This window comes from Sceloporus occidentalis, unplaced genomic scaffold (assembly GCF_023333645.1).
Source record: "Sceloporus occidentalis isolate IW3139 unplaced genomic scaffold, rSceOcc1.0.p SCAF_6, whole genome shotgun sequence".
In the NCBI taxonomy this organism is placed as follows: domain Eukaryota; kingdom Metazoa; phylum Chordata; class Lepidosauria; order Squamata; family Phrynosomatidae; genus Sceloporus; species Sceloporus occidentalis.
In genome coordinates, this window is record NW_028316986.1 from 142,374,480 (window position 1) to 142,518,658 (window position 144,179).

General features: G+C 40.5%; 2 protein-coding genes across 3 annotated transcripts; one reads left to right on the forward strand and one right to left on the reverse strand.

The window, feature by feature from the left end:
* Positions 1–2,518: 2,518 nt before the first annotated feature.
* On the forward strand, positions 2,519–26,481 carry GFRAL (GDNF family receptor alpha like). The gene is given in 11 exon segments (XM_089529511.1): positions 2,519–2,640; positions 4,238–4,270; positions 4,272–4,426; positions 8,411–8,560; positions 9,690–10,070; positions 12,164–12,214; positions 15,844–16,174; positions 17,410–17,660; positions 20,530–20,625; positions 22,706–22,790; positions 26,259–26,481. Coding segments are annotated over 11 exon segments (1,758 nt in total). The 3' UTR covers positions 26,362–26,481.
* A 2,837-nt stretch (positions 26,482–29,318) lies between these two features.
* On the reverse strand, positions 29,319–114,761 carry HMGCLL1 (3-hydroxy-3-methylglutaryl-CoA lyase like 1). 2 transcript variants are annotated; one of them, XM_089531139.1, is made up of 9 exons: positions 114,583–114,761; positions 95,430–95,507; positions 89,841–89,948; positions 87,761–87,856; positions 86,275–86,423; positions 70,720–70,783; positions 66,226–66,414; positions 36,075–36,200; positions 29,319–33,884 (listed from the first exon to the last, which is right to left on the reverse strand). In XM_089531139.1, exons 1-9 carry the CDS (start codon positions 114,727–114,729, stop codon positions 33,783–33,785), a joined length of 1,059 nt encoding a protein of 352 aa, XP_089387265.1. In that variant the 5' UTR covers positions 114,730–114,761; the 3' UTR covers positions 29,319–33,782. The 2 variants fall into 2 exon arrangements, with proteins under 2 accessions (XP_089387265.1, XP_089387266.1); XM_089531140.1 differs by lacking the exon at positions 114,583–114,761 and adding an exon at positions 95,968–96,013.
* Positions 114,762–144,179: the final 29,418 nt, after the last annotated feature.

A 144,179-nucleotide genomic window follows, 5' to 3' on the forward strand; every position in this document is an offset into this window, starting at 1 on the left:
CACAATGTTGGCTTATTTGATTTGATTTGCTTTACTTTGTTATTCCACAGCTGAGTGGGGATTCAAACCGTGATCTCCCAGAGTCCTAGTCCAATACTCAAACCACCACACCAAAGAAGAAAGTCTCACTGTGTCTGCTGGGACTGGAGACCAGTTGAGTGGGAGCTAGACTCCAGCCTCAGCAGTAGGGGATTATGGCAAATTTGGCAGCCCCACACTGCACCAGGCATTAGCCCTTAACCTTTTCCTGTTTGAAGACACTGTAAAGGGCAGGCTTCACCATAAAGTTAATTTTTTTTTCTCCACTTCTTGTTGTATCTCACCCCAGCATGATAAAATTATTGGAATGGCTGATTTAAAAAAGATATATATATATATAGAGAAGAAAACCCTTTTTAGCCCTTGCAATTGTTGGGGGGGGGGGGATATTTAAAATGTAAACATTCTGGTACTTTTAAAGACAAAGTGGCTGGAGTTGTATGATAAGGTATGTGATAGTCCAGAGACTGGAAATGTTACTTTTCTGGGCTAGAATTTCCAGGATCCTCAGGCATAATGGCCATGTTAGCTAGGGGATTTTGTTGTTGCACACTTTCATGTAGTTTTCCATTTATGGCAACCCTGAGGAATTTAAGCCGATATAAATTTAAAGTGGCTTTGAGTCCCAATTTTTTGGAGGGGAGGGGAAGCAAGATATAAATTAATCAATCAATAAATAATAAGAAGAACCTATCACATGGTTTTACTGGCAAGAGTTCTTTAGAGTGGGGTTGCCTTTGCCTTCCTCTAAGGCTGAGAAAGCATGAGTTGCCCAAGGTCACCCATAGGGTTTTCATGGCTGAGCAGGTTTTTGAACCTTGTTCTCCAGCATCCTAGTTAGACAATAGTTACTAAAAGTGTGTCAAATAAACTGATTTGATAACAAGTAAGACAATCAGGAAAGCTCTTCTCTTTCTTTCTGTTCATGTGAAAAGTTTTATTGGCTAGATTAGATCTCTAGACTACAGTTTAGCCAGTTAGTTTTCCGACCTGCAGCTCCCCAAATCCCCCAGTCCATCAGCAATCATTTTGGACTTGTTCATTTTAAAGGGGTTACACTATTAAAGGTACTTGGTGCAAGCTTTATGCATACAGTTGATTTTGGGATTCATGCTTGCATTCATTGGCTGATGTTATTATAACTTGTCATCTTGATAGTCTTTTGTCCTGTTTGTTTTTGGAAAATAACAAAGGTCAAAACCTGAAAAAGAAAACCCTCCCAGAATCCTCCAACCATCATGGGTAGTAGCTGAGGTCTGTAGTCTAGTGGAAGTGAGTGTGGATATGGTGACTGAAGGAGCCCATAGCCAACACATGTTTGTTACATTTCCATGACCTATTGAAGGTGGGATTCCCATTAGGACAACTACACCTGTTTCACCTGGAATCATTATAATGTGCTGGGGAGTAAAACTAAATGTCTGGCTCAACTCAGTCTGTTTCATCCAACCGTAGCTTTCTTGTGCTCTGCAGAGCATGGCTAATCCCTTAAAGGCTCATGAATCATATGGCTTTCATGTTCCTAGATACAACGTGTGATTGGAACATTCTCTATGTATTCCTAGCATGGCTGGAAATAACAAGATGTTGATGGCCCTGTTCTGGCTTTGCACTCCAGTGCTATCTCTAGGATGTTTCCATTTGATCCCAACTTCCCCCTTTATTTATTTTCAGCTCTGCTCCTTCCTTTCCTCTCTTTTTTAGAGATAAGATCTACATGTAGCTGATGTATTTAAAATGTAAGCAAGTGTACTGACCCACTCCAGTCTGTAAATAGTACCATGCCAGTTCAGCCTTGCATCAATGTGATGTGGACAATAGCTACCATGTAGACATGAAAGTCTTGTTTAAACAAATAGGTCCTTGTTTGCTGAGTAAAAAGCCTAAGTGCATGTAAGGCCAGAAAGAGAGTTATTGTTACTATTATTGACATTTCCCTTTGCCCTGGAACAGAAAAAAGGAAGAACAGTTAAGCAGGCATACAGGAAGCCATGGGAAAAGAATAAGATGGCATTCTGATCCTGTACAATCCATTAAAAAGCATATTATGGTAATTCCTAGTCATTTCACTTAATAGTTAACAGCCTAAGCAAATCTAATTGATAAATTTCACATGGCTAATCTGCAGATTGCCCGGGTGCTACATGTTAAATCGGACAGAAGACTATTTCTCTACATTTTAGGGACATTTCTATATAGATGATTGTATGAAAGTTTTAATAAAGAAATATTAGCAAGATCAGATTGAGAAAATGAACACTGCAATATTTTATATGTTTACTCAAGGGTATGTTCCACCAAGTTCAACAGGGCTTATTTCTAGCAAGTAATATGAGTGTAGTTTATTTATGGGACAAGAACTATGGTCGAGATTCAAATCAAAATTTATATTCCTCATAGTAGCAGGAGGTGCAAAATATCTGTATGTTGCCCATTAAGGTCAAAGAAACGTCACAAGGTGGAGGGCCAGCCTCATGAGATGGCTCATCGATCAAGCTTGTATCCCTTTCTCTATCTAGCCAAGTTCACTGTTCCTGTTACCATCATTCCTTGTTCTATTATTCTGCAGAGGTTAATGGCACTTGTGTCCTCTTCTTTTCAGTAAGACTTAATGTATCTATCTGTATAGTGGAGTACATCTTCAGACATATTAACATCAGTCAGTACATACTTATACTTTGGGGGGGGGGGTATATAAATTTACGGGCAGGTCTGAGCCTGCCTGAATGCTTCTACTTTTAGAGAAAACTGTGCTCTGAACATGTTAGTTTGGGTTTGCAGAATAATTTAAAAAACAAGAATGAATTGGTATACTCAAATTTAAAATGCCATATATTAATGTATCATTCAAAAGGTCATCATATTAAGTCTGCTGCCCTGGGGGGGGATACAGACAGGTGGCTCCATGCCGCCCATTTTTACCCTCATCGGTGCCACACAAGCCACACAGTGCCGCACCGATGCACTCCCTAAAAAGGATCTGCTCTAAGCAGTTTATTTTTAGGGCGTCATAATGACACTCATATGCCATGATGATGACATTTCTGGCGAGTGCTGTTTGGGCACTCGGAAACCCGTGTGTCATTATCACATGCCCTGTGTGGACAGGGGCATGGCAAGATGGCCCATGGTTGCTGAAAGTAGGGCTGGGCGCATATGGATGCCCAGCTCTATGGAGCCCTAAAATTGGTCCCAGGCAGGCGCAAAGCACCAGTGTGTACCTGGCCTTAGTTATCTGTCATCTCTGCCTGCTGTATATATATTATCTATGAAAGAGATGGAAAGAGAAAGTGCAGCTCCCTAGGTGCTGGACTGAAAGTCTGAGCAACTCAAGCCAACATAGTCAGTGATGAGGAATGCTGGAAGCTGCATACTTATATTTCAACATCCACACTTTGCCTGCCCTTTTGCAAAGAGAATGTCCAATTGAACTTTTCTGCATAGCCACGCATAGGACTGTACCAGAAATGAAATATTTGCTTTAGGACAGCCTTCTCTAGCATGTTTGAGCCTTCCAAATCTGTTGCACAACTCCCACCATCCCCAGCAAGTAAGGCCAATGAATAGGGCTTACTGCAGTTAGTCTGAAACACCTATAAACCACTAGGCTGAAAGAAGTCCCTCCAGAACTCCTTTTCAAAACAGATAATTCAAACTAAAGTGATAATGAACAGAGGCTAATGACCTGTTTAGGAAAACAGTGAACGCTTGTTCTATAATCAGTTGAAATCGGGGTAACTGGAATTAACAGGCATAACCTTATTTAATATATAAAAAGTGACCCCTTTCATTCTATGTTATATCCCTTACCAATCTGATCTATCCAGATATGATGGACCATAATCCCCAGCTAGTATCTTCAATGAAATGTCTGGCTGGGAATAGGAAGGATTCGAGTCCAATATATCGGGAGGGAACAAATTAGGGAACATTTTTATACAGAATACATTACACACTATTCTGCAAGAGAAAGGCAAGCAAGCCAATACTTCTTGTAAAAATAATGGATAAAATCTAGGATTTGTCTTCCACTGATAGTAGGTTTCCACACAAGGACGTTGCCCCATCTGATTTTCAGGAATTCCACCACCTGCCTCCTGCACTATAATTCACCCCATTCAAAGATGTCCATAGCATTTGCAAAGGACTAGGGGGGCTGCCATCAGGAGGAAAGGACAGGAATATCTTCTTCTGCTAGCCAGTTTGGCCTAAATTTGGATTTAACTCTATTCTCTCTCTCTGGCAGTGCTGGCACTACATTCCATGAGTGCATCTACTTTGCACACCCAAATCTCCAGATGTCAACAGCTGAAAGAGAAATGCATTACAGCAGGGGATGAATGTGAAAGTGTCTGGCATTTACTGGAAGAAGTTTGCTATGTTTCAGGTAACTATGGCAAAGCCGTATGATGCACTCTGGTAACAAAATTACTGTCTCCTATGCCTAATCTGCTTCTCACAAACATTATCTTTGAACTGAATTTCACCAGCCAGGGTTTTTCTTCTTCTTTCATTTACTAACTTTCTTTCAGTTCAATGGAGAGGAAAGGCAGATCTCTCCTTCCATGTGTTGCAACTGAAATGTATGGGGGGAAGTGCTTAAGGATGGTGTGTGTTTCTATCCTTCTTTTGCATATCAACTTGCTGGTGTGGCTACCAACTCTTCTTTGTGCTGGATGCATATTCATGAATATTTAGGGCTACTGTCTTAAACACCTTTAAGAACTGGGGCTTAGTTCTAGGAAAAGCACATAGAGTTGTATTTCAGGCCTACAGAATATAAATGCAATCTTAGACATGCTTACTCAGAAGTAAGGCTCTCAGATTTCAATGGGACTTACTCCAATGTATGAATGTTTAGGATGAAAGTTTCTGTTATTTTACTGAGTCTTGAATAACAACGTCCATGTGATTTTTAAAATCGGCAGCAGCAATGTACTGCCTCTGTTGGTGTAATCTGAAGTTATAATGCCAAGAAGTGGGGTAAAGTTACCTGGGAGGAGGCCGAAAGAGTTAGAAGCTGATCTGGCTCCAGATGCTCTGCTGGAAGAGGCTACTAAAGCAGTTTCATTCCTTCTTCCAACCTCTAGTCCTTTGCATGTTGCACATAATGTTAATCAGACAGCCATAAGCTAGTACAATGCTTTTGTTCCTACATCCACTATTGTAAGTGGATTTACAATAACAACATAAGAAGAGCCCAACCGCATCCATGCAAAGACTCTATAATCTACCTGGAGAAGCCTTGAGATCTGGGATGAGTCCTCATCCATGGAGTAGGCTAATGTCCAAATGAAAAGTGTATTGGAATTCTGTGGTCTCAGGAATTTCTAAAGGATTAAAACCAAATTCATTTAAGAGGCAGGTGGCAATGCTGTCAATGGTTCCCCCCCCACATTTAGTAATGGTAGCTTTAGTATCACATGCTTCTAAGAGGGGCTACTTTGCAAGCACCTCCAGCTTTGCCCTGTTTTCCAAGATGGGGTCTAAATTAAGTTCTTAATGCCCACATTAAAGCACCATCTAAACCACCAAAGATTGCTTCTCTGTGTTTGTTGACTCTGAAAATAACTCTAACCCTAGCAAGGCACACTGCAGAAATAATCCAGTTTGAGACCACTTTAATTGCCCTGACTTAATGGTAAGAGAATTCTGGGAACTGTAATTCTGTGAAGCATTTAGCCTTCTCTGCCAGAGAGCTCTGGTGCCATAATTAACAGCCATTCCCAGGATTTCCTAACAGTGAGCCAGGGCATTTAAAGTGTTCTCACACTGGATTATTTCTGCAGTGTGTTTTGGCCTCCAATGGAAGCAACCGAAAATGAGCATTGGAGAAGCAGGATACAAGTGCAAGATAGCAGCCTCCCACTCATGCTTCTCAGTAACAGCTTCTGATACAGACCCATACAGGGAACATTCACAGAGATATGTATCTTGACTAGTAGGCATACACTAGTCAATTATCCTCCATGAATTTTTCCTATACCCTTTGAAAGCCCTCCAAGTTGGCAGCCATCACTGCTTCTTGTGGTAGTGGATTCCACTGTTTAAAAATATATAGTAATAACATGTACATCTTTGTGTGGGTATATATATGTGTGTGTGTGTGTTCGATGCACAAACATCTCTCTATAGTGGGCATCCTGTTGGTTACTTCCAAGTAGAGTACACACATTCAATCAGTTATTGAATGGAAAATCAAAAGGTACCTAAATCCCATTGAATCAATAGGTCTACTTTAGTCAGGAGTAATAACTGAATTTAGGCATACAGTTGAGCAATATCTTTATGATCATACTTGTTTGTGGCCACTTTTATAGATTTTGTTTTTACTCAGACTACTAGTGTGTGTCTGTGTGTTCATGTGTGCATGCACACATGAACACACATTTTAAGTATATCTATATCTGTCTTGGTCTTGATCCCTTCTATAATGTTAAGGTGGAGGGAAGCTACTCAATCCATGATTGTTTTAAAGAGCCTGATTTGAATATTCTGGAACAAAATGTACATCAGGATGTACATAAAACACATTAATTGCCAATATTTTATGGTTGTTTGCATTGGGGCCTGTGGATTTGATACAAACACTTGTTCCTGATGTGCAGCCCTGCTTTGGAGACTCAACTATCCTTGATCAAGAGGTATTCCTTCTTGACTAAGGGGTAGTTCTTTACACTTTACAAACACCCATTTTTCCCACTGGATTTTTTAAAAAGACATCCATGTACTTGCATGTTCTCTATGTTACACTGATAGTATTGTTAACAATTCCAAAACCAAACCAACCCCTCTTGTGGCATGTTACATAACCTATGGTCTAAGTCAAATATTTGCTCTTGGCCAAAGGTAGATAGCCAGTCTAAAGTTAATACAAAACAACACTAATAAATCCCAGTCTTAAATCAGAAGGAAAATCTGACACTTTCCATTTGTGTGTATCTTTGCCACCAGTTCCCCTGATCGGTAATAAAGGGGACAATTATGTATATTTTAGAAAACTAGCTCTGCCATAAATGAATTTCTGCCATTTTAACTGAGCAGCTGGATCAACATTGTGAATAAACCACAGGACACTCGTAAAAGGAATGTGTGCCACTTAGCACATCATGCGCCGAGTATATTAAAGTCTTCTTACTTTGTTAATTGAATTCTGAGTACCTTCCATCCTTCTCCTGGCTGCCACCTCCCTCTCTATGAATAACCTGTGGATGTTACACAAGACTAAAAATGCAATCTGTTGCCTCTCTCTATTTCTAAGAAGTACTAGGGCCTTTCGAAACACCTTTCTGTTTTATTATCTTGCTGAACAAGTATATCTTGAGTTTATAGTAGCAGAATGTTCCACACTTTTGTACAGCTGCTGAAAAACAATTATCTTGGCCATAAATCAATTAGATCATAATCAGATTCAATAATTAGTAGTAGGGAGCTGATGAATAAACAGCAGAGGCTGATGGTTTCCACATCAGATGTGTGTTTGTGTGGGTAATTCCAGGTTTCATTCTGAACTTTAAAGGGGGGGGGGGATTTTAACTCTATTTTCAAAGTATGTACATGACACATTTCCATTGTATGTTATTTTGATGTTCTAGTTGTTATCTTATCACAGAACAGATCAAGATGTTTTGGAACATGGCTTGGATTATTTTATACATGTTTGACATGAAATCACTAGGATAGTACAGCATTTTTTTTAATGTCTAAGCAAATGGTTTCCTTCAACATGGATCCATCTCATGGCCCTTATGGTCACTTTCTACCTTTTCCATTTTATTTTACATGGTACTGAATAGATTTCAGCCCCTTGGATCACTCCCTTACATTTTGGAACAAAACCCAGAACAGTGTCACCAAACCACTGACATGGAAGCCGCCAGCTGCCACTGTGAGCAAATACTTGACTAATAACCGTAACTGTTTTCTAGCAAAGTCTAGAGTCCCTCCAGGTTTCTTCAGCCTTTTCCTCATGACACCAGCATTTGGTGGGTTGTCAGCATTTGTATGGGCTTTTCATATTCTATGAGCTGTCTCTCCTAGGGCTTTGTTACTGATAAGTAAGAGCTTTAGGCCAAAATGCTTTGGTATTTTGGTCTAGTTGCATTTGCTCTTGAACTCACCCACCACTGGAATGTTCCCCATCTTGAAAACTTTTCTGTATTCAACCAACACACTGAAAGATTTCCCACCAAACTTGGATGAGAATTGCCTTTATCAGATATAACCAAAGAAATAGATGCAACCCATGGTAGACTATGGCCTAAATGAATAACAAGTCTCTGAGGTACAGCAGGATTCTTTTTTTATGGTTGTATTGTTTCTGCCTTCTGATTGGGAAAATACTAATAGTAATTGTATTTTTGAAATCCAGGCAACAGCTGTGTTGTGCAAGATTCAGCTAACTGCAATAAAATCATCCAATTCTTAGTTGATCAGTTCTCGGAATTTAAAGATTGCATGTGCACAAAGGATAACTGCAGCATGAAAACATTCCAGGTCAAGGAATGCTCCAGTCATCAAGGTAACAGATGGATTTTATCTATGGCACAAAATGTTTCCCTCCAATGTCCTCTAAGAAGCATGAAGGCATTTTTACTGTGTTTTTTTCTGGGGGGTGGTGGATTTAAAGGCTTGGAAAAGCAGAGCAATGCTGCTTTTCTTCTCTTATGGCACCAACCTCTGCAGCTTGCTACCTGTGCAGAGCAATGGAAAGGATAGAGTTGGAGGTAAGGTTGTGTGCTCCATTTTGTAATCGTTGCAGATTTTGCAGCCTTCCACAATCCCTGGTGGCTGGTGGCTTCCATGTAAGTGAGGCAATGAATGTGATCTGGGTGTTGGTCTACATTTTAAAGGAGGTGTGCAATCCTAGAAGATGAACTCTCATCTCAAAATAAGTTCACCACCTTGGATAAGTCCTTTCAATTTCAAACTAAAGCCTGAAATGTATTCTTCACTCCACTAACATGAAAGCTTCCAGCCAGGACTGCCCACCATTCAAAAGAGTGATAATTGAGTAGTCTAGATCTGGAAGCAGCTTTTCATATTATCAATTTTACACAGGATTTGTTAAGAGAACAAGAATGTTGTTGAAATATTGGGCATTGCTAGGAGGAAGAGAAAAGATTACAATAGGAATCAAGTATTGTGAGTTGTAGTATTACTACAGTGTAGTATATGTGCTAGAGTGTTGGGTTGGGATTTGGAAGATGAAATCTCAAGATCACTCAAAGCCTTTATCTTCTCTCAGGGTTGTTCTGAGAGATTAAAGTGGGCAGAAGTAGCATTATGTAGGCTTCCTCAAGTCTACTGAAAGAAAGATGGGATGTGTAAAAGTTAATAATAGTGTAGCAATGTAGTGGCTGGTATATTTGATGAATGGAAGAAAGTCCATACAATTAAAGTTTATCATCCCATTCTCTTGCAACTCCTGTTCCCTTCTCAAAGCTATTCTGAGTGATCTATGAGCCCTTCGTAGAAAGCAATTTCCTGGCAAAACATCTTTTAACAACAAAGATCTTTCCTTTAAATAACAAGACATATATGGAAACCCTGCCTACTGGGGGTGGAAGTGAGGAGATATGAAACATGCTGCCTTGTCATCAATTTATCCAAATGCCTTTTAACCATTATTATCCAATTCCTTTTGACAGGACAACCAGATCATTCCTCGTCCACACTAAAATTTCCACAGCAGACCAAATCCCAAGTAACAGGGCTCATGGGCTTGTTAGGCAGCAATGATTGCTTTGTTGCCAAGGAACTGTGCCGAGGAGACGATTCCTGTTCTACCCGTTATAAGAATTTCCTGAGAGCCTGCAGAGCAGAGACAGCCAAATGTAGCCTCCCACTGGCAGGGCAGCAATGCTTTACAGCATGGAAGGAGCTGCAGAGGACAATCCTGGGGAACTGCACCTGTCCAGAACCATTGCAGAGAAGGTGCACAAAAATCTGGAAACACATCTTTAACAACACCTGTTTAGACTATGCACAAGGGTTTTACAATCCAGCCGTGAGCAAGGAAAGCTACACAGGTGAGGGAGCTCAAAGCCTCAATGCAGGTAAAAATGCACAAGAATTGTATATTTAAATTTAACCTTTTTTAAAAAAGTAGCAATTTAGAATGACTTTTCAGCTCTACTTCCTTGTTTTTTTCCTGACATTTATCACTATTCTAAAAAGCTGCATTGTTTTACTTTTACCCGTTGTGTTCAGGAGATAAATGAGAGGTTGGCATGCACTGAGAGTCACCAAGCTTTCTAGCTTTCTTGGCTCGCTTTTATTGTTTTAAACAGAGTTCTGTTTTCTCTTACAAAAATGAATGGATTTCACATGGATCTACAGAAACATTTAGGCCATAATCTACAGCATAGCAAATCAAAAATCCTCTGAAACACATTATCACTTACTTTCCATTGCTTTCTGTAAGATGGGGAGGCCTCCTCACATTTACATGGGATAAAACCAGATATTAAGAGACTGTGTATTAATACATTTTAATTTATTTCATTAATATATTTTTCCTCTAGCAAAGTATTTTCCCCAGGGCTATGTGCCAATCAGAATTATAAAGTAAGTGCATGCTTACCTTCTACTGACCAATCACAAACCAATGAACACTAAAACCACATGCTATGATAGACATCTTTCACTGCTTGGGGGAGCACCTCTGCCAAACATGTGACAAACATATCTCTGTCCTTTAACCCCCAAAGCCACTGATCATTGGGATCAGTGGGGTCAAAAGCAACAAAAATTAGAAGGAACTTTGATTATTTTAAAGGTGAGGCAAAAAATGGCCTCCAAACTGCACAAGAATTGGCAGCAGTCATGTTCTTTGCAGCACCAAAGTATTTATTTCACAAAATACACATACAGACATGATTACACCACAGCATATTGCCATTACAAGTAAACCTCTGAAATAACACTGCACACTACACAGCTGGTTGTGAAGGGTTTTTTTCCCATTAGAAAGTCTGAACCTCTGCTTCTTTAAGGATAGTAGGTAGGGACCATCCGTGGCTGTTGCAATCGAACTGGCAGGAAGGCAGAACTTATCTCTCAGAGATAAGAGCTGATGGAAGCCATGCTTTCATCCTTTGGGTATGGGGCAATGTGCAGCATTCAACCTAAATCCAGTCCTTCTGAGGAGTGAAGTGTGAGCCATCTGCCATCTCAGTTTGCCTCATGACTGATAGATTTCCCAGTGAGTTTGCTGAAGAAAATCTCTTGGAGAAAAATGTGTTTTTCCATGTTTACTGGAGAAAGTTTAGCATGCTGAAGCACACTGCAGCCACTTAATAATCCTTCCTTTCCCAAGTAAATTTATATTTTGTAAGGATTGGACAGTGCTTGGATGAGTTACATGTTTTGGGCTGTAGCTTCCAGAATCCCTTGGCCAGTATGGCCTAGAAAAATAATTTTTCCAAGCTTTTAATCAGGAAGCAGTAGCAAGTAGTGTGAGCTATAGTAGTGAACGTTTTATAGATGGCATCCTTAAGGCCTTGATAATACTGCTGAACCCAAGGAATTACAACATCTTGTAATCCACAGTTCCTTCCATCCCAGTGGCAATAGAAATACTTTAAAGCAGGAATGGACAAAGTACAACTCTATATATTGTTGAACTGCAATTCCCAGCATTTCTTTCTATTGGTCATATATCTAGGGCTGCTGGGAGGTGTAGTCCAAAGTCTCATCACTTTCAAGTGAACAAGCTGAACATGGCAGAAAGTACTAAGGACTACTACTTGGCTGTTTGCAGGCTTTGGTGGGCTCCCATCTATCCATAGGTCCTAGCTCTTATTTTTGTTGAATGCTGACACCAAATAAAATTGCTCCTCTTCTGTAAACCTCTAGTTGTAAATGAAGAATCTATCTACTTAAGAAATTCAAATAGTATGTACAGTTCCACCTTACTAGGAACAGAATAGTAAGTTATTGCATCCTCATAGTCAATAATAATAAAACCCACCAATATAGTGTGTAAATTTACAGCGCTTTATAAATAAAGGTTAATAATAATAATAATAATAATAATAATAATAATAATTCTTTTTCTTCCTCCTTCTCCTCTCCTCCTCTTCTTTTACCATTGTATACATATGCATCTCTTCTGTTGCAGATCGGATGAAAATAAAATCACAGTGGAAGTCATCAGCTCTTTCAAACTATGGTAAATGTCAGTTCTAAATCTATTTGTATTCATTTGTAACCTGCACAGACTATGAGTAATGCAGCCTGAGACCACATAGATTTAAGCACTACAAGCTCACTGAAAAGTGTGAAAATGCATTCCACCAGCTCTTAAAGATCACTCCTATCTTCCAGACCATTTCCAAATGCAATTCAAATTAAAGATGCTTCTCTCTGAAGCATTACCTGGCTCAAGACCCATTCTGTCCTGATGGAAAGTCTTTTCTCATGTCATTCTTTCTGGCCATGGAGTTCTGTGACAGAGGCTCCCTTCAAGCTGTCTCACCAGAAGAGCTGAAGCATATGGTGGCCACAGAGAAGAGCTCTCTCAACTGTGATGCCCACTGGGAGGATTTTCTTGCAGGAAACAGATCTAGAGACTATCATGACATTATTGAAGCATCAGGAAGACTTTTAATATATAATGTGTTGTAGTGGTTTGACTATTAGATTATAACTGGAAACCAGGTTTTAAAACCCTGCTCAGCCATGGAAACCCACTGGGTGACCTTGGGCACATCACACACTCTTAGCCTCAAGAGATGCAAAAGCAAACCTTTTCTGAACAAATCTTTTCAAGAAAACTTTGTGACAGGTTGACCTTAGGGTCACCATAAGTTGGGAATGACTTGAGGGCACATAATAATTCTCAAAGGCATTTCAGTCAGTGAAATCTTAATAAATTAATGCTTAACATTTGCAAGATCATAAGAAGTGCTCAGCAGGTTTAGATCAAATCTTTCTGGCCTATGTTCTGTTCCCACCATGACCAATCAAGTGCCCATGGGAACTTCACAAGTAGGACATGATGAGCACAACATCACCATTCTAGACATGTTCTCCAGCAACTGGTTTTGGTTTACGCATGCTTTACTCTGCAATGTCTTCTACAGTACTGTACATCAGGCGAATCATGCTGTCCAGGTGTTTCTGGATTACAACCATAGACAGCATCTCTCATTATTAGGTATTCTGGCTATGGTTGCTGGGATTTATAATCCACCAACATCTGGAGGGCCACAAGATTCCCACCCCTGGATATTGCTACAGTGGTGTACTGGGTGGTTTGTGATAACATAATTGATAGTGTATTCCTACGTGGGAGAAGACTGGACTTTGTTCTCTTCCTCATGGTCTCTTCCAGCTCTATGATTCTATGATACAATGATTGTTAGTATATGCATATGGGAAGTGAGCCAGACTATATCATATTTAGCAATCACAATATATTATGCACACAACATCGCAGAGATTTTGTACGCTGTCTGTGGTGATCACAGCATTTACAGGAAAGGTAAGCAACATGCACACTGTGGGCTTCATGTAATTGACTGCCCATTTCTGCAGTACCTTCCCCTTTCAAAAAGATTAAGCGGTGTGGCAGTGGCAACTTCCTTTTGAAATTCTCAAATAAAGGGGGGGAGGTTCATATGTCTTATTGTGAAGGTAAACTATGGGGCTGCCATGACGCCAGCAGCCACCTCCATCTTTGCCAGATTGGGGCCATGGCAACCGCACACTGTGGCCTTTCCATGGTGCAGAAAGGAGCCATAAAAAGTGGGTCCTTTTTGTGCCCTGGAAAGGGTGCCATAGCCACCGCCACTTTAACTTTACAGTGTTTCTTTGCACTGCATCACCTAGATGCAGCACCAAAGTAGCACTGTGATGCCACGCGTCATGTGGTATGGCATGTGGTGCCATGCCATCCAGGGGGTAGAGTCTAGGCATGAGTCGTGTAGATGCTATGCCCTGGCACTGTCCCCAGGCTGGCCAAACTCCGCCCCCAGGCCAGCCTACAGAGCCCCTAAGTTCCCAGAAGTCTCTAGAAGTGCAATTCTTTCTTAAAACAATGCAAACAATCTTTTTAAGGGAAGTCCATTAAGCATATAAAAACATGTTAAACCACATACAAAACATACAATATATATAAAAATCAGCACATATACATTAGATGTCAGTACTGATACATATCCATTCAAAAATCCCTCTTTCTTCTAATATCCATCAAACATATATTTTCATTCCTTAAACCTTCTATACTTCTCCTCCACTTCCTTCTTCATTATCTCTTTCAGCCTTTCTCAGTTATCTGTCCTGTCAACATTTTCCAAACACTTAATCATACCTTCATTATCACATACTTCTTCCTTCTACAAGCATACTCATACATTCATTCTGAGTTCCTTTCTGTCAGTACACACACCCTAAAATAGTTATCCTTATGCCTTCCTTATAGCCGTACATTTTCTTACGACTTACATTTTTATTCACAGTCTATTTATTTTACTATCTTAAAACACTAGTATGCTTATGATAAATACAATATATCAATTCTCTTTTCCATCATTCTCTGCTTAACAAATGTGTTCTCTAAATATTCGGTACTGCCACTTTACGCCATTTCCTTTTTAGAAACTCATATAAAACAAAGCATACACTCTTTGAGCATCTTGTTTCAAAAGAAAACTAATGGCCTTTTCTGAAAGTGTTTCAGGAGCTCCCTCTTCTTGCTGATTTTGCTTGTTTTGTGTTCCACTTCTGTGTTGCATACACTGGTTTACTGCCCTGTCAAGGCTGACCACATTTGTTAGCATTTCATTTTTTTTAAAATAGTTTGTATGAAATTCTATTCATAACCACCAATTCAAAACAATTTTGAATAAGAACAAATGAATCTGAGAGAGCCAAATTAAAGCAGTTGCTTAGACTTGATATATCTCCAACCATCCAGAGCACATTTGTGGAATTTATGGGGAGTTGCAAGGAAAGTAGGAATCTGCTTTGTCATAGGTGCCACTTTCATTGCCTGATGTACACTTTCATATTTCACCCAATAATAAATCCTATTAACGTTAATGAATTAGAGCCTATACAGACTGGCACTTTGTTCCACACTGTGGGCAAAGTCCGGGCGCAGCTTCCTCACATTGGATGCCCTAACTCTGCCTCCAAGGTGTCATTTTGGCACACATTAGTCTACACAGTGCATGCCATCATGGTGCAACTCTGGCGCTGCATCTACATGGTGCAGTGCTGAAGGGGCATCATAAAGCTGCGCCACGGCAACTATGGCACCCTTGTAGTTTTTTGCGCTCTCCAGAGGCCAGATCAGGGCCATGGTGTGAGATCGTTGTGGCTCCAATCTGGCCAATAAAGGGGCAGCTGCAGACCACCCCATTGGGGTGTTCTGTATAGCCCCTTAGTATAGTTTGAGGCCATTAAAGCTGATCTGAAAAATGGAGGGCAGAAACCAGAGCGAGTGGTTTGAAGACCGATGATGCAACAGCTGGATCTGGTCAATGCAAACAATGAAAATGCAATTGCTTTGGATTCTGAGGAAAAGTCATGGGGTGCAGTCGTTTTCTCTCCCATCTGAGGTGATACCAGTTGCCTTTTTATCATCTGAATTGCCCACCCCTTTCCCTTCCCTATTCACCAGTACACAGCAGGGGGAAAAAGAGGGATCCCAGAGTCTGGCAGCTGCTAGAACGTGGGGGGTGGGTGGGTGGGATGGAGCTGGTCCTACATCAAGAACACTCTGCCTGCTTTATGTAGGACCTCAGCCATTCATTCTCCTGTCATCTTGTAATCCTTTTGTTTTCTCCTCAGAGTACAAACACCGGCAGTCCTGTTTCCAACTAAATGTGGAATGTGTTAATGATGAAGTCTGTAACAGACAATTAGCTTTATATCTTCAAGTTTGCCAGGCAAATGGAACACAGTGCAAAATGAGACAATGCCAAGAAGCACTACAGTTCTTCTATGAAAATATGCCTTTCAATGTTGCCCAGATGTTGACATTTTGCGATTGCATGCAGTCAGATGAAAATTGCCACCAGGCCAAAGGACTCCTTCATGGCAAACCATGTGCAGTCCATTTGGTTCCAGCACCTTCATGTCTTAGCATAATTCACACATGCCAAGCAAACACTCTCTGTCGGTAAGTGAAAATACACTGTGCGTCCATAAGACTGAGCAAGGGACTTAGTGTTTGAAACTAGTATTTTTATATCTACTGTAAGGCTCAAAGAATTGAGGATTTGGGGGTTCTACACTGTTCCCTCCTGCTGCTGCTGCTGCCATTACTGTTTCTACTCTTTCCCTGATATCACAATTGTAATATTAATGCAAAGCTCAAGATAGAGTCACATGCATACTACCACTGAAAACATGGCAAGAAACAAGACAGTACTAGGCAGCCAGCAGCAGAGATGCCAATTAAAGTGTTAAACATGCTGAGCTCCTAGTTGTTTTCAGAGGACAATCCAAAAGGAATATATAGTGCCATAGGATGCTGATATGTGCAGCTCATGAATATTCAGGGTTTCAGATGTGGAAAAGTGTGATGGGTTTTTTGTTTTTGATAACAGATCAGTTGCTGTTTCAGAAACTTGTCAGTGGGCCATATTTGAGGTCTAAGCATTATACCTGTCCTTGGCATTTCATAAATATTTGTAGTCCATACCTGAAATGGGTGAAAGGAAAGCAAGTGACACCTCTGGAAAACAGTGATGGGATAATCACTATAGTATCATGACTAATAGGAAAGATCTGCTCTTTTGTCTCTTTCATACTCTACAATTGTAGAACCAAGATCCCACATTTACTGGCTTGCCTGCATCCTATGTAATCTGGGATTTATGGTTTCATGAGGTATTATAGCACAGTGATAAAAAATTCTGAATATGTCATGAAATTAAAAATCCTAATATTCTATAGACTGGAGCATTGGCACTTGAATAACATCAGAGTGTAAAATTGTGTAGTAGGAAAGAGACCCAAGTATTTGACATTTACCTCTTAAATTTCAGGTCATCCCCTGAACCACAACCTATTCTTATTGTTCACTTACAGCATCTATTAGCTACTTCTACATTACTTAACATAGAGGTTGATCTAGCCCCTAAAAAATTGTACACTCCACCGCAAACAAAGCATCTTTAATTCATATGGCTTGGAAAGAAGTAAGCACATCCCCATTCCCATTCATTCTCGGAAAGCATAAATAAAATGCTTTGTTTTGGCTGGTGAGTGCCCAAACAACTTCTACATTTTTTTGGCCATTTGTCTCAGAGGAAATGATTATTTTCTCTTTTATTTTGATCCATTCTTTAGTTTTTCATGCAGCCCACAATGAAAGCAAACAGCAAAATGTGACCTCTTATGTTTCCACAGGGTCAAATATGAGAATTTTACATCAAAGTGTTTAAAATACATCAGCCAAGCATGCCTTGAAGATAAAGCCTGCCTACAGTTTTTGGACAGCAGTGATCTGATTTGTTCTGACAGTGATGAGTGCAAAGCAGCTTACATAAATCTGAGGGGCTCTGCCCTTCAAGTTGAGTGCTCTTGCGACACCACTTCAATGGAGGAACAGTCTGCATGCAAATGGTTCCAACAAGTGTTCCATGGCAAATCCTGTTTCAGTAAGTTGACTTCACATATCATCCTCTTCAAAGCACTGAGCTATAGTGCAAAAAATCCTCCTAATTGATCCAATCTCTGAAACTCTTTACACAAACCAACAGAAATCTTCTCACTTTCACACCCTTCTACCCAAATCTTGTTCCAGCTAGCTGAGGTTATTTTTGCATCAGTTTTCAGGAACATGAGGAAAGGCATGGCATGTGAAACACATGAGGCCTCTGTAAGTCATTTTTGCATCTCCTAAGTATGCCCAAGCCACTTTTTAAACCACTGTACTTTGTATGGAGAAGAAACCTTAGCTTTCCACTCAAATGTGAATTTTAATCAAACATTTCTCTCATTTGTCTTAAAGCAGGGGTGGGGAATCCTTTGCTCTCCAAACATTTTAGGCTTCAAGTCCCAAAATCCCTCCCCATGGATGTACTGCTTGGACTATTGTGAACCCAAAGATTTGAAGGGCAAATGTTTCCCCACACTGTCTTAAGAGTGTCCTTAGTGCCTACTTTAATAATGCAAGGCAATAAAAACCAGCACTACAAAACTACCTTTCATATTTAGGCTGAATTTTCAAAGGCTATCCCTCATGTAGGAGGGCTGTCTGTGTAAAGAGCTAGTGCCACTATACACAGTGTTACTGAATACCAAAAGAATGTGCTTGACTCAGGAACCTCTTTGACCATTTGCTGAAAAAGAGGGTTTGATTATAAAAATTGCTTGGTGAGAGGAGTTCAGTGCCAGAAGGATGCTATCAAAATCTCTGAGAAGAAAGCACTTAATGGTATGGTGTTGGTTATGAGGACCACAGTAATAATCAAATAATATCTCATTGGCATTTTCTATTCCCTGAAATCCTGCACAAACCATAGAATCATAGACTTCTAGAGTTGGATCTCTTCACAAGAAGCATGCAGGAACACACAATCAACGCACTCCAAATACATGGCCATCCAGCCTCAGCCTCTGTTTAAAAACCTCCAAAGAAAAAGACTCCACCACTCTCCAAGGGAGTGTGTTCCACTGTCGGACAGTTCTTAACGTCAGAAAGTTTTTCTTAATGTTGAGGTGGAATCTCTTTTCCCATAGTTTGAATCAATTGCTCCGACTCCTACTCTCTGGAGCTAAAGAAAACAAACTTGTTCCATCCTCAGTGTAACATCCCTTCAAATATTTAAACATGGCTATCACATCACCTCTTCACCTTCTCTTCTCCAGCCTAAACATATGCAGCTCCCTAAGACACTCCTGATAGGGCATGGTTTTCAGACCTTTCACCATTTTGGTTGCCCCCCTTTGGACATGCTCCAGCTTGTCAGTATACCTCTTGAATTGTGGGGACAAGAACTGGACACATTTCTTTCTTGGAAATTTAATTAACCAAATTGATACAAGAACTTGAACTTCTCCTTTTTTGACCTTGTCACCCAATACTGACTGGTATCTTGTTAGTGAGATACATATCTGTAAGTTGCATCAGGCATGAGAGCAAAAACAGCAACATTGTACATTGTGGTTGTGCATTGCACACCACACAGAATTATCCAGTCATTGATATACATTGAACAGTGTTACTTTTCTGCATGAAGGTTGTGCAGTGTTGGCAAAGCATATCTTTGCATGAGGATATTTATGCTATGCTGAGGAGATGGGTAGGCTCTTTGGAGAGACAGCAGATTTGATGGAAGTGAGAGTAACTTGCATTCAGGGAGGATGCAGGATTGCCCCCCATACACCTGCCCAGTATGGCTTAATAGCTTAATCACACAACCCCTATTAATGGACAAGAGAAGGGGGAACCTACACTGAACATTAAGTATGGAACCTTCGGGCCCCACGTCCCCTCTACTGAATTGAACATTTATTGACAGTGATTGATTTGTGACAGCATTTTGATTAGTTTATGATGACATTATAATTAATTTATGATGGTAATATGATAGATTTACTAGTGCATTGTGACTGATTCATGATGGAATGATAATTCATTTATGATGGAATGATGACTGATTTATAGCCAATTTATGACCAATTTATGATTAATTTATGACTGTGTTGTGGCCATTTTGAAACCCAAGTAACAGTGTCTGGCCCCCTTTTGTCCTGGCTTGTGGATATTTATGCTATGCTGAGGGGAATGTTGGATTGCAGCCAAAAAGTCCCCGTCCCTCCACTGAAATCAATTAAATGGCCTTTGGCCTTTTATTTCTTTTACTGGTTGTTTTTTGTTGTTTATTGCTTTTATATACCATTTACCATTTTATATACCATCATGGTAGGTTTTATTGACTTTTGGTGTACTTTGATTGTAAGCCACTTCTAAGACCTTCAGATGAGAATCTAGTTAAAAAAGAGATGAATGAATGAATCAGCTCATTCAATAGAATTCATCAGTCAGTGTCATCACTATGCCATGAATTAGAGATCCCACTTTATCATATGGTGATGGAGTTTTTGTATACTACACTAGAATTTTCAATTCACTTTGTCTTGTGTCCATTCTATTTACTAGCAGCAAGCCCCAAGTGTTTGTTTAACCTGAATAGTGCCATCCACATAGATAAGTTTCAGCAAGCTTGGAAGAACCCTAATGTTTTAGAAGTACAAATAAACATTTTTTTAAAAAAAATCACCATAACCTAGAGATGGGGATATCAGGGGTGAACTCCTAAACAGCCCAACAAAGTTTGATCAGCTGACTTAAAATGTGAAGGGCTGGTGGTTCACAGATAAAATGGTGTAACTTGTAAGCAGTTATAGTTGTTTGGCTGGAATATTAAGCAGAAGTGCTATTGTTGAAACATTTATTTGCACATCCTGATTGGTTTCCCCCCTATACTTTTGATTTCTTTCTATATCCTCTCCCATTTAAAGATCAAATATCAGGTGGGAAAGCTGACCTTCATTCATCACTTGTGGATCTAAATGGAAAATTACTTCCTGTAACCGGTGAACAGTCTTTCTCTTATGGTAAGCTTGACTTTTAAAATGGGGAGAAAACTATGGCTCTGATTCTTATTGGGAGTCCCAACTAGAGTAGACTCATGGAACCAATTGCTGAATGATGAGTCAATGATTCAATGGGACTCCTTTAGTTGGGTCAAACAATGCTATTTGGGGATCACACAGTGAAGAGTTGCATGAATCGCCTAAAACAAAACGAACCTCAAAGGAAAAGCACAAGCAATGAAACCAAATACTTTTCAAAATTATTTTCAATATACAGTACTGATATAGCCTGCTTCTGGAGTCTGAGAAATTCAAAGGGTTTCCTGTGAAGTCTATTGCAGACATAGCTGGTTGCCTTGCCAAAGCTGTTTTCTCTTTCTGAGACATGGAAGTAATTAACTCCATAAATCCAGTCACATTCAAGTGGGCCCAACTGAACCATCAATCTATCTCACTTCTCTGGTTTCCAAAAAGCTTCAGGCAGTATGATGCTTAGGCCAATGGCTAAAGTGCAGGTGGCAGAAAACACATGGCCTTTTTCATGTGGCAAAGAATCCTTTGCATAAATAGCAGACAGAAGCAGCAGAGCAGAACCACTAAAGCTTGATTTGCATTGCACTGCATCTTATAGACAAAAGCACTCACAGGCTTTGTGATCTGGCTGCCATGATTGCATCAGAGTTGGAACACTAATTGGTTCTGTTCTGTTAATTATACAATGTATGTGCAACAGGAGGTGAGGACAATGTGATGGAATAAAATCATCATCATCAACAACAACAAAATGTCCAGATGCTGTTGGCTTTCTGGGAATGTTGACTCACAGCATCTATGAAACATTCACCTCTTCTTTCCTAAGTGCTTCCCCATCTATTCCCAGTTCAAGGAAGCACCTTCTCATGCACATTGTCTTGTATTGTTCCATTTGCTCTCTCTATTGGAAAGACAAGGGAAACCAATGCATTGTCTAGCCCACATTATAATAGTGTGTTTGCAAGGATATCATGTGGGACTTTGTTGAAGGCCTTACTGAAATCAAGATATGCTACATCCACAATATTCCCTTTATCTACCAAGACTGTAATTCTCTCTGTCTCTGTCTCTGCCTCTGTCTCTCTCTCTCATCTGGCATGACTTGTTTTTGAGAAACCTGTTGACACTTAATAATTATGGCATTCCTCTCTACAGACTCTGTGTAATGATCTGCTCTAGAATCTTTCCTGGTATTGGTGTCAGTCTGACTACTAGGTGGTAAGGTCTGACTAGGTCCCCCTTTTTGAAGATGGGGACAACATTTGCCATTCTCGTCTTTTGGGACCAATCCTGTTCTCCAGCAATTCTCAAAGATTATTGCCAGTGGTTCTGTGAATACTTCTGCCAGTTCTTTTAATACTCTTGGGCTGCATCCACACTGCAGAAATAATCCAGTTTGTTACCGCTTTATCTGCCCTGGCTCAATGGTATGGGATTCTGGGATTTGTAGTTTCATGAGCTATTTAGCCTTTTTTGTCAGACACCTCTAGTGACAAAACAAATTACAGTCCACAGAATTCCATACTATTGAGCCATGGTAGTTAAGGTGGTGACAAACTAGATTATTTCTGCAGTGTGGATGCAGCATTGGATGTAGTTCATCTGGCACTGGAGACTTGAGTTCATTTAAAGTAGACAGGAATTCCTGTACTACCTCTTTACTTATTCTGTGCTGCATTTTCCCTACTGTGTCCTCTGCTCAATTTTCCTGAGGCAAAACCAAGGCAAAAATGTGTTGAGCAGTTCTATCTTTTCCCTGCTCCCTTTTAGTATTTCTCCACACAGAAGCCCTACCATTTCCTTCTTACTCCTTTTGCTACGGATATAACAAAAATCCCTTTTTGTTATTTTTAACCTCTCTAGTAAGCCTGAGTTCATTCTGTGCTTATTAGCTTTTCTGACTTTCTCCCTACACATGCTGGCTATTTGTCTGAATTGCTCTTTGGTGATTCCCTGCCTTTTTCATTTCTTGTACATATCCCTTTTAAATAATATGTACTCTATATATTGACACAGGATCATGTACTCTTTGATTAATGTTTTAATTATTTTCACAATTTTACTCTAGATGAAACCACGATCATCATTATTATATACATCTCTTGCCTGATCCCAATCCTGGGGATAATCCTGTTGGCTTTGTCAAAGACCAGGTATTTTCTTTTAGTTTGCATAGCTTGAAATCCAGGGGCTTCTCAGTGGATCTGTGTAGCTACTGTTTCCCAAGATATCTGAGAATTCCAGCCCTTTTATCAATGGTTCCAAGGTAGTCAGGAGTGTTTTACAAACAGGACCAAGAGAGAGAAATCCAGATTACTTGCCAGCCCACTTCAAATAGCTTGCCAGATGCTTTGCAGATAAAAGTGCTTGGATCCACTCTACCTTGGATGCTATAACTGGTACAGATCCAGTGGGTGTTACTTTGACACCTGCTTGTCCTGCTACAATTGAGAGTTTTTAATTTGTGCAACCTAAGGTTGTGGAGAAGATTCTTGGAGAGACAAGAGCCACCACAGATGTGTTAGATGCTTGCCCTTCATAGCTTATTTTAAAAAAGGAAAAGCTAAAGGGAGACTGGTTCAGTGGGTAGAGGGTTTGGGTAATGCCTCACTGAAACAAGGCAGCTTTCCAGCTTATCTGAAGGAGGTAACCATTACTAAAATGCCCTGCCTGGATCCCACCATTCTACATAATTATTGCCCAGTCTTTACCATTCTGTTTTTAGGCCCTGCAGTGTGTAGTGGCCTCCCAGATACAGGGGTTTCTTGATCAGATGGACTATCTAGATAAATTTCAGTTGATTTTCATGCCTGGTTATTGGACAGAGGCAGCTTTGGTCACCTTAGTGGATGGTCTCTGCCAGGAGCTAGACAGGGGGAGTGGGTCGCCACTGAACCTCTTGGCAGCTTTCAGTATCAGGATATCATGGTATCCTTCTGGGTTGCTTTACTGGGATGGGACTTGGGTAAACTATTTTTACAGTGGCATCATTCCTTCCTGCAGGGTCAAACCCAGAAGATGGTGATGCAGGATTCTTGCTTGACTTCTTGGTTGTTGGCCTATGTTATCCCTCAGGGCTTAGTTCAGTCCCCCAAACTATTTAACATATATATGTCCATCCTTTAACAGCAAACCAAGTCGAGTTCCCAAGTCAGTAGACTGTGGAAGCAAGGGGTATCCAGTGTCAAAAATCCAGGTCAAGAAAGCTGTAAATCAGTCAGGATTCTAGGGAGTCAGAGTCCAGTGGTCGTAAATCTGATAAAGCTGTGCAAGCTGAGCTATCAAGAGAAAGACTGAAGTTATACTCAGCAAGGTAGGTGGTAGTTATAACTTCCTTATGTAGGCAGCAAATTCAGTCATTGCCTTGATCTTAGGCAGTGTAGGCAGTATTTGGGGAGAGTGTTCCACTGGTGTGCTCTTCCTGACACCTTCACTGGAGCCTCTCATTTCATCCACGTTGGATGGTCTAGGCCTCCATCTTTCTCTGGGACTGGCAGAGAGGCTCTCCACCACGTCCTTTTTCTACTCTGAACCTGACCTGAACTGTTTCTGAACAGAAGAAATACTTGGCTAGCTATAAGGTGTCTGCTCTGATTCCTCCAAAGGTACTGTAACTCTGGATCATCATTTAATGAAGAAAAACTCTCAAGGTGGGGCATGACAATGTGAAACCAGTCTGAGAGGTTGTCCAGAGTTTGGGGGGGGGGGGCTCAATGCAATGAGTACATGACACCCAACTTTATTACTCCTTTCCACCATGAGCCAAGGAAGCTGTTTTAGTTCTAAATTGGTGTCTGCCATCAACAATGGACTGGATGAAAGTGAATAAATTGCAACTCAATCCAGACAAAATAGAGGTACTCCTGGTCAGTCAAAAAGCAGATTAAGAAGTAGGGATTGAGCCTGTGATAGGTGCAGTTACACTCCCTCTGAAGACACAGGTCTGCAACTTAAGTGTGATCCTGGATTCAACTCTGTGACTGGAAGCTCAGGTTTCAGCAGTGACTAAGAGTGCATTTGCACAGTTAAAGCTTATGTGCCAGCTGTACCTGTTCCTTAGCAATAGCAAGTACATTTCTATGCTAATTATCAATGAACTAGCACTCCCTAAGTGGTTTACAATGTATCAGCCAATTGCCCCCCCAAAAGCTAGGTACTCATTTTACCGACCTATGAAAATCTGCTGTGGAAGGTTGAGTAAACCTTGGAGCCCTCTTCTAGGATCGAACTTACAGCATTGTGGCTGCAGTACAAGCATTTAACCACTGCACCACCAAGGCTCCTTACTTTCTTATTTTCCTTGAAATGTCAGATCTGGCCATAGTAACACATGCCTTAGTTACTTCTCAGTTAGATCATTCCAGTTTACACATGGGGCTGCCTTTGAACAGTATTCAGAAACTTCAACTGATCTAAAGAGCTGCAGATTGCTGACTGGGACTGGCTGCAAGGAACACATGACTCCCTTGTTGCAACAGCATCACTGGCTGCCAGTTCATTTCGGCGCACAATTCAAAGTGCTGGTTTTGTCCTATAAAGCCCTATATGGCCCGGGTTATTTGAAGGACCATATTATCCCCCACAAACTAACCCATACTTTGAAATCTGCTGTGGAGGCCCTTCTTTCTGTCCCACCTTCCTCACATGAACTTCTGGTGGGAACACAGGAGAGGACCTTCTCAGTGGCTGCCCCCAAGATTTGGAACTCCCTTCCCAGAGATGTTAGATTGGCACCTACCCTACTTTCTTTCAATAGACATGTAAATATTTTTCTGCTCTGGCAGGCATTTAGAATAATAGAATCACAAACTGGGAGAGATCACAAGGACCACCAGGTCCACCTCCACCATGCAGGAATACACAACCAAAGCACACCCAGCAGATTGATGAGTGGCTATATAAGGCCCATCTCACCTAAACAACATGCTGGATCTTGCTGACTATTGTGCTGGTGTGGGCATTTGTGCATGCACATGTTTAATTATGAATGTTTTAATATGGTTTTAATTTTTTGATCTTGTTTTAACATTTGTATCTTGGGAATTTTTAACAACATATTTTTTAATTTGTTATAAGCCACTTTGAGTCCCAAATGGGGGAAAGGGTGGGATAGAAATATGGAAGAGGAGAAGGAACAGGAACATGAAGATTTCCAGCAAAGGAGAAAGATATGTAGGGAGTGAGGAACATATGTGAAGAAGAAAATTAAATCAAATAAACAGAGATAAATTTTATTGCAGAACTTCCACGCTGAGAGGAAGGGGAATTCTCATTCCCCCAAATCTACCTGTGATATATTGAGTTGTTGCTTATTGTTAGGATGGTGGAGGTGGTGGTAAAAGTAATAATAGTAATAGGAGTAATGAGGCAGGGAGATTTACACTTCAGGAAGAACACTCACAACTCTAGTGTACCAGGTAGGAAAAGCACAACCTAACTGATATTTTCTGATCCCTCTTTACATATTTCAGTATCAAAGTATTTAACAATGATTAGATGGTACCCAAAATTTATAAAGTAATTGATGGTGGCTATTGAGTTCAGTGTCAGTTAGCTTGAGTAGACTCATGTTTCATTCACATTGAGAATGATGTTAGTGCCACATGTCTCTTTGTTTTCAGAGCATGCACAGCTGCTTATCAGGTCAAGACTGTTTCACCCGCTCATTTATCAGAGAAACTCATGATACCTCAAACAACTATGGAGCACCAATTGCGTCGATAATGGTCTCATGGATTATTCCCATTTGGCTGCCTATTATACATATACCATGAAAGATCTTTTGAAGAAAACAAAACAAAAAGAAAGAAAGATCTGCAACAGTCTTCTTCTTCATCAGTAAATATTGGGCAACAAGATCCAAAGATGTGTCTATAAAAGTAAATATGGACCATCAGAATAAGGAAGTTTTTCCATACATAAATTAGACAAAGACTATTCTGCATTCCAGTTTACACAGTTAGCTAAATCTTTAAGGCATGATGAAACAAGCCAAGGGGAGAGAAGAATGGGGAGAGAAGAAGGGAATAATTCTGTGATACACTAGTATTTCTTCCTTTAAAAAAAAACACCTCACTAGCCATGTAACATCCATTTGACGTAGAGATGATTCATATCTGGAACCCATACAACAAATATTTGCACCTTGCTTGTTACATCTGAGCTTCCAACTAGAAGACAAATTTAAGCTGTACCAGAAAGGTAAATCCATCAAATTAAAAATCTATTGTGAAGCCCATGACTTCAGAGATCTTGAAAGGTAAGCTTCTCTGGGATACAAAGGCTGCAAATTGTCACATTTATTAAGCATATACATAAATGCTCAAGTATGCCAAGATCTCTGACTATTTATGAAACCTACTGTGATGACAATTAGTATTAAAGCAAAAGGTATATCCCAAATTTACAAACTTTTGACATGCATGGATATTAATAAATCTCAATGCCATAAAATTCAGTGGATACCAGCATGTTAAATCTAGTTCAATACTCAAAACAATACATAGTTGATATCTATATCCTCTAAATCAGTGGTCCCCAAATGGTACCCTTTAAAAGATTTTGGACTTCATCTCCCAGAAGCCTCAGCCATGTTGGCCAGTAATCTGGGATTCTGGGAGCTGAAGTCCAAAATCCCTTAAAGAGCACAGTTTGTGGTCTACTGCTCTAAATATCCATAACATAAACAAAAACAGGCCATGTAGATGTTGGACAGAGTGTAAAAATATATGCCATTGGACCACATGTGGTTATATTGTTTGAAGGTTTAAAAACTCTGGGAAGATATATTAAACTGGATAAATACCATGATCAACCAGATCTGTAATTTCATTTACTTATTTTTATCATTTTTTGAGAAGAATGTATAATTATCAAACAAAGACTATGTCTCAATATTATGGAGCATGGTAAGAATAAGGATTTGTGCATTTGTGCAAAATGTGACAGGGTCTGATACTAAGAAAAGGGATAGACAAGGTATGGACACTGGCGGTATCAGAAAATCTACCAAAATTAGTCTGTGGAGAAATGAAATACTAAGAGACAAATGTGAAGCAATCTTGATGCCACTTCTCTTCTGCATCTGTGAAATGAAGACAGATCATATACCATCAAAAAATCAGCTAAAGAGGCTGGAGAATTATATTCTAATAAACTAGTACTATATCTTTTAATTGTAAAACTGTATCATCATAGCTGTAACACTCATTCAAATAATTACCTCTGTATATAAAATGATCTCCCTTGATGACTATTTTCTCTGTGTGTGGAGTAATGCAGAATGAGAAGGATGTGGGGAGGGGGGAGCTGATGCAACAAGATTGATAAATTAACATGCATATTATTATCAAGTTTATTCAATTAAAATTAATTTTAAAATCAATGTGAAGTCAAGGAGGTATTTGCAAGAGATAAGAGAACGGAGCGAAAAGGGGTGTGTTTAACAATAACAATTTAAGTTACTGACAATTTGCTGCCCTATAATGACATCTTAGATCTGCTACCTGACTATGCCTAATGACTGAATCAGCCCTATTCCCAGTAATGTGTAACTATGGGTACTGGCCCATTTAAACTTGTGATAAACTCCCTAGGGGAAAAGAAATGATGCCTGTATCATATGAAAAGCAGTAAGGAGTTAAAAGAACTGAATGGCAATCCAGGCCTGTGGACCATATGTACAGCATGCATTTGAATATGTATTCCCCATTCCAGAGAGGAGTATGTTCACTGAAGCCTGCTTACACCAAGTACATCCCACACTAGAGTGGCATGCTAAATGTAAATAAATCACACACACCCCCCCCTTTTATGCTAACTTACCCAGAACAAAGTCCCACTTAGTCACTGGGGGTTATTCACAGCCAAGTACAGCCTTAGAAATCTTACTTAAGCAAAAATGCATTATTAGAATACATATTTGTGTATACTAGGGATAGCAACAAAGGCAGAAGACAAATTGTAAGAACCTGTAAAATTGAAATACCCTAGGACTGGGTTCAGGTTGGAGGGGATCCACAATAAAGTGGATTGGATCTTCTGTCTTGATCCAAGTGTTTGGTAACATCAGCAATATGTACTCTGAATTGGCGCTGGCTGATATTTTTAGCTTCCCACAATGCCAGGGACATTTTGACTTGTGGAACGTCAATATGGAGGCTCTAGACCATCTGATACACAGGCTCAAGGCAAGTGTCAGTATATTGAGTAACCCCAGCAGCTTATGAGGATGACATGCTGAGCACTTTTGTCTAAAGTAGGTTTGGTGATCCTAAATTGACATGTCCAAAGCAATGAAGAGAAGAAATGTACCTCCACCATTATTTAAAAGAAATTAATCAATTGTGAGTCATTACTCACAAAACTAGAACCCACTGATTAATATATATATATATATAGAGAGAGAGAGAGAATGAGAAATAAATGCACTCAGTATGACTTATTATAACTCAATAATGTCAACAACAGATGAAAAGGCAGCTGATAATTACCAAGGTTTTATTGGCATAGTTTGCTCACCTGTAGCTAATATATACACCATTTTGTAACATATCACTCTATTTCCTAGTGTTCTTTTTAATTCTTACTCTGAGAGATAATACTATAAACAAGTAAAAGCAAATAACAGATGCATTAAATGAAACCACAATATACTATAATGTTTCAGGTGATTTATTTAATCAATGATATTTATAACAGTCTACAACTTAAAGTTTTTTTATTTTATATTCTTACTCAGAACAAAAATCTGGGCATAAAGACAGAATGAAAATCTTGTATGATTTAAAAAAAAACACTCTACATAAGTGAAATATTTGATATCAACAAAAATATATAAATAACTCTCTCTGACAGAGAAGGATGAATGTCTCACACAACTACAAATCCCAGAATTCCATAGCATTGAGCCATAGCAGTTAAAGCTGTGTCAAACTGGGTTGTTCCTGCAGTGCGGATGCAGTCGTAGAAGCTGGTAGCAGGAGCTTTAGTAGACTTGACCTCTTTATTAAAATTTGAATTTACAATATTATTAAAATAGTTTTATAAATTAAAATTACAGATACTTATGAATTCTAAAATGTGTTGAGGAAGTACAACCAGAGCTTGGAAATAACTAGTTACAGATAGCAATTTACTCATAATTAATTTCATTTCACAATTAAAAGGCATAGCTAAGTCACATTAAGATTGTAACGTTTCAAGGGATACACTCACTCCTTTTGTAGTTTTCAGCACCAGATGAGGGTCGCGCCAACTACATGCTGTGGGCCCAATCTGGCCTTTCTGCAGCGCAAAAAAGAACCACAAAAAGCAGCTTCTTTCTGCGCCTCTGAAAGGGCGTCATTTGGATGCAGTGCCAGAGAAGTGACATGATACTACCTGCCATGTGGTGGGGCACGCACCTTCATGCCAGCATGGGGGCAGAGTCGGGGAGTGCGTCACGTGGATGCCACACCCCACTCCACCCCAATGCTAGCCTTTATCACCGGTCTGTTGACACTGCTAGTTACCTTTAAAGTTCTAGTCTGAGTGTGTTCTTCCTACTTTGGTGTGTTCTGAACCACAGCCCTGAAATGCAGAGAATTATGATTATGGGGAGAAATAGGTAAACCAATCATTTTAGTTATTTCTGAATACTAAGGGATCAACAAGCTACTTTTAAAACCTAATTATAAAGCTGACTAGTTATTTGGAATAGTAATTGCAATTAATTACAGTGCACCCTTCTTCTACGTGGGGGATCCGTTCTGGACCCCCCCCCCCCCAGCGTAAAAAAAAAGGCACATATGCTCAAGCCCCATTACAAGTAATGGGGCTTGTGCTCGCGGCGGTGTGGGCGCACTGTATTTTTCAAAAGTAGTTTGCTATGCTCTGTATGTAACAGATATACAAGGATTTGTTCCGAGCTTGTGAAAACTCTGCTAAAGGGAAAATTGACAAATATTCTAGACTGAGACCACAAACTAAGGAACTAGGTGATTGAAGCTTATTTCACATGTTGCCACCATGATAATGACAGCTCCATGGGCTGAGCAGTCATGCATCACATTCATGTTCCATGAGGCACAGTGGGAGCTGCATTATGTAATATAATGCAAGCCATGTGCCCAAACACTGACATGTCTGTGTTTCTCTCTAAGGGGGAATGCGTATGTTTGTTTATCTATGATTGCCTACAATAAATAGTCTAAAAAATTACCAAAGAGCCTGCTCATTTCCCAATATAAATATCCTGCACTTCCAGGACTTAAGAATGCTGAAGTGGAGTGTTCATGTTAACTCTGCCTGTTTGGATGCTAAGGTGGCCAAAGGTGATAAGTGGACCCCCCAAAAAATCCAGGTTAGCTGTCAAATGGCAAATGACCAAAGGACACTCAATCTTTAGTCTAAAGAAATAGGTATTATTGTCCAAAAAAAGTAACTTTTCTAAGCTCTGTGTTAAGTACATGATTTCAGAGAAAGTAAATTAACTGAGAAAATGTTCCTAGTGGAGTTGTGAACCACAACAGTACTAACCTTTTGAGGCTCAAAGGAGTTAAAACAACAAATCCTTGTTGATTGCACTGGGTTGTAAAGAAGTCCACGGTTTTTAAAACAGTGGAACTCACTGGACTGCACTCGGTCTCACATTATAATTTCATATTCAACAAATGTGGAATATGTAAATTAGGGAGCTCTTCCATTTCAAATAGTTAAGAGGCACTTTCTTGATCCACAGTTACAACGATTGATTTATGACAGGTTAAACTGTACTGTGGGTTATACACTTTGAAATTAGAAGTTCATAGCCTTGCTCATTTAACAAACCCAGATTTACTAGGGATGTTTCTCTTGTCTTTAGGTAAGGATGTCAAAGGGCCACTGGGGGAAGAGATAAACTAGTTTACAAAAAGGGGAGGGGGACTTTGGAGATTATATAGTAAATCTGATCCTAGTTCAACCTAACTCCTGCTCAATGCAGATTCTACAATGCAGGATGTAGCCACATGCTGGTGGCTGATGCTTAAATACTTCCAGCAAAGGAAAATCTGCCACCTCTCAGGGCAAGATGTTCAAGATCTGCCAAACAGATCTTAGGAACTTTTCTTTGCAATGTCTATCCATTTGTTCCTTCTCTTTGGGCCAAAATGGGGACCACAGTGAAGCTGATATATTAAAACTCCCCTTCCACACACTGAGTGTATCTGTACTACATAATTATAACCACTTGACACCACTTTAATTATCATGGTTGTATCATATGGAATCCTTGGGCATGTAGTTTGTTGATGCAGACTTCTTGCTAGAGAGCTTTAGTCCACTCCCCTGAGCTACAACGCAGGAACTCCCCTGCAGAGAAATCTAAGTACGTCCACAAACTACAGTAGCACCAAAGTGCTATAACTGTGTACTGTAGAAAGATTTCATTGTTTGATATACAGATCATGGCTGCTTGGTTGCTATTTTCTTTTTTTCAAAACCCCACATCACTCACACAGTTATTAGCCACATGAATAATACCATGTTTAATTTGACCAGAACTGTGTAAGAGAGTGATCCATCAAAATAATGCTATTGTGCATCATCCTTGCTTTCAATATGCTTGTAACACAGATCTAAAATCCTCTACTGGAAACAAATGAAAATCTTACAGCAGCAGCAACAGCAACAGCAGCAACTCAAAATGATATTTCCCCCATTGTTAATATTATTGTTTTGTTTTTTTAGTAGATGGAATAAAAGCAGACTGCAGTGAATTTAATGTATGTAACAACTACAAAGGGGCACCATCAGTTTGTAAAACATGGCAAACTGCCATTTCCTACACATTTTTGGACCAAGATAAAGTCATTCATATTCTTAACAGATGTCAACCATAGTAAAATATTACAAATATACTGCTCATAGTAAATCTGGGTTTGGCTCCCTGTTCACAGCATAATTGACTTGGCAAATGAAAAAAGGTAATCTGGAGTAATAAAATGTATAACAGCAAGGCCACACACAATGATGGACCTCATGGACTGCTGCAAATATTTATAGGACATTAAAAGCCAGCCTGATTAAGAAGTAGGAATACACTTTCTATCTTTAGAACATGGCAGCCAGTTGTGTCCAAAGTGATGTAAAATAACAGTTGCTGACATGGGGATGAGGCCATTTAAACTGGACATTCACGATATGTGATCAACACAAGCCACCAGCCCCCTGGTTTCGAACAAATCAAGGAACTAAAATGAAGTTCATGTTTTAAATGTGTCCAAAGTGATTTAAAATGACTGGTAACTAATCACTGTACATGGTTGGTGGGCTGGCATTCTGCTTTAGATGTATATTGTATATACCTCTTCAATGAACCTTAAAAGTTTAACATATTTCCACCATATCAAACTCACTGTGCTGTTCCTTTTCTCATACTACTTTTAGCATGGTGAATATTTCTCCTGAAATACAATCCTCACATATTTATTATATCTCAGGATAGATTTTGTAAATCTTCAGCAGGAACACATTACGTTAGTTATCTATTTGAAATTTGATCTCAGTGTACATAATCTGTCTTGCTCAGGATAGAGGTTTCCTAAATAACTTATCACACCAGAAAGCATACACATACATGTTTCCAAAAGAGTAGGGAAATAAAAACAAGGCCAATAAAGACCTGGGGCATTGTAAAAGACTAAAGAAATGTATTACTAGTTAGATTTGCAGGCTAGAGACTACTTCACTTGATGCATATGCACTTCTGTGGTAAACTTTTGCCTTGAGTTATGCTCATTTGAACACAGAGGAATGGCCAGTGTCTCAGGCCCAAACATTTTTTTTCTTTTTCACTTCTATAAGCAAGCTTGCATATATTCTTATTTGCTCGTAAAACTATGCTAGATGAGGCCCAATGAAGCCATGGCACTTTGCAGAAGGGCAATCTCCAAGAGCTAAGAGAAAAAAGGAAGATGGTTTCATTTGGCAACCAGGCCTGAAGATCCCATTCTGATTTTATTACATATTGCTGCTATTGAGATGCCAGATATTCTCTACAGATCATTTTCTATTTCTGCTGAAATGATTTTTGCATAAGGTTTGCCACATGCATCTATAAATAGACAGAGCACACTGATGGCCAAATATGTAACTTTTAGAAATAGCACTACTTCTTTGGCAGCTCAACCACTGAAGGAAGCTTGTGCAACTTTAGAATTTGTATTCTTATTCAAGGCTGTGCAGATGAAGTCCCCAGCTTCCATAACCTTGTAAAGATTCACACCCTAAAATTGAGAAAAAGAGAGAGAGATTATTTTTACCTTTGGTTATAATGTTACTGAAATTGAATCATGGTCATCAGAGTCTGCAATAACTTACAAGTTTTCATATAAGATGGCAGTTTCCAAATGAGTGCTCCTAAACTATGCAATCTCAGGGTGCTACTCTATTTTTCCCCTTGTGAAACTACTGTACATAAAACTGCTGAGTGAGGACATCCAGAATTTTGATGTGTCAGATGCTGACTGTACCTTTTTCATTCACTTCATTCTGAACTTCCCGGAAGTTTCAGAATACATACATTCCCTAGTAAACTTGTGGGATGTAAATGTCCTTGAGAATAAAGTGGAATAATACTGCATAATTACTGTATTAATAGGACAGCTATACCTCATGGATACTGACATACAAATGATATAAAATATATATGCGAGCACCGTAAATCATATGGTTGTCTCTTGACAAATGTTCACATTTCCTAAAAATTCAGAACCTTGTCATTATAATCTGCATATATATCAGATTAATCTTTTCTTCACTTCATTGACAATGTGCCCAATCATGCTGAACATCCTGAACATCCTTTTAAAAGGTGCATTAACTACCCCTCTGATAGCATTGCAGGATACTCAAAAAATCATTTCACCCATTGTGTTCTTTTTTCAAAGTGACTTCAGTCAATAAAGCCAGAGCCAAGAACACTGAAATGAAAGGAAGCCAGGAGACAGTTCAGATCAAATGTAAACAAAAAGCAATGTTTAATTTCACTAAGTGGCTCCTGTTAAATACTAACAAACAGGAAAACGAACTCACTGACCTAGAACATATAAGTGCAATAGTAAGAGCATTATACTGGATTTGATTGTTCTTATTTTTTTAAAGGTGCTATCCGATCTTGATGTATAACCCTATCCCTATAGTATCGATTGTATGTGCTAAAGCACATCTCTATACAGATGACAAAGTGTTCATGTGGGGAGGAGAGAGTAAACAATTCATCCATACGAGTGTTTCATGACTGTCTATGTCTTTTCCACGGAAATGATAAAGCTTGAAGTGGCAAGGACATATTACCACGGAAAAGACCAAGTGAATGGCTAGTTGTGAAATTGCTCTTCTAGCCATACACATGAAAAAAGCAGCTCCAAAACAGTTGGAAGAATGTCTAGAGAGTATTTCCATGAGTCCATATTTTCTTTGGTCAACCAGCCAGAAATAGTGTACACTGCTGGTCTATGCACAGAGGAAGCATCATGTGAGGATTTCAATGGTAAAGCACATGTGGAGCATATTTGATCCCAACTGATAATTGAAGGATTATAGGTAGTGCACCTGGTGGAGGATTTCAATTATTTGTAGCTGTTATTATGTGCCTTTAAGGCATTTCTGACTTATGATGACCCTAAGGCAGTGGTTCCCAACCTGTGGGTCGGGACCCCTTTGGGAGTCGAATGACCCTTTCACAGGGGTCACCTAAGACCATCGGAAAACACATATTTGCATGTAGCAATGAAAGTAATTGTATGCAAACAGAAAATAAGATTTTTTTAAGAAACAAAAATGCAAATGAAGATTGTTGAGAAGCAAAACACTAAATACATTCAATTAATAAAAAATTAAACATATCAAAACCAGAAAAAAATGACTATGAAAGCTGTGGAATTTCTTGATAGCAATGACTTCATTACAAGAACATGGGGGATGGGGGAACATTAACGGAACTGACGTTTTCAGGAAGGGATTCTGAGAAATGGATGTAAATAGTAGTGTCAAAAGATGGGTGTTTCATAGCTTGTTGCCTAATTTAAAATGAATAAACCATAAACGTTTACTTCTAACTGGACATACCTAGCTAATTACATATTATATATGGCTCCTTGAAGCTGACAGAAAGTCTTCTGACAGTAACAGTGAAATCCCAAAAAAGACTCTTGCCTCCAAAACCAGGCTTTTCATAGAACCAAACATGCTAAGTAATCTGATATATCCTCGCACCTAGAATGGATCCTCACACCTAGAACCTAGGATATAAAGATGCATAGTTACATGTCTTGTTGGTTGCCATAAATCACATGTTTTAAAAATCAGCATAGTTGTCACTGCATTAATTTTACATCAGAAATGTTTTCCCACTCTCAGATTTTTTTGAAAATATTCATACATATATATACATATATATTTGGAAAGTAGCTTACCGTATTGATTCCTAATCCATTAAGCATGTATATCACATCTTCTGTGGCTACATTTCCCGTGGCACCTTTTGCATAGGGGCAACCTCCTAAACCAGCAACTGCAGAATCCACAACATGGACTCCCATCTAAAAAGAAATTACAAGCACTGCTTTGTGGTTTTTCATCAAAGTGACAATTCTCAATTAAAATGCATGCTGCATTAAAAAAAGGCTAGCAAGAATTGATGTCATTCTCCGTGTTCTGTAAATCTGGGCACTTTCCCCTTAAATATTTCAGATGCCATTTCTCTTTGCTGCATATACTACATTCATCCCTGTGTTTTTGAGTGCCTTATTTTAGACAACAAATTTTAATACCAGCTGGCATGGTTATTGGATCCCTTCTCAAAAAATCCCAAAGCCACTCCTTAATCTGATCTGAGCAGTCACCCTAGGAAAAGCCAACAGAAGCCCTGGGGTAATGTCTGTCTTCAAAGCAGAACCCTGAAGTCTTAACAAGTGGCAAAAAGCCAAAGCCATGAACTGAAATCACTGAATCTTAAAAGCCATCATAAATGTGTTCCTAACTATAGGAATGGGGTTCTTCATTTTGATCTTCCATGGGGGGATCCTTTCTGAGTGTTCTAAAACAGAGCATCCCAATCAGCTGCATCCATCTGCTCTTTCTTTTGGCATGTTTCCCTGGCTGCAGTTTGGGGAAATGGATTTCTTGGCACTTAGAGTTGTAGCTCATTCACTGTGTGGGTTCCTTCAGATGTCTGGAGACAGTATAATGGAAAGCTTCTCTTGAAACTTGCTGTTACAAACAAATGGCTGCCCTAGGTCTGCAACAGCCTTTGACCCACCAAGTTAAATTCAGCCCAGATCAGCCAGTATTGGGTTCTGAAGGAAGTTCAATAATTTACTTATTTTCACAGTCCTCTTTTGGGAGGCATCCAGTTTTGTGGGTCATAAAGCCAGTGAGCATGCTGGCTGAGACATTTTGGGAGATGCAGTCCCCCAAAGTCCCTATAAGTCCCTTATTGAGAAAAAAGTGAGATAGATAAACAAACAAATATTTTTTAAAAATAATAAAAGCATTTCCCCCAACCTCTGGCCTTGGCCAATGACCACAACTATCAGCTCTGAATGTTGTGCACAAAAGGCAAAACAGACTTGCCTAGTCTACATTCTCCTTTCTTTTCTAAAACATGGTCTTAAGTCAGAGCGGAATGGATCTAAATAAACAGCTATGTTCAGAAATCCCTGCATGTTTAAACATTAAGTCTGGTTACAGCATGATAGCTATTTCTACTACTTTCATAAAATGTAGGTCTCCCAACCATACAGCTTCTTTCAGAACTGTGAAAGAATTCTCCTCTGAAGGATGCACTATCTATGAAACCCACTTAGACACATCTCATCTTGCTGCTTTAAGCATCAAGATAGAAAAGGCTCAAGCATACAGGGTCATTAGTTTTCCAAGGACTCATTCTGTGTCCTCAAGGACCACAATCTGAAAGGTACCCTGATATCCTACTAGTGTTTAATGTATACATATCTCTTCTGGAAAAGCTATGTCTAAGGAGATGTTCTCACATCTCCTGTCCACGAAGAGGATTTGTAGACTGTCATTTCTAATTACTATTTGATGTCGTTTGCCTTTAAGTCATTTCCAGCTTATAGCAAACCTAAGAATAATCTATCACCGAATCTTCTTGGCAAAGTTTGCTCAGAGTTTGCTATTGCCTTTGACTGAGGCTGGGAGAGTGTGGTTTACCCAGAGCAGGGGTAAGCAACCTTTTTGACCCGGGGGCCGGGTTGCTGTCCCTCAGACAACTGGGGGGCTGAAGCAAAAAAAACCAAATAATTAAATAATTATATATATATATATATATATATATATATATATATATATAAACCGGGACAAATGTAGGACAAAATTTTCAAATAGAGAGGACACTTTTTTAAATGGAGGACACGTGAAAAAATTTGCTGCTTTTTTTAAAAAATGATAATCTAAATGCATGTTTCTAAGGCTTCTATAGACAATTCCCCCCCCTTGCTCCCCCTTGCCTGCCTCCTCCTGATAGGCCAAAGGCCCCGCACCCTCGCACAAGAGGCCAAAGGCCTCGGTGGCAATCGACGGCAGGACCGGGCTGGGGCCAGTCCCAAGGCCTCGCCGGGCCGGATCCGGCCCGCGGGCTGTAGGTTGCCTACCCCTGACCCAGAGGGTTTTCATCCCTGAGCAAGCATTCGAATCCTAGTCTCCCTAGTCCAACACTTAAACCACTACACAATGCTAGCTCCTAATTACTGTACTATGCATTAATGTTGGAAATATGGTTCATTCATTATTCCTGTACTCTTACACCCTTCTACACTTAGAGAAAGAGATGTTCCAATTTATGTGGCAATACTTTGGCACATCCAATCATTAGAGAAAGACCAATGGGACGTGTGACTTACTCCCTTTTCCATGGCAGAATCTTATGCCACACCGCAAACTGCTGTTTAAATCCTTCTTTAAGGAATATTTTACCATGAGAAACACAAGAACAAACCTCCCTAGAACACATGACACTCGCTGTAAAGGGTTTTTAAATAGATAGATAGATAGATAGATAGATAGATAGATAGATAGACAGACAGAATAAAAGAAGAACAAAGGCTGTTTGATGAATTGTAAAGACTTTAAATATTTTACTGCATTGCTTTCAGTGGTTTGACACTGAGATGATCAGATCAGTAATAGATTTTTAAAAAATAAGTCATATGTGCTGGAGATATGAATACACTATCACGCAAAGGAGATCGGGAGTTTATCCTGTCAATATCCCAGAAAAATCACATAATTATGCAAAACTATTTCACACGATGTTGCACAAAACATTAGTCACAAAGAAGCATTAATACACATCTTTTTTACTTTGGGGATTTCAGCGACAGTGCATGCCAGGTATCACTTTATTTGCGCAATTGCATGAAATATTCATTTGCACAATTACTTGCCATTTTTGCTTTATTTGAGGGATGGCTTAAATGCGCTTTAATCTCTTTTTAATGGTGAAATTAGCCTCAGTGTGATAAATCCATGTGTCAGGTTTGGTACACCAAAAGCCCTTTACTACTACACATTTTCAGCACCATGTTCCACCTTAATTTCCATGGCATCCTGAGAAGTGTGGTTGTGTGTGTGTTTAGAATTTTCAGCTAGAGATCTCTTCTAATGCATTATCAAACTGCAAACCCCAGAATTTCACAGGATGTTGCCATGGCAATTGAAGTGGAATATAGTGCTATAATTGTATAATGTGGAAGGGCTCCAGGAGCAAGAATCCATAGTATTTCCCAGCTGCAGTTCATGGTTTCCCCATGATCAGGGTAGACTTCCCATCTCTTGCCATGGCATAAATGAAATGGAAGGAGGAAACTTACCTTGAAATCCAAATCCAAAAGCCAATCTTAAAAACTGGAGATTATCCATGTATTAGGAAAATATAAAAAGGGAATGCTCTTGCACTGTTTACTCGCAGAAGATGCCAGGTTCTTCTGCAAGCACTACTATCTGAGGTATTTTTTTAAAAAAAAATCAGTAAATATTAGGCAGTTGTGCCAAAAATGTTCCTTTAATGGTATTTTAATGCAATATGCATACTTTGTAGAATTTTAATATGATCATCAATATAAGTAGTATTACATTGACAGGAGCATTTCTAATCCAATTTGTGGAGGGAGTAGTTTGATGCAGGAAGTATACGTAAGGTAATTACTTTTAGGGTAAAAATAAATATAAGCAAACTATCAAAATTATGAACTAAACAATATTACTATGAATTATTTGATATATTTATTATCCCTTTTATAGTTTAGATTGATCTCCATACACCTGATACACCTGAAGTGAATAACTGACTTGTGTATACGTGTGCATGTGCCTTTAAGGTCGATTGTCAACTTATGGTGGCTCCTTGAATTTCATAGGATTTTCTTAGGCCAGGGATACTTGGACTTGGTTTTGCCAGTTCCTCCCTCTGAAATATAGCCTACATCCCCTGGTATTCATCCAAGTACTAACTAATGTACTTTGGTTAAAAAAAATAATCAACCAAACTATTGTTTCTCTGACCAGGTGGTGGCACTGTTGTCTTAAGATGTGCCATCTAAAGTCAAGCTGGCAAAGATAAACGGTACCACATGTGAAGTATTAGTGTAACACCTTTATAATGTTTTACGTATGTTTTCTCTAAAAGCCACTGCTGTCTACAAAACAGAAGACTGTGGTTTCATTAGCTTCTCTAAGTATCCAGATAACTGATTTAAAAACTCCATCACTGCATGTTTTGGGTACATCTGCTCTATACTATACATAGAAAACACATCTGAATATATATGGTATCTCACATCTATCCTATTACATTCTATCTCATTCCCACAACTATACAAATGTGCTTTATACTTTAGGCCTTAATACCCCTCAGAACCGCATCTGAAGAAGTGGGTTTATATCTGTGAAAGGTTATGTAAAAATAAAAACCAGTTAGTCTTAAAGAAGCTGCCACATTTTTCCCCTCCCCCTCTCCTTTCCTCCTTTTTATGCAACAAATGCAACACAGGCCAAAGTACCAACTCTTCTGCTTTTTGTGGGTATACTTATACTTGTGATGCAAGCCCTGGGCCTCAGTGTTTTTGTTTTAAATATATCCCTTTTTTGTTCTCCTGCGCTGCACCATTGAGTGACTTCTTCACCCATCATTTTGCATTTGTCCAGTTAAGCAATTCCAGGGCATGGAGTGGACAAAGCTATCCACTGCCATGTTTTAGTAGGAAAAAGATGGCTACAGCTAAACTCAAACCAAGACCGTGGTCATCACAGATTCAATTACACCACCAGGGGTTCGCCCTCATAAGCTCCCCCTTGTAATCTTCCCAGGGTCGGCCTCTTGTTATATCACACAGAGTCATCCTTATGTCTCGGTTTTTTAAACGGAAATCCCCAGACCATGAACAGTCCTGCCCTAGCACTCCTAACCACCACTATCAACATAATCTTAAAACAATTCACAATCTAAATCCAAAATACAGCATGCACCCCCATCTGTGGATTTAAGCTTAAGCAGCACATAAACACACAGCCACTAAAACAAGCGAGACTTGAGGCCCTCCCCTGCGTATACAAAGGGCCCACTGTACACAACACAAAATTGGAATGCACATTAAATCTTTTTAAAGTCACCAAAATCCCCACAAAACATTTTTAATCATTGTTCGAATGTTTGGGCAAGACAGTACATAATAAATATGGTAATTACAGTACAAAATTATACAATATAGTGGGCCCTCCCATTCTGGATCTCCCCGCGTAAAGGGAAATCTGCGTTTGCTTGTGCCCCATAGGAAACAATAGGGCATGTGCAAGCCATTGCTTTTATTGTCATGCGGTTTCCGCATATGGCGCGGGCGCACTCTACATAATTATTTATTTACAGTGCAATACATAAATAATATTCAGGAAATGCCTGTGTAAACAAAATAAAACAGGGGCCCAAAGCATACTTTAGTAAGGCGGGATACAAACCGCCATATAGTACGTATAGGATACGTACTAGGGTTAGGAAGGGGCGGTGCTTCCGCACCCCCCTAACCCTAGTACGTATCCTATACGTACAAGATGGCGGCGCCCCTTCTACATGGGCGCCGCCATCTTTACGTACTGGACGCATAGCGTCCAGATGTGTCACGGCACCTATGACGTCGCGAGTCCGTGCCAGGTGCCTCGCGACGTCATAGAGGCGCCGCAAAAAGAAGCTCTGAAATGGAGCTTCTTTTTTGCTCCGCGCGGGAGCCGCGCGGTTTGACTGCTGCAGCTCCCGCGCGGAGCAAACGGCGGCGGCGGGGAAGCGCCGCAAAGCGGCGGTTTGTATCCCGCCTAAGTGTCCTAGGTTACTGGGATAAGGTGGGGGGTCCATAAATGTAGGAGCTGCTATGGCACCAAACTACACGTTTTGCAGTAGTTTGAACACTGTCTTTTTCCTTCATGTTATGCCCTTCACCCAAACCACAGTTGGGAGAGAAAAGGCCACAACTGTTTATTGATTACAGCTACAGCTGGATTGGCACATGCATGGGATTGGATCTGGGCACTGACTAGCCTGTCTGCTGCTCAATGAGACCAACTTTGGGCACTCCTGGAAAACCAAAGTAGAACACTGAGGCCAATCCATGGTGAGAGCCCCCTACTTCCCCCATGGGAAAGGGTGCCAGAAATATGTCAACTCTCACTTGGGCAACCCATTTCTGCCACACTTCCTACCCAAGGTCTCTTAGGGAGACTCTCATTTGTACACACCCTTTCCAGGGTCCTACAAACCTTCTAGATCCCGAATCCATGTACATGCACATAGTAGTAACAAAGCATGATAGAGACATGGAACATTAATCGCCTATCCCATATAGTGGAGCCAGAACATGCAACTGAAGGTGGGTGGTGAGTAGGCTGTAGCTTCAGAGAAACTGGCCCTGGTTGGCTGGAGTGATGATAAACTTCTCTGTCCAACTGGAGGGAAGACTACCACAGTCCATTCCAGCTAGACATAGCAGTCAATGGAGCATCGAGCAGGGTCTCAAACCCCACTGCCTGTAACTCCCACCAGGTGCTGCATAGAGCCCTGGGAAGAAGATACCAGCTGGTGGCCATGGATGGCCAGCAGGCTCTAATCCTGCTGTAGACTACAAAACAGCCATGAGTAAGTTCACACAGCTTCCTTTCCACAGTCAAGGCTCCAAAGTCCTTGTTATGAGCACTTGGATATGCAAACTTTCCCTGAACATTCTGCCTCAGCTGCAGCTGTTTGGACAAGGCCACATTCATTACTTACCATGTCTCCACACTAAACATTCCCTAACTCATCTATCAGGATTATTTCTTTGACAGTGAAAAATTGTGGCAAACACCTTTTTAAAAAATTACAGTAAAGTCCACAAATGTCCACTGGGGAACAGATGTTACAACAATAGAACTTGAGGCTTAGACTGTCCCTAAACTTCCAGCTAACCCATGAGTTCATCTTTCCCTCTTTCTTTTCCTTTGTGTTAGGTCGAAGACATCATAATGCAAGGTGACTTGTATTTTTTTCCTTCTTTCCATATCCCAGGAAAATATTAAGAATGTTTGTTACACGGAAGATCTCCGGGCAAGGAAGCGGGTGCTGCGACGTCTAGAGCGTGACTGGCGGAGAAATCAGCGCTTAGCCGACAAGGCTCTCCTGGACCTTCTTTTGAAGGACTACGGAGAGGCGATAGATGCAGCAAAGAATTCATTCTTTGCTGTATTTATCGCGTCCACGGAGTCGCGTCCGGCAGAGCTTTTCAGAGTGGTGAGGGAGCTTACTCGGCTCCCTCCTGCCCTGAACCCTATTTTAGAACCAGCTAAGACCTGCTGCGACCAATTTAACAACTTCTTCGCGGATAAAACCTCTCGGATAAGGGCTGATCTTGATGCCAGTATTAGTGCAGATACCAGAGTAGAGGTCTCCAGAGCTTCCGTGGACTCGATTGTACTGGATCATTTTGAGTCTGTAAGTACCAAGGATGTGGACAAGATCCTTAGAAGTGTTAGGAAGACAACCTGCTCCCTCGATCTCTGTCCCTCGTGGCTAGCGGCTCAGGGGGGAATGGTAGTAATTTCCATGTTACACCGTATAATTAATACATCACTGAGGGATGGGCAATTTCCATCTAGCTTAAAATTGGCCACTGTAAAACCACTGCTAAAAAAGCCCTCCCTCGACCCCCTGATGCATAATAATTATCGGCCAGTATCGCTACTGCCATTTTTAGGGAAGGTGATCGAGAAGGTGGTTGCAATCCAGCTTCAATTGATCTTGGATGAGACGGATTATCTAGACCCATTTCAAACAGGCTTTCGGGTGGGCTACGGGGTTGAGACCGCCATGGTCTCCTTGGTCGATGATCTTCGTCTGGGCATGGACAGGGGTAGCGTGTCCCTGTTAGTGCTTTTGGACATCTCAGCGGCTTTCGATACCATTGACCATGGTATCCTTCTGGAGCGCCTGGGGGAGTTGGGAATCGGGGGCACTGCACTCCAGTGGTTCCGTTCCTACCTCTCAGGTAGGTTCCAGATGGTGCAGCTGGGGGATGTGTGCTCTGATAAGAGGGCCCTTACATCTGGTGTCCCTCAAGGAGCCATTCTGTCCCCCATGCTTTTCAACATTTACATGAAACTGCTGGGAGAGATCATCCGGAGGCACGGGGCGCGGGGTTATCAGTATGCTGATGACACCCAAATAGTCTTCTCTGTGTCTCCGACTGATGCAGTGTCTAGGGATGGCATCTCTCCGCTCAATGCCTGTCTGGAGTCGGTAATGGGCTGGATGAGGGAAAACAGACTCAGTTTGAATCCAGAGAAAACGGAAGTGCTCGTGATAGGTTCTCCGGGCTCGGGGATGGCGGTGTTTCCACCTGTCCTGAACGGGATCGTGCTTCCCGTGAAGGACTCTGTTCGCAGTCTGGGGGTGCTCCTTGACTCGTCGCTCCACCTTACATCACAGGTGGATGCGACGGTCAGGAGCACCTGTTATCAGCTTCAGTTGATACGCCAGCTGCGTCCCTACCTGGGCTGGGGGGACCTTGAAACGGTAGTACATGCTCTGGTAACCTCTCGTTTGGATTTCTGCAATGTGCTCTACATGGGGCAACCCTTGTACCATACCTGGAAGCTGCAATTGGTGCAGAATATGGCGGCAAGATTGGTCACTGGTACTTCCAGGGCCAGTCACATAACATCGGTCCTTAAAGACCTTCACTGGCTGCCTATTCGCTTCCGGGCGCAATACAAGGTGTTGGTTATCACCTATAAAGCCCTAAATGGCTTGGGCCCAGGGTACTTGGAGGACCGCCTCTCTCCATACAATCCACCTCGCACACTCAGGTCAGCCGGGAAGCAATTGTTAAGGGTTCAGAAGCTAGATATACTACCACCACTCAGAGGGCCTTTTCTACCTCGGCCCCCAAGCTCTGGAACTCCCTTCCTGGCGAGCTCCGCTCGGCCACCTCGCTGGACCAATTCAAAAAGGGGTTAAAGACATACCTGTTCCAGCAGGCTTACCCCTAACCCCTGAAGTACTCCCCCCTCCCCTCTCAGCAGCATTTGTGGCTAGCTTGAGATTTTTTAGACTGTAGTAATGTAGATGTATGATATGAGTTAATTTTATGATGGTTTTTATGGTTGTTTGATGTTATATTGTTGTGTTTTAATATGCTGTTAACCGCCTTGATCTCCGGAAAGGCGGTATATAAATAAAATTTTATTATTATTATTTTGCATATTATATGATTTGCATATGCAATGCACAGTGTATAAATTCAAAGGGGTTGAATCCAGTAGCTGCTTCACCATAGCTGAGAGTGCTTTTACTCAGACAAGTCAGGATAGAATCTTATTTCCTAAAATTAACTGGAACCATGATCCAGGTACAAATAAAGTGCATGTCTACATCTTGTTTTTGGCTAAAAGTGATTTCTGAGGAAAGGATGACCTTTGGAGAACCAGAAGATGAGAAATGGAACCCCCCATGGCTGGACAATTCTGATTTCCAGGGATGAAAGTTCCATTGTGCAGTGCTTCCATTCTACCCCTCCCTCCAAGGGCCTCTTTAATGGTACCTACAGAATTACAGTCCCATCCAAGAAGTACAAAGTGGGACAGCCAGCACACGCAAGCCACTACTGTTCGTATCTGACTTAATCACATCATTGGACTTGGGTATGTTTTTGCATGTACATTTATCTGTTGCTCCCTTCCATTTCAAATGTAAATTACGTTTTACACAGGTTTTAATTTGAAAAATAAAAATAATGTGATCTGGATATATTCATCATTAGGAACTACTCCTTTCCATGTCACCTTAAGGAGCATATGTGTATGCGTCCAGGGACACATGCTTTTCCCATTCCTGAAGAGCAGGAGAATGTTATCATGGGACCGATACACACAGGCATGAAGCAGTGTATCGCAGCTGATTCTAGGGTTCCAGACTGTGCAGGCAACCATACAGTCCGGAACCCTAGAACATGTGGACGCTGTCATCATGGTGGCCTCCCATCCACACAGGGGCCGCCATAATGACGTGAGCAATGAAGAGACATCATAAGGGCTGCATTTTGCCGCTTCTCCATGGCCCTTACTTACCAAAATGGCCGCTATTTTTGGAGGTTTCTCCTCAGAAAGCCTGCCAGTGCTGGCAACTCCCAACATGAGTAGCTTTTAAAAAACAATTCACAAGTATTAGGGGTGGACAATCTAGATTGGAACCCTCACATGGAGTTAGTGGGTCTTAACTCTTTGCACCATAGCTGTGGTACCAATCTGGGTCAAGGTTCCTTATGCCTAACTGAATAGGAGGAGGAAAAGCTTTTAGCTTCCAAAAGGAGATTCTGACTCTCCCCACTGGACAATAGGTAGAGAAAGCCTGCTGTGGTTAAATAACTCCCAACATCCAACATTGTTCCTGGCTCCAGATTGGTGACCAATGCCTTCAATTTACCTTTTTACAAATTTAACATTTTGAATACTATCAGATCTTATTTAACCCCAAGGCACTTTGCAGGTGTTAAAGAGCAAAAATTCATCTCAAATACATGAAACATGCAAGAATGATTTTAAAACCTCTTCCCAATCTATATTTGTTTAACAAATCCTTAAATGTGAATGAAAATGGAAAATTTACTCAAGCTTGCATGTTCAACTTTTTCCTTTGTATCCCATAGATATATGAGTATGGCTCCAATAGAACAAAGGAAAGGGCCAAGGCTTAGATTCTGGAAATCCCTGACAAGGGCATCCCACCCTGACCATACTGAAGGCCTACCACCAATATGTAGGGATGCGGTGGCTTAGTGATTAAGACGGCAGTTCTGATGATCAGAAGATTGGAAGGCTGGCAGTTCGAGGCCTGAGTGCTGCATGATGGGGTGAGCGCCCATCACTAGTCCCAGCTTCTGCCAAGTTCGAAAACATGCAAATGCAAGTAGATAAATAGGTACCACTTCTCAGTAGGAAGGTAACAGCGTTTGGTGCAGTCATGCTGGCCACATGACTACCAGAGCAGTCCTTGGACAATGCTGGCTCTTTGGCTTAGAAATGGAGATGAGCACCATCCCCTAAAGTCAGTTACAACCTTTATTTTTAACACCAATATGTAAGGACATCACCCCCTAGAAGGACCTATACATCTCCAAAGCCACAACTTCCAATGGCTGATAATAAAGGATTCTGGGAATTTTAGTGCAACAGCCTCTGGGGACACACACATTCAAAACTACTGTTTCAGTCTCCTAGGTGTGTTCAAGTCAAGACTGAGAAAATTGTGGCTTTCAGGACATAGTTGGAATCTGATTCTTTTTAGCCCTCATCAGTCTGGGTGAGGGATGATGAGAATAACAGTTGATAAATATCTGGAGGGACACTGATTCTTCATTCCTAGTTTAGATTTTAATCCATCTTGAGCAATTTATTTTGTTCAAGGAGTAACAGTCAAAAATGTTATCATTAATTACATATAGCATGTGCCTATACACATTTGCTCAAAGAGAGTCCTACTGAATTCAATAAGACATGTTTCTGGGTATGTGAATACAAGGTTTCAGTATTAGTGAGTGAATAAATTCCAGGCCTCTTTCGCAATACATAGTGCTTTGACACCACTTTAACTGCCATGGCACCATCTTATGGAATTATGGGACTGGCAGTCAGTAAGGGACTATAACTCTCAGAGGGAGAAGTCTAAGTACTTCATGATAACATGATCCAAAGGATGGGCCTTGGTGAAAATGATGTCAAAATGCCATATGAAAGAAATCTCTGTGAAGAAGGAAAAACATTTGCCAAATCTATCTATCTATCTATCTATCTATCTATCTATCTATCTATCTATCTTTAAAGGGTAAAATAAGTCATACAGATCTAAGGTAAAATTAGAAGCAGCTTCCAGCATTTATTGCACCCAGAGAATTGCACAGGTGCATGCCTGTCTTTGGCTGCATTTGGGAAATGGAGACAACATTCTTCTTTTCCATGCCATTAACTTATTTACAGCTGGTCCTTGAGACATTCTATTTATCATCACAAAGTATAAAGCCAAATGTCCCTTCCTTTTTCTTTTCCTTTTTTCGGGAGCACCACAGATTAACAGGTTAGAATGTTTTCCACATGTCCATTTTTACTGTCAAGAGAATATTAAAGACGTTTTCCAGCTTCCGCAGCTGAGCCAGATGTCCACAGATCCCACGGTGAGAGCAAAATTGGCAAAGTAGCCTTCTCATGACCCCGTCATTGTTTTTATCAGGGATCAGTTTAAAAGTATAAAGGGCCATTTCTTGCTGAGATCTGTAATGTTTTTCAGCCCTTTTGCCTGCAATTACACGAAAGTGCTGACTCTGTTGAACTACTGATATGCAGTAGTCTTTCTTATGACTCCTCTCACACTGTGCTGTAATTGCTGTTTGTGTTGGCACAAGAAAGGTACCAGGTCTTGTTTCCACTGTACATTTCCGGACTCTGGTTTCAGTAACATCGGTGTAGGATATTATACCAGGCATATATTTTGTTGTGTAAACATTAGCTGGTAATTTACCCTGTCAATTTCTACAGACTAGCCTCTAATTACCACGACCTTTAGATGGACAATTTCAAAAATATTTGTTGCAGCTACAGCAGTTAGTTTTCTCTTTCATTTGATGTATTTTATTGAAGAGGTCAGGGCACAAAATTTATTGAGGACAGGATTCTTTATTTAGATTAACTTTAGGCCATATTTTATTTGATACCAAGCCACAAGTATGGGTGGGGTTACTTCATATTTCATATTTCTGTGAAGCATTACAATAATGTAACTGCAATTGCTTTGTAAGCTTTTATTGCACTTCTTATTTAAATTATACATTTTGTTCCAATTATTTATTAAAAAACAAAGCTTGGAAAGATTACCTTTATAGGTTACAGTATCTCCCAGCTTGCAAAGCAATTAAGATATTTCTAAATTGATTTTCATCCTTATGGATTCCAGGGCATCATACAATATGGTAATTCTTTAAAATTACAAAAGTATCAGAAATGACCTTGCTCTGTACATAGTATTTGGAAGCAATCTGTTTCTTTAATCCAGAAAACAAGTGTCTCCTTCTGACAAAGCAAGCAGCAGGCAAGCAAACTGGATTGCTGCCCAGCCCACTTCAGAACTGAATACCAATCTTTAGCACAACCATTTTGAACAATCAAGTTAAAGATGTCAGAGTTAGATGAGAAAAGAAGCTACTGTTGTGACTAAACAGTTCCTGGGTTTCTTTGAGTACTCACACTACTATCAGCCCAGACTCCAGTACTACCAAAATAGACTCTTCTGTTTTTCCATACAGAAATGAATAGACTTGTTGTAAGGGAGACAAACCTGCCACTACACCAAGAAGGAGTACTTCTTCTCGCCCCTTAAAAACAAATGATAATCTAGCAACAGAAACAGAAAACAGTAAAAGGAAAAAAAAGGCATGTGTGTGAAAACTTACTACAGTGGACCCTTGTTATACGCTGGGGTTTGGTTCCAAGGTCTCCTGTGTATAACAAAATCCGTGTATGCTCAAGTCCCATTACATATAATGACATAGCAAAATGGTGTCTCTTATAAAAAATGGAAAATCAAGGTAAATTTATACTTTTTTGTAACATTTTCAAACCGTGTATGCTTAAATCCGTGTATAAAAAATCCATGTATAAGAAGGGCCGACTGTATAATATATTGAGGGATGGCTAGAAGAAGGAAGATAATGGTCTTGCTCATGCTGGCAACTTGTCATGTTCTGTTTAGAAGAGCTGTACCCACATTTCAGTCAAGTGTCAAGGAAGTGACTAGTCCTTTTTAGTAAGTTCCTATGCAACCATGTGCAAATAAGTAAGCCTGATTGAGTTTAATGGCTCTCAATTCCAGATAAATATATACAATGTTCTTGAGTGCTACCTTTTTACGCATCTAAATATCCATACCCCACCCCTCCATCCATCTATCCACTTGTATACAATCTGATGAAAAACCAGAGTATATTGTTTATACCTACCTGCCCAGACACATACCCTTAAAATGAATAAAATAAAATAAATAATAAAATAAAATGTAAGGGCTATTTTGGCACTGATCACTAGTAACATCAAAAATACTATCTAATATATGTTGTCAGCATCCCCAGCAATAATACTCCTCATACTAATGTCAACCACAATGACTGAGCAGAAGAAGCTGGTAGAGAGAGGATGACATTTTCCTGGAAGGCATACTGTTGGACAGCCACCATGGCATAGTGGTTTGAGTGTTAGGCTATGACTCTTGGCAGTCATGGTTTGATTCTCAGCTTGGATATGAAACCCACTGGGTGGCTTTGGGCAAGTCACATGCTCTCAGCCCCAGGGGAAGGCAATGGCAAACCTCCTCTGAACAAATATTTCCAAGAAAACCCCATAAGGGTCACCGTAAGTTGGGAACAACTTGAAGGCACACAACAATAACAACATGCTGTCATTATTATAGTTACAGTGTTAAAAAATTTGACATTTTTCCTCAGCTGGAATTCTAACTTGAAAAAAAAAAGTCTGGATTCTCTGTGTTATATAGATCACAACTGTCTATTACACACACAGAGAGATACACACTCACATACACTCAGTCAGAATAGTACTAGGAGGACAGCAGAGGAGAGGAGATTCAGTTAAGTTAAATGTCATGTCAAAAGCATGGAGGGATGGAGGCATCTGTTTGTTATATCTTTCCACTTCCCTGTGGAGCTACCAGCCTAATCCTCATTCCACTTACACATTAAAATTGTCAGCATTAAGCAAAAAGTGGGAGTGAGATGGCCAGGAGAGCCAAAGTGTAAGTAGAAAACATGGTGATACATGCATAAGTCAAGGCTTAACAACTCATCGTATGACCGTAATGGATACTAGTGAAAATTTTTCACAGCTGAACTGTGGTTTGAAATAAACAGGCCTCACATGGATAGTATCTGAAAGTCTGATGACTTCTGTTTTAAAAACAAAACAAAAGGATTTGGGCAAACTGAAGAGAATTTGTAACTCACAGCCCAAAGTTTTTTACAGTTGTGTGAGACTCAGAGACTGGAAAACTTCCTTTTGGACGACAGCCTTTGATGGTGAACACTACTGGCTAAAACAACAAGAAGGGAAATATATGCTAATAATGTTCAAACTTATGTAGAAAACCAAAAAATTAAGCATGCCAGTAGAGGGACTCTACTGTATTGTATTAGGGTTGGGCCATCAGATCATAAAATAAATTCTCATTATGGATGCAATTATTCGGCAGAAAAAAGTCATTCAACCCAGGGAAGATGTGGAATATCCTTCTCTTGAGGTTTGTAAAGGAAGAGAAAGGATGAGAAACTTACACAAACTTTTTACAAGGTGGAGATGTTGCCAGCGCAGACTTATATTCAGGACTGTTTTAACACTCACAACTTGTAGGGAAATTACTCCCCCCCACCCTGTCCCCCACTCACCAGCCATCATGAATTTCCCACTCAAACCTTGCCAGGAGTAAAGTTCCTATTTCAGTTCACTCAACCTCTTTCCTCTTTCTTCATCCAGAGGACTTGAACTCCTTTCCTCATTTGCCTGTCTTTCCTAAAACGGGTGCTCTTAATGACATATACTGTAAGGTATAGTTGTTATTTGAACGAAGGAACATATGGATACGGTTCTGAGCTAGGAAAGATGCCAGAGGATTTTCTTCTTTGTGTTTCATCTAAGCAATCTCAAAGAGTTAGAAATAATCTTGACTACTGGCTACCCTCTAACTACTTAGGAGGTGTAAAATGCTTTGAAAAAACTCTTGGAGAGCTAAATGCAAACAATTATTTTTAAGCTACTGAAAATCAAGCAATGATATATGTGACAGACAATACTGGCTGGCTATTAGTAGTAGGAAAAAGTCACAGTGGAAGAGTTACATATTAAATTAGAAAAGCTGAAATACCAATTACCTCCAGAGGAAAGCACTAAGAAAGCCCAGAGGAAACTGTGATACAAAGGGCCGCATAAACTGGCGAGCTCAAACGCATCCCTAGTGTCAGCATTTTTCTTCAATAATGTTAAGGCTTCTTCCTTTTAAAGTCTCTAAGCACTACATAGATCTTATCCCTGGTTGACATGGCAACTCCCGATGGGGCATTTGATATATACTTGTGGAATGCTGAATTCAAAAATAGGAAAAACAGTAGGGAAAAATCATTGAGGTTTTGAATTGATGCTAAAATTCACCCTATAGCTCAAACCAAAGACTTGCAAGCAAGTTCCAGAATGCACTATGACCTATCGCTGCTGCAAAATCCCTAGTTGAGTGGTCTTGCATTGAGCTTAAGCTGCTTGTCAACACTTAGGTTAACTATGTACATAAATTCTACAACCTGTTTCCAACTCGTATATCATACTACCTTCCCAGCCTCTCTATTATGGACAGAAATTGGAATTAATTCATTAAATTATTAATTTGATAGATTATTCTAGTGATTTTTCCTAGCTGACTAGATTCAACTTTTAATACTGAAGTAAAATAAAGAGGCTTTGGTGAATTAGGTCACTATAATTTGTCAGCATTAGTTAGTTAAGGTGGGTGCCTCTCCACTTGTGAAAAAAAACTGGAAAGCCTCCTGACTCTTGAAAAGAAATATTAAAATTGGAGGAAATATATCACACAACTTGGTTGTGATCCAGACAAATCTGTATGATTTTTTTTGGTTGGGGGGGGGGGATCAACAGGGAGTAGAACAGAGATAACCCAGTCATAGCAGAATTACTCAGTTTGTGGAAGACAAAAGGGCTACATTTGGGAAAGAAGAAAATAATAGAAAAGAGTAAATCATGGAATATAATCGGGACTGGGATGGTGTGTATGTGATTTGTTTGCTTCTTCTAGCAGCCAGGTAACATGCAAAATGTCACGTCTTTTAGGCCAAAAAGGCAGGGGTCCCACACCCAGAGGCCTATAAAGTGTTTGGAGTGTTTCTGGAGTTTGAGGTGAATTGTGAGTCTCTTCAGTATATTCTGGACTGGTTTCTATTGTATAAATATATAATCTTGAATATTTGAAGAAAGCCAGCATGATGTAGTGGTTTAATTGTTGGATTACGACTCTAGGAGACCAGGATTTGAATCCATAATAAGCAGTGGAAGCCAACTGGATGGTCTTTGGCAAATCACACTCTCTCAGTTTAAGAAGAAAACAGTGGCAACCCTCCTCTGAAGAAATCTTGCCAAGAAAACCCCACAATAGATTTGCCTTAGGATTGCCATAAATTGGAAATGAATGAAGACATGCAACAGCAATACAATCTTGCATAATATTATTTGGGGTTGGCTGCTGCAATCTTGTTTGAAATCTTTGTAATTTTGTAATCTTCTTCACATAATGCTATGCACTTGTATTACAGTCTTCATGGAGACTCCTTCCCCAATTCAGTCAGCAGGAAAGTTTCACTGGTTTGAAAGCTTCCTGCTGATGAAAGAAGTCTGTGTATCCATAAGCTACAAACAATATTACTGAGGGATAGAGAAGTCACACATGCCTTCATAGGTTCTACTTTGAGGCTGGCACTCAGAGGACAGTAGCAAAATGACAAATGGCTTCCTTTTTAGTAGGAAAACTATGTAAAAAATACATACCAAGCCAAAGCAGCTTATACAGATTTCTATGTCCTCCAATATATACAACTGAAGAGATGGAACAAATGAATACCACACACAGTGGGACTAAACCACCTGGGCAAATAGCTCAGAAGGGAAACCAGCCAGCTTCATTACAGTCTCCTTCAAGAAACATTCAATATACCATAGCGGAGTGGGATGGGGGAGGTTAATCTTTTATTTGGGGTCATTTTTGCCCTGTATCACACACAATACTACTGGCATAAGCATTGCTGGGTAAATTATACATATACCTAAACACAAACACCTGGAATGTATGAAAGAACTTCATTATTCATTTCTTTATGTAGCTAACAATCACTGAAATAGTTTTCCAGAAGAATCAAATGTGGCTAACTCTAGGAGTGAAAATCCCATGTCTATTTTGAAATGAAATCCCAGTGGTGTGTACTTACTGCCTTTTGCCAGAATTTCATTGGCTTCTTGAATTATATATTTACCATGTAAGTAATGGATACCCAAAAGTATCCGGGCCCCATTGTCTCTCATGCTATTCCACTTCCCTCTATTAAATAAATGGAAAACTAGGGGACTCGTCTTCAGTTTCCATGTTTTATTTTCCACACATGTGTAAAAGAAATAACCTTGGGATCCAAGAGTTGAATCTTCTACTACTTTGTTGGTTTGATATTCACAAGAAAAAACACTTGTTGTTGCATGAGGGTTTTTCCCATTTAGAATTTGTATTTGCTTCACCAACTTAAGCAAAATTTCTAATTTTGTTATTTCCAAGCCTTACTATTAATATATATTATGCTCTGGGGGTAAAAATCAAAAGGCATAACCTGCATGACAACACATTGGACAATGGTTTTTTGAAGAATTCAAGAGACCATGCCAGACTGGACATTCATTATAGATCTGTGCTGAATTGATGAGTTTTCATCTTAACTTTGACATTAGTCAACCAATTTTTCTGACAGGTTTGGCTTCTCAATCCAAAAATAGTGTTATTCCCCTGCTTCCTTTGTCAGAATCACAATGTCATTTGATAAGATTCTGCCACAGATGCTACTACATGCTTCTATCCTTTGGATAATCTCCAAAGCCCCTTGAAAGGGAATTATAGCTTGAATCTAGTCTTAGAAAGCTATTCTGAATTAAATTCAACTAATCTGGTACATTTGTTTCTGACACAATCCTATCACAGGGGTTTCTTAACAAGTTGGGGGGGGGGGGTTGCCACTGCCTTTCCCTATGGTTGAGAGAGTGTGACAGGGTTTTCAAGGCCAACCATGAATTTGAAACCTGGTTTCCAGAATTTTAGTCCAGTGTACACAATTAAATAACCAGCAAAGTGATGAAGCTAAATATAACGTTGATTTGTAGGAGAGGTATTGGTGGCAGAACTAGAAACTGGTGCCAGCCAAGTTTTTTGTTGTTGTTGATCCAGACAGAACCAAGCTCTAAAGTACCCCCAGTAGGTACTTTAATAATAATTATTAAAGGAACATGTTTAGAGTCATGCTAAATAAACTGGAGGAAGCTCACAGATTAAGTAACAGAACTCTATTACAGAAGTTCTTTCTGAAACCAAACCGACTGTTAAACATCAGAACTATCTTTCTCCAAGAAAATATTCAGACACATATACATTTAGAATAAAGCATTTTGCTAGCCGAAGAGACATCGTTTTAAAAACTATGCTTTTCAGCCCTCCATAAAAAGCCCTGCCTCTTCTATAAATGTTATCCCAGGCAATGTCAAGTAAACTTAAATCCCAGTAGTTCACATTGTAATTACTAACCTAACTGAGGGTCTCTCTTATATAAAAATTTCCTGATTCTTTCCCCCCCTCTCCCTTGGAGGTCTATAACAGTTTCCTATAAATAATGGCTTGCCAGATGTTCCAGCTAAATACTGGTTTGTCATGTTAACCATTCTGCACATGCAATTTTACTCAAAAAATCCTGTCCCTCAATCCATTCTATTTACTTAAAACAGACAGCCACACCTCCTGTTTCTTGCTGATATTGTCACTTCTATAAATTCTACAGTCTGATATTTTAATATCCTAGTTTGTGGGTTCAGCCAAGTTTCATTCACCAAGCAATGCCTCGACATTCTTCTGTTTAAATCTTAGTGGTTTGAAATATTATTTCATATGCTTTTTGCATTTCCACAAAATTGCACTTTTTAAATGGGAATTAAATCCCAACAAATTTATACATTATTTATTCCAGTCGCTTCAACTATTAGCTTAGTTCTCAAACCACTTATGATTGAGAAATCTTTTTTTAAAATTCTAGCAAAGTCATTTCAGTGTAAATTGCTTGAGCATAGTAATCTTAACCTCTGAATGTTTTGCCATTGTTTACTTTTATCCTTAAAGAGAGACATATAAAACATAAGTTCCTAAAAAAATTATGCAGATTCAGGTGGTTCATTCAATATTATTTTACAAAATTATTATCATTTAATATTGGGATATTATTCTCCTATCAGCTACTGATTGTGGCATGATTTTTCTCACCTACTATGTCTTAGACAATCTGGGCTAGAACATGGAGTTTGGAAATGATGTTACAAGTAAAGTTACAATGAATCCACAAATTTGAAGGGTTTGTTGTTGTTGTATGCATTCGGGTTATTTCTGGCTTATGGTGACTCTATCACAGGGTTTTCTTGGCAAGATTTTTCAGAGGAGGTTTGCCATTGCCTTCCCCTGAGGCTGAGAGCATGCGACTTGCCCAAGATCATCTGGTGGGTGTCTGAGCTGGGAATCAAACCCTGGTCTACAGATTGTAGGCCAACATGTAAACTACTATGCCATTGGTAATGAGAGGATACTGATTGCCCTTTCGGAAAACAATGCAATGACTAATAACTGTTACTTTCTGCTACTAGGAAGCTAGCAGATACCCTATCAAGCGAATAGGCAAAGCACACTTTGTTTAAAATACGTGTATGATATTGCAAAGGGAGCACCCTTATTCAAGTCAAAATCAACCCACAACTGCTTTTTACAGTTGTGAAGGACACATGTTTTAGAACTCATTCTTATGGGTGACAGAGGAAGGAAACATGGAAACACTTTTTTTGAACTACAGTATCACAAAATGATCAGGAGCGGATGAGTGTGGCCTCCACTAGAAGAGGAAACAGCATTGACCAGAATTATGATCCTGTTGGTCAAAGTTTCAAAAGAACATACAGTACCAAACTCTCATCTGCTAACAGACAACCATGCAAGAAATTTATAGCCCATAATCAGCTAAGCAAGAAAAAGATAAAAATTTTATAAGATTTTAATTATGCAGGAATCTAATTTATAGTCCTGTTTGAACATCTTCTGTTTGCTTTGCTAATTTATATCTTCCCCCAAGTCAATATCTTATTTTAAATTTATCAGGAGTAAAATATTGTACGGAGATAGTATGGTTGTGTAAACCCTATCCAAAGCTTAAAGTCAAAGAAGGTCATGTACATTCCATGCAAAGAAATATAGGAGCTCTGATACATACATACATACATAATGAAAACCTGGTTCAGGAGAGTGGAAATTGGAGCACAGAACTAGCAGAGGAAGGCAGTGCTGAATCCTTTCTTGTTTGCCACTTTTCTCTCTTCTGTCCCAAAAAGACAGAGACAAACACACACAAACAGAAAGCTAGTTAGCTGGAGAATGTGTGTGCATGCGTGCACCCTGGTGGCACAGTGGTTAAATGCCTGTACTGCAGCCACTCATTCACAAACCATAAAGTTGCGAGTTTAATACCAGCCCAGGGGCTCAAGCTTGACTCAGGCTTGCATCCTTCCGAGAAGGTGGCTAAAATGAGTGCCCAAATTGTTGGGGGCAATTAGTTTATACTTTGTAAACCACTTATGGCGTGCTTAAGTGCACTCATAAGTGGTATAGAAATGTACTTGCTATTGCTATTCCTACTGTGTGTATGTGTCCACTTTTTCAGAGGTGGTTCAATTTTTGTTTTGTTTCACAGACACTCAAGCAGTGGTGTTACTAGGTTTGGTGTCACTCAGTGCAGTAACTCAGTCACCCCATCAGTGATCTCCTCCCATACAGAATCCTTAGTCATGTTTTTTGTATTAACGTTATCCATAAATCATAAGTCTCATGTATCACTGAATGTTACAGCAATAGTTGTAACATAAACTATTAGCAAAATTAACATTACACCTTTAAATTACAATATCATACGCACATCCAAAATGTATTTACATGTACATTGTTTCATGTGGTTGAAGTGAAAATTTGGTAAGATGTGATGTTTTTAAAGAAAAAGTCAGAAGAATTTTAAAAAATATTAAACATTATTTTAAAAAGTACTTTTTTAAAAAATACAAAATTTAAAAAAATAATTTAATTAAAAAAAAAAACTGGGGCCTTTCCTATTGCTTCTTATTGAGCCTCACCCTACCTACTCCAGCTCTTCAATATATTAAAGGCATGCAGGTGAACACCAGAGCCCATTTCTGCTCCACTGAGGAGCAGTGGTGTCACATCCCTTTTGGGTGTCACCTGGTGTGGTCTGAACTTCCTGCACCTCCATGTGAATCCCCTGCATCTAAGCATGATTTTGCTGGACTCAGTACAATTGTGCACATTGTGATCCCCACAATCACTTGCCCGTTTAAAGGAATACAAGATCAACTTGGCTTTCAACTCAATGCTTCTCAGGGGACCAACACTTTTTCCCTCCCACTGTGCCAGGGATCTGTACCATATTGGTTCAATATTGGACTTGTATCTGTTCACTGGTTCCAACAGTTTCTTTCTCCTGTAGAAATTCACCAGAAAGCAGCAGCCATTGGCTCAAGAACTAGCACTGGCACAGAGAACATCACTTTGAGTACCATTGCTTTAGCTTATTTATTTTTTCCCACTGTTTAAGCTGTTTCCATTTTAGCTGCTCACTGTGTATGCCCAGCCATGACAAAATGGCAAGAACACATACTTTAATTATACACAAGCGACAAATAACTTTTAGAGGTTGTTTCCTGTCTCTGGGATATACTGTCAGTTTCATTATGCACTCTGGAGAATAAAACTCTAATTTGTTTACTCACACAAATTCCTGGCTCTGTAAATCTATTAGCACATTGGCTCCCACTGTCCCAGGGATCCCAATATACTGGATTTATTATGGCATTAGTTATTTCTTCCTGCTGCCACAGACTGTTGGCTCTGCCTATGCACTGGAAATGCCAACAGGAATTAAGGAACTCCGGAGCTTCTGTTTCATAAATGTCCGCAAACACATTCTACAATTTTGTCTCATTCCCCCAGGCGATAATGGGCTGCTTGGCCCCTAATTTTAGAGTTCACTATCTGATAGCGATAGAAGGATGTTATAGTTTTCAATGCTGATCTAACTTATTTGAGTGGCTATGGTTACATATACCGTATGAGAAAACTAGCAACATTAATGTCTATAAGATTTTGAATACCACAAAAATAACTGAACAAAATACAGTGGGCCCTTGGTATCCACTGGGATTGTCAGCATATTGTAATGTAAAATTAAGATCTATAGAACTACACTGTCATGTTGTGTGTATGTTAATTGTGATAAGGTTGATAATGTCCTTGAGGTGGCCAGACACTTAAATGTGTATTGAGCACTGCACCTGCCACTATTTATGAATCAGCACCACGTATTATGCTATGTTCTGGAGAGTTCAATCAGCAGAGTGTATATAAGTCTGTGTCTAATGTAAACTACTAGGTTACTGTCATGTATATGGAGAAGAGTGGTTAGAGTTATGGAGAGTGCAGTTGCAATCTGTGAGTGAGTAGCAGAGAGTTCTAGTTTAGCTCAGTTGGTCTGTGAGCTACCCAGGAGGAAGGGAGTGTGTCCTTCCATCCAGGAACTCTGTTTTTTGTTCCTGCTTCTGTAAATAGCATTCCTTATCACCTATAGATAAATATCTTTACCATGAGCAGTCTAGTTTCACTTCCTGATTTCAGCAAAGGGTATGTCAAGATACTGAAATCACATTCTCGTCTGTTTACAGCATGACAGGGGTTTGGTTCCAGGACCCCCCATGGATAACAAATCTGTGGGTGCTCAAGTCCCATTAAATACAATGGCATAGTAAAATGGTGTCCCTTATATAAAATGACAAAATCAAGGTTTGCATTGTAAAAATTATATCTTTTTGGAATATTTTCAAACTGTGGATAAAAAAATCTGTTGATATGGAGGCCTGACTGTACAAATGATAACTAGAGGCTTACAGCTGCAATTTACAACCTATAATGGGTTACACCCTTGTGAAAAGAATATGTTACAAGGTTTGGTTATTCTTCTCCTTCCCCATCCCCTGGTCTTCCTTTGAATTATTCCTCTTTTAGGGTGCATCTATACTATAGAAATAGCTGTTTGACACTGCTTAAACTTCCATGACCCCATCCTACATAATCCTGAGGTTTGTAGTTTTGGAAAGCACCAGCACTCCCTGGCAGAGAAGGCTAAAGACCTTGTAAAACCAATCAATCAGTAATTTATTTCAGCCAACAAGCCATCAACATCAGAATATATATAAAAATATAAAACATATAGAGCATTTAAAGTGTTTAAAACATTAAAAACATTAAAATACACGGACTTTTAAAGATAAAATCATGGAATATATATTCATAACCTGCGCAAAGGATAGAAATTTATATTTATTTTAACTGAAAAGCTCTAAAAGGAGAAAGAAAAAAAAAAGTGTATAATACAAGGCCTTAGGCACAGAGCCTAGATAAGTGCAAGTTGCAAAAGGCCAAGCTGTTCAATTATGTTGACTCATAGTCTTGCGTGTTTTAACAGCCGAACAAAGAAACTTAGCCACTGTTTCCGTTTTACTTTTCTCAGTATCGTTCAGCAGGTATTCCATATACCAACTGTTCGATCTGCCTGGAGACTTGAGCAGGAGGGGAGAGATTAATCTTGCCCTCTCGTCTTTATAGAAGGTACAAAAGAATAAGACGTGTTCTAACGACTCAATAGAACCATCACCACAGGGACAAACCCGTTCATGGTGGGGGATTCCCTTGAACCGACCCTCTAGAAGTGCTGAAGGAATTACATTAAATCTGGCTTTAGAGAACACAGCTCGGTACTTTGGAATAGTCAGGTTTTGCAGATAAAATGCCTCCTTCTCTGAGTTAAACTGTAGCCCTAGGCTAATGGGAGAGCAGGTGGTACAGGCAGAAGATAAAGAATATTGAATATCAATATCTTTTATGCGGCGTATCATAATCTGCTGGGCTCTCGAAAGGTCTTGTGACATTAAAAAACTATTTGAGAAACCCAATCTCAGCAATTTCTCCTGGATATTTTTAGACCATAGGGTGGTATAATTGTCTTTCCGTATAAGATGCCAGAGACCTGAGTCAGGGCCCGCATAAAAGAGTTTCAACCAGTACTTTAAAGTCCACGTCCAAGCAGAGCATTCCACAGAGTGGCAGCCCGCTTCAAGTCGTAAAGCAGCTGAAGGGACGCAATTAGGTACTCCAAATAATTTGCGAAGATAAACGGAAAAGACCTGTTCTAATTTTACAGAGAAACCTTGGATCCAGATGGGTATTCCAAATAACAATTGTGGTATAACCTTGGCCTGAAACACCTTCAAGGCTGCAGGTAAAAATTGGCCTCCTTTAGTATAAAAGAATCGGATTAGGGCTTTGGCACTATTATTTGCTGATTGAACAGCTATTGAACTCTGGGATGTCCAGCCAAGAGATGCTTGAAAAGTTATTCCTAAATACCTAAAAGTGTTAACTTGTTCTAACCTATGTCCATTTAGAATCCACCTGGATCGAGTCTTTTTTCTTGAGAAAACCATAATTTTTGTTTTGCTATAATTGATGATCAGGCTGTTATCTTCACAATAACTTCCAAAAACTCTCAAGATATGTTTCAAGTCTATTTCCGAAAAGGAAAGGAGAACTGCATCATCTGCATACAAAAGTAAAGGAATACTAACAGAGGCTAGTTTAGGAGAGTGGCGTGCTTCCGCGGAAATGGAAGCAGAGAGATCATTAAGATAAAGGTTAAATAATAAGGGTGCCAAAATGCAACCTTGACGCACACCTTTTTGAGTGGGGATAGATTTCGTGAAATTACCCTGAGTGCCACATCTCACCTGTATAGTTGTATCTCTATATAGATTCATAATTAACCAAAGTAGTCTCCTATCAATAGAAGAGGCAAAAAGTTTTATCCACAGCCTTTCTCTCGGAATAGAATCGAATGCAGATTTCAAATCAATAAATGCCGCGTATAGTCCTTTGCTTTGGGAAGTAGAATATTTCTCAGCCAGGTGGTTTAAAACCAAACAGTGGTCGAGAGTTGTTTTGCCTTTCCTAAAACCAATTTGTTCGTTACCTATAATATTCTCACTATCTATCCATTCTGCGAGGCGGTTATTGAGGAAACGGCCATAAAGTTTGCCCACAACTGAGAGTAAGCTTATGGGTCGATAATTAGATGGATCGTTTCTAGAACCCTTCTTATAGATAGGGATTATAACTGCGTTTAACCAACTTGGAGGAATTTGGGCCGTTTGATTAATGAGAGTGAAGAGGGAAGCAAGAAGAGGAGCCCACCAAGAAATATTGACTTTCAGAAGCTCCGGCAGAATTAAGTCGGGCCCTGGGGCTTTTCCAGATTTAATCTGGGTGATAAGAGATTTTAGTTCTTCTTGGGATACGGGGGGACCTTGTAAAACTACAAACTACCCAGGGTTACATAGGTAGGAGCCACAGGACTTAAAATGGTGTCAAATTACATTTCTACAGGTTATGCATTCTTAAACTTCTTTCTTCTCTATTACTCCTTGTGTTCCTCCTGCTTTACAAGCATTCTTCCAGTTCAAGCTACTAGTCATCCTCCTCAGTCCAACTACCTGTGCATGCAGCTCCTTCAGTACTCAAGGCCAACATATCAGTTTCCCACACAGCAATCATACTACCCTCCACCCAATGTTAAATTGTTTGGGCCCCATATCTAGGAGTACAGTATTTCGTTTCCACAACATTTAGAAGGAGATATTCCATGACACCACAGAAGCTCTGCTAATAGTAGTGTAGTATTCCTCCCAACACTTTTTGACTTAGGACACTAAAATACAGACAGCCTGAACCAGTCTCTCTCTCTCTGACTTTTCACACACACACACACACACACACACACACACACATACACCACCACCACCACCACAAATATTTTCATATAATTAAAAATAGCCAGAATTACAACCACACTGTCAGATCATATCATGCATACCCTGTCTTGTACATGTTTTTTTAAAGTATTAGAATGAAAAATTACAAAGGTAGCTCTGCTCCATTAAAAGCTGTTCTTTCAGGAAAAAATGTGTGCCATTAAAGCATACCAGGTAATGTATTCTACAGACCTCTTTGTAAAGACTCCTTTATCCACACACAGATTAATGTCTGTCTTTCTTATTTAACAAGACAGGGGAAATGTGCATTTTCATCACAGATATCTTCCAATTGCAACTACCATAGTTAGTAACAAATGTAGTAGTAGAAGCCATGCCTCCATTATTTCATTTGGAAATAATGCTAAGAGGAATTATGTCTAATATACTCCCAAGAAACTCCATCAATTTATCATGCAGCAGGTTTCTAAGGTGACAGTTCAGTAGTCACCATCTGGGGATAGGAAAAAAATACATTCCTGAGGGTATTAAACCCCCCCCCCCCCCAACAAAGCATAGAAAAAAGACAGCTGAAACAGAAGGAAAATATTATGGAGTGTACTTAAGATGCTGCAGAAATTATAATATTTTATGTTAGACAGCCAGATTCCTCCTGAACAATAAAACCTCAGAGGTTTCTTCCAACTATTTAACCTAAAGTCAATGGTTTGGATCTAGAGTCAGTTCTGCTCAGTGTGTGCATGGATGTGCCTTCAAGCCACGTGTTGACTTATGGCAACCCCATGAATTTCTTAGTGTTTTCGTAGGCAAGGTATACTCATGGGTGGTTTTGCTAGTTCCTTCTTCTAGAGTAGACTCATTTAAATCAGTGGGGTAAATTATCTTGACTAACCGAAATCTCACTGATTTCAATGGGTCTGTTCTAAACACAACTTAGGGATTGTTTGCATGGGCCAAATGACCTGGGTTCCTCCCAGTCTCGTGTCATCTAGTGCAGATGACACAGGCCAAAAACCCCAGGGAAGGATCAGGCCCAATCCTCAGGCTCCCCCGCTCCCCCACATCCTCTGTAACTTTTGGGTGATCAGTCCAGGTACTTCATTCACACATCAGACAGGGTGACTGGGGGCTTCTCAGACAGATCGACCATCACAAAGGTAAGGAAGGGGCACACCAGTATCTCAGTCCTGGGTCAGTGAGGGAATGGGTATATGAACACCCACCTGTCCCCGTGCCAATCCAGGAACTAACCAAGGTGAGCACAGGGCCAAGATAGCACAGACACAGCCTGTGCTATCCTGGTCCATCTCCTCAGGCCCCCAGTCTGTCTCTAAGGCCATTGGCTTTGAACAGTAATAGGTATGGGCCTCGAAGGGGATGTGAACTGGATAGATCTTCGCAATGAAGATGTTTATTTATTTGTTTTTGATGGGTTATTTTGTGTGCAAAAAAATGTTCTGGTTATTCCATCTACCCATAAATTTTTCACAAAGAAATCTCAAAATGTGTATGTGTCAGGGGGAAAGAAAATATGTTAACTATTAATATTCTGCAATGGGAACAAAACCATTTCCCCACTGGGGAAACAAATGTCAGGTTGTTAACAGATCAATTATCTGGCAGGAGAAACAGTTAATGTCTGCCCTTTTGTGCAACTAATTCTGTAATCCTAAACATACTGAATAAGGAAAGACTCACCAAAGACTGATAAATGTGTACTCAGTATGATGAAAGTCTTGTCAAAGGTGATCAAGTCTGAGAGGTGGACTTGTCTGAGTTATTTAAGCCCAGCAGTCCTACCCACTGAAATTTATCTCTGAGGATTCAGAGGAGCAGGTTGAGAATATTCCCCAGGGAATTAAGATACCCTAAAGGGCTGTCAGGAACTGGCAAAACCATCTCTAAGTATTTCTTGCCTAAGAAAACCTTGTGACATTCACACAGTCACCATAAGACAACAGGTAACTTGAAGGCACATACACACAAATATTTAAGAGCCATTTATACACTACAGTTAAATGGGAAAACCTTTCCTGAACCCAACTGATTAATGTTTTTCCTTATATAATGTTCTTGCTCACTGAAAGCAAGTATACCAGGTTCCTGATTCTCAGGCTAACTTACTGCTTGACATACTTGTTTTCTCAGTGCAAGGAAATTTATTAAAGTGGAAGTATTCGGATGAGAGAGTTCCTGCCTTGCCTGAAATCTGTAAAGTAATTTTTCACACAACCAGTAAATGACTGAAAGGCATGGTGAGAGTCAATTGTTGAGATGTCTTTAAAAAGGGATTACAGAAATTCACAAAGGAGGACAGGTCAATCAATTACTATTAGATGCAATGGGCATATGAAATCGTCATGTTGAGAGGCAGTCTACGTTTGAATACTAGTTGCTGTAGGAAAGCAATATGGAAAGAAACAAATAATTTTCTATTAAGAGAAGGGCCAGACTCCACAGAGCTGCTGTTGGTAGGGCCCTGATCTTCGTTTGCTTCTCCTTCATATCATTCTGTTGTCCAGTGTCACATGTTTCTTGTGATCAGCCGCACAGTGCCAAATTGCAAGCTACATAATAATCCTCTAGACTGGTACCCGACCTGGTAATCATACATTACCAGATGCAGAGGGGAGTCACTGCTATATTGGTACACTCTTATCTGTCCAGACATTCTTTTAAGGAATCAATCAAATGGGTGCAAGTATCAACACAGTCCCTTTGGAAAAGCAGCTTTTAAAAGCTACAGTCTCCAGAATTCTCCAGCAAAAACAATAATTGGTCACACTAACAGAGCAAGTCTGAAAATTATAGATCTTAAAAGTAAGTTTTCCAGGTTCTGCACATGAAATTTTATAACAATGAGTTGGATAATGTACATAGTGAATGACAGCAGCTGTTCAGGATCTAGGTCAGAAGAGCTTCCCAGTCCCTACTGCCTGATCCAGTTACTTGGAAATACTAGGGACTGGACCTGGGGGCATTCAAACATATGCTGTACCCCAGAACTATGGCTTTCCCAATGTCAGGGTCTCTCTAGCCCAGGAAGAGCTATCCCACAGAGATTTTATTTCTAAGGAAGCTGCTCATTCCTGCTTAAGTTACACCAAATGATTCAGATGCAAGTACGTACCAGTGTTCGTTTTCATCCCCTTTTACATTCTGACATGCCAATAAATGTAACCTAAATAAAAATTACAATAACATTGGGACTGAGAGAAGTGTTATTGATGGAAACCAGACGTTAGAAGTTACCTGCATAGCTGTAAGGATATTGGCTAAAGCTTGGCCATACGTGTCATGACAATGGACTGCCACAGCAGTCACTGGGATTTCCTTCAGAACAGATTCCAGCATTCTTCTCATACTTCCTGGTGTTCCCACACCAATGGTGTCTCCCAGAGATACCTCGTAACATCCCATCCCATACAGTCTTTTTGAGATCTGGTTAAAAAGGAAAGACAGAATATCATACACACACAAGAGAATATGGGACGAAGTAGAAAATTTACATGTGTAATAAAGGATTTCTGAGGAAAAGCAGAGATTAACCCAGGCATTAATTAATTGGGTTTTCCTCATTTTTCCACATTACTCCCAAAGTAGTTTGCTTCCCCCTTTTACTTTTTTTGACATTACAGAACACATAAACTCACAAAACCAGTCATATATGAATTTGTGAGATCTGACTTCACTGTACAAGTTTGTGTACTTTCAAGATTTTAAGAGTTTTAAGACTCATTTGTTCCACTCAGCATTATAGTGCCTGGGCTAAAAAAATTAATAGTGAAATGGACACCTGGCCTGACATCATTTAATAGTATATCTATGCAAGTCAATCTTTCCTTTGCATATGATTCGGATCCCTCCTCTTTTTTTCTGGGTAAGGTTTTAAAATGTACTTTAAGAAAACATGTCCTCCAGGACACAACATAGCATTCAGTTTTCATAGGTTTTGCAATAGAAGGCTATTGCAGATGTAACACTTCTAAGTGCTCCTAAACGTAGCCTTATCCAGTGGCTTATAACTAGTGGGTCAATGGGAGCTGGAGATGAAACATCTGTTCTACATACAGAGGAAGTGCTTTCCCTCCAGCTACCTTGTTTTCGTTCTGGGCACTGAATTTAAAAAAAAAAAATAAACCAAAAACCCTAATACTAGACAAATATTACTAGACAAGAAAAGGTTTACTCAGAATTTGCAACATACTAGGTTTCTATGTATATGATGTAAATTCTGAGTAAATGCTTTGCACACATAAACAATATTTGCTTTCTACTACTTTCTATATATATACTTTTTAATATATTTTTACATGGAGTCACCAAAGATTGAGGTTGACTTGAGGGTAGTTAACAAGAACAAAAAAATTCCATCCTAGTTTATACTCAAGAGATATCTGCCTAGTGCCTTTTCTTTTTGTGGTTTAAGCTTATTGGGGCAATATAGTTTACTCCAGCATGGTAGTAATAGGGAAACAAAAAGACTATACCACAGAAGTGATAGGGGTGCAGCAGTAGACAAGTGTGATTAAGAGTTACTGAGGCAGTAGTGCTCATCTTTAATCCCCTTGTCTTATCCTTTTGTGTTTAATTTGAACTAATGATAAAGAACACAAAGATGATCAAACTGTGTTGTTCAAAGTCTGCAAGGACTACGAACTCCATGGTTATTGTTATGTGTTTGATGTAATCGTTTCATAACTTTCTGAGCTGGCATGTGGGCAAAACAGGATATTTTATTCTTATTTCTTGGAATGAGAATGGTTCATTATTTTCTAAGTCCCTCTGCAACAGAATTTGAAAACCCTGCTATGGAAAACATCATTGGATAGAAAAATAGAGTATATTTGTAAAAGCTCTCCATTGAAAAGTTGCATTCCTACTGAAATGCTGAAGAGGGCTTTTATTGACCAAAGGGGGGGGGGGGATTATTTGAGCCTCTTCCCGAGGACTTTTGGAGAACAGAATCCAATATGGTATTGCAATAGGAAATTTGGGAACAGCACAACAAAACCTGTCATCACCCATATATTGAAAGATACATCACACTCAGCTTTACATGAAAACCACCTGAATCAGAAAATTGCTCTCCTTCAGAAATATAAAGTAATAAGACATATATCTGCTCTGAGACAAGTACTGTGATAAAGTTCATGTAAACAGATACTCAGGCCAAAAGGCAGTATAAGATGGAAGGTTTCTGAGAAACTAAAATATGTAGTATTGTAATTGCAATAACAGAGAAAGAGAAAACATATTTCCTGGATCTGGGGTACAATGCAAGGAACTGCTTATTATTTTTCCTCCAGAGGTAAGTAATTATTATCTTAGCCACCACTGCCTCCTTGCTTCTGCCTTTTAATGGAGAGTTTCCTTCAACGGTGGGAGATCTTAAGTCCTTCAAATGTTTTGAACTACAGCTTTCAGAAACCCTAGCCAATAAAGAGTTGTAATCCAAAACATCTAGGTTTCCCACACCATCATTTGATAGCACTGTGAAAAGAATGGCAATCATTATATATGTGTCCATGCTGGATGAAACAAAAACTCTCAGTCTCTGACCTTTGATGACATTCTGCATGTGTAAGTTATCATTTGACGCTAGAGACATCAATCAAGTGATAAGCACAAAACATATGAACTAATCCAGATTTGCCAACAGTTTCTTAGGTTTGATCCATATATTACTGTTTCACAAGTCATTAGTATATTTAAGCCTAGCCAAGTTGTGCAAAGTCTGCAAATTCAAATCCTCCAACATAGTTCTCTGAGGGTTCATATATAGACTTCATCCAGATGAGATGCACTGCATACTAAATGAACTAGATTTGGTGGGAATTTGGTCTGCAAATATTTTGAATTAACAATTCTAAAAGTTCCTTATATCAAACAAGTCTGGATGGAGCTTTTGGAGATCCAAAACATTGGGAGGGCTAGAGATTTCCTACTCTGTCCTGACTAAGTTGTTTCAATGAGAGCTGTGACCTCTGAATATCATAGCCTCTGAAAAGTAATGGTAAAACAGAGGCTATAGAAACAAGTAGAAGTACACTACATCTTTTAATAGTTAAGAGTGTGTATTGTTAAGAAGGTGTATGGTTTAACATTCTTTTATTTTAGGATTGGGATGAGGGGTTGAGAAGGAGATTAACCTTGTATTTCATTGATTTGCTATGTTCATTGACATGCATTTTTCATAGTTATTTTTATGATTGTTGTTATTTGCTATGTATTCTTTTTGCTATTTATTGCTATTGTGAATTGCTATGTTATTTTTATTGCTATTGTTATTTGCTATGTATTTTGGGGATTAATTTTGTACTTTACTGATATGCTATGTTAATTCTTATGCATTTTTCATTGTTATTTTTATTGCTGTTGTTATTTGTTATGCATTTTCTTTACTGTTGTAACCCACCCAGATTCTTCGTTATTGGGCTATAAATAAATACTATTATTATTATTATTATGACATAGGAAATATGTCTTAATTGATCCTGAGTTTGCACTCGTCCTTCAAATGTATGTTCTATTTTTCTGGGTCAGCTCATGGTTCTCTGAGTCCTTTTTCTTTGCAAAAATTCAATCAAAGGAAAATAGTAAATTAAAAACTGAACAGTTGATACCAGTTAGCCTTGATCTATTTTTCCCCTTTTCCTGTTCTAGAGTTCAGAAGATATATCACTTGAAAAATTCAATTCCAGCTTCTAAGCTTATTTTGATTGCCTCTGCAAACCATCATCTAACACAATTCCCTTTGTCATTGAACTGGTTGGATTTTTTAAAATGTTGCAATAAAGACAATAGCTCAGTTACTACCATCTTAATTAATTTTATTGTTTCAACTATTTTAAGCTCAAATAGCTGAATTCTCTTTTGTACATATGGCTGTTGTTTTGTTGACCAGCCCATTACAATAATAACTATTCTGGGGTAGCTGTGCTGACCATAGAGCAAAATAAATAAGATAATTCCAAAACTGGCCAGCCAAAATGAACATATACACACAACACAGTGGAGCTCTGAAAGTTTGCATTGTGTGAGTTGTGCATTTTGGCTGGCCAATTAAGATATAACTCTTGTGTGGATTTTGGATTTTGCTTTACAATAATAACTATTGTTAGTACTTAGCTTCTGCAGATTAGTTTCTCAAATACAGAGTAAGGTTGAATTTCTTTTACCTATAAGCTTTGATCCAAAGTATTGGCCTGAGCAGAAGCACAGCATGGTTTATGTATCTGATAGCAGGTGTAACAAATATGTTACTGAGTGATAATGAAGTGAAGAAATTATAATCCTTTGCTTGTTTGTTTGCTAATGGGCCATTTCTAGCACTAACAAAAGATGGCGGTTACTCACTAACTTCTGATTGCTTAAAAGATTTTTTTGATAAATTGTTGATTATTAGATATGTCATTTTCCATGTGAATGGCTTGGAGACAATCTGGAGGAGTAACTACATGCTGGAGTTCAAGAACTGCTATGTTTTGGATTAAAATGTTGCTGCCTTCTAATTAGTTCAGGTATCTTCCTCTCCTATGCTCAAACTCTGTCATTAATAAGTAAATTGATATTACAAAAAAAAGTCATCTTAAGATTCTGGTCATCTCTATTCATAAAGAAACAGATCCTATAGTATTTATGAAACTGCAAGTACAGTACTTGCAGAAGATGCAGTACAGAGACACATTTCAGACACATATATCTAGGGTTTGCCCCTCCTCTTTTTTTTTAAAGTAGCCTTACCTGTGCAACTTTAGCTGGTGCAATACTTCCTTCATAAGGGCATCCCAATGCACAAGAAACATACCTACAGCAAAGAAGAATACAGATGTATTTGTAAGATATGTACAACAACTCATAAACAAAAACATTTTTCAAACACTGAGGTACTCAGAAAGTATTGGGGAAAGATATAATCTTCAATAAACTGGCAAAGAATTTTGGACAGAATCAAGCACAACCTAACTGTTGCAAGCATGGATTTGAAGGGACATCCCCTTGTTTTCTGTTTAATTTCTTTCCAACTTAAGTCTCCACCTTCCAGTTTTAAACACTTGCACCATCACATTACCCACAAAACTGGTATGAGAAAAGTTAAAGTATATGAACACCAGAACAGTAAGAGTTTGAATATTTCACTACAGCAAGAATTCAAATTGGCCACAAAAAGAAACAAATGTACACTTACCTCTAAGGTCCCAAAATACCATGATCCTATGCATCTGACCCAACAGTCATATGATTGGCAAGCATCCTTCTTCATAACAAGTTTAAAAGGCTCATGCAACTGACTTCTCTTAGGAAGCCAGAGCATTCCTAAACGATCAGTTAATCTACAGAATTGCAACTACATGTAAAGAGTAAATGTATTCTTTTAATATAAAAAATAAATCTATAGCAGTGGCTCTCATATCTTTGGTCCTTGAGATATTTTGACTTTGTCTTCCGGAAACTCCAACCAACAAACCAATGGTCAGGGATCCTGAAAGTAGAAGTCCAACAATTTTGGAGGCCCAAAGACTGAAAAACAAAGATCTATGGGAATTAATACCAAATATTATTCCACTGCACACTGTTGCAGAAAGCACTTCAAACTCCTATTTCAGAAAGAAAGAAAAAAGAGTTCAAAGTTTTCCCTTCACCCTGAAGCTAACTTTTAAGGCCTAACCTATCTAACATGTTTGTTGTAAAGATGAATCAAGGGGAATCTATATGTCTTTGAAAAGAGGCTAGACAGCTAACTTCTGAGGATGTTCCAGCTGGATTTCCTGCACTGGGCAGAGCACTAAACTCAATGCCTTTCCAACTCTATGATTCCAGGAAACATTTTACAAACTGCCCTCAATACTCCAGAAAGCGTGTGATAGAAATTTGGCCCCCCTTTTAAAATACTTTTATTATATTTTTTCCTTCCAACTTATTTCCCATTTCTGGTTACCTACATTTTAAAATAAGCTCTTCTTAACATTCATTACAATTCTGGGCCTTTTAAAACATATTTCCTGCTATATTGTTGTTAACTTTCTCTCTTCCAAATTAGTTCGAGTGGGTACTGATTTCAAATACTTTACTGGATTTATAACTACTGTATATACTATTGTAAGGCTCTTTGTGTTTTACAAGGAAATATTTTACAAGGAAACTATTTGAAATGAAAAAAACACATCAATCCAAATTGGTTCTTGGAAATTTCCTGCTAAACGCAACTAGTACATCTGTTATTCTGGTATGTTCTTTTATCTTCCCATAATAGTGTAATATAATCCATATTTGTTTTCAGTACAAGGAAATATAATCATTGATAAATATAGAACATTAAAAGAATATTTTCCATGTTTTCTGCTACTTAAAGGACACAGAACAGATTATCACTTATTTTGCTTCCCCACATAAAAGGACAACCTCCCTTTTATCTATTGCTTTCCTCCAACTGGATTGTCAGAACTGGATTCAGCACCTGGCACGATTGGTAGAAAAATACTAGGAATCCAGTATGACAAGATCTCATAATCACAAAGAAAGGCAAGGCACAACATAGGACTTTTTTTTTTTTTTAAAAAAAGGATATTACAAAATAAAATCTAAAAGCACCAATATAAATATACATTCATTTCACATGGTTTTATTTATAGCTGTATTCCATATGTTATTGTTGTTGTGTACCTTCAAGTCATTTCCAACTTATGGCAACCCTAAGACAACCCTACCACAAGGTTTCTTGTCAAGTTTTTTCAGAGGGGGGTTGTTGTTGCCATCCTCTGAGGCTGAGAGAGTGTGACTTGCACAAGGTGACCCAGTGGGTTTCCATAGCTGAGCCAGGATTCAAACTCTGGTCTCCAGAGTCCTAGTCTAATGTTCAGACTACTACACTAGGCTGCCTCTTATATTACATTATATTACATTACATTATGCACTGTCTTTTATTACATTACAGTGGGCCCTTGGTATTCATTGGGGTTTGGTTCCAGGACCCCCTGTGGATACCAAAATCTGTGGATACTCAAATTTCATCGAATACAGTGGTGTAGTAGAATGGTGTGCCTTATATAAAATGGCAAAATCAAGGTTCGCTTTTTGGAATTTATATATATTTTGATATATTTTCAAGCTGTGGATGGTTGGATCCATGGAAAGGAACACATAGATATGGAGGACTGACTGTACCTTATTACATATGTACCATATTTTATTATGTACTCAACTGCATTTTTCTGATGAACTTATCTTTGTCAGCCCTCCCTATCCCTGGCTTTTACCTGTCCTATACGTTCCACTCTTCACAGGCTCTTTCTTTCTCCTCTTCGTTTGAGCTTCTGAAATAAAGAAAACTGAAGTCCTAGCTGTTTCCTATACTGATGATGCCCTCCAGTGTATGCATGTTCCTCCCCTAAGGCCTCCAATGGACAACTTCCCCTTCTTTTTAACATTTCCATAACATTGGTGGGTAGACTGGGCTATGTGTCCTTGACAGAACAAACTCCTGTGTTTGAAAGACTGTTGAGTCTAAGTCTGGTTTAAAGATAAAGAACTACAAGAAGGGAGAGGTGGGCCTTGAAGCTGCCCAGGAAGGGTTGGCACCTAGGCAGCAGATTGACCAGGCACACGGCTCACAGTATTACCTACTAAGATGTGATGCATACCATTCCTATTTCAAATACTCATTATTTCTTTATTGCCATGCATGTATTCACACTTGAAAATTATATGTGAATTGTTATTCTCTTTTCTTCATCATGGCCAACTTAGTGGTGTGCTTTTTGTGAAATGAAATTCTGGCAAAGGTAACAGACACCTACCTTCATGATTTACCTCAAATGCCTTTGGGATAACCTAGTAAATTTGTTAGGAAGGAAAGGGGATCTCTATCTGTCACTACTGAGTATGCTTGTTAATAATAGAATCATAGAGTTGGAAGATACCTCAAAGGCCATCCAACCCAACCCCCTGCCATGCCTAATGCTGAGGTGGAATCTCTTTTCCTGGAGATTCACTGTTCTGGGTCCTATCCTCTGGAGCAGCAGAAAATATGCTTGCTCCATCCTCAATATGACACCCCTTCAAATGCTTAAGCAGGGCTATCATATCACTTCTTAACTTTCTGTTCTCCAGGCTTAAACGTACCCAGCTCCCTAAGTCGCTCCTCATAGGGCATAGTTTTCTGACCCTTCACCATTTTCATTGCCCTCCAACTTCTCAACATCCTTTTTGAATTAAGTTGCCCATAACTGGACATAGTATTTTAGGTGTGGCCTGACCAAAGTGGAATAGAGTGGTACTATTACTTCCCTCAATCTAGACACTATACTTCCATTGAAGTAGCCTAGAACCACATTAGGGACATAACAATAGATATTCATCGCCCCTCCCATGCCAAAAGTAACATTATCCCTGTGTAGGAAAACTGATAGTAATGGAAGCGAGGCCAATATTTTTACCATTCAAATCAGCCAGAGTAGTATGTTTACAAGGGACGTATCCCTGAACCATACCAGTACAACACACACTGGAAACTTTTTTTTCTTACAAAATATTTGTATCTGCCATTATTATTGCTAAATCTCTGCTTCAAGCAGCAAACAAAAACAAGAACAAAAACACAGGTCCTCTAAATTTTAAAGGAAAGTATCAGGTGTTGTAGCTGTCATTATTACTGTTAAACCTCTGCTTTAAGCAGCAAAAAACAAAATAAAACACAACACAACAAAAAGCAAAACATGAAATAGGTCCTTTAAATTTTAAAGGAAAATATTAGATGCCCGAAAGCAGAGGTGGGAAAACCTTGGCCCTCCAGATGTTTTGGACTTACTCCAGAAAGCCAACCCACCATAGCCAAGAGCAAGGAACTGTGGAAAATTTTAGTAAAAAAAAAACATCTGGAGGAATAAAAATTCTTCTCTTCTGTCCTAAGGGAAAGAGAGATAAAGTTACTGTTTGTCCTCATTCTGAAGGAAGAATAGGACTTGTGGCTTTACTACTAGAAGCCTCCACTTTGAAAACTACTTCAACTGAAAATTACATTTCATTGCAGATGTGATGTGGCCAGCTTCTAAGGGGAATATGCATGGAGGATGCAATCCACATATAAGGTAGCTGTGGAACTGATCAGACTCATCACTTATCAAAAGCAAAATCAGTCCAATCTGTTCCACACAGGAGTCAGCAATCCTGCAGCAATCTGTCTGAGATGGTTATAGAGCCACAGAGACACACACACACAAAGACAAAGCTGCTAGTACAGCTGAATGCAAAAAGCCTCCTGAGAACCTAGTCATAGACACAGATGCTGTGGCTTCCTGTTTATTATTACATTGTATGATTGCATATAATTTACACTGTTCATTGCAGAGGTATTTATTTTCACTGGAAGTTCATGTTAGAAGAATAGACATATCTCCCAAGGCAAATTCTTAATATGACAGTTGATATACCCTTAGAGGAAGCCATATGTTTTAAAGCAATCAAATATTTAGTGCCAAAACACTGTGAGGGTGGGGGTGGGTGCATGCCTGTGTGTGAAATAACAACATACAAAGGGAGAGAACATTCATTCAAAGAGTGCCAATCAAAATAAAAATACACGATTCTGGATTCTTAACAATGTGCTTCAAAACTATTCTCTGTAAAGAACAATGTATACGTAGAAGGCACTATGTAAATTCATTAATTATATTTCAAACAGTTGAATGCTTAAAACTAACAAAGCTAAAGATATAACACAGAATGTTCATAGTTGAGAAATTGTCGCTCGCCTTTTTAATAAGAAAAATCACAAATTAAAGAAGTGTGCTCCAGATGACCACTAGAAACCCATCTAGTTTAACCCATAAAGGACAAATTCTTCTATCAACTGTAGCAATATGAGCCATAATGTCTACAACAGATATTTAAATCTCTGGTTATGTTGGCATGCAAGCAGCAGCGAATGAGAGTGCTGATTTGTGCTGCTAGGAGTAACCATTTATTTGCCATAAAATATTCCAGCATAGCTGAAGATATACACATCATTCTTGTAACCATAAAGCAATTTTGCTGTTAAACAGATTTTTATCAGACACATAACAGCACTGTACCAGCTTTGAGTTGTGATAGCTATATTCAGTTATTACCTCCGGTATCAGAGACAGTATGACTTTGAATACCAGCTGCTAGCAAACATAAGCAGGTAGGTGTTACTGTATTAATGGCCTCTTGTGAGTGCTCCATGTTGCATCTCGCTCCTGTATGGAGAGAATGCTGGACTAGGCTGGCCTTTCATTTAACCCAGCAGGACTCTTCTGCTGGAAGCATCATTGCAGTTAGTAAAAGTATTTGGAAGAAACAAAAACTATATTTTAAAATCTATACCTCCTTTTCCCATTATGTTGTATGTGAGGTATATTTTATAGAAAGACAAAGTGACTTGCCAAGACCACCCAGTGAGCCTCTTGGCAAAGCAGGCAATCAAATTTATCGAAAAGTAACACTTTATGCACCTGCAGTGTACTGGCCCCTAGTCTAAATACAACACATTTGCTTAACCTTTTACCCATGTATTACATTCACATTTCCTAATAATAATACTCAAGCGGCTAGCCGTAATTATATGCCCTCTTCTACTGGGAATTGCTCTTGCTGGTATGTAAGTGAATAAAATGTATATACTTGGATTTTCACTGCAATGTGAATTGAACCTCTGAACAGCAATATCCAAGCAATTTCTATATCGTATAAAGAATATATATGGCAGGAGTAAGATGTCAAGAGATTTAGGCTCTGGTCTGGTGGGATATTTCCAAGTTGTTAAGAAGATATGACGAGCCCTGCTTGATCAGATCTCACCACTGGCTGGCTTGATGTCATTACAGCAAGGATGGGCAGCTTGTGGCTCTTGAAATGTTTTTGGGCTACAGGTCCCATCTGTCAGTCCTAACCACTCTAACCAACAGTGGGGGACTTGGGGAGTTACAGTTCAAAAACATCTAGATGGCCATAGTTGTCTATCCCTGCTTTAAAGTAATGATGAAACATAACAACCATCAACAGAGAGAATAAACATCCCCCTTACTGTTGACATTAGCAATTATATTCAGAGATATGCTCCCTCTGTATCTGGAGGTTCATTATGACTATTACGCATCAATAGATTTATATCCATGAAACTGTCTAATTTCCTTTTTAGCTACTGGCCATTACTATAGCTTATGGTGGTGAACCTATGCTATTGACCATTCCTATAATGTGTGGCAGTGACTACCACACATTAATGGTGTGTAATGGAAGGCAATATTTATTTCATCTTTTCTGAATAGTACCACCTGACAGTTTGCTTTGTGTGCAAAAGTCAAGTCCTTGAATTTATATTGTCACATGCACAACAGCAAGTGGCAATGATTGCATATATCATAAATCTAAACTCACAAATTACATATCTCAAACTACCAAATTACTAAAATTATAAATGGCAAACATCGGTAAACTGAATTAAAAGGAATAGAAAAAGCACTAGTCAGATACAAATTAAACACTTGGGTATAACTGCAAAATTGTACAAATAGGTATATTTTAACCTGCACCAAAAAACAAGTATTGGGAACAACTGGATCTCTGGAAGAAGACTTCCATAATTGATATGTCACCACCAAGAAAGCCCTGTTATATGCAATAGGCCTAAAGATCATTATTCTGTGGCACCACAAACAGAGCTTCCCTGGCTGATTTCAAGTGAGTTGCCACTGGATCAGGTACCTTTTACCTTCTTGGATTCTGAGCCATTTAAGGCTCCATACTGAGTGCTATTGCCAAGTTTGAACTAAGGATGGAAAGAATATTCAAAATATCCATAAAATGCTTGGAAAACATATTTGTTGAGGAAACAACATTGTCAGTGTGGAAAATAATATTTCAGTGCATAAAATATTAATTCACAAGCCAAAATGCTGTTTTCTACACAGTTAATGTGGCAACTGGGGATTTATTCTGTTTAGAATTTGCACATGATTGATTTGCAAAGAAAACAGCATTTTCTATGCAATAATAAATATTTCTGTGTTGAAATATTACTTTCTATATAGAAAATGTCTTCTGTACAGAAGATGCTGCTTTTGCACAAAATGACCAAATGCAAATTTTGCAAAGAACAAATCCCAAGCTGCAAATAGCCTGTGAAAACCTGTGACGATTTGAAGATTTTCTCACACTGGGAAGGAAATTGCTGAAATTATTTGTCACTACCTTCATGAAGAAACTTAGAGAAGAATTATATCCCTACTTGGAACTGAGCTTAATGGTTCACTGGCAGCCAATACAGAGATCTCAGGATGGGCATAACATGTAAATTACCCCAGGCCAAGAACAGCAGTAGCTGTTATGCCAGCCTTAGCTGGCCACAAATTTTCCTCTCATTATAAGTGTTAATATGGAGTTGGTATGCAAGAATGTCACCATGGTGCAGTGGTCTGAGTGCTGGACTATGACTGGAGATCAGGGTCCAATTCCCAACTTGGCCATGTAAACTCATTGGGTAATCATGGGCAAGTTACATGCTCTTAGCCTCAGGGGAAGGCAAATCCTGGCAAGAAAACTCCATGATAGGGTTGCCTTAGGATCGCCATAAGTCAGAAAAGACTTAAAGGCACACAACAACAACAACAATAAAAGAGTTGCATCATCCAGTCCAATTCATTTCTGCCACCATCCAGTCCAATTCATTTCTGCCACATAATCAAAGCACTCCCAACAGATGGACATCCAGTCTCTATGTTAAAACATCCAGAGAAGGAGATTCCACCAACCCCTAATGTGATCCACTGTCAAACAGCTCTTACCATCAGGAAGTTCTTCCTAATGTTTCAGTGGAATCTCTTTTCCGCTAGTTTAATCCATTGCTACATGTACTAGTCTCTGGAGCAGCAGAAAACAAACTTGCTCCATCCTCAGTATGACACCCCTGCAAATATTTAAACATGGCTATCATGTCACCTCTTAACCTATTCTTCCCTAGGATAAACACATCTAGCTTCCTCATAGGGCATTATTTCCAGACTTTCACCGGCGGGATACAGACGGGCAGGAGAAGACGTCTTGGAGGTGTATTCTGCTGAATACGGAGCCTCCAGACCGCCCGCCCCGGGGACGTGCTTCAGGTGTTGGGGCTTCCACACGGGGGGCAGTGAAGACGCCTCACCTGGGGCCGTTTCGGACCCGTAGCTTCTATACCGCCGCCTCGGAGGACGCCTCCTCTCCTTTGTTCCCTGTGGTCTTCCTGAAGCTGCAATCCACAGCCACAGCTGTCGCCAGTGCCACCGCCGTCTTCTCCGCCTCCTACGCCTCCTCTGCCCCCTCCGCCCTCTCCGGCCCCTGCGCCTCCATTGCCGCTGCAATGGAGGTCCCATCATCCACCACCATAACAGCTGTAGACTTGGATGACAGCAGTAGTGATGATGATGATGACACAGAACAGCGCACGGCAGTGGCTGCCATAGCACTTCATCAGGCTACTGTTGGCGGTGCCATGGCCCTGGCCAGAGTGGCACGCCTCCGCCGATGCTGGAAGGTCCCTGCATCCCAAGACTTGTGGGACAACTTTGTGTCAACCATATGGTCTGATGAGCAATGGAGGCATTTCTTCCGAATGCCCCGTGCCCTCTTCCACAGGCTAGTGGGCATCCTGCGCCCAGAACTGGAGAAGGCAGACACAGTGATGAGGAAAGCCATCCCGGTGGAGAAGAGAGTGGCCATTGGTGTCTTTTCACTGGCACACAAGTCCAGCTACATTGCGACGGGGGCGCTGTTTGGGACTGGCGTTGCCACCGTGGGGGAGATCGTGGTGGAGTTTGCCCTGGCCATGGAGAAGCTGCTGCTGTCACGGACCGTGTACCTGGGGAACGCACGTGAGGTAGGGACAGCCAGACCACCTTCCCTTTCATCTTTGGCAGCTCTGTGATATTCTGTGTCAAGTGTCACCCCCTCATTGTACATTTGCTGTTCTTGCTATGGTGCAATTGCGCACGTGTAAAAGAGTTGTCATCTCAATTCCTCTGTTTCTCTCCCTTTCTTTCCCCCACAGATTATGGATGCCTTTGGTCGCCGCGGCTTCCCACAAGTGGTTGGCCTCATGGACGGGTGCCACTGCCTGATCATACCACCCTTGGGGCTGAGGAATGCCTATGTCAACAGAAGGGGCTCCTATTCTGTCATCCTGCAAGGGACATGTGACTACACAGGAAGGTTCGTGGACGTGGAGCTCGGATGGCATGGGTCAGCCCACGATGCCAGGGTGGCACGGAATTCTCTCATCTACGAGGCCATGGAGGCTGGCATCTATGTGCAAGGGAACCCCAGCATCAACATCAGAGGCCAGCAGATCGGGCCCCTGATACTGGCTGACTGTGCCTACCCCATTCGGAAGTGGCTCATGACACCGTTTAAGACCCCCCACACTCCCAAACAGAAGCTCTTCAACAAGAAGTTGAATCGCGTGAGGGGGGCCGTGGAGAGATCGTTTGGCAGATTGAAGGCGAGATGGCGCTGTCTCACTGCCCCACTGCTGGTGGCAGAGGAGAACGTGGTGCCCATCCTGCATCATGTGTCATTCTGCACAACATCTGTGAGACCAAGGGCAGGGTCCTGGATGAGGGCATGCGATATAGGCGCCGTTTTGTGCCGCCCACCCTGGGAGCAATCACGGCGGATGAAGAGGATGCCAAGAAGGCAGCAGGGGAGGATGTGAGGAATGCCCTGGCAGATTTTTTTCTGACAAGGAGAATCTGAAGGATGGCTCCTGTGCCATCATCTGTGATGTCAGAGTGCAATGTTCTGTAATAGCATAAGCACATGAATAAATGTATCCCATTATCCACAGTTTGAGTCTGCCTATCATTCCTGATCTGTGCTGTGGGCATGTTTTGCTACGTGCCTGAGGGGGACACACACAAACACACACACACAAAAGGTCTCCTGGCGCCTGTTTTCCTGGGTGAAAAAGATACATCAGCTCCAACTGCCAATTGCCCCTTTGACAATGTATCAATCCCCCTCAAATTCAAGGTTTCCTAATGGCCCATTTGAATGTATCAATAGGGCACCCAGAGGGCATCTATTGGGGGAGAGATTCAAACTGCTCCTCTGAAAGCTTTCATTGGCCTAGGACCACCTTGGCCTAACGGCCCTGAGCCACAGGTGCCCATATATACCCGTGCGCAACTGTGCAAGACCCCAGGACGGCGATCAACATGGCAGAGCCACGCAGGAGGATCCCGGTCCGATTCGCCTATTGGACCGATGAGGAGGTCGGGATCCTCCCGGACTCCCTGATGCCACAGGCAGCTGCGAGGAGGGTGATGGCCAGCACAAACAAGCCCAACCGGGTGCATTTTCTCGAGTCCTCTCGTGCCCTCCGAAACCAAGGGTTTCAAAGAACGCTGCACCAATGTAGAGTTAAGTTTAAAACTCTCAAGGCAGCGTTCTTTGAAACCCTTGAAGATTTCGGAGAGGAGCCCCCGGTTGACAGGCGGCCACCATTCTTCTCGCGGCTGAAGGACCTGTGGGTCAGGGGAGATAGGCCCAGACCGGAAGATCGCCGTCCTCCAGGTAAGCCAGAGCTCTTGCCATGCCCTGTCCTCCCCTCCTTGACCCCTCCCTTGCCCTCCTCTCCTTCCTGCATGGTGCCAATGCCATCCCTCCTCTTCCCTTCTGCAGGCATGCGACCGAAGCGGAGGCGGAGGGAGGGAGGGCACCGTGCCAGGTCGCCCTCTCCACCATCCTCGGGGGACGAGGATGTCCCCGAGGGTGGGCCACAGCCAGGACCAGCTGCTGTGGCCCCTCTGCAGCCAGAGCAGGCTCCTCTGGCGGCAGGTAGGTCCCTAGGGTGAGGGGTGGGGGTTGCCTGACTGCAGCCCCCACGACACTTGTGCCCTCGTCTGCCATGCCAGCATGGTAACTTGGGCCTTTTCTTCCTCTTTTGCAGGGCTTGAAGTCCTTGCTGCTGTCGCCGCCGCTGAGGAGCCTGGCCCGAGCCGCCGCCTGCCAGGGGAGCCAGGGGACTTGGCCCTCGATGCCAGGACCCTGGATCGAGTCCTCCAAGCCCAGCAGCAAGGTAAGTGCAGAGGTGAACCCAGGGAAGGGAGCGGGGGCACCCAGAAACCCTGCCTGTGGGAGTGGGTGATGGGCTCCACAGGCTGACCCTAACCATCCTCTTTCTTTTCCCCCCACAGAGAACCGGACGGAGGAGGTTCGCTGCCTTGGAGGACAAGGTGGAGAAGCTGGCGGAGAGAGTGTCCTCCATGGAGCAGACACTCCAAGAGATCCTCCGCCGGCTTCCCACCCCACCGCCTCCTCCCCCTCCCTGAAGCAGCTTCCCTCCCCTGCCCCCTCTGCCATCCCCCTTCACCACCACCACCCCCTTCACCCTCCCCCTTCCCTTTGTATATATTGTACATATGTAAATAAAAAATGTTTTGTTATTGTGAATAAAAAAGTTTATTTTTTAAAAAAATTGTGTGGTTCATTATGCGCAACTGCGGCAGTGTGGCTGTGAGTGTGAATGTGACAGCTTAGGCGCAACTGTGCAGTCTAAAGCTAGGCAGGAGTGCTGGGAGGTAGCAATGTCCAAACTCTGTCCTTCCAGGCGTTTGGACTTCATCTCCCAGAATCCCAGACCACAGGGCAAGGTGGCTGGGGATTCTGGGAGATGAAGTCCAAACGCCTGGAAGGACAGAGTTTGGACATTGCTGGTTTGGGGACCAGTGAGCCAGGCATGGTGGGAGGAGAGAACAGGAAGGGTAGACTAGAGTAGATAGGGCTGGGAGGGAACACATGCCCTGGGAGGCGAAATGATGTCTTTATGGGACATCATGGGACCTAGTGCCTTGTCAGTGCTCCCTGCCCCTTGATCCCAGGCCCCCTCTAGTTGCCCTTTGCCTTTGGGGGCGGGGTGTGGGCGGTGGGACAGCCACAGAGTCACTGAAGAGGCTGGAGGATGGCCCAGCAAGAGGCTGCTGAGACAACTCCACCTCCATTGCAACTGCCTGCTCCTCAGCTGGAAGGATTGCTCTTGCTGGGGGCTCCTGCTGCCCTACTCCTTCCTCCATGACCCTGGGGACAGCCCTGGCTCTTCCACCTCTTGCTGGGGGATCCTGCTGCTCAACCACTTCCTCCACGACCCTGGGGACAGCCCTGCCTCTTCCACCCTGCTCCCTACGTACCCTTCTGCGTCTCGGGCCACCCTGCCCTCCCCTCATGACCTCCAGCATTTGCCCCATCAGAACAGTCTGCGCTTCCAAGGTGGTGTTGAGTCGCCTCTGCTCCTGGTCTGACCTGTCTATTGATCTCTCCTGGTTCTGAACGGCCCTCTCTTGAACTTCCACTGCCCTCACTTGCACTTCTAGGTTCCTCTCTTGAAATCCCAGTGCCCTCACATTAACTTCTAGGTTCCTCTCATGAACTCCCAGTGTCCTCTCTTGAAATCCTAGTGCCGTCTCTTGAAATCCCAGTGCCCTTTCCATGAGCTCCCTGCGGGACTGTCTGCCCCTCTCCCTGTCCTCAAAGGCTCGCTGCCCCTGCTGCATCAGTGCTGCCATGTGCTCTTCTGAGCAAGTCTTGAGCTTATCCACAGCCGCCACAGTTTTAGTAGCTGCTGACGGACGCACCCTTTTCTTCTTGGTGGCAAGTCGCTCCTCTGCTGACATGGCAGCTATGGGATTAGCTGGAGGTGGTTCTCCTTCTTCTTCTTCTTCTGCTTCAGTTCATCCTCCTACTATTGGGCATACAAGCAGAGAGTCATAGAAGCCTACAGTTAGCAGAGACCCTGAGGGCCATCTAGTCCAACCCCATTCTGCCATGCAGGAACTCTCACTCGAAGCTGTGGCAAAGGGTAGAGCTTCAAACTAAGGGCATGGGGAAAGGAGAGATTTACATGCAAGGGAGGGGTGCCTTAGGAATGTGGGACACATGCAGCACATGACCATGCCAGGGACACTCACAATCCTAATTCCACAGCAACCTTGCAAACATACCAGCACAGTAAGCAGTGAAAGAAACATGCCACAATTGCGCAGTTGAGCCATGCAGTAATAAACATAAATATAGGGTTTACCTTGCATACTCTCTTCGGCCTCACTGCCATCGCTGGCAGGTGCACTGGCCCGGGAGACAGGTGAGCGGTCACGGTAGCTGCTGGTCGTGGAAGAGGACCCAGCACGAGATGGTGGTCTCCTTCTGGAGCTCCCGGCCCCAGCAGACATTTGTCTGAGCAGGGCGCGGGGATCCAGAGGTCTCTGGCTGCTGGAGGAATCGCCCGAGTCGGGGTGTTCCTCCTCCTCCTGCTCCTCATCTGTATGACAAGGGACAAGGGTCATCTCTGCCCTGTGCCCACCCCGGGGCCACATCTTCCCCTTCTCCCATTTCCCCCTCCCTTCCCCCCAGGGGCCCTGGCGCATCTTACCCTGAGGGGGCATCAAAAGGTCTTGGGCACATTCAAGGTCCGGGGTCGCGTCCTCCTCCTCCTCCTCCACCACCACAGGCTCGGCTCTGGCTGGCTGGCCCGCCGGGACCCTCACACGCTCCCCACTGGTGGCTAGTCTGTTGGGCCTGATGCTTCCATCACTTTTAATGAAAGCATGCAGCTCCTTGTAAAAGGGCAGGGGAGTGGCCTTCTTAGTACCTCTGGCCAGGGCATCTCTGTATTGTTTGTATTGAGATTTTAGCGACTTGCATTTTCGCCGACACTCCTCCAAAGTTCTGTTGTGGCCCTTGGCTCTCATGGCTTCTTCCACTTCTCGATATGTGTCAGCATTCAGGTAAGACTGCTCCAATTTTTGCAGAATGTTTGGCTGGGACCATATAGCTATGAGGTCAGCCGTCTCCGCATGAGACCAAGACGTCCCCCTGCCTTTTTTCGGGGTGCTGGTGGATGGCTGAGCCATCCTGCCTGGTGCCAAAGGGGAGCCGCCGCACAGCTGTGCCAGGAGCAGCCGAACTGTGCCCTTTCCCAGGTGAAAATGGCGCAGGAATGTGTGTAGGGGGTCACTTTAAATTCCAAACTTTCCCTTATCACTTTCTACAACCAAAACATCCGCCGGCAAAACTTACAACTTCCCGCGATTCTAGCAACGCATGTGCACAAGTGGCTCTAGGGTTAGGGTTACGAGTCTTAAAATGCGCCGCAGCTGTGCCGCAGCTTCCACAGCTGCATGGCAGCGGACGCTGCAATTAAAGCTTGACTGCAAACCACGCATGTCCCGGACCCCGACCCATTATGCGACGCAGCTGACACGGAGCTTTTAAACAGGCAACTTATATTTGCGGCGTAGCAATTGGGGCGTACCGGTGCAGCAGCTTACATACGGAGCTGCGCACGTACGCCGCAAATCAAAAAGAAGCGGAAAAAAGCAGCACCTTTTTAATGCCGCTTCTTCCCGCTTGGGGCGTGCGGGCGGCGCGTTCATGACGGCATTCAGGTAAGGGCCGTCTGAAGGCTCTACCTTCATGACGTCATGAATACACCCCTTTTTGCCCGTCTGTATCCCGCCACCATTTTGGTCACCCTTCTTTGGACACACTCCAGTTTGTCTATATCCCTTTTAAATTGTGGTGGCCAGACTTGGGCACAGTAGTCCAGGTAAGTTCTAACCAAAGCAGAATACAGTGGTCTAGACATTACACTCATATTGATTTAAGCTAGGATCATATTGGCTTTTTTAACTACTGCATCACACTGTCACACACCTTGTGGTCTACTAAGACTTCCAGATTCCTTCTTCGTGTACTGCTGTCAATCCAGGTGTCACTGATCTTATGTGTAAGCTTTACCTTTTTTTCTGCATAAGTCTAGTACCTTACATTTCTGCCTGTTGAAATTTATTTTGTTAGTTTTGGCCACACTCTCTTATCTGTTAAAGACATTTTGAATTCTGATCATATCCTCTGGGGTATTAGATATTCCTCTAAATTTGGTGTTGTCTGCAAATCTGATAAGCATGCCCTCTCTTTCATCATGCAAGTTATTGATAAAGATGCTGAATAGAATGGGGCCCAGGACAAAACCTTTTGGCACCCTACCAGTCACTCTTCTCCAGGATGAAAAGAAGCTATTGGTGAGCATCCTTTGAGTACAGTCTGTAAATCAACCATAGATCCACCTAACAGTAGCATTGTCTAGTCCACATTTTTGCACATAAACAGTCAAAGAAATGCACTCTAAATCACTAACATTCATATCAGTTTTATATGACCTAACTCAATCCATTTCTGCTTCAATAACGAGAGAATTCATAAATGACAGCTAGCCCAAATAGCCAAACTGTTAACATTTGTGATTGTTACCCTCGCACTGGAATGTCCATCTTTCTTGCAGATTTGACAACATCTTCAAATCTTTCCATGCTTTCTTCTATGGAGCAATTAATATTCATTTTGCTGAAGGACTCAGAAGCTGCACCAAAGACTGATACTTCAGTAGCCCCTGCAGCAATCTGAAATGGAAGAGGATATTTTAGAAAGGTCCTTTTTCATTATGCTTTTGCAAAGCAGTCACCCACCATCTGATGTATCAGTAACCAAAGACAGTTAATTCAAGCCTCACCACATATATATATATATGGAAGTATCTCCCACTCATTTTAGTTAAAAAGTGCAGGTTCTCACTAGATATTACAGGGACAAATGATTGCTGCTATGCATGGTCCTCCCAACAGTGTCTAAACATATAGCCCTCTTTTGGAAAAGAGTTAAAGACTTGCTAAGGTAGGAAAAGAAATGTGAGATGTAATGTCATTCTATTCACTGTTCCTTGAACTTGCTTTAATTCATTGGCTCATATTTGAAACAAGTACAACATAGCTAGCCCATGGTACAAGTGGTGGAGGAAGGGAAGCACCCCATCGAATGAAGTCCTCCCCTCTCACAGGCCACTAAAGTGGGACAACAGGTATACATGTAGAGGAGAACAAGCAAAATTATGCTTATAATTCTGTAACACAGACTGTAATCATATATTGAGAGAAAAATCCCAGAGGTGCAAGTGGGGTTCAGGAAAGGCAGAGGCACTAGGGATGACATACAAACATAAATAGTATGAATCAAGGAATTTAAAAAAACACCAAAAAAGGATGTGCTTTAAAGTCAACTCGAGGGCAGCTAATAAGAACAACATGCAGAGGAGACTTGAGTTGATAGCAACCACCTGTCCCCCTTAGGCTTCATAGTAAGTCTTTAGGATCCCTGTTTTGGGGAGGGGTTGATGGGAATTGAAGTCCAAAACATATGGCAAACAACAGATTAGGGAAGGCTGGTCTGCAACAGGACTAAGGTCCAAAACATACTGCAGAAATAACCCAGTTCTGGAAGCTGTAGTTTTGTGAGACTTTTAGCTTTCTCTGTCAGAGAGATATTCCTAGAAAAAAACCCACTCCACTGAATCTAACAAAGAGACAAAATATCAGACTGGTATTTTGTAGCTTGTTGAAAGTTTGAAGCAGGGTATGTGTGTATGTGTGTGAGAGAGAATATTGTGGATTAACACCCTCACACCCACATGCCTTACCAACTTGATATACTATTTCAGGGTCTACCACAAAGTTACATCTGTGGAGCTTTCTATGGGTGTACTGTTGGCCTCTAGTGGTCATGGTGATCCATGGGCAGATGTCCTCTCTGCTGATGGGAGTGGCCACTTCTGCCTGTCCTTATCCCTTTCACCTGTCCTTTAGCAGGGGAATAGTATTGCCCCTGGCTAATATAATATATCTGCATTGTGGCTGTGAGTAATTAGTGCTTAATTTGTGGACAATAAAGCAGGCAATGTACTTACAGCAGAATGGAACCCATGAAGATTAGGTGTAAGTACTGGGTATCGGACTCCTGGATAGCGTTGTATTCCTCTCATGACTTCTGTGTGATCTGCCATCTTAAAGACAAAGTATAGCTTCAGTTTCTTAAGATCTTAACGATAATATCAGAAGCCTACCTGACTTTCAGTATTTATATTTGCATGTAAAATATCTGGAAGCAAGTGATAAAATATCAGTTCCTTATTTATGAGTATTCTAAAAGGACATATATTAAATTTTACACAACTGACAAAAACCAAATGTATTTTGTTCTTGGCTATCTATATCCAACTATAAAATGTAAAGTGAAGTTTAGCCCCCCCCCCCCATCCAAATTTCAAAAGGTTTTTAAAAAACAATTCCTGCCATCAAGGTAACTATTTTAAAGTGGCTATTTGGCTCTAGAATAGTGGTAGAAACCAATAGCTCATGGGACACAAGTGAACCACTAAACCTACTTTGTCAGTATAAAAATAACACACACACACACACACACACACACACACAATTTATTATTAAATTTGCTTCTTGTCTTTTAAAAAAACAGTACTGCCGGGGGGGATCACTAATAACATCCAAATAAAACAAATACAATTTAAATAATAAAACAGATTTTAAAACTTATCTATAATATAGAAACAGCCATCACTCAACCAGATAAAACTCCACTTAAATGTCTAAAGCTGTCTGAATAATAAAAAAGATATTTTTCTATTATTAATAATAATCATAGAAACATATGATTAGTATTATTCTTAATAATTTATTACTATTATTGTTATTAGGTAGTTGACACATGGGGGACATATTTTTACATACCAAAAATTAGAACTAAAAAGTTGCCTATTTGTATACTGCCTGTTGGATCTTACAATTCCAAAACCCTTAATCCCTTAATTACACAAAGAATGCCATCCTTGCTTCCTACACTAAGGAAACCTTTGAAACTAAATAATGTAATGCTAAACCAGTGTGGCAGAAACCGTATGCGCTTAACCATTACAGCCTCGCTGAAAATACAACTAACAGGCTAAACAGAAAGTGCAATTCAGATTTCCTGAAAGTTAATCATTACAAAATAAGGTTTATATAATGTATTTGTCCCCTTGCTATTTTTCTTGTAAGCAGAGTCTTACTTTAACATGTACTTCAACATTTCTGCAATTAACCTTCAAAGTGCAATAAGATACTCAAGCAATAAGCATTTCAATGGCACCCGTTTATCATTCTTGGCGATTTCGATTATAGGTGTGGGATCCTGTTTTATATGGCACCTTGCTACTGCAGAACGTTTTACTTCTTCTGGCTGTTTTTAGACAGAAAATTGCTGCCAAACAAAACATTAGCAGGGAAATGGTAAAAGAGCTTGAAAATACTCTTTTTTTAAGAAAGAAAGGGAAACATAACTAGGCACATTATTCCCATGACCTAAGAAAATAAAGAAAGAAGTACTAAGAAGACATAATCAAGGCTTCACTCCATCTCTAAGTAATACAGCCTTAGCATATAAACAGAATTTAATCTAAACATCAACTAAGCCACTAAAACAAAACATTCAGACTTGAAATGTGAATAAGAGAGGGATTGTTATCCCTTCCCCCAACTCTGACAAGCACAGGCCAAACTGGTTACCCAAAAAGCCTCACAGGAAAAAGAAGGGATTAAAAACATTTTTCTTTTTTTTCAAAATGGGGGAATGAAAAGGGTGGTATATGGTTGGTTTAGATTTTAGATATTACTAGAAGTAACAGCTTTGTTTTTAGGTATTATAACCATTAGAATACAATGTTATAATACATATTTGGCTGTAAGATATTTTCAGTATCAAGTTTTGGAAAAGATGGGGCGTGTAAGGCAACAGATGCCAGATTTTGCTTATTTTCCTCCTCACTACAGGCCAGGCTACACATAGGGAGATGGAAAGCTTCTTTATTTTGTTTTCTAATAGCGGTAAGGGGATAACATTTGTAATCTAGATTCAGAGTCACACTACAAAGGTCCATCCAGATCAGTTCTGGGCCTTTCCAAGTAATGCTGGGAGCTGCCATCAATTTTACTTACCTGTGGTACCCATTTTGAAGATACAAAACTAGTCACCTCTATGACAGGCAAGCCTGTTCTGGAAAGTTGGTTAATTAATTCAATTTTGACATCTGTAGGGACTATTGCCTGTAAACAAGGAGAAAAGCATCTTTTATGTGCAATGTAATCTCTTGTAGGTGCAAAAACATTTTGGTTCTGCTCCCTTTTTTAACAATGTAGAATAAAATACAAATTACTAGTTATAGTTTAATATACCATTGCTACATGATTTGCTTTTAGACAAAAGAAAAGTGAGCATACAGACACACGCATAAAGAGAGCACATAGGTTGCATCTGCACTACAGAAGTAATCCATCTTGAACCCACTTTAACTGCCATGGCTCAAGGGTTTCCAATCCTGGGATTTGTAGTTTGTTGTGGCACCAGAGAAAGCTAAATATCTCACAAAACTACAGTTCTCAGCATTCCATGGCACTGAGCCCTGGTAGCTAAAGTGGGGTCAAATTGGAATATTTCTGCAGTGTGCATGCAGCCAAAAGTGTATAAAGTATCATACCCAGTTGATGTCACCTCCCAGAATCCTGCAAAATCTGTTCAATACAAACTATGTATATGCATGACATAATGGCTAATGAAAATGAAATATTTTACCTGAGCATTATAATCAATTACATCCTGAATTACAAGCTAAGAAAAAGAAAAAGAAAACAGAACAGGGCCATCCCCAGTGTTTATAAGTGAAAAGCTGCAAGTATAAGATCTAGCCAGGTCCCTGCTCCCAACTGCTTTCTTGTCTGCCCTCTACTACCAAGGCAGATGAGCAAGGTAACAGTGTGAAATCCATCTCTCTAATATTGTTTTTTGGGGGGTTTCATTGACTTGTTAATATTTTTCCCTAGGCAATGACTTGCAAATTCATCTGGATGGCCAGGTGGCTGTTAAGCCCAAGATAGCCTTATCCCACCTTTGGTTGGTGTGCCAGCTGCACCCTTTCCTAAGAAAAATGGACCTGGCCAGAGTGGTTCATGCCTTAATGAACTCCAGATTAGACTGCTATAATGTACTCTACAAGTACTTTGAAAAGTGATTGGAAATTAGAGCTACTGAAAAATGCAGTGGCCAGACTGTTCGCAGGTGTGTAATTTAGAGACCATGTAATACAGGCTGAGTCTCCCTTATCTGGAATTCCAAAATCCAAAATATTCCAAAATCCAAAATTGTCCACATGAGTGGCTGAGATAGTGGCACTTTAGCTTTCCGATGGTTCAATGTACACAAACTTTGTCTAATGTCACAATTCAAAATACTGTACATACAGCTACATTCAGGCTATAAGTTGTATTTGAAACATAACTGAGTTTCATGTTTAGACTTGGGTCCCATCTCCAAGGAGATATCATTATGTATATACAAATATTCCAAAATCTAAAAAACTCCAAAATCCAAAACCCTTCTAGTCACAATTATTTTGGATAAGGGAGATACAACCCATACCAGATTTGCAAGAACTGCACTTTCCTCCTATTTTCTTCCAAGCCCAATTCAAAGTGCTGGTACAGACTTACAAAATAGATGGTGAATTAGACCTTTTTTATTTAGTATTGTTACGTTTATGTTTTCTTTTGTGCATACAGACAGCTCTCTGTATTAGTAGGCTAGCCACTGGAGCATCTTCAGATGGCCTCACCCCTTTATCATCAATGGCGGTGCATACAGCCACACTGATGTGGCCACACACATGTCTGCATCCACTGACAATAATGGGACTTGAGGTCATACAATGCCTGCTATCTAGGGTGGATGGGCCCAGAACCAAACCCATGCCAATAGGGAGGGCTGACTGTATGTGGGTGTTTTTTCTTGTGTTGTTTTTTATTTGTTTGTTGTAGCTTGTGTTTCTTTCTTATTAAATAAATAATACATTTTAAATCTAGATCTATGAAGCCCAGAATGACTTGGGGCCAGGATATCTGAAAGACTACTTCCTCTAAGAACAGTGGAGACATTTTTACATGCCCCACTACCACATAGACCGGTGAGTATACAGGGCAAGGTTTTCATAGTAGCAGAACCCAGGCTGTGGAATTCCCTCTGAGGAAGGTCAAGCTGGCTCCATTCATTCTGACCTTCTGACAGGCAGCAATGACCCTGCTACTGAAAGCTGGCCTTTGGATAAGATGAGGTGTCTAATCTAGCTGTTTTTACAATTATTTTTGAAGCTATTTTCTAAAAACCATTTTTAAAAATGCTTTTACAGCTGTTTTTGAAGAGAAACCTTGAGCGTTTAATTTGTTTTCAGTTATTTAATATTTTAAAAGTGTCTTTACCTATTGTGCATCAATGATTTCTCGTTTAGATTTCTGTAATGCGCTCTACTTGGAGCTACCCTTGTACCAAGTCTGGAAGCTTCAATTGGTTCAAAATGTGGCAGCCATATTGGTCACCGGCACATCTAGGTTCGACCATGTAACACCAGTATTGAAATCTCTTCACTGGCTTCCAATCAGCTTCCGGGCACAATACAAGGTGTTGGTTATCACCTTTAAGGCCCTACATGGCTCCGGCCTGAGTTACTTGTGGGAACGCCTCTTCCTACACAATCCACCCCGCACTCTCATAACATCAGGGAAGTATTTACTGGAACATCATAATACTAGATTAATGACAACTTCCCACATGGTGTTTACAGCAGCAATTCCAAAATTATGGAATAGCCTACCAGAAGAGATCCATTGCATCACTACCTTAGAGGCCTTTAAGAAGGCACTCAAAATGGGTCTCTTCCGGTGGGCTTATCTCTCTATATATAAACTTATGACAATATTCCATTCTCGAGTATGATCACTGACTACTGATAAACTGATTTTAGAGAACAGGAATTTAAAATTCAATATTACTGTTTTATTGATTGTATTAGTATTTTGTATTATTTGTAATATCTTGTATTATTTTATTGTTGTAATCCTGCCTCAATCTTTGGAGAGGCGGGAAATATAAATAAACATTATTATTATTATTATTATTATTATTATTATTAATTTGTGGGTTTTGGTGGGCTTGAAATGTGGTTTTCCTTCTTCAGTCAAAAACCAAAAGAAAATTATATCAATCTGGTATGAGGATGAAATGTACCCCAAGAAATACAATACAGTGGATCCTTGTTATACGCTGGGGTTTGGTTCCAAGATCCCCCGTGGATAACAAAATCCGTGGATGCTCAAGTCCCATTAAATATAATGGCATAGCAAAATGGTGTCCCTTATAAAAATTGGAAAATCAAGGTTTGATATTTGAAATTTATACTTTTTCTGAACATTTTCAAACTGTGGATGCTTGAATCCATGTATAAAAAATCTGTGTATAAGAAGGGCCGACTGTATCAACATAACACCATTTCAGATTTTTCTAAAAGACTGCTTTTGTTGAAGCATTCCCTTTTTCAGTAAGAAGTATGCATGCATGTTTGAGAGTGGGGTGGGGTGGGGGTCAATAATACCCAGATTGAAAATCATCATAAAATAAAAAGTGAAAAATGCCATCTGGAAGTAGTACTCAAAGCTTTTTACCCTTGGGACCCCCTCCCCCACTTTACATCTACATATGGACATCAAGACTCCCCTCAAAAATATTTTGTTTATTTAGTGTGTGTATTTTCCATTCACATGTTCATGTATGTTCAAATTTTAACATTTTATAAGGAAATAACATTCTTCAAATTAAAACAGTTTTATTTAAATAAATTCAATATTTAACTCAATGCAGGGGTAAATTTAACACATTAAAGGTTTGGGGAAAGGAAGAGAGATCAGTCAGGGTCTTCAAATCTTAGGGTTCCCTCAAGCATCTCTTGCACAACCCCACCATTTGAGAAACACTGCTATATGGAGTTCAATTGATTCCATAACTTTTAAAATATAAAAATATGACATATACATATGAAGTAATAGCTTCACAAATATAGCAATAATCATGAGTTGTGGATGATATTTTCATAATATTTTAAACGTATGTATGTGGTATATTTTTTAGCTTTGCTCCTTTTAAATGTTGTAAGCTGTCTTGAGTCCCAGATGAGGAAAAAGGTAGGTAATAACAAACAAACAACTACAGTAATAATATTAACACATGGTTTGAACTACTCAGCCAAGATTGATGTCTGCTAGGAAAAGATCTCTTCTGGCATATTCACAGTATCATACATTGTTCAGCTGACAAAGAATGTTGCCTTTCAACTGGCAACATTCCCAATATTTGGAAAAAGAAAAGTAGCACTACAGATTGCTGGGTGTTTTAAAATTGATTGCAAGGCAATCACAGAACGTTCTGATATTAATTAGAAGACATGTGAAGTTAATAATAGAAAGAGAGAAAACAGTGTGTGTGTGCATGTTCAGAAAGAGAGTGAGACAGACAGACAGCTCTGTAAGTGTATGTGACCATCTGGGGGAAAGTAGCTATACTAACTTTAAAGCACTTATAATAACAAATGATCTCAGGACTGGATTTGTTGTCTAAAGTTGAAAATCTATGCAGCAAGCAGAAGTAGGATGAGAAGGAAGCAGCCACTGGCACGTGGTGGCACACATAAAGAAAAGGTGATAGTGAAAGAGGAGGACACCAGTGGCAACAGGCTTTTGTAAGTTGCCTTCTATCCTATTTTGGGAGAAAGGCAGGCTATAAATCCAATAAATAAAACAGGAAGAGAAAGTGGCTCTAGAGAGCTCCAGAGACTACCCTAGCTGCCCATTTCTTGAAAACCTTGCTTTAGTGCTTTGTTAGAGCCAAAGCTTTGTAAAATGGTTAAACAAAAAACTCTCCTGTACTAAGGACCTCTTAAAACCAGGAATTCCAAAAATAGGTGATTTGGAGCAAACCACCAGAGGCCAGCACTCTCCATCCTACACTGTTCTTACTGCCGCTGTTGCTGCTAATCCACTTGCACAAGGAATCTTGTATCTTGTGTATGAGGACCATAGTTGTCAAACCAAGCATGCTATGAGATCCTAAGACCCATGCCTGTTTGCTAATCTTTATGCGCTGAAGAACCAAGAATCACTAGTGTCAAACCTTTTTTGGAGAGATATTGCAGTTTACACATTTAAATTTGTGAGCAAGAACTGCTAGTAGAGTTCCAGTTTTGTAGTTTTCTTCATTTTATGTGCCAACCAGAGTCAGACTTATTTAAGGCTGCTGCCAGGTTGCAGAATGCAATTCAACATCACTTTAACTGCCATGGCTCAATGCTATGGAATTCTGAGATTTGTCATTTTGTGATATATTTAGCGTTCTGTCAGAGAGCTGTGGTGCCACAACAAACTACAAATCCCAGGATTGCATGGGATTGAACCATGAAAGCAGTGTGAAATTGCATTCATAATGCAGTATAGTGGCAACCTTAATTAGTGACATCTTGATGAAAAATATATCAGTTGTTATATTCCATCAAACTATAATTTGGCAAGCAGTAAGAAGTGGGGCAGTGGGATATGTGTGTGGAGGAGGAAGGCTAACCCTGAAAAAGAAGGCTGCAATACCACAAGCAGAAACCACTTGTTCAAGGCTTTATGATACTCTTTGGAGCAATGCAAGGCTCATTATCAACTTACCTTTTCATTCTGCAATCCATCTCTTGGACCAACTTCTACAATTTTAACAAATTCGGGAAATCCACTTGTGAGAAATTCCTGAAACAAAATATGAAATATTTGTTAATACATACAAGATAAGGTTTTATTTTGTACTTGGAGGTACAAAAGTGGCTTGCAATATTGAGGACTGGTTAAAGAATCTGAAAATAGTAACAAAACAACACTCTTTTTGAATCTAGTCTAAAGGACTTTTCCTTGTACATAGAATAGTCAGAACATATTCTCAAGAGAACTAGGATCAAAGAACAGGAATTCCAAAACAGAGAGCATTTCTTTAAGAAATCTAGAATCCCAGCACCATCCTTTTTTGAAAATTTAGGAATTTTTATTCTGAGATTAATCCAACAGATTAAAGTACTGTATATTGTAAAATAAAGTCAAACTATCTCCTAACTTTCTGTAAAACATTCTCTTGAAAAGCAATTCTAGCTCTTGAACCACATCCACTCTTAGTTACAAATCCAAAAGTGAAAGAATGATGAACATGTATAATCACAGAAATTGCTCTTGTTGACAGGCAGCTTTCGATCACTAGTGATATCTCCCCTTCTTGGTCCTCCAGCAAAAGTAATCACTGGACACTGACAGCAGCACAGATAGAATCCAGAGCTGAACAAAGGAAGCAGGTGTGGGCATATAACAACAACAGATTTAAGATATGATCAACTAATAAGTTTAAAAGCCTAATTAAAACTATGAAGTTACAAGATTTTATGAACCCTAGATATTTTATATATATATATATATATATATATATATATATATATGAGAATAAATAATAATTTCACAATGTATAGCCAGCAAGCTAAATTCAGACATATTGGTACAGACTTGCCCTAATTAGAAAACTGTAAAGAATCTCAGATAGCAAAATGGCAAGCGTGAGTAAAATTCAATCTTCTTGCTTTAGTATCAGAAGCACTCTGTGGAAAAAGCTCTATTTGTTTGACCATCTTTCATTTTATAACCATTGAAGCATATCAGTAAGTTCCAGTGAAAAATTAAACTGTCAATAAACTGGGCAAATTTATACATAAAAAACCCAGGAGATGCACAAATGCCACAATATGCACCAGAAACTCATTAACCCAGTCCATGGCTATTTTTTAAAAAAGAAAAATTCCATGTTGTGTATATTTAGAAAAAGAATTGAAACTAAATGATAACTGCCAATAGCATGCTGCTCATGCAGAATCCCATAGTGCAACCACATCAACAATATTCTGTGCAGATACTAGTCACTGCACCCAAATCAGGATATTATAAAGCTAGAAAAGGTGTATAAAAAAAGAATAAAAATTATTGAAGGTAGAGTAACTCCAGAGAGACTTAGGAAAGGTCACACATTTTGAGAATGTTTAACTTTAAAAAAGGGTGAGAGGAGACATGATATGTGTATATTAAGCTATGTGTGGTGTGGAAATAGTAGATTGTGAGAAGCTTCTCCTTTTTCATAACAGTAGAACCAGCAGTCATTCACTGAAGCTGAATGATGAGAGATTCAGGACAGACAAACGTATGTACAGGTTGAACATCCCTTATCCAAAAATCTGAAACACTCCAAAATCCAAACCTTTTTGAGCACAAACATGATGCTTTTGAGACTTTGATTTTGGAGTGTTTTGGCATACAACTAGCATAGTACCTACTGCACTTCCAAGGCTGGAGAGAGACATGGTTGGAGAGAGTTGTGAGGACCTGTGAAATGGTGGGTGGCATGGATTTGTGCCAACACTATATTGGGATTCCCACCATTTTACAGATCCTTATGTCTCTCTTCAGCCTCACCTCCCTCTCCAACTTCCCAAATACAGTACATACTATGCTGTTTGTAATCTAAAAATCCAAAATATTGAAAAAAAAAATCCCAGCTGTGAAACAATTCTGGTCCTAAGCATTTTGGATACATGATACTAAACCTGTACTTCTTCCAAAACACGTAGTTGACTTGTGAAACTCACAATGGTAAGATGTGGTGATGGCTGCCAACCTGGATGGTTTTTAAAGGAGACTGTATAAATTCATGTAGGTTAAAACCATTAGTGGCTGTTAATCAGGATAGTTGTACAGGCGGCCCTTCTTGAATGTGTCTGCTCATCATTTGTTAATAAGTGTGAATACCCGCTTTTTGTTTTACATGGGAGCGGGTCCAGAACGGATCCCCCATGTAAAACAAGGGCGGCACTGTATATTGCTTAGTAGGCTTACCACAGGCAAGTGATCAGTTACTATGTAAATAAAATAGGTACTTGGCCTGGTCCAGCAGGGCTATTATGTTCTTATAAACTAGTTTTTGTAGAAATATTAGCTGGGAAGCTCAGCTAATCGGGGGCGGGGGGGGGGGAAGCATCTAAATTCTACTCTTTTTTTTCCAGTACTGCACACTTCAACACATAGGATGGGTCTTCACATTTTTGTAGCTTTCTTACACATAGACTGCCATGGGCATTACATGCTACAAAATGATACACACATCAAATTAAGTCCAATGTAGTAATATCCTTTAACAACGGCTAAAGTACAATTTTTTTAAAAAAAGATCCAGCAGAATTACTATTCATTTATGTGAGCACTGTAATAAAAAGGAGGAGGAATGGGAAACAGCTGTATAATATCTCTAATCACACACAACATCTGGCACACTAAACTTTCTTGGATGATGTTGGGCCCACACTTGCTGAGAGAATATAAACCTATCTAAATGTAAAGCCAAAACTTTCACATCTGGTGTATAATCTACTACCCTCCCTTCCATTCCTACTTCTGAAAACACTTTTAATATAAATGGAAGACCTCCTCACATGGGGCATATATATGGTTTTCCATGATTATCAAATAATTGCTCTAACAAGACAAATGCCACACCCATGGTAGAAATGCATCTTTAAAAGATACAAGAGGATCTAAAGCTTGCTAAATAGATAAGGCCTTAAACAGAATTCATTCAAAATGTATATTAAACTTTTATCATCTTAATAATTTTCAGCATTATTATCCAAATCTTGTAACACTGACTGATTACAGGATGTTCTACAGGACACACCCCAAACCTTACATGTGCATGCAGATAGAAGCCAATAATATCTTATTGTACATATATGAATTGTGAGTTCTCTTTTGTGAAACATGTTAAATTGTGATGTTTAAATTACCCATAAATAACTAGAAAGTAACTTGTTTGATCCACCTATAGCCGAGGGAAGAAAAGTTCTATTTAAGTGATAAATAGAACTTTTCTTCCCTCGGCTTTTGGATGGCTCAAACTACACATTGGCACCCATGGGAGAATTTTTTTTAGCACCCAGTACTAATTACTATGTGGAAGGAGTCAGTCATGTTTGAGGAGAGAAGACTTAAGTCTATATTAATTTAAATTAAACCAAAATAAAACAAATTACTGCATATATTCATAATACATAAGTCTAGAAATTTTAGTCAAAAAAATTGACCCAAAAACCCTGGGTCGACTTATTCATGGGCCAATTAAGTACTGTACTTTAACTCTTATCAAAAAATGAACTATCCCTTTCTCTTAGAAGAGGGGCGAAGGGCAAGAATTTAGTTCATCTGTCCGGGAAAGCAGCCAACAGAACTGATCATAAAGGCTGAGACCGGCTTGGAAAGCAAATACAAGGGCTTTGCAGCAGCAAGAAACCAAGTCCAATATTACAGTACCAGTCCAATGCCCCCAGAGTCAGGGGGCAAGCCAAGGGTCTAGGATTCCAGAGAGCAGGTCAACAAGTCAATTCCAGGGTCAAGGGTTCCAGGTTAGTCTGTAGTCCAGGAGGCAAGATAGCAGGCAACAAAGTCCAAGGGAGTCAGAGCAAGACACTTTCGCCAGGGAATGCAGATAGGCTCTGACAAAGAAGCTCGGCATCTTGCACCTGTTTATACTGTTCCAGTTCCTAATCACAGCTGTTTAGTGGCTGCTGAGCATTTCTCATATAACCTCCTAGAGATCAATGGAGGCATGCCCTTTCTGTCCTTTGCTTGCTGAAGGTAGGTACAATTTCGTCCTGCTCCTCTGTGTCTCCCAGGCCTGGAATCTCTGCTGGGGGGAGGCTGGGCTGCTGAGTCACAGGCTCTGATGGAGCTGCTAGAACAGAGCTAGGGCCTGGCTCCACTGACTCTGCTGAAGTTGGCATAACAGAGCTAAGGCCTGGCTCAGCCTCGTCCTCCAAGTCCTCTGAGTCCTCAGCTTGGCTGGCCATGACATCATCCTAGAAGCACCTACAACCACCAGCCTTTAGGTTGAGCACAAAATTATGTCTGCCAGAATTTTCTAAGTTCTTTGGCATCTCCTTTCTTTGCTTCATCTTCTACATCCTTGGTTACATGCCCTTAAGTTTTACCCTTGACAACCACATGGATCATATAAAAATCCATAATTTTGTCCCTAAAACCTGCCCTCAACTTATACATGAAGTCGAATTATAGTCAAGTATATGCAGTAAATTAAAAAATCCATATAAGCATGACTACACTGCTTTACTTCTATACATGGGATTGGGAGGGGCACATTGTGTTCCTTTACTGCAGCCAGAAAAATGTCTTCAGACATCCCTGATAATTGCCTGTTCTACTGCATTTCCATTTTTGTCTTAGTTGCTCAACATGGGAGAAGAATCATAGTGTGAGGGTAGGGCACGTGTTCTGTCACTGCTTCTAAGTGCACACCAGTCTTCTCCAATCCTGTGTTCATCACATGTTTGGTTTCCATTATGGTGGAGTGATGAATCCATTCTGGGTTTTAGTCTGAACTCTCAAGGAGCTATCCAAAGCATTGAACCCCATCCCCAAAACAAATCCAGCAACTTGGCAAATTCAGCTAATAAAAACCAGAACAGATTCACCATCTACTGATATGGAAGCCACCACTTTGTTTGAGACTATAACATCAATCATCTCAGCTCCTTGGTCATGTTGGCCTGAGGCTGATGGAAACTGTAATCAAAACATCTGGAGGGCACCAGACTGAGGAAGGCTGTTGTTGACATTACTGGACACGGTGACTCAGTATGAAGAGAAGTTCTATGTTCCTACATAATATTTCCAAGTTTAGTTCAGAACTTAGTAAATTTGATGTTTAATTGTATGTGCAAATGTGTGTGTGTGGGAGGGGGTTTCTCTCAGGTTTAATCTCTTTGCCATTCTCCTTTTTCCTCTCTCATCACTGCATCATGAGTCACTTCTCTGTTACCATCTACTGTCGCCACTTCAGGTTTTCTATTGTACTCCTCAGGGATATTGCTGCAAAAGGAAAAAAGTCTAATGATATACCTAGATTAATGGAAAGGAAGAGGGTTGTATGGGAGGCCACAATGATAATGTTACTGGTTATAGTAAAGGATTAGATTCCCATATTACACCAGTAGAGATGATCTCCTTCTAGCTAGGAGCATTTATATATCATTTTAAGTATAATACCATCAGAGTTTGGAAAGATTGTGTCATTCAATTCGCGAAATGGGCAGACAAAGTGAAGAGATCCAGTTTTGCAGTATGAATGGACAGATGTAGAGAAAGGAGCAAACAGGGTCAATCCAATCTGTTTGATGGAAAATGAACAAGTATGAAACACCTTAGAATGAATGGCTTCTCCTTCAGAATATGAGTAAGAGTTGGAAGATTTAGTGCCTGCTGTAGGATTGCCTCTTTGCCTCCACTTTTGCTCCACTTGTATATTTGTAAATAAAATAAATGCTAGGGAAAAAATATTAGAAAGGGATCATAAATTTTTAGTGTTCCTTCACTCACAGGAAACTAAAATCTGTTGCATTTCCCCTACATTTGTCACCACTCAGCATTTGAGAACATTAAATATGCTAGTGTTTGCAAAGTAGGAATTCCTTTTCACAAAAATTGTATTTTTATTTACGTAAGGTATTAAACTATCATCCACAGGGTCACTATGGGTCTAAATCAACTTGAGGGGTGGTTAACAACAAAAAAATTAAACTACTTTCCTTAAAAGGCTCAAAGTATCATACAAACTTAAAATATGTTTACTTCTAAATACATAAAAAGAAAGACCAGTACACAAGCTGACCACAGTGCAAAATGACTATATTGTGCCAGAACATCAGACATTACATTTTAAAATAACAACCATTTAAACACACACACACACAACTGTACAAAAGTGTTGACTGATGGGCTGTTCCAGTTACATTAATGCTTGGTTCCAAATCTGTTTGAGCAAAGTGCTTGCCTGATAATTAAAGACAATGAGGGTTTATTGATTTAGATATTAATTCTCTTAACCAGTGAGGAACTCTAAGAATAGATTGTGTGGAATATGAGAAAGAAAATGGTTTACATAACAAAAAAGGTAAGAGCCTGGAGCATTTTCCCTTTATCAGCTGTTGCTAAAGAACATATAACCGTTTTAAAAAAGAGAGAGAGAGACTGAGAGATGAAACTTCACAACCAAGCCATGAAATCCTGTCTGCCAAGTATCTTCATGGAAACATTCCATTTCAGGTCCCCTTCCACCCCCAAGTTACAAGTTGATGAAAACAGGATTTTATAACAGAAAATGCCACTAACCTTTAATCATAGAATTACAATCTTCTTTAACTTATCCCAACTATAAGCAAATCAAGGAAACAAACCTGACATATACACATAATGCTAATAACTTCCTGGCATGTGGGATGCAGAATTCAAAGATACAGCAGAAGACCTATCATTCTCCTGATTGTAGGAATGCCACCCTCCTCGCTGCCCAACCTATAATCGAAGTCTGTCAGACCAGGAAGAGATCCCTATGACCCTATGGATGGCAACCGCACCCGCTACACTGGCAAAAATGACATACCACAGAAAGAGTCCTTAGATTTTCTTTTGGCATAACTCCAACACATATGAATAATTGAGAATCCAGTTCCATAGCTGCATGTAGAACATTTGTAACCCATTATCAAGTTTTGATTTTGAGCCCAAATGTATGCATGTACATTGTTAAGAAAGTGATCACACATGTGTGTGCCTTCAAGTTGTCTGTCAGCTTATGATGACTCCATGAATTTCACAGTGTTTTTTTAGGCAAGGAATACTCCGAGGTGGTTTTGTCTGTTCCTTGTACTCATCACTAAATAATGTATAACCACAGCACAAAGCATTGACTTCCATGTGTGAAAGAATTCAAAGATATAGCTGTGTTAGTCTGTAGAATCAGCATGTAAAGAGATCTTCTAGCACCTTTGAGACCCTTATCACACGATGATTTTTGCAAATCTAATCCGAAGCCATTCCAGGCCCAACCATGCGAATTCACGTTATAACGTGATAGATTATCACATGTTGATGTAGAAACACAAACACAGACATTTGCATCACCCCCACCTATATGTCCACCTTCTTCTCATTTGCAACTTTGCACTATCACTCACCTGATAGCGCTCTATTTGCTTATGGTGGTCATATATCTTTTGATCAACCCTGTTGGATGTACACCAAGCACAACAGCTCCTGTACTACTGTTCACAGTGTCTGTCACTAGAGCAGGGTGGGAGAGGAATGAGTTTCATCAACTAATTCACAATATGACCCAACTTGCTAATGTCACTGAGTGTTGGGTATGCACACATGGACCGTCCTCACATCAGCAAGGATGGCCCATTATTCCATCTGGAGTTATCCAATACACCAAGTGGAATAACCTGAAGGTGTATAGAAAAGGTGAAAGTCACCCTGTATATGATTCCAATTAATATGTAATCACACATAGATCCAAATCACCCAAAGCGCCACTCTGTATACAAAGACGGAACATAACGAATTGGGACTGTGAATTGGGACTACAGATGGGGAAAAACACTTGTTACCCAGGATAGAGATAGGAGACTATCCCCATTGTAATTGGACAATATTACTGACAGAAGAACACAAGGTTTTTACACTGACCAGTTCAAATGAAAGTGTGAATATTTTTGTGGCAATCTGGAGGCAGGCCATGACCAAAGAACCTCATTGGCTATATGGACTGTCAAAGGGAATGTTTTGGATTTGTGGAAAATGAGCTGGAAAAGTTCTTCCCCCCTTGTGGAGTGGTACTTGTACAATAGGTACAACACAAACTAGCATTGGATTACTTGCTAAGCAAGGAGGGGGGGGGGGGCTGTGTGTTTGGCTGAATGTAAGTTGTTGTCACTACATAAACAGATCATGGAAAATTGAGACTCAAGTGGAGAAGATCCATGCACTTGTGGAAAGTGTTAGACACACCTATAAGGCACCCAATTCATGGTGGGATTGGCTGACTGCATGGATGTCGGATGGGTAAAACACTTGATCATAATGGCAGGACTTATATAGCTAATAATATGCTGCGTAATGATATTTGTGCCTTGCTTGCTGTCTTGTGTGAAACGTAGTACTGGTAATATGATGAAAGCTATGAACATCAAAATACAATACATGGCTGTAAATGATAGAGTTGCTACTGAAATGGTCCTCATTAGCAACAAGAAAAAGGGAGGAATGAGAGGGACATAAATATGGCTGAACTTATGCTTTCTGCTTCTGTACAAAGCTTCTGCAAAGAGCAGTGATTTACAGTAGACTCATAAGAATGAACTAGAGAGTAAAGTGCATGGGCTACAATGGCCCCCACTCTTTTTTCCTGTGTCCACCGCACGCACTCCTCCCTTCGCCAGAGCTTTGAGAATACAATGCTCTCCCTTTGCTGTGGCCTTGAAGGGAACAGGATCAGCCTAGCTAGTATCCCTTTGCATTCCAGACTCCAAGCAAATGTAATGCCAATAAGAAAGTGTGTGAACACTGCATGGACAGTGAATGCAACCAATCATTTGTTGTTTAGACAATAGCCAATTAACTACCTGTTGTCTAACCATGTGTGTACTAAATAGCCAATTAAGCTAATGCTATGTAAACAATGAACTGTGTTTTGCTATAAAAACTTTTGGAAATGGCTATTGGGTGTGACAGCAATTTTATCAGCATCTGCTGGTGTGCTGTCGTCTTGGCCAATAAAGTGCGTTTTGCTATGGACACTTTGGTTTCTCGTTTCGTCACTTAAGGACTCTCCTTTCAAATGAACATATTGGGAATGTTTCCCTAACAACGTGATTGCTTTCTATGGGAAATCATTCCGAGCCTGATCCTAAGAAATTACTACTATACATTGTTCAATGGGAGGATCTAAGGAAAATCAGGATAAACAGCTCACAGACGACAACACAAATTTTCCCCATTTAAAGCAAATCTGTGAATCTGTTCTCCAGAGTTCATCCAGAGAATGAGCTATCCCTTTCTTCAGGGATAATTCATTCTCAACAGAAATGTGTGTGGAGCACTGAAGAAAAGGAAAAAGCCATGCTGGAACTATCACTAAAATTCACTTGGGAGCAAAATCAGGAGAGGGAGCAGAAATACATTCTAATAAATATCAAATTTCACAGAATTATATGTAAGACAAAATGGTCAGAACTACGTATGTTTGAGAATGCAAAATGAACAGACAGCAACCTGTGGGCCTGAGAATCAGAGCATAATGGGAAATGTATGACTATAAAATGGTTTGAAAGATCTCAGACTTTTAGCAACCAAAAATTAAAACCATGCTTGTTAGAATACCTAGTGCAAATAAACTGATTATCAGAAGTAATAACAACTTCTACTATCCATTACAACAAAATGCCTCAGAAATAATAGATTGCTCTAAGCAATATTTGTCAATCTGAAAACTATTTGGTTTGGAAACTTAAAAGTAATAAAGTCCACCAAGGACTGAAACTCATCAGAAATGTCTACAAAAGAGGAAGCAGATTTTTCTCTGATGTTCAGATTTAATCTCCACTTCTTTATGTATCAAAGAAAATATTTCACAGATTTTTCAAGGATAAATTCACTCATCATCACTGTGATTATTTTGAGATACATCTAAAATGTTCTCATTGTATTTCAAAAAATGTAAAGACTGGATATGCCAGACATGTCTGTTACATAGGTATATTTATCACAGAATAAATTATTCAGATTCAGATTGTTGTGAAGTACACTGTGTGGTAGAACTAGAATTTCTGCCCCCAAAATGTATGAAATGGCCCTACAATATGGGAAGAACTCCATGTTGCACAAACAGATGTGCTTATCTACTCTTCCATGCAGCCTCCCATATTTCCCCTGAACATCTGGCCAGAGGTCTTGCAACTCTTTCAAAGAGATTTTGATGTTGGACAGGGGCTTCAGGGAAGAGTGAATCACTTAATTGCAATTTTTTCATACCCTTTGCTGGACTGCGCTACAGAAAAACCTGCACTCAAAACCTATAAAGATGTGTAATAACCAACATACAGATTTTTCAACAGATGTTTCCTATATCAAGAAGTTTAAATTGAAGAAGATTTAATAAGGCAGAAGCAACCTTGTATGCTGCCCTATTTTATAAAGAGGCTCAGACAACTTTATGGCAATCCTACTCCGTTAGCTAATTATAATTAGAAAACTAATAGATTATTTATTGACATGATAAAGGTGGGAAGCTCCACACTGGAGGGAAAAATGGAGGGAGTTCTTACAGAAGGAAAACACATTTCAAAAGGAGAGTATCATCTGCTTTTGAGGATTATAACTGCATATACAGTGAACATCTTAAAACATTTGTGTGATCCAGTCATAATGTATATACCGTCAATTATTATGTATATTTTTAAATGTGAATAGTAATGTGAAAAGCAGTAATCAAGTCCATTTCTCTTGGCTTGTTTTTAAGGTGATTGTTGTTAAAAAAATCATGAAAACCTGATACTTTCCAAGCCTGGATAAGAAGCTAACACCTTATTGTGTTCTACCTCCTAAATGAACCTTGTCACAATTTCTGCTCACATCTTTTCCCGACATGTAAGGGCCATAAAAGAAGAGATGACAACTATTGTGATTCCAAGAATAAAGATTGCTATGAAGTCCTTGTACGCTGGCATGCAGTCTGATGAGTAGATTAAAATGACTAGATTTACATTAATAAAACACAAGACAATAGCCCAAAATGACAAACTGCAGTGAAATTCAAAATTGTACAGCAAAGTTAGAATTTGGGTGGACAAACTTTTTATGCCAAAGCCACATTTGATAAGGATAATCTGTCAAAGGATCATATGTTCATGGCAGATGTGGCTGAGGCCTGGGAATAATGGGCCCAGAGCCCAAAGGAGCATATCCATCCATCTCTTGCTTTCCCCTTCCTCATCCTGCCTTGCAGGGCAAAGCAGAAGGGCAACAAAGGTGCACATGAGATCAAGCTTCAGGTTACTGTAGGTTACTTACTCCTAGTCTAAAATGAGGTTGCAAGTGGATGATGGTTCTCTAATCATTCTCTCATTTTGTTTAGTTTAAATATCTAGTTTTAAGCACTGTGGCTCTTAGCTGCTTTACACCTCAACTTTTCCCCAATATATGACCCAAAGCAGCATACCAAGTAAGCTAGGTAAAAGGTAAAGGTTTTCTCTTGACATGAATGTCTAGTTGTAACCCACTGTAGGGGTGGTGCTCAATTCCCTTACTAAGCCAAAGAGCCAGTGTTGTCCAAAGACAATTCCATGGTCATGAGGCCAGCATGACTGCACAGAACAGTTACATTCCCAGCAAAGTGGTAGCTATTTATCTATGGTACTTTCATTTGCATTTTTTCGAACTGCTACGTTGGCAGAAACTAAAGCTTGACTCAGGCTTGCATCCTTCCGAGGTCGCTAAAATGAGTACCCAGATTGTTGGGGGCAATTAGCTTACAGTTGTAAACCACTTAGACACTGCTTAGGCGGTTTGAAGCAGTATATGAACCTTGTTTGTTTGTTTGTTGATTAAGCATTATTGTCCTTTCTAGTGAGTCATGTTTTCTCATGACATGGCCAAAGTATGACAACCTCAGTTTAGCCATCTTGGCTTCTAGGGAGGGTTCAGGCTTAGACCCATTTATTTGTATTTTTAGCAATCCACAGATCTATAGAACTTTTCTCCAACACCCCATTTCAGATGAATCGATTTTCTTCCTGTAAGCTTTTTCATTGTCCAGCTTTCACAATCATACATAAAAATGAGGAATACAATGGCATGGATAATCCTAAATTTATTATTCAATGATATATTTTTACACTTCAAGATCTTGTCTGGTCCCTTTATAGGTAACCTTCCAAGTCCTAGTCTTCTTCTAATTTTTTGTCTGCAGCCTCCATCCTGATTAATGATTAAGTCAATGTATGTTTTGTTGTGTGGTCAATTTTCCTCCTGGATGCCATCATAGAATCTTTCCATTGCTTCTTCTTCTGCTTCTGCTTCTGTAATTGGAGCATAAACTTGGACTATGGTTATAGGGATGGGTTTTCCCTGAAGTCTTATTGATATTATTTGGTCAGACTTTGCAAGATACCCTTTCATTGCTTTTGCTACATTTCTAATCACTATTAATACTACCTCATTTCTCTTCAGATTTTCATTTTCTTAGTCAAACACTGTGTAATCATCTGACTCAAAATGTCCCATTCCTGCCCACTTTAATTCTTTTACCTCAAGTAAAGTTTATACATTATGTTACACAATGTTTATACATTCTATGTCCTGTTTTACTATGTCTAGCTCCCCTGATTCAAGCTTCTCACTTTCCATGCTGTGCAACTTCAAACTCTCCTTTCGCCTCTTAAGTATGTTAGCTTGGTTTCAGCATGGGCCCAGTTGTGTCATTACTCACAGTGCTACAGTTACTTGCCCTCTGCTCTTCTCCAGTAATTCGTTGAATGTCTTCTGACCTGGGAGTCTCATCTTCTAGCACTGTCACTTGTTTCTTTTTGGAGTGTCTCATCATAGGGTTTTCATAGTAAAAATGTCTGACATGAATGACAGCCCCTAGCAGCAGCACTGCTGCCATCAAAAAGCCTATTGCATCACAGGAGCACTCAATCCTACCACCAGCAAAGATACTGCTATGGCGAGCCATATTTACTAATGAGTTATTAAATACTTTGATTTCACACACAACTCAAAGGATACATTTTATTTTCTCCTGCTTTAAGGAACAGTCCTTGTTGCACAGCTCTCACACATAATAGTGTATTATCATTTGTGTGTGGTATTTCCAACCTGTACAAGTAATTGATGAACTGAACCATGGAGAAGTATTTCTCATTAGGTTTGTTTTTTAGAACAGAAAGAAACAAAAACAAAACGGGACCAACTGGCGAACATATAGGAAGAAGAGTACAAGAGGGGCATATGCCACTGACACCTATGGTACTTGCAATAAAACCATCCTGTCTTTCACAGATGGCGATGCTCACATATTTACACCCTCACTCATTCTCTCTTAGCATAAGCATCATGTGAAGCTAGAAGACGAGGAAGAAGGCAATGACATCAAATGAAACTTATGTCTGGAGGGTCTCAAAAGAAGGTCTCATTTCCCCCTACCTTCTCTCTCTGTGCTCACAATGTATTAAAAGGAAGACCAAATGTCCAGATTTAGTTTGCCAAAACCAAACCACTGTGAACGCATCTGATCCCAGGAGCCAAACTGGGTTAATACTTGTGTGGGAGACCAACAGAGAACACCAAGTATTTCCAAGTAAGGCTATGGTAAAAATTCTGCCTGAAACCCTCTACCCATTAAAGCTGACAGCACTGGTCTTGATGGACCAAAATTCACCAGGAGGAAACTTCCTTGGTTCTTATATAGATGAGAAAAGCTGCTCCTGCTGAAAATCCTTGCATTTCACAAGCATTAGAGATACAGACATCTTTTCCTCTTTTGCTTTGTTCAAGGGTTCTGTCTGGGCCCTTTCCTACATTCCTCACCTTTCCTACCACAGTGCCCCAAATCCATGCCATTTCCACTGCACTTCTCTCTCTCTCTCTCTCTCTCTCTCTCTCTCTCTCTCAATAGTGCAGGACTCACTTATTGAGGCATTATTATCTTTTCTGGTGAGTCATATTGTCTCAAAACACAGCAGCCTCAGTATAGTCATCTTGATGAATCTCAGTGCATCTATTCTAACTCTTAGTCCAGACTCTAAAGGAGCTATCCAAGGTGCTGAACCTATTTGGAGAATAGCTTCTTTAAAGTTTGAATTTAAAATTTGGAAGCCAAGAGTTCATTGTCCCATTATCATTTTAACTTTTATATGTTTTAAGTTAATTTTATATTGTTTTATACTGTTTTAAATGGATGATTTTAATTTTTCAGGTTTTAAATGTTTTTATCTTGTGAGCTGCTTTGGGTCCCTTTCTGGGAGGAAACCAGTATAAAAAATGAAATAAATAAATAAATAACAATAAATAACATGGAAGCCACTGGCTACCATTGCTCTCTCCCTGAGACAGCAGTGAAGACAGCCTTGCAGGATCCAAACCTCAGTCTTTGCACTACATACAAATGTGGTGGCAAAAGAGCAGGTGAGAAATGAACAAGGGCCAGATCAGTCTATTTTGTTGTCTGAGGTGGCTTAACCCACCTACCCCTGCATTGTCACAGGTAGTGAAAGCTGGCCAAGTTATTGTAACAGACAAACCAGCATCTGTCTCTTGCACAAATAACCAACTGCTGCCTTTTCATGACACCAAAAAAACCAATTGCCAAGGGCATTCATCTCACTCTGCCTAAACTGGCACTGGAAATGAGCTGGATCTGAAGGAACCACTCACTCTATCCTGGCAACAAGAAGCTGCCATGTTGAGAGAAAGCATGAAAAGAACAGACCAGAGGAGTAGAGCAAGTGGCCCATCACTGCTGGTAAGCAGCGCTGGGAAAGGGCAAGAGAAAAGTTAAAGGGGATGCGGAAATGTATGACTATTCTCTCTCGACCCCATTTAACCAGAAAGTGTGGCCACCAGAATCTGGTCCAGCATGGATTAACTGAGAATATGCCCTAGTAGGCTTAACTAGTTGCTACACTGTCTAAGGCGGAGGTGAGGAAGCTTTTGCCTTCCAGATATTTTGGGTTACAACTCCCACGATCCCTGACTATTTTGCACACTGGCTGTGGGGCTTCTGAGCATTGGAAGTCCAGGAACAGTTGGAAGGCCAAATGTTCTGACCCCAGAGAGGTCAGATGATGAAGAGATTCATTAGGGGCAGCAGTAATTCCCTCTCTGCTTCCAGTGCTGTTCAAACGTATGGATGAGAGGGAGCAATGATGCTCAAAGGAGCAGCCTCCACAGTGAGCCCACTTCCCCTGTGCAGCTGTGCACAACAGATGGTGCCAGGATGGTGATGAAATATAATAATAATAATAATAATAATAATAATAAATCTGCCCTGAATTTTATTTTAAAAGTTAGTTCAGAGATCTGACTAAAATTCAGAGCAGATTCAGTGCCTCGCTGACATCAGAGCCACCATTACCACTGGGCTGGACCTAGTCCTTCTTGCATCCCATAGGGAGCTGGCAAGCAGTCAGATGGATTCAAGGAGCAACCGTGGTAAAGAGCAGATAGCACTATCCTAAATAGGAATGGGCAAAGTGCAGTCCTCCAGGAAAGGTCAGAATGCAGTTTCCATCATCCCTCATCACTAGCTACGCTGCCTAGGGGAATGGCAGGAGCCAAAGTCCAACACAACCTGGAGGGTCAGCCAACCCCTGATCCAGAGGGAAAGAGTGGTCTCATGTGGAATCTCCCAAAGTCCTGCGTTAGGGCCATTCTACATTTCAATCAGTGAGTTAGATGATGAGGTGGAGGAAATCAGTATCAAGTTTGAAAATGATACAAAACTGGGAGGGGTGTCTAACACATTGGAAGACAGGAATAGAATCCAAAAGCACCTAGATAAACCAGAAATTGGGGAGATATTAATAAAATGAAATTCAATAGTACAAATGCAAAATGCTATATTTAGACCACAAAAACAAAAGCACAAGTATAGAATGGGTGGGGTGGGGTGGGAGATACATGGCTCATCTACATGTGAAAAAAGACCTTGGGATTATAGACCATAAACTGCACCTGAACCAGTAGTGTGATGCTGCAGCAAAGAAAACAAATGCAATTTTAGCTTTCATTAATAGAAGCATTAGTTCCAAATTGAGGGAAGTAATAGTCCTACTGTATTCTATGCTGGTCGGCCTCCTCTAGAGTACTGCATTCAGTTCTGGGCACCTCATTTTAAGAAGAATATAGGAAAGTTGGATCAAGTTCAGAGAAGGGCGGTGGGAGCGGCCCCTACAAAAGCCGGCCCGCTGGCTCCCCCTGAAGAGGACGCCGCCGCCGCCGCCCCTTTCCATCCGGGCTGGGCGGCCCAGAGGACTTTGTCCGCCGCCGCCGCGGCGTTTTTCCGGGGGGCGGGGCCGGTGGGAGCGGCCCCTACAAAAACTGGCCCGCCAGCTCCCCCCGAAGAGGACGCCGCCGTCGCCCTTTTTCCATCTGGGCAGGAGCGGCCCAGGGGACTCTGTCCGCTGCCTATACCACCAGGGCGGAGTGCCAAGGACTGTTGCCTGGTCCCGCTGTTGGGGACTCTCTAGAGGGAGGGAGATAGAGAGGGGCTTAGTTACTTTTTTCTTATTAGGTTGGGACATGTCCTGTCTTTTTTCTCACTGCTGTATACTATTTAATGTATTTTTAGATTGTTTTATTATTTGATTGAATAGGATGGATTTATTGTTGTATTGTAGTATATGGTTTTTATGCTGCTTGTAATCTGTATTGTATTGTATCTTATTTTGCTGTAAACCGCCATGATCATAGGAACGGTGGTATATAAATAAAACTTCATTTCATTTCATTTCATATAAGAGGTATGGAGAACAAGCATGTGACAAAAGGCTGAAGGAAATGTTCAGCTTGGTGAAGAGACAACTGAGGGGTGACATGATTGCACTCTTTAAATACCTCAAGGGCTGTTAGAGAGAGGAGGGGGCAGTTCTGATCTCTGCTTCCTTAGACAGTAGGGCCAGGAATAATGGTCTGAAGTTACACGAGAATAGAGTTTGATTAAATATTAGAAGGAACTTCTTGACAGTAAGCGCAGTTTGGCAATTGACTCAATTGCCTAGAGAGGTGGTGGGGTCTCCTTCTTTGGATGCTGGACAGCTACCTGTTAGGAATGCTAGACTAGCTGGAAATCCTGCATTGAGCAAAGGGTTGGTCTCAGTGGCCCAAGAGGCCCCTTCCAAAATCCTATGATCCTATCAATGAGTATAAACATCTCCCCCCCCCCCGACCCTGCTTCCCCCATGCCAGGGTTGCTAACAAACAGCTTGCTAGCGCTTTCTGTGGACAGCAAAAGAGTACTTGTAGATCCAGCCCCAGTGGTGACAGGAGGATCTGATGTCATCTAGGCAGTGCATCATTTTGATTTTTAGTCACAGAATCATAGGCCCCATACAGATAGGCCAAAATAAAGCTGCTTCGGATCACTTTGGAGGTATGCTGTTTAAATGTTACATGCATCCTAAGAGTCCAGAAGCCGCACCAAAGCCATGATCCAGTCCTAAGGACTGGAGCACAACTTTGGCGCATCTTCCAGACTCTTAGGACACATGCATCATTTAAACAGCATACCTACAAAATGACCCGAAGCAGTTTTATTTTGGCAGTCTGTATGGGGCCATAGACTCCTGGAAAAGACCCCAAGGGCGATCCAGTCCAACCCACGGCAATGCAGGACTTTACAGGAGCTATCCAAGGTACTGGAGTAATGTTTTAGCTAATCCATGAGAGCCAGCATGGCATGCTGGTATAAGTGTTGGACTATGCCTCTGGAGACCAGGGTTTGATTCCTGGATCGGCGACGGAAAACACTGGGTGACCTTGGGTAAGTCACGCACTCTCAACCTCAGACGATGGCAATGGCAAACCCCCTCTGAAGAAACTTGCCAAGAAAACCCTTAGGGTTGGCATAAGTTAGAAATGATTTGAAGGCACAGAACACACACAAGAGAAGTGTCTCTTCTGGCTGGAGAGCAAAAAGTGGGCACTCAAGGCTGCTTCCAGGAAAGAGAGGCCTGAAAGATGCCAAGAAGAGTGCTCTCTTCCTTCTTCTCCTAAGCATCCCCACATCTCCCTACCTGCCAAGAGGTGCCCCAAATATGTTGGCACCAGGTTGAGCTGGCAATGGCACCCACACTGACAAAAGGGTCCACCATGGCCAGGGTGGCCAGATGTCCGAACTGCAAAGGAGGACAAGCCACCACAAAATGTAGGGTCTTCAAGAAAAAATGTAGGACATTACTACATAAAACTTAAAAACACTCATATAAATGCAGGGTGACTAGACATCCTCCTTTTCCAGGACCTGTCCTTCATTTCAACCTTCTGTCCAGGAGGAATTCCAAAATGTCCTCCATTTTGAGCATGACTAAGAAGCATGAATTTATATGTTTTTATGAGGGCTTCTAAGTGGAGGACATTTGGGACTGCCTCCTGTGGAGAGAAGAATGGATGGAGGACATGTCCTGGAAAAGGAGGATGCCTGGTCACAAAGTCTACATGTCAATCCAGGCTTCTTAGTGGATGTCCATTTGGGAATCCCTCCTGTGGAGAGAAGCATGGAATGGAGGACATGTTCTGGGAAAGGAGGACGTCTGGTCACAAAGTCTAAAATGTCAATCTAGGCTTCTTAGTGGAGGGTCATTTGGGAATCCCTTCTTAAGGGAAGGCTGAAATGGAGGACAGGCCCTGGAAAAGGAGGACGCCTAGTCACAAAGTCTACATGTCAATTCATCTTCCTTAGTCCTGCTGCAAATGGAGGGCCATTTGGAGATCCCTCCTGTGGGGAGAAGAATGTAATGAAGGACAGGTCCTGGAAAAGGAGGACGCCTGGTCACAAGGTCTAAATGCCATTCTAGGCTTCTGAGTGGAGGAGTATTGGGGAATCTCTCCTGTGGAGAGAAGAATGAAATGGAGGACAAGTCCTGCAAAGGAGGACATGCCTGGTCACAAAGGTCTAAATGTCAATCCAAGGTTCTTATGGAAGACATTTGGGGATCCCTCCTGAGCAGAGAAGAATGGAATGGAGCACAGGTCCTGGAAAAGGAGGACGCCTGGTCACAAAGTCTACATGTCAACCTAGGCTTCTGAGTGGGAGACATTTGAGGATCCTGTGAAGAGAAGGCTGGAAGGGAGGCCATGTCCCAGAAGGGGCCTGCCTGCCTGCCTGCCTGCCTACCTGGGCCCGGGGCCTGGGGGTGGCCTGGGGCTGGGCTTCCTCCTGCTGCTGCTGCTCCTCCTCGCTGGTCCCCAGGAGCTGCTCCTTGAGGAGGAGGAGATGCTGGGAGCTGAGGCAGTGCTTCAGCGCCGAGGGGACGGGGCCCATGGCGGAGGAGGGTCACCCGCTCCTCCTCCTCCTCTTCCTCCTCCCACCCCGAGCCATGAGCATGGCCATGAGCTGGCCTCCCCGGCCCTGCAGCGCCTCGCCCGGCCTCCTTTCCACGCGAGGGCGGGGATGGGAAGGGCCTCCTCGGCTCCCTCCTCCTGCCTCCGCCTCTCACAGGCCGAGGAGGAGGAGGAGGAGGAGGAGGAGGGCCTTCCAGGGGGATAAGAAGAAGAACATGGAGGCCATGATGGCCCCAAGGAAGAAGACAAGCTCAACTACACAACAACCCAGGCTTCTTAGCCCTGTTCAAAATGGAGGACATGGACCCAATAAAGACACTCAAAACCATTCATAGAGATATATAACCCAGGCCTCTCAGCCCTGCTGCTGCTGCTGCTCAAAGTGTGGAGGGCAGGCATGGCCCAAGGAGAAATGGAGGACGTTCACCCAATCATCATCATCATCATAATAATAATCTCAAAACCACTCATAGAACTATAAAGCCCAGGCTTCTTCTTTCTGTTCAAAATGAAGGACATGACCCAAGAAAAATGGAGGATATTGACCCAATAATAATGGGGGGGGGGGGAGCTCAAAATACTCATAGAAATACAAAATCCAGGCTTCTCAAAATGGAGGACACTGACCCAAGAGTTCTTAGCCCTGCTCAAGATGGAGGATGCCCCTAGAAAAATGGAGGACATTGATCTAATAAAAACACTCAAAGCCATTCACAGAAATATCAATCCAGGCTTCTTAGCCCTGCTCAAAGTGGAGAGCATGACCCAAGAGTTCTTAGTCCTGCTCAAAATGGAGGAAGTCCCAAGAAAAAATTGAGGAATTGATCCAATAAAGTGCTTTAAAACATTCATAGAAATATAAATCCAGACTTCTTAGCCCTGTTCAAAATGGAAGACATGACCCACCCAAATGTTCTTAGTCCTTTTCAAAATGGAGACCGTCACAAGAAAAATGGTGCACATTGACCCAATGAAAAAAGCTCCAAACCACTCCTAGAAATATAAATCCAAGCCCTGCTCAGAATGGCTTCCCTTTGAGGAAGATGGAGGACATTGATTAAGTTAAAGCTCAAAATACTCATAGAAATTTAAAATTGAGGCTTCATGGTTCTGCTCAGAATGGAGGCCTTGAAGGAAAATGGAGGGCATTCATCCAATAAAAGCTCAAAACTGTCCATAGAAATATAAATCCAGGCTTCTTAATTCTACTCAGAATGGAGGACCTTTGAGGAACATGGAGGACAAAATGGTGGCGTGTTTACAGGCGCAGGCCGCCATTCAAGCCAATGGGGCTTGAATATTGGTGATTTTCCATTTTCGCAGGGGGTGGTGGTCTGGAACAGATCCCCCATGAAAATGAAGGGGCAACTGTATATTTGTGATGTGCCTCTTCCTTTTCTGAATCTTGCTTGCACCTCTGAGATTTCTCCAGAGACCTGCCCCATTCCATCATCATCTGCTACACCAAATGGCTGGCCTACTTCCCTTCCTCCATCCTGTCCATCCATCCATCCATCCATCCATCCATCCATCCACTTTCCTTGCTGCCAGGAACACTGGGCATGCCCACTAGGAGGCTTTCTCTAGTGATCAGCAGCACTTTCATCTTGTCAGAGTTCAGTTAGTCTTTATTGATGCCATCAAAGACCAAAAATATGAATCAGGGTTTAATTTTAGTTCGTTCAACCTAATCCAGCCTATTCCTGAAATCGGATAGCATTTAAAGGCCTGAACAGCTTCCTTGGTGTTGGGTGACAAAAAGCAACAAAGTTGGATGTCATCTGCATATTGGGAACATCTTTCTTCAAAACTTCAAATGGCCTCTCATAGTGGCTTCATGTAGATGTTGCACAGTATGGATCATGTGGGACATCATATGGTTCAGATAATTCTTCTGATTAAATGTGGAAACAATGTGGCTGGAAGGATTAACTAAAGATTAACTATTGAAAGTGATCCTGACTCCCATTTTTTTATTGCAAATATCACATTGAGGAGTTTACATTACATGTATGCCCACGCCATAGATGGGTGCACTTTATGCAGCTTCAAGCTGAAGCTGTGCAACAATTAAACAAATAGTGTGCATGCCTCGTGTATGCGCCCCATTGTTTGCAATGGGGCGCGAACATATGCGGAATTCCACTTATGCAGGGGTTCTAGATCCACTGCGTAAGAGAAAGTCTCACTGTACTACCATGTTCGCAGTTCACTGACGTGGTTTCTCCTTTCTCTGGAACAGGCAGGCTACTATTCTCAGTGTCAAATCTCTCTTTAACAACCACATTGGTAACAATTTCCTATATACCATTGTTGATAATCATGGTATCTATTTGACAATAACAGATGGTCAATTGATTGTCCATGTGATCATATCTCAGTAGTCAATTGACTGGCATTGCAAACATGTTTTTGCAGAATCATGAAATATTTGGGAAAGAATAGAATCTTGTTATAACCAAACAACAAGAAGTAGGGATGCAGTGAAAGCTCATTGCTGTTCGTTAAACCTACAGGATTTGGGGGTTTCTTGATTCTCAGCTCAAGTATTTATAAGCTCTGAAATTTGGCACCTGCTCAATGGAGGTATGATAATTTACAGATTAATTTGCAAAAGAGGTGGATATTTCAGTGAGAAATTAAGTGTTCAGGACTTTTTTTTGCTTAAGTAATAAAAGTAACAATGCCTTTAGCCATTCATTTTAATTGTGTGAGTGATGTCAAGGCAATTTTAATTACTTCACTTGGCTACAGAAGGAATGGGGCAGAGGGAGGAATAAAGATAAGCACCAGGCCACCCTTCCTTGTTAGTTGTGAAAGGGAAAGACACCTGAGTGTTAGATGGTGCTCTCCAGTCATCACCAAAAGATCTATTATAGCTTCATATCATAAAAGTATATGTATACATGTGTGTTTCACATGCACCTGATATTGTACAAAAGTGTACACAACTACAGTAGGATCACCTAGATAACTTGATAATCTTCATTTTAATTGTGTTAGTCCAAATCAAGACAATTTGAATTACTCCATTGGGCTGCAGGAGGGGAAGGGGAAAGGGGATTCCATTGTACAGATAAACACAGTTTTTCCTTCCTTGTTAGACATTGTGAACAGCATTTTATAGTTCGCACCACTAATTGCAAAGAGAGGGAGAGGTAGCAAGCTGAATGTTTCATAGCACTCATTCTTTGGGAATTTGTCTGGAATGGTTCACTTTTCTGTGAGGGGTGGCTAAGTTGAAATATCTCACTCTCCACAGAGGAGCAAGAAGAGTAATAAAATTTCAGAAGCCCCTTCAGGGACAGGAAGAATAAAGAGAGAAATTTATGTCACTAACAAGAAGATGTGAACATTACATCCGGGTGGACAAGAGCATGTTCTGGGTTAGAAAGTGATGAGAAGTTCATTATCAAAATCTGCTCATTTTTCTTATGTTGGACAGAGAGTACCAACTGGACAGAGAGACAGAGAGATTTAGAAACATGCAAAATGGGAAAAACCATATTGCCTATCCAGTCAGAGGGCTTTGAACCCATCAGCGTAGACCCATATTTGCTCTAGATAGATAAATAGATAGATAGATGTTGCGACCTTGTTTCTGACAGGTTCATTGGCTTCATCTGTAACAACTACATGGCAGGCATGCACTGCAACACAGTGTTCTCATTGAAATGAATTTTGTTTGTTTGTTTGTTTGTTTAATTTCTACATCACCTTTCTCCCAAAAAGGCAGCTCACAATACCTTTACTTACTGAATCTGGCCATTGCAGGTGGGTAAAAATGTTTGTTTTGTTCGTGTTTTGATAAACACTTATCAACATTTGAAAAGTTCTTTAAAAAGATGAAGAGAATATAATATTTAATAAAAATGAATGTGGGAAAAATTAAACTGGGATATTAATCCAAAAATATAAATTACTATTTTCAGTGCAACACCCCCCCCCCCCCCCACACACACACACAAAATTTGGACTGAATCTTTTGGAGAAGAAGGCAGACATGACTGAAAGAGTTTGGCGCAGGGAACTAGTGGAAACCTTTTACCACTTCTGAACAGGTCCATGTGGGCTTCATATGATATGGCTGTTTATTGGTGTAACGCTCTTCCTTGCTTTGATGCTGTGCAATTTATTAGTTGACAATTCCATTTTGAAATAAACTTAATGTACCAAAAGGCATGAGGAGACTTGGATGCTTTCAGCCCTCAGCCATCTACCAGGATTGTGAAAGTGTTTGGGATTTTGATCTGTCTCTGGAAAACATCATGGTATTTGGCACAATAGTTTGTCAATGATTTTAAGATGTTGTAAGAAATTATTTCAGATACACATGCACACCACTAAGCTAAACAGAAAGGACTTATATGCATTATACAGTGCTGCAGGGTAACACAACTTACTGAATTATTCTAGACAGCATGATGTCTTTCTGTAGAGTTGAGTAGTTCTTAAACTAGACATAGAAGTTTGTCAAGCAATCATTACAAGAAAGATGTTCAAAAAGAGGGATTCCTTTACTCTCTGAACAGCAGGGCAAAAACAGATTTATTGCTTTCAAGCACAGTTGTGTCAAAAAGAGGAGGTGTGGTGTGGGGTGTTAAAGCAAGCTGAGCTGTTGACAGTGAGGAAAAAGTCAAGTAAGTCCCTTGAGGTTAGATGCCGAAATTGGCAAATGTCCAAGATACCTACTAAGCAGGGATCAAAGCCACATATGGTCAGTCTCAAGCAACAAAAATAAGCTATAGAATTTTGGCAAGCCTTAGAAGGTTGAGCACAGTCCAGTCTCACATTAAAAGAGAAAACAGTGGTGGGTGAGGGGGTCTTACAAAGGCAATATGGGTCCCTTGGGGAGATACGTTATCATCATTATCATCATTGTCATAGTCATCATTGTCTCCTCAGTCTTATTGGAGAGAGAGAATGTAAACAATTTCCCACATATGTTTTGTCTGGTTGATCTAAATTGATGGAAAGAAAGACAATGGATCTTTTCATGCTACACAGTTATAACACTATGGTTCAACTTTAACTGTCCTGGCAATGTCCCATGGAATCTTGGAGCCTGCAGTTAGGGGAGGCAGTACGGCACGCAAAGGAAGGGCATTGAGAATTTTAAATATCCCTTCTTAAAATCTGTGAACAAATATGGAAAGCAAAACAATAGCCCGCAGATTGAGAATGCTCAGCATACATTCCAGTCTCCAAGAAGGAAGACATCAGGGATTGCAGTAACCAACAGACCACTGCATTAATCTCCCATGCAAGGAAAGTAAGTAATGCTCCAAGTTTTAGATTTACCATATATGGAGCAAAATATGTCTGATTTCCAAGCTGTATTCAGGAAAATGAAGAAGCACTAAGGATCATATTGTAAGCATATGTTCGACTAGGGACTGGACAAAAAAATCTGAAGAAAATCAATTTGTGTTTTATAGATTATAACAAAGCCTTTGATTATGTAGTTCATGAAAAACTATGGATCCCTCATAAAGAAATGGATATGATTTTCCTTATGTGTAGTCTATATTCAGATAGACCACTGTAAGGACAGGATGTGTAGAAGTAGTATCAGGGACGTAGCCAAGGGAGGGGTTCTTGGGGTCCGGACCCCCCCCCCCCTTCCATTAGAAAAATGAATGGTGTGTGCTGCTGCGCCACCGCACTCAAGCCCCATTATAATGGTGGCACTTAGTCTGGACCCCCCCCCCTTCCCAAAATCCTAGCTACGTCCCTAGTAGTATGGATTTCAGTTAGCAAGGGGGTCAGGCAAGTCTGCGTTTTATCACTCTAGCTGTTTAACTTGTATACTGTTTCATATGTAAGGATGGATTTGACCCAAGTCTTCCTTGATTGAAACAATCCACCTTTAATATTGTCTTCATTTTCTCCCTGCTGCTTTCAACTTTCTCAAACAGTTTCATTTTTGCTAATGAGTCATGTCAGCTCATCATGTGCCCAAAGTACAATAGCCACTGCTTTGGCCATTTTGGCTTTTAGTGATTTGCTTTGTTGTCACACCCATTTATTTTCCTTTTTGGAAGCCCATGGTATCCACAAAACTGCCCTCTAATACCACATTTCAAATTACTGAATTCTCTTCCTGTCAGCAATCTCTACTATCCAGCTTTCACCACTAGGAAATACCATGTGTATCACTTTAGATAAACTGTAGCATAGGAAGTCAGGTCATTGGTCTGTACAGCACAATATTGTCTACAGAAAGGATGTGAAACCTTTTGTCCCCACAGATAAGTTGGACTTAAGTTCTCAGAACCCATAGCTAACATGACCAATTGTAAGAGATTATGGGAGCTGTAGTCCAAAACATCTGGAAAGACTAAGCTTTTCTACCCCTCAGCTAAAAGAACACAATCAAATATAGATGCTATAGAGATTGTCATCAAATCTCTAAAGCTTCAGACAAGAGTGTTTCTCAGATCTACCTGAATATTCTAGGGACTAGAGATGCCAACAAGGGCTCAAACTGCATTTGTTCTGCTGGAAGCTGCATGGATTCCCCAAGACTCAGTTTCCTCCATCATTGACATTATGTGCAAATACACTGTGATAAAATGCCCACAAACCATGAATTTCCTTCATCCTAACGGTGGCCAGCACGTGGTTCAAATGTAGGAAGACAAACCAGTCTCCATTCTACTTAATGACTGAACCACAGTATGTTTTGGTGTGTGGTCAATTTCCCCCTGGACTTCAGCATAGAATCTTTCCATTTCTCATTTTTCTGTTCTGTAGTTAGAGCATAAACTTGGATTATTTATTTAGTGATAAATTTTCTCTGAAATCTTATTGATATTATTTCCTCAGACTTTGCATTATATCCCTTGACTGCATTTGCTACACCTCTACACACTATCAATGACACCCTATTTCTCTTTAGATTTTCATTTCCTGAGTCAAACACTGTTTGATTATCTGATTGAAAATGTCCCATTCCTGTCCCCTTTAGCTCATTCACTCCAAGTATTGTAATATTTATACATCACATATCTTTCTTCTTCTTCTTCTTCTTCTTCATTTTTTTACAATGTCTATCCTTGATTCATACATCTCACATTCCCTGTGCAGTTTAGAATTTCACCTATGAGCATGTCAGCAACTGAAAGCCCTTTCAGCTTGAGTTGAATTGTGTCATTTGACACAACATTACTTCTGCTTGTGCTCTGCTGTTACCTAGTAGCTAACTGAGTACCTTCAGACCTGGGAGTTTCATTGTCTGTCACTATCTCTTGCTTCATTTTGGATTGTATCATCATGGTATCCTCATGGTAAAGGACATTGTGAAGTAGTTTACCAATGCCTCCTTCTTTATTGTACTAACAAATGTTAGCTTTTGTGCCATTCTGGCTCTGGATCTCTGCGAAATTGTCCATCAGTGTCACCCCTACTATTGCTGCTGCTGCCCAGTAGCTGTTTGGCCCATTCAGTCTGGCTCCTCAGAAAAAACCTGTCTGGCATGGGAAATCATACTAGCAAAACAGCTGCCATCAGAATAGCCTCTTCCTTCACAGGAGCATGCAATTCCACTGCTACAGGAAGGCGGTGTTATACTTGCTTTGTATTTTAGGGAGGGGTATTGAGAATTCTCAATTGGAGAGTTCTAGGGCATCCTCACACTAAAAAGCCCAGGATTCCAAAGGAAGTTGCTGTGATAATTAAAGTGGAATACAGTGCTAAAATTGTGTGCTATTAATGGGCCTCTGCTGTGGGTTTCCCTTAGGCATCTGGTTACCCACTGTGGAAACAGGTGCCTCATTCCCACTTACCTCTTGATTCGCTTCCTGCACCAAATCCTGAAACCAATCAGCAAACAGCATGGTTCCCATTAGCCAGTTTCAAGACCGCCATGTCTCCCTCCATCCTCCTGACCATACTGGGGGCAGAGGAGAGGCTGGGATGGAAGGAGAGAAGCAAGCCAGAAGGACTGAGGCATGCTAGGGCAGAAGGAGAAAGTCAGGCTGGGGCAGAAGGAGAGAGGCAGGCTGAGACGATGGAGGACTGAGGATGGAGCATGGAGGTATGTCCAGGAAAGCTGCTGCCAGTGGGAACCAAGGCAGATTTGAATCTGATTCAATTCCACCTGGTTCCCACTTGGGCTGAATTGATTTATTACCAAATAAATTGATTCAGCCCAAAAAACACCCCATTTTACTCGTGTTTTTTTGACATGGGTTAAATGAGTAAAAACCATGCCACCCCTTTCAAAATTGCTTCAGGGATTCTAATTAAGTGGGAACCATTGTGGCTTAAACCGGATCAAGATCCGGTTTAAACCGTAGTGGGAACAACTCCAGGGTGTGCAGTACTGTCTTCTAAGAACCTTGCAAGTAAGGACTAGGAGAATGCAGCAGCAGAAGGGTATGGCCTGTGCAAAATGGGAGGAAAGCAGGAAAAGTATGATTTCTTTTCTTTTCTTTTTTTAATAATACCTGTTGATATCAGGGCAGTAGAATGTAAAGAGAAGGGGAAATGATTTGAAGAGAAGGGGGAAAAAGCAGCTGAGGAGAAAGGCAAGAGAAGGTGGCAGCAGAATGAGACAGAGTTGCTGAGGAAAAAGAGAAAAAGAACCAATAGAGTAGTGAAGATGATGAGACAGGAGAAAGAGAAAGCTTCAGATAAAATATAGCAAGTAAGGACTAGGAAAATGCAGCAGCAGAGGGCAGCAACAACAGACTTCTAGAGCCAGGGAAGCAACTTCCACTGTTCTATTAAACAGATCTCAGTATTTTTTAATATATGAGTGTTAAAGACAATTGCTTGGGGTGTTGTTTGTATAGTTATATTTCTTATTTAGCTGGTATCACCACAGGTTCATAATCCTAAAATAGATATTTATCTGTGTTTCCAATATCTCAATCTCCTGACAGGTAGCCAATCTTCCCTTTCTTGTCCAGATGATAACACCCAGAGGTATTACCGATGCCAGACTAGATTTTTTTTATTATACCAGTATTATGAATTTTTAAATATCATCCACAGTTTTATTTACTTATTTATTTATGACTTTTAAATACTGTCTTTTCTTTCTGAAATTTCAAAGTAGTTTACACCATTACTGCGCTAAAAAAAAAACCCAGAAGAAACTCAAGTACAGTGGAACCTCGCCATACGCGGGGGATCCGTTCCGGATCCTGCCGCGTATGGCGATTTCTGCCTATGCTCGAGCCCCATTGTAAACAATGGGGCTTGTGCACGGCAGCGCGGAGGTGCGCGGGTGCAACAGGCGCACGCGCGGCGCAACAGGCGCACACGCCCGCCCATTCAACTGAATGGGACGTGCCGCCCCTTCCGCCCCACGCGCGCACCGCGGCTTCAGCGCGTATGCTCAAGGCCGCGTATGGCGCACCCGCCTATGGCGAGGTTCCACTGTAATATGGGGGCCACTGTCTTTCTCCTCAGAATACAAAGGCACACAGGAACACATGTAGCCCATCAGATATACAGTGGTGCCTTGGTACCCACTAGGATTTGGTTCCAGGACCCTCATTGGATATAAAAATCTGTTAATGCTTAAGTCCCATTATATACAATGGAGGTAGCAAAATGATATCCCTTTTATCAAATGGCAAAATCAAGATTTGCTTTTTGGATTTTTTTTTTAAAAAAGAACATTTCCAAGCCTTAAATGGTTGAACTCATGGATGCAGAATCCATGGATATGGAGGGCCGACTGTACTTGGCCATCTCTAAACTAGAACTCATTGACTCAAATCTTGTTGGTAGTCCCATTTAAAATCTATTGAATAAATGGGATTCATTATGAGTTGAGTTACCATTCAGCAATTGTTTCAGCAGACCCACTATAGTTGGAACTATAGGATAGAATGAAATTATGTTCATCGACTGTTTCTAGCAAATCATGTATAAATTTTTAAGTGGAACAAGTAGTGATTTGTACTTTCCATGAATTAAAAACTGAAACACGTTTTTCTTATGATTTGTATGGAAATAAATGGTACATTGTATGTCAAGCCACTATACTGGAAATGTGTGTGTGTGTGTGTGTGTGTGTGTGTGTGTGTGGGAGGGGGTACTTTAAGATCTTCATGGGAAAATTAGTATGACTTGTTAAAATACGTTGTGTGGTTAGTCTGAGAGGAAAGGGGTGAGAGATAATTGAAAACACATTTCCTAAGGAATGATATCTGAAAACAAACTGGAAATTATATTCCCATACAGTTAACAAAGAAAAGAATTCCTTTGATTCCTAACACATGGGATCATGACAAATAAGTAAAATATGAGTGCTCTCTAAAAATCAGTGTTCAAATTAAGTATATCACTTTTCCGTACAACTATGCTTAATTTAATTTGTTGGGCACAATGTACAATTCACCTGAAGAAGGCTTTGGCAGGCAGGAAAAGCTTGCAATGATACAGTACAGCAGCATACGATTCAGAGAACTCTTTATATAGCTAATGAAAATATCTAAGGGCATATTGTATAGGAATCAAAATAAATAGGAAGGATATGAACTTCCTTGCTTTAGGAAACAAAGCAATTATTCTCTAACAGAGGTTAGAGGGACTCACTGTTATGGGCAAATTATATCTCCCTCCTTCTTTTTTGCACAAAACATCTGGTGATTCAACACTATTGTAAACAAATTGTAAGCTAATAGGACCAAGATTTTATCCAGTTCAACACCGACGATTGAAATTGCTATTTTAGGAATAGGACATCTTTCCTGTGCTCTCCAGAAGACATAATAGAAGGTATGGTCCAAGTTAGTATACAGATACTGGTTTATCAGCATCTTTGATGATATATGTAGTCTAATTAGACATACATATATACATTATCATTAGAAATCACAAAAGCTAAATAGCAGTGGCTGATGAAAGGTCTGCCTTTAACCTTCAAGAGTATTTGTTTGTTTGTTTGTTTGTTTGTTCACTTATTTGTTGTTGTTGTTAACTGCCTTCAAGCTGACTTCAACCCATGCCAACCCCGTGAATGACAGGCCTCTGTGTTGCCCTATCTTTAACAGCCCTACTCAGGTCCTACAGGCCCAAGCTTATGTCCTCCCTAATTGAGTTTATCCACCTGCAGTACTGTTTTCCTCTTTTCCTGCTGCTGCCCACCTTACAAAGCATTATTATCTTTTTCAGTGAATGCTGTCTTCTCATTATATGGCCACAAATACTCCATAAATACAGTGCGCCCGCATTATACACGATCGTGCTATACGCGGATTTGAGCATATGCTCAAAGCTCTGCGGGAGTGCGTGGGGCGGCGCGTCCCAATCGCATGAATGGGGCGCGCTCCCGTGGTGTGCACCCTGCACGCTACCACTGCGCCACTTGATCAACCGCATTTTTTCTCTTATGCAGGGGGGTCAGAACGGATCCCCCACGTAAGACAAGGGTGGACTGTAGTAAAGGCTTGTTCCCACTATGATTTAAAGCGAATCACTGATTGGGTTATATGACCGTTGTTCCCATTTCAAACCAGTTCCAATCCTCCTTTGATCGATTTCTTTCACGATAAAGCGAGGCAAACGCAAAAAATTTTTTTTTCAAGACACTAGTTTTTTAGCGGTTCTCTTGGAAAGAATTGATTCCGAAACATGTTCAACAAGTGGGAAAGATAGATCTGAATCACATCATTCTGGAGGAGAGAGACTAATTATTTACCATCCCTCCTCAGTTTTTGGTAGATCCACCAACCCCCCTCTCTCAGCGCTGCCTTTGTGCTAATGGTGTGACCTAAAGTAGATAGAAGATTCAATTAATTGATTTTGCAACTACTTGCAATCAGTGAGGCAAGTAGTTGCAAAACCAATTAATCAAATGGTCTATCGGTTTTTTAAAAAAAAATGATAGAGGATTTGATTCATTGGTTTTGCAGCTCATAGTGAGGCAAGTAGTTGCAAAACCACTGAATCAAATTTTCTATCAATTTATTATATATAAATATAATATCTATATGGTTCTCAAGCCAGGCTGCCTGGGCTGCCGCATACGTCACTGATGATGCACAGATGATTGAAATGCATTTTGAAGTAGTGCAAACTAGTGGGGATGACAATTGTACCATAAAAGAAGCGATTACAAGGGGATAATGAAAAGATCTGCTTTCATAATGGGAACAATGGGCCTTTTGGAATCGATTTACCAACATGGAGCGAAGGCAAATCAGAAACCAGTTTCAATGTTAGTGGGAATGAGCCATAAAAGTCTTTGTCATAGAATTTTGAACATCACTTTTTTTTTGCATAGGAGATTAATGCAAAGGTCCTGTAGTTGCAGCAATCTCTTGTGTCACCTTTCTTGGATTTTGGAATGTATATTGGGTATTTCCAATCTGTGGGCTATTGTTTTCTTTCCATATTTGTTGACAGATTTCGGTAAGAACGGGAATAGATTCTGTGTCTATAAACTGAAGCAGATGCCATCTGTTCCTGGTGATTTCTTTTTCCCTAGTTCTCTGAATGCTGCTTCCACTTCTCTTTGTAAAATTGGAGGTTTCTCTTCAAATAATTCTCCTGTAGATGAATCTGTCATCCTTTTGTTTCTCTTACATGTCTTTGGTGTATTGTTTCTATGGTCTTTTAACTCTATGAATCTTTTATTCTCCCAAGTCTTAGCCCAGCACTGTAGCTGCCATAGCACACTGGCTCTCTTGGCTATCATTCCTACAGCCCCATTTGTTGACAAGGCTTTACTCTATTGAATACCATTACACCTCTATCCCTGCAGCTCCCAAACCTTTTTACTTAGTGAAACTAATGATAGATTTTATTCTTAACATTTTTCTACATGGTTGCAAACAATGACTGAGTACTGTACATCCTGGCCATTATCTCGTTATGCTCCATTTGTATACATTTTGCTGACAGTGCCAGGGACACCCACTCACATCTCCAACAGTGTGCAAAATTGGATTCCAGCTTCGTAGTCTTGATTTCCAAGCTCCCACAACTTATTCCCATGGCTGAAATAATAATGTGAGAAGGATTTATACTTGTCTAATGAATATTATGAAGCATTCCCAAATTTTTGGCATAGCAATGTCTGATTCACAGTTAGGCATGCATGTCAACTCTTCCCACATTTTGAGTTTAGTCATGGGAATGACTTGTGGGAACCTTTGTTGGATTACATTTTTATCATGCTGTAGGGCCCTGTGACCATGATGTTCAGCACATTTGTTTTGAAAGTGACAGCTCATATACACAGTCCAAAAGCAGCCCTGAGTAGATGGTATATTCAAAGTGTGTGCTATGTATTGCAAAGCTATATCTGATTGTCCCATCTGGAAAGCACTTCAGTTCTCAGTAAATGTTAAGTTTCTTAAACCCTGTCCTCTTCTCTGCTTACATAGCAAATTGATGTGGCTATGAGATGGAGCAACAAACTTCACAGCCAGCTGTAACATCCATTAATATTCACTACACATTCAAAGCCAATTTGGATCATCAGACTGATGATCTAAAATCCCTTGTAATCAATGGAACCAATTGCCACATCATTTTGTCAAAGTCCAGCATTCCAGTCTCAAATGGAAGAGTTCTGCATTTTTCCTGGTTGTGATTTCAATTTTTTTTATTAATTGCTGTTTGCTTTCCCCAATAGAGCATAAATAATAGAAAGGTTGCATACATGGGTTTTTATAATAAAAGAATATGTAACCGAGAGCCAGTGTGGCATATAGTGGTTTGAATGTTGGACTAAACTCTGGAGACCAGAGTATGATTCCCTGGTTGACCATGAAACCCACTGGGTGGCTTTGTGCTAGTCACACTTTCTCAGCCTTAGGGGAAGGAAATGGCAAACCTCTTCTGAGCAAAACTTGCCAAGTAAACCCCATGAGAGGTTTTGCTTATGGTGGTCATAAATCATAAACAACTTGAAGGCACACAAGAACATGTTATCACAGGGCATGACAAGTACATTCTTTAGCAAAAAAGTGAGGGGGCAAAAGTGTCTCATATTTCACAGTCTCTCTCATCACACAGTTGAGCAATGGTAGCAAAATCTCATAAATCTGACAGATTTCCATAGGTACTACTAAAATAAATAACTTTCACAATAGCAAGTACATTTCTATACCACTTACTGTTTTAAGCAGTTTACAAAGTGTAAGCTAATTGCTCCCAACAAAATGGGTACTCATTTTAGCAACTTACGAAAGAATGCCAGGCTGAGTCAACCCGGAGCCTCTAGCTAGTATTGAAGTCACAACCTTGTGGTTTTTGTGAGTGAATGACTGCAGTATGGACATTTAATACTCCAATGGACAACATAGACTTGAAGATTTTGAAACTCTTGTTTGTTCTCATCCTCCTCTTTCACCACACTAGAAGGACCTTGATGGATCAGACCAAAGGCCTATCTAGTCCACCTCTTATTTCCTACATTTGTGCTGGCCAAATGGCTGTAATAAAGTTGTTTATTATTATTATTATTATTATTATTATTATTATTATTATTTCCTACATTACCAAACCAAATGCCAGTAAGTAGCCCACAAGAAGGTTATAGGGGCAATAACACCCATCTTCTTGTGTTCCTATTACAAAGAACTACAGGTTGAGTCTCATTGCCCTATGCCTGGGACATTAGACCTGCCAAAGATCAAACAGATTGTTATAAATCAATCTAACTCAAGTTACCTGATATGGGGGGCAGATAATTTTTCACCAATGTATTAGAGAGCAGTGCCGGTTGAGTCTCTTTTATCCAAAATGCTTGGAACCAAAAGTGTTTAGTGTTTTTTTTTTGGGGGGTGGAATATTTGCATATCCATAGTGAGATATCTTGGAGTCAAGTGTAAACATGAAATTTGTTTATGTTTCAGATATACCTGGTACACATGGCCTGGAGGTAATTTTCATACAACATTTTAAATAATTTTGTGCATGAAGCAAAGTTTCTGTACATTAAACTGTCGGAAGGAAAAGGTGTCACTATCTCAGCCACCCATGAAAAATGTTTTGGATTTTTTTAGCATTTTGAATTTTCAGATGAGAGATACTCATCCTGTATTATAAAGATACACATGGCCTCAGATACTGGAAGGAATATATAGCCATCAGGAATAGTAAACACTAATAAACTTTTATTTTGTTAATTGGTCTAATTCCCTCTAAAACCATGTATTACTTGTGGTAGTGAATGTTACTGGTTAACTATGCATTATGTGAGGAAAGAAGGAAAGACACTTGGGGAGATGACTGTCTTGAATCTCCCACAGTTCAGCTTCATTAGATGACCCTGGGCATGTCCTCAGAGTAATTGCAAAAATAGTTTGAATAACTCTTTAAATTATAAATTCCTAGTATCTAAAATTACCTTACAGATTGTAGTTAGACATCACAGTGAAGTCTTTTATACTTTTAAAATAGTTATCCAAGTTCTCTGTTTTCAGCAGCATTACCTCTTAGCTTGGGTATTATTTCATCCATAAAAGTCGTGTATGTTTCACTGTTAAAATACAGTTTGTCCCTTCTGGTCTTTTCCAGCTGGCCTTGTAAGCTGAAGCTGATAAATTCAACTGGAAGTTAAATACTGTATGAACTACTGTACATATTTTGTATTTGCAAGCCTGAAGCAGTAAGATGTTGCCTATGGGGATGGTTTTTAAAACAACACATGACTAATCCATTTGCTGAGAATGTGAGTAAAAGAGGGGCCACAGATCCACATTAGGTCCCCAAAGACTTTTTTTTCATTACTTTTGCAGACAAAACAGTATCATTCTTTTGGGGAGGGAAAATCACTGCAATAACAGAGAGGAAACCTTGGGAAGCAACATGATGAACAGTTTAACACATTTAATCAAAAGATAGAGGCTGAAAGACAAAGACGGTTGGTGGGATTTGTCCTCGTCTCATTATTCATTTTCTGACGGACCCACCTGCAGAGAAAGGAGATACAAGGAACTTCCCTGCAGACATATAAACTTTGAAAACTGTGTTCAGCAGGGTCTCACAATGTTGACATAATGATGGTGACAAGACCAAAGACTCATTGCTAGCATACCAAATAGGATGCAGAGATTAATCTCAGTATCACATTAATGTTTGTATTTATTAGTTATTTATTAAGTAGAAGAATCCCAGTTTGGGGCTTGGGAAAGGATGAAGTGATATCCACAGTGCTTTTTCACAAGAAACTGAAAGCCAAAAGAGATATTAAGAGGAAACTATATTCCCTGCATTAACTACTTTTGCTCTCAATGAGGATGTCCCCAGTGATGTTTGCTTCAGCCATCATAACTTGCAAATTAAGCCTATCTTTGTCTTCCAATGACCAGTCATAAATGAAAGTTTATTAAATGCAAGATGGGTAAATGGGGGAATTCATGTGCTATAACAAACAGACATCTGACACCAATTGGGGAGTTGCTTTGCAAACAAATGATATATTTTCTAGTTTGATTTTAAGTCAACACTGGCGCAGAACTGAATGTGGTCTGTACAGTTAAATGAGATGTTTGAAGAACTCAGATACATGATTTTCAGATAGACTGGTTTGATAACTGGATAACTTACTCATAGGCAACAGATAGATATGATAACTTACAACAGCATACAGAAAGGAAGGGAGGGAGGGATGGAGGGATGGAAGGATGGATGGAGGGAGGGAGGGAGGGAGGGAGGGAGGGAGGGAGGGAGGAAGGAAGGAAGGAAGGAAGGAAGGAAGGAAGGAAGGAAGGCAGGCAGGAAGGAAAAAAGAGAGCCCGAGTGAGAGAGCAGATGGAGAGATATTGGAATCAATGCAGTCATCTATGTAATTCAGTTACTGTATATACAGCGCGCCCGCGTCATACGCGGGCACGCTTTACGCGGCTTGAGCATACGCGCTCAAGCCGCGGGGGCGTGCGGGGCGGAAGGGGCAGCGCGTCCCATTCAATTGAATGGGCGCATGCCCCCGTTGCGCCCCGCGCGCCGCCGTGCTGCCGTGCACGAACCCCATTGTTTCCAATGGGGCTTGAGCATAGGCGGAAATCGCCTTACGCAGAGGGACCCGGAACGGATCCCCGCGTAAGGCGAGGACCCACTGTACTTGTTTATAAGTTGATGTCATGAATAAATTGAGGGCAGGTTTGGGAGCCAAAGTTAGGGATTTTGATATGACCCATAGATAAGTCGAGGGTAAAACTTAGGGTCTCAGTACCCTTCCTCCCCATCTGCAGCTCAGCTATCCCTTCGGGAGGCAGCTGGGCTGGGAAGAGGTGGGAAGGTAGGAGTTTGCCTCCCGAGCCTTTCCCCAGTCTGACTGTCTCTTCAGGAGACAGCTGGGCTGGGAACAAGGCTTAGGGGGTGAACCTTTTATCATATTGACCTGTGCGTAAGTCAGCCTGTGTTTTTTGGGGTCAAAGTTTTTGCAAAAATTGTCGACCTATGCATGAGTATATACGGTAGTTAGCTGTTTCTAGATGATGGTTAGTACTATAACACAGACTGGTATTTTAGATGTGCTATTTTGTGACTACCTTAGTTGCATAGCTAAGTAGTGTCTCCCTGCCTCCCCCCATAATCCTGACTTACTGGACAGCAGGCACTGCAAACTATGGAGGGATCTGTCCTCCTGTTGATCAGGACTCAGTAGACTGTCATTCCCATCTACCTCCCTTCAACAGTCTCTAGTGCATCAGTCAGAAGCAGAATCCATATTGCAATTCCTTCTTGCACCAGAGATTGCTGGAGGGAGGGGGTGGGGACGTCAGTCTGCTGCATTCTGGTCAACAGGGGAACAGACATCCATTACTCACAGCAGCTATTGCTCAGAAAGTCAAGATTGGGGAACCTTTATGATTCCTCCATATTCCCTACAGTATTGAATACATAGGCCCTAAACAGACCAGCAATAAACACCAGCATCAGGGCAGAGTGGGGGCATGGCAACTGCATCCCACACACCCTCACTCTGCCCCCATGCTGGTGTGATGCTGCACACCACACTGCATGGGGGGAGGTGTCACAGTGCTCCCTTGGCGCAGCATGTACAGGGCTGCACTAAAGGAGTGCCGAAAAGCCACAGCGGTGGCGGCTATGGCAACCTTTCTGTGGTGCACAAAGGTCAGGCAGAGTCATCTGTACAGCCCCATAGAGATGATAAATGCAAGCCCCTTATGAATGCATAACTCTAGATCGCACAATTATAACTGCAATCATGAATTCTAGACCTACCGTAGTCTATTACTGTTTTTAAAGACAGCTTCCAAATGTTTTTGTATTGTACTATATATTTATCTATGTAATATAATTATTTATATCTATATATATAATATAAGGAATGTGGTAAGGTTGGAAGGCTGGCAGTTTGAGCCCTGAGTGCTGCATGATAGAGTGAGCTCTGGTCACTAGTCCCAGCTTCTGCCAATCTAGCAGTTTGAAAGCACGCAAATGCAAGTAGATAAATAGGTATCATTTTGGTGAGAAGGTAACAGCGTTCCATGTAGTCATGCTGGCCTCATGACTGCTAGAATAATCTTTGGGGAATATTGGCTCTTCAGCTTAGTAACTGAGATGAGCATCAACGTTCATAGTCAGTTAAATGAGACATTTATGTCAAGGGGAAACCTGTATATATTTATAGATTCTTTTTTCTTTTTCTTTTTTGAGAGGCTGTGGACTTCTCTTCACCACTGTAGAAAAGTAGTCAGCCTTATAAAAGATGAACAGATAAATATGCCACTTTTGTAAAGCAACAGAGCTAGTAAGAGTTCTCTGCTCCTTGACACAACTGCTCTCACAGTTCCTTCCAGGATTTGGAGAGACCATTTATGCATTACAAATAAGCTAACTTGAGTAGAAGGACTGGATCAAAGCGGCTTGCAATGTACCTATGAGAAGTACACAATAAGAAGCAATTACATATGCATATCTACTTCAAATGCATGCATTGTCTCAAAAGACTAAACAGGATACCAATAGGATGAAGTGTGCCTGGTCATGAGGGATCTTGCATCTGTGCATGTAGTTGTGCATGCACTTGTCATCCTCCATCTTTCCAAATCCATCTGAAATTAGGTTGACAAGTAATGTATCACTGAACCATTTCTAAGTTGTATTTTGTGTATCTGTTTCATTGGATAAACTCTTCTATTGTCATGAGCTGCTTTGAGCATTGCTTACCACGAGAACAAGGCACACGGGGAGCAAGAAAAATGTTCAAATTGTTGCTTCCTGTTATTGCTATTGTTTCTGTTGCTCAATGTTTAGCAATACATTGTTGGCCTATCAAATTACCATATGTACTCGACTATAAGTCAACCTCATGTATAAGTCGAGGGCAAGATTATGGATTTTGACATGACTCATGGATAGGTCAAATATAAAACTTAGAGGCTCGTTCAGTGTGTGTATGCGAGGAGCAAGAGGGAAGTAGCAATCAATACAAGGCTTCAGTGTTTCAGCCTTCACTCCTAAGACAGTGAAGCAATCAATCACCAAGGACTCTTTCTGCTTGGCTCAGGACAGAAAGAAACTACATGGGGAAATCTGAAAGAGCTGCTATCACATTACCATACTGACCCATAAATAAGTCGACCTAGGACTTTGGAGTCAATTTTGGGGCATAAATTTCTAGACTTATAGACGAGTATACATGGTAGAAAGAATTACCCACAACATTATGTGCTGTATAATCAAATTTTTTTTTTTAAAAAAAGAATTTATGCAAATTTGGCCAAAGTCCTGTTGTTGCTCCTGATTAGAGCAAATCTATTGAATCAATTGGGTTTGCCTATGTGTTGACTCATCATGCAATAATTTATTGAATAAATTTGCTAAACCCAAATGTTTCCAGCCTTTGAGAATCAGTTAAGTTGAAATGCAAGCATGAAAGGAATAGGACAGGGAGAAATGTCTCATAAAACTGAACTTCTCCTGACCCTTGAAAAACTTTGAAGAGCACAAGCATTGTCCATAAATATTTCATGCTTCAAGAAGAGATATTTTGGATTTGGAAAACCTGAAAATAGCATGGATCACACAATAAGGGGGGGGGGGATATACAATGACTGTGGTAATTTTGTTCATGGTGATCATCTGATTAATTTCTAGGAATAATATTGGACATATTTTCATTGATTATATATATATATATATATATATATATATATATAGGCTAAGTTCAACAGTTTTCTGTCCTTTATTTCTGCTGAGGAGATATAAATACGCCATTAACTTTGACACAAAAAAGAGTGAGCATTCAAATCCTTAACCTCAGCTGACTTATGTTCCCAGTATGCAAAAAAATATGTTCTGGTTACATCTGGGGTTGGGGAGAGAATAGATTATGGCAACAATGGAGCTTAGGTGCCAGTAGACCCAGAAGCAGTAAATTGAAATGGGATTCCTCTGCACATGTCCACTGCAGTTGCCACCTTAGGAGGGTTTCCCTTATATGAAGAACAGTTGTTTTGGCCATTCTTAAATGTTGGTACCCTTCTGTGAACACCTGTGAACAGAGACATACAGACACATGCATACTCCCTCCCATGGAAGGAGGATGAAGAAAACCAGCACTGCCAGTAGCCCTTAAGTGGCCCTGATCAAGTGCTGCCAATGCTGAAAGAGGTAGGGGCAAAAGCAAGGCTTGGCTACCATTTTGAAGCCCAGCTGGAGCTGAGCAAGCGTGGGAGGGAGAGTGGAGTAATTCCATAGCTCAGGCAGTTTTTCTCTTTCTCCTTTCACTTGTACCCTTAGCATTCAAAACAACAGCTCCAGCCCTGTATTGCTCCAGTCCCCCTCTCTCTTGACAGCATATGAGGTAGGCTGCTATTTATTTTTTTTTTTAATAAAAAAAGCATATCTTTAAATTTGGCTATGAAAATGGAAATAGTAGGAAAAGTGGAGCATGGCAAAAGAAAAGGTAATCCCTGGATGCATTTTGAGACAAACCTTCAGTTCAAAATGTTTGTTTGTTTGTTTGTTTTACTTAAGCACATCTTACCTGACCTGATTACTGTATTTCATTTCAAATGGGCACATTGTTCATTTTGAATAAAACATTGGCTGAAACATGGTGAACTGCTCTTCTTTCTTGTACTGTTGGGACCAATTCCTGTTCTTTTTGTGCTACTTCTGCCTCTTGTACCAGATTTTCTGTTAAAGAAGTAATGCCCCAGAACCCATTGACTTCATTAACTGAAGTACACCTGTATTTAAGAGAACAAGAAGAACCACACAAGATGAAACCACATTTGCCTTAACCCAAATATTCTGTTTCATTACTGAGCAACCATATGCCAGTAGAATATTTGAAAAAAATTAATATGAGATGAATATTGCCCTCATGTCCATCATCCCCATGACAAACAGTGAGAGGCAAGATATAATAGTCTTCATGATGAGTGATGGTGACTTCCATCAGTTAATCTAAACCTCTTTCAAACAAGCAATTTATTGGCCATCATTTCAATTTGTGATAGCAAATTTGATAGCTGATAATGAGTTCTTGTTCCTTTACAGATCAACTGCCAAAATACTATAACTTTATACAGACTTGTTATATAGTTGTACTGATGGTGATCTAATCTATAACAGAAGGTAACCCCATATTAGTTGAAAGGAATCAAATGAACAGAGCTTTGTTTTCCATGCAAGATCACCCTACTCACCCTGTACATTCATCATAGCCTGTCTCTGTTAATTGAAGGAAACGAATATTAGCAAACATGCAACCGCATGAATCACAATCTGTCAATATATCGAGGGGGAGATTTAAAAAGCCAAGGAAAGCCCTCCAGGCATTCTTCATTTCTTGCAGCCTCTCTGCATAAGACTGCAAAATTTAAAAAGAATGCCCTCTTCTCAAACATCCACTAATATATATATATATATATATATATATATATATATATATATTACTGTGTAACAAGAGACTTGAAGGCTGAAAATACCTCTCATGTTGGCACAGAACAGGCGTCTGCTGTGTGCCGCAACTTGAAAGCCTGCTGGTTTCATAGGACTTTTACTGGTAGGAAAAGTAACAGAATTCCCTCAATTCCCCCACACCTCAGTTTCCTTCCTCCAAGTCTACCTCCATTCCAATGCGTTTTCAGGATGCTGACATGAATAGCTTGGCATATTTGCATTCCATTGGTCCTTCACCCCCAGCTCAAAATGGGTATTTCTTCTTACTGACTCTTATGATCTCATCTGGAAGTGTTTTAGTCATATATCATAGTGTCTCCTTTTATTAGACACATTTCTCTTCCTACTCAAAAATAGTAGTCAAAACTCAAATTGAAGCTTTCCCTGCACTGCATATATCACACATATAGCCCTATAGGATTTCTTTTAGCCCAAATTCAACATTTCACCATCCTCCAGAACACACTTTGGTCTGTTCATGGTTACTACTGCTAATAAAGTTGGATAGAGGAGAGCAAAACAGCTGGAAAATTTACACTTATATTCTTATTTTTCAAAAATAATTTGACAGCTTTAATGAAAACAGCCTGTTTCACAAATCTGGGAAATAACTTTTTTGGCTGTTACTTTTTACATGTTTTGAGTTATCAGACTTCGTACTTTGAAGATGGCTGAAAATTTTCTTTTCTACAGAAATGTCACTCAGTCATGTTTCCTGTTTCTCAGTCTCTGTTCAGTGGGAACATAAGAGGAAAGGAAGGGGTGGTGGGAAACAATGGGCCCTTTCCCACTTGTTTTTAAACCAGTTTGTGATTTGCATTGACACCAGGTTGTGGATTCGATTCAGGCCAATGTGTAGTTCCCACTATGGAAGCGAATTATGTCCTTATCGCATGTCATTCCCACTAGTGGGAATGAAATCAAGTTGCCTTTGCAGCCCAGCTTTACGCCTGGGCAGGGGTGTCTGTTTGTGTGAGATTAGCCACTACCACCAGAAGGATTTCCTTAAGATCTCTTGCCTAGGGAGCCAGGAAAAGACCTGCGGGGACCCCAATTGCTTTGCATCAAAGGTGTGTCTGGTGCTGTCTGCAAGGAGGAGGAAGGGAGGGAAGGAGGGAGGGAGGGATGCAGACCCATGATCATGATACCTGTGGAAGGTCTGACCCTGATGGGGGTCCCCTCTCGACTGCTGGAAGCCTAGCTTCCCAAGGCAGAGGAGCGCAGAGGACTTACATCACTGGTGGCGGTGGAGTGGGCTTTAAGAGGCTGGGGTGAGCCTGCTGGGGGCAAACCAGGGGGGGGTTCCCATCCACTGTCCCCTGCCTGTGGGGCTCCCAAAAGCTTAACTAGTCTGGCACAGAGGGGCTACCCAGTGCCTGCCCCAACAGTGCCCCACACCTTTGACCCAGGCAGAAAGACCCCTTGCCTTGCCCCTCAGATGGGCTTTGCCTTGGCAGCGGAGGGGAAAGCAAGGGAAGAGGAGGAGGACACGAGAGAGGAGGAGAAGGAGAAGAGACACCACCACAGCTGGGAAGAGAGGGAAGGAGGGAGGAGAGGGGCCAGGAAAAAAACCCTGCCCGGAGAGACCTCCGGAGAAGGGGGTGAGGCCAAGCATCTGAATGGCCCCGACTCTTTCAAGGCAGCCACCGGGCTTGGCAAGGTCCTGTGCCCGTCTCACTCCCTTCAGGCCATGTCCTCCACCCGAAAGCAGGGCCCAGCTCTGCCTGGTGAGGCCTTGGGAGGCCAAAGGAGCCCAACTCATCACCCTGAAATTTGGGGAGCTGGACTTTGGTGAGATGCAAATCAGATCTGTCTTTCACACTTGTTGAGCAATCTTCAGAATCAATTTTTTTTCAAAAGAACCACCCAAAAGCTAGTGTCTGAAAAGAGCACCAACCTCTTTACTATCAAAACAGAAAGAAACAGCCAAGTTCTGACAAGATTATAAAGAAAGAATCTGCATGACTTGGCTGTAGCCTGGATCTGTGGGGTGAACAATAGCAAAGTCAAATAGGAAGCCAAGACTACAGGCCTCAATGACAGATTGAATACAAATGTTATTTACTGTAATTGACAAAGAACACTGCAACGATGGCATGGGTGGGAAGACAAGTAGCTCAGTTTTGGCCATGTTGAGCTTCAGGCACTGGTGAGTCATACAGTCAGAGAAAGCAGCAAGACATTATGATAATTGCTGCTCAACACCCAGAGAAATCTCAGGGTAGAGAAGTGCAGCTGGGGGTTGTCAGTGTACAGATGATACTGAAAGCCATAGGATCTAATAAGATTTCCCAGCGACAGGGTATAAAGGGAGAACAGTAAAGGACCCAAGACAGAACCCTGAGGGACTTCAACAGCTAATGAGAGGGCGGCAGAAACCTGACCTCCTGTAACCACTGCAAAAGATCTGTTTGGCAGGTAGGATTTAAACAAATTTAAAACTGATCCCACAAAACCCAGGTCATGGAGTAAATCCACTAAGCGACCATGATCAGCGGTGTCAAATGCAGCAGAGAGATCTAGGAGGACTAGAATAGAATAAAGACCTTTAGATTTAGCCAATAAAAGATCATCAGTGATCTTAGTAAGAGCAGTTTCAGTTGAATGCAGCGGGCGAAAGCCGGACTGAAAAGAATAAAGAATAGAATTAGCAGTAAGAAACTCCAGGCAGCAAAATAAAAAACACGTTCTAAAACCTTAGATAGAAAAGGAAGAAGTGAGATAGGCTGATAGCTCAAGAGAGAATATGGATCGAGAGAAGATTTTTCAAGGTTGGTGAAACTAAAGCATGCTTAAAGGCAGAAGGGAAGGAGCCATTAGATATAGAAAGGCTGACAGTATAAAGAAGAGAAAGTAAAATAGAGGGGCAATAGAATTCAAAACATAAGAAGGAAGCAGATCAAGAGGGCAGGTCATAGGTTTAGAAGAATTCAAGAGCTCAGATAATTCACCCAATGAAACAGAAGAAAAAGCAGAGAATGTTCCAGTTATAGATGATTGAGTTGTTGGAGTAAAAGAAGAATGCAGGGAATCAAGGTCGGAACGGATTGTTTCAATCTTAGTAGTAAAATAATCAACAAAATCAGTGGGTGAAAATGAGTGTGGAAGCAACAGAGAAGAAGGTTTTAGTGGATAATTGAATAATAAATAATAATAATAATAAAAACTTTATTTATATACTGCTTTTCCAGCAGATCAAAGCAGTGTACAGAACCAGTCGAAATACACATATAACATCAATTACAATCTCAGACACACTCCAATAAAAATAAAACCTATAGAAACAACGTATAAAAACAATCTGGATTTTCTCTGAATGTGGAGAAAAGACGCTGTTAGCCTCAATCTCAGATTTTTAATTCTGTTTTGTCAAGGAGATAGCATGTGAAAAAGAAAAAAAAAGAACAAATTTATAATGAATAAACTCAGCCCATTCCCTGGTATTGTTCCACAACCATTCGGCAGCTTGAGAACAAGAATGCAGAAACCGAATGATGGGAGTGAGCCAGGCCTGTGGTTTCCTAGAAGAGGTTGTGCGTATCAATAAAGGGGCAAAACTATCAAGGGTTGCTGATAAGGTAGAATTGAGTAAGGAGATCTCTAAATCCATGGAGTCTCCAAGATTTAAGGAAGATAAAGAAGAATCCAGAGCCTGGCCAAAAGTCACAGGATCAATAAAATGAAGGTTGTGAAAGCGACTTTGGAAAATTTGACAAGGAGGTGGATTATGGGCAAGGACAAAAGAGATGAAATGATGATCAGACAATGGGAAATCCCTAGCCATTTTTTTGTAAGAACAATATCAAGGCAATGTCCAGAGGAATGAGTACGTGCATCAGAACAGAGTTCGAGACCAAAAGAAGACAACACAAAGCAAAGACATATAGTCGTAGGATTATTGATGTCATCCGTATGGGTATGGAGGGGATTTCATCTGCTAAAATTCTGTAAATCTGCAGTGCTATATAAATAAAGCATAATAATAATAATAATAATAATAATAATAATAATAATAATATAATAAAAATAATGTCAGTTAGGTCTCAAACCTTACAAAAAACTTAGTAGGTGATCCTGGTGGACGATAGAGAACTGCAACACAAAGCTGAATTGTTATGGAAAGTTTAATAGCATAAAGTTGGAAAGAACAAAAAAATTGTGTTGTTGAGGATAAAAAAGAGTTGAAACCGACAGGAGTTGGATAGCATGTCTGGCTACCTGCCTTCCCTTTGAGGAGAGCACAAGAACCTGCCCTTCTGCTAGACAAAGGGAGGCTTTATCTGTTTTTAATACTGTCCTTCCAGTACATTTTAAAATTTGCTTTTAAGAACAAGTGCTTTGTGGGGGTTGTGGCTGACAGTTCCATATTTTGGACATGTAAATCCTGTGCTGATGAAAACCTCACATATTTTGTAAAGCTAGTGACGGGCAAAATCACAAATAGATCTGATATAAGAAATCTTCAATGCTTGACTCTAAGAGAGCTGAAGATAAGTCCATCACAGACTTTTATTGCTCAGCAAAAGAGCCTAGATCACCATCGGAAAGTGAAATAAGAACATAGGAATTAAATATGGTGTATGCATCCAAAATGCTGGGAAGGAAGGGAAGAATATGCTCCAGATGGCAATGGATCTGTTGTTCCTAAACTATTAGAAAAATTAAAGAGAAATCTGGTTAAGGTCCTCCAGAAGGACTGGTCTTCAGTGCTTAAACCATTAGATTTAAAATTCACAGCAGCCACAAAGAGAATTAGTAACACAGAAGTCATGACGTGTGAAACTTCCCAGGAAAGCAAATCACATGATGATAAAATACAAAACTTATGAATAAACCTTGACCCATGGTGGCTCTGTGGATGAGCCCCACCTATTGTTTAATGGTCATTTTTTAAAAGCCATTAAAATGTGGGCTAGACTATGCGACCGGTGGATTTGTAATTAGTTTACCAACCAAACCCAAAGGGTGCTCATCAATAGCAACCCTTGATTCTGGAGACATCTGACTAGTGGGGTCCCACAGGGTTCTGTCCTGGGCCCAGTGCTATTCAACATCTTTATCAATGATTTGGATGATGTAATAGAGGACATGCTTATCAGATTTTCAGATGACACTAAACTGGAGGGGGGGCAATGCCCCAGAGGACAGGGTCAGGATTTAAAATGACCTTAACAGATTAGAAATCTTGTGCAAAACTAACAAAATGACTTCTAACAGGGAAAAATGTAGGATACTACACTTCAGCAGTGAAAATGAAATGCATAGATATAGAATGGGTGGCACTTGGCTTGGTGGCAGTAAATGCAAAAGGGATCTAGGAGTCTTAATGGACCACAGGCTGAACAGGAGCCAGCAACGTGATGCAGCAGCTAAGAAAACCAATGCAATTCTCGGCTGCATCAGTAGGAGTATAGTGTCTAGACCGCAGGAAGTCATAGCACTATTCTATTCTTCTTTGGTCAGACCACATCTGGATTATTGTGTCCAGTTCTGGTCACCACAATTCAAGAAGGATGCGAACAAGCTGGAGTGTGCTGAAAAGTGAGTGAACAACATGGTGAAAATCCTGGACATTATGCCCTATGAGGAGTGTATTAGGGAGCTGGGTATGTTTAGCCTAGAGAAGAGAAGGTTAAGAGGTGATATGATAGCCCTGTTTAAGTATTTGAAGAGGTGTCATATTGAGGATGGAGTAAGCTTGTTTTCTGCTACTCAAGACAGAGATAGTGGGTCCCTCTTCTCAGACACTGAAGCATAAAATAGAGCATGAAGGGGGAAATACTCTTTAAAAGGAGAGCTTCTAGTTCTAGCTCAGAGCTTTAAAGAACAAGCCTTCATCAGCATTGTCTTCCTTCCCTACTGTGTTGATAACAAGAGTATTTTTGTTTAAATTACAATAACCTTCTAAATTAACTTGTCTGCATATAAATTAGCATATGCAGATTTTATGGAAATTTATAAATTCCTTTTTAGTGGCATATTTTCTCCTCTTTTGTCAACATGTAATGATAATGAATGCTCACAAATATCTAACACCCTGTACATGCTACCTGGGTACAACAAATTCATGGGAAGAGTTCTGGAGCAGGTTTTCAGTTTTTATTCCACCCAGCTAACCAGAGCCTATGAAGATTTCCTCCCCTCAATACAGATTTCATGTAGAAGCCTTGAATGTTATAAACATAAAAATAATTTTTAAGACGTATGCTCACAAAAACTGCACAATGTTTTGTGGTGTTTGGGGACCCCCCCCCCAAACACACACACTTTCTTTACAAAGGAAAATCACTTTCAGAACAATGCTAATAACTTCCTTCTTTATATAAGTAAAAGTACATAAATACAAATGATTTCCACATGCAGGAGGAAAATAGCTAAAACGTTGTTTTTACATTTACATGACACTTGGGACTTATTTATTTGTTGATATATTTGGACATAACAGCAGTTGCTACACATTCTAATGGAGAAGACATGTACCATTCTCCAAACTCTGGAAAATTAAGAAGACTGAATATAAGGAAATGCTGCATCCATTCATAACCAAACAGTGGCCAATTTATAGTAATGGGAGATGGACAAGCAGGACATGAGGATAGTAAGATAGTGATTACTACAAGCTAGTATTTAGCACTTTCAAACAATTTTGCAATAGCACCCTACTGCCAATGCTTTCCAACATATCTATCTATCTATCTATCTATCTATCTATCTATCTATCTGGAAAAGCTACTCCAGTGAGTGCAGGGAATAACAAACTAGAAGGGCCCTCGCTTGCTTTAAAATATCTTCAGAAATACTTTATTTGTTACAGTTGCATATTATTCATTTGTTAAATATATGTGCACATCTGCATGTACTCTTATATTTGAGAGAGGCTAACCTGATGCTTTCTAGCTCTTTTAGAGTCCAACTCTTATAATTCCTGACTTTATGGTGACTGGGGCTCAGGGAGCCGTGGTCTCCAACGGTACCAGCTGTGCTGTTTTACACCTGGTTTACCTCCTACTTATCGCAAATGTCTGGACACTCTATGTTTGTTTGGAATGACACAGAGGGCAACTTCCAGAATGACCCCTATTACCCTCACTAAGATTCAAACAGGAAGCATTATCTTTCCAAGTGATGGTCTATTGAATGCTCATAGGCAAGGTTGGGTTTATTTTTATCTGAATCCTGTCATTCATAAAAATATTTCTTTTCCTTTGATGCTGCAGAAGCTAAATGAAAGCATTACCTGCCCATGGAAATGCAACCAGTGTTTCTTCCTTGCTTGCATCAGTGATGGTTAGCAAAGGAGATGGTCTGCATGGCTGGAAGGTATCCATGATATTAAACTGCTCATGGGGCTGAGTGCTGAGAGTGTTCATGCCGAGCCACAGGCCACAGGAATGCAAATTATCTCCAATGCCAAGAGTGGAGCTAGCAGGTGGCCTCTCTGATTCATCTGATGTCAACACACTGTTCAGAGGAGCAAGCCCTTCCTTTAACATCTGTGTGGGATTACTATGGTCTTTAATTAACAATAAATGCAGTCACTGAATGCGCTGACATACAAAGTAACCACAGCGATAA

Coding starts and splice junctions, on each gene's coding strand:
- HMGCLL1 (XM_089531139.1), bottom strand. CDS start 114,729: ATGGGCCCCGTCCCCTCGGCGCTGAAGCACTGCCTCAGCTCCCAGCAT. Junction 95,508..114,582: donor CCCCCAGGCCCCGGGCCCAG/GTAGGCAGGCAG, acceptor ATTTTGTTTCAG/GAATTTCTCACAAGTGGATT. Junction 70,784..86,274: donor ATGGACATTCCAGTGCGAGG/GTAACAATCACA, acceptor TCTTTGCTGTAG/GTATGTTTCTTGTGCATTGG.